At 41.2% G+C, this 125,545-nt stretch overlaps 7 protein-coding genes across 8 annotated transcripts; 3 read left to right on the forward strand and 4 right to left on the reverse strand.

Annotated features, from left to right (window-relative positions):
* Nucleotides 1–1,456: 1,456 nt before the first annotated feature.
* On the reverse strand, nt 1,457–2,428 carry LOC146651613 (olfactory receptor 2K2-like). The gene has a single exon (XM_085384804.1). It carries the CDS (start codon nt 2,426–2,428, stop codon nt 1,457–1,459), a length of 972 nt encoding a protein of 323 aa, XP_085240930.1.
* Nucleotides 2,429–11,331: 8,903 nt separating this feature from the next.
* Nucleotides 11,332–12,303, reverse strand: LOC146651614 (olfactory receptor 2K2-like). Its single transcript, XM_085384653.1, has one exon. The coding sequence runs from the start codon at nt 12,301–12,303 to the stop codon at nt 11,332–11,334; it is 972 nt and encodes a 323-aa protein (XP_085240779.1).
* A 16,641-nt stretch (nt 12,304–28,944) lies between these two features.
* LOC146651615 (olfactory receptor 2K2-like) lies at nt 28,945–29,916 on the reverse strand. The gene has a single exon (XM_085384448.1). It carries the CDS (start codon nt 29,914–29,916, stop codon nt 28,945–28,947), a length of 972 nt encoding a protein of 323 aa, XP_085240574.1.
* A 3,566-nt stretch (nt 29,917–33,482) lies between these two features.
* LOC146651616 (olfactory receptor 4B13-like) lies at nt 33,483–34,412 on the reverse strand. The gene has a single exon (XM_085384529.1). It carries the CDS (start codon nt 34,410–34,412, stop codon nt 33,483–33,485), a length of 930 nt encoding a protein of 309 aa, XP_085240655.1.
* Nucleotides 34,413–43,538: 9,126 nt separating this feature from the next.
* LOC146651617 (putative methyltransferase DDB_G0268948) lies at nt 43,539–47,162 on the forward strand. 2 transcript variants are annotated; one of them, XM_085385276.1, is made up of 6 exons: nt 43,539–44,050; nt 44,148–44,308; nt 44,670–44,886; nt 46,435–46,535; nt 46,768–46,905; nt 46,999–47,162. In XM_085385276.1, exons 1-6 carry the CDS (start codon nt 43,940–43,942, stop codon nt 47,087–47,089), a joined length of 819 nt encoding a protein of 272 aa, XP_085241402.1. In that variant the 5' UTR covers nt 43,539–43,939; the 3' UTR covers nt 47,090–47,162. The 2 variants fall into 2 exon arrangements, with proteins under 2 accessions (XP_085241402.1, XP_085241403.1); XM_085385277.1 differs by having other exon boundaries at nt 46,768–46,871.
* Nucleotides 47,163–48,226: 1,064 nt separating this feature from the next.
* LOC146651618 (putative methyltransferase DDB_G0268948) lies at nt 48,227–52,472 on the forward strand. The gene is made up of 6 exons (XM_085385275.1): nt 48,227–48,503; nt 48,599–48,759; nt 49,030–49,246; nt 50,063–50,166; nt 50,450–50,587; nt 50,836–52,472. Exons 1-6 carry the CDS (start codon nt 48,393–48,395, stop codon nt 50,930–50,932), a joined length of 828 nt encoding a protein of 275 aa, XP_085241401.1. The 5' UTR covers nt 48,227–48,392; the 3' UTR covers nt 50,933–52,472.
* An 8,308-nt stretch (nt 52,473–60,780) lies between these two features.
* ube2f (ubiquitin-conjugating enzyme E2F (putative)) lies at nt 60,781–118,697 on the forward strand. The gene is made up of 10 exons (XM_085383872.1): nt 60,781–61,016; nt 63,837–64,021; nt 66,433–66,462; nt 73,050–73,115; nt 85,231–85,298; nt 89,878–89,948; nt 90,251–90,308; nt 101,844–101,876; nt 102,904–102,966; nt 116,304–118,697. The coding sequence occupies exons 2-10, from the start codon at nt 63,907–63,909 to the stop codon at nt 116,352–116,354; spliced, it is 555 nt and encodes a 184-aa protein (XP_085239998.1). The 5' UTR covers nt 60,781–61,016; nt 63,837–63,906; the 3' UTR covers nt 116,355–118,697.
* The last annotated feature ends 6,848 nt before the right edge of the window (nt 118,698–125,545 follow it).

Raw genomic sequence — 125,545 nt, forward strand, 5'->3', positions numbered from 1 at the left:
TCTACTGCTCGTCCATTGACAGCCTGCTTACATACTGCATCAAAGTAAGGTACGGCAGCTGACCAGATGGGAACAGAGTGAAGCTTCACAGTGTAATCAAGGCAGCACAGAAGATTATTGGCTGCCCTCTCCCCTCCTTGTCAGACATTTATTTCACCCGCTGCCTCAACAGAGCAACAAACATCATCAAGGGCAGCTCCCACCCAGGTTTTGACCTGTTCGACCTGCTTCCCTCAGGGAAGCGCTACAGGTGCATCAGCACAAACACTGATAGACTTAGAAACAGTTCCTTTGCAAAAGCCATGAGCACCCTGAACTCACACATGAATCGACGACACAGTTTCCCCCCCAATTCAAGCCTCTCCTCTATACACAGAATATACAAACACTACCACCACTGTGCAATATTTAATTTATGTCAAAATACCTCACTGTAAATATAGACTATTTATTTTTTCCAATATTTGTATATTTGATATTGAACTGCTCATATGTATACAGTGCCACAGAACTGTGCACCTCACCCCCCTTTCTTCTTTCCCCACATGTCTGCACTGGGTAGGAGATGCTCTGAATCTCTTTGTACATGTGTATAGTGACAATAAAAGCCATTCTAGTCAATCTGTCATGAATCTGGGTCCTTTTGACCCAGCGTTTTGTGTTTTCTATTATTGTAATTTTGGTTCTGTTCTTCCTCGGTTAGTGTTCTTTTCTTTCTGCCCGTGTATCTCTGTGTCCAGTCTGCGTTTCTGAGTCTGTGTCATTACGTGTATGTGTTTCCTGTTTTACTTTGAAGGTCTCTGTCTTATGTCAGTGTGTTCTATTTACGTTTCCCTTACCTCGTCAGCTGTTATGTCCCCCAGGTGTGTTTCCCTCCTGTTTCTCAACCCCTGATTACTGGTATGTGTATTTATAGTGTGTGTTTGATTAAGCAGAAATTCTAAAACTGGTCCAGTTGCTAAAACCTCTGACTGTTTCAATAAGTGTTAAAGAAAAAGAGGATAAAACTGAGAAAACTACTAAAACTGCTTCACATCCATGTGGTTGTGGATCAGATTTATAAGACAGCATAATATCAAAATAGATTGACACTCTGATAGTGCTGCCACATCTAAAACAGTTTGTCTTTTAATCCTTTTCACATGTGCAGTCTCCATGGTGCCTGTTATTTCCTTGAACAGTAATGAGAAGAAAGAGAGTGAAATTTACAGCCTTCCTACATATCAGTGGTTTTTTTTTTGGTAATTAGGCAGGTGACCATCAAAAATACATTTAGTGCAAAGACATCTACAAAATGTAAATCATCTGGGAAATGCAGATAAATAATAAAACGTCATATCCGCTCACATCAATAGACATGTTTTCAGACAACTCCAAATAAAACACAAATTTCAGTAAAAATTAAACATTTTTTTGGACTTATTTTAAAATGGATGTCAAACAATGGGTGTGACACTTAGCTGTGTGTGAAACTATTTTCTGATCGAATAAAACAAAAATGAGTTCTTTTTAAAATAACAACACTATAAATTTTTTTTCGAATTTTGGTCAGTTTGAAACCGTAAATCAGAGGATTCATAATAGGAGGAATGACAAGAAACTCTAATGCTACAAAGTTTTGAAGGGTCCGAGGCAATTCTTTCGAACCCAGTCGCATACTTATAATATCAGTAAGTATTGCCACAACAAAAGTAAATAATGAGATGAGATGTGGGACACATGTTTGCATGAACTTTGCCCTGTTTTCTATAGACTTTACACATGTTTGAATGATATACATATAGGACCAAACTATAAAAACACCATGAAGCAAATAAATAATTATTGTAATATTTGCAAATATGCCATTAACTATAGTTTGTGCTGGAAAACAAGCGAGTTGAACAATACTCCAGTTCACACAGAAGAGTCTGGAAATATACGGGCTGCATAACTTCAGTCTGGATGTTAGAAAGACATTCACAGCCACAATGCAGAAATTTGTGAACCACAAAAAACATGCAAACCTTATGACTATTTGCTTTGACATGATAGAGTGGTACTTCAGGGGCTTACATATGGCCACATATCTGTCATATGCCATGAGTGCAAGAATCGACAGTTCACCGCAGACAAAAGAATAAATCACCTGAGTCTGAATAAGGCAACCGTAATATGAGATGAGATGAACATCAGAGAGGAGAGCCCAGAGAAATTTGGGAAAGAAACCTGCTGTTCCATAAAGTGCATTGATGCAAACGACACAGAGTAGAATATACATTGATTCATGGAGGTTGCTGTCCAAGATGATGATCACAATGAGAGAAACATTGACGAGGCAAATGATGCAGTAACACAACAAACTGAGGAAAAAGAGAACAAACCTGTGACTGACTGTTTCATTGAAACCTGAAAGAAAAAACATTGTTATTACAGAAACATTATTCATTGTGATTGAGAGACCTAAGTGAAGCCTAGTCTCTCACTGTATCTGTTCTCCTCTCTCCTCTATCAGGTACAGATAACAGCAACGTGAGCTGGGATTTCAAACCAGCCAATCATTGATCTGGAATGAAAGCTCACAGCTTTGGAAGATCACAAGGGATTTAACTCTTTAAAACCGGTGGGAGCGGGCACGCTCTGTTTTGCATAACTATTTTTAAATCCCGGTATCACTGCAACCACGTAAGCTAGCGCAATAAATTTTTTTGCATATGAAACCGGAGGAGTTGTACTTACATCTTATGCCATCAGCTTGTCCTAGGTCACGGTTTCCTTCCACATATAGCTTTGCAAAAAACTGCATTTCCTACGTTGGAATAGACGTCAGCGCGAACTTTCGCATGCCCGCCATTACCTTCCCGAAATCAGAAGTGACGTCATTTTCGCGGAAATGTACTTTTTTACCATCAGGGCCTCATGAGCCTATACTGGTGTTTTTAAAAGTTATCTTTGACTTTATGACTTTCTGTGTTGTTTCTCGAATGCTTAGGACTCATATTGCACTGTTGGACATAGTTTATTTTGATGCATATGCTGCTGTTTTGTAAATTTACACTATAATATTTATTTTCGTTTTTCCTGCAGTATATAAAAACTGGTGTATTTCAAAAATAAAACTATGAAGACACTCAAAATAAATTTCCCTTGGCGGGAAACTATTTTGTGCAAATTTTTTGTATTTAAAGTTTTGAGGGATAAGCCTCTTAAACTTCTCTAACTAGAAATATATGTTAAAAAAAACAAAAACGATTTTCAATTTTTTTGTAGTTTATTGCACCTTTTGCAATTTATGTAATTACTATGCACATAATGCATACATATTATTACAATTTGGGCTATAATGGTTGTATTGATGTATAGCAACTTGAAATGCTCCCACAAATGGCACTACAACTTGTAAAAATATAATATAAGCTCTGGCGGACTTGGTTCTATGTTAAGTCTTAAAGGGTTAATATGTATCATGTACTAAACACATAATATAACGCACCTGCAGGTTCTTGAAAAAGAATTATTAAAAAGTTTTACAACTTTATTAAAAAAATGCTTTCTTCATAATACTGTTAGGAATTTCTTACATTTATGCCATCCATCCATCTTCATCCGCTTTATCCGAGGCCGGGTCACAGGGGGCAGCAGCCTAAGCAGAGAGGCCCAGACCTCCCTCTCCCCAGCCACCTCCTCCAGCTTATCCGGGGGAACACCAAGGCGTTCCCAGGCCAGCTGAGAGATATAATCTCTCCAGCGTGTCCTGGGTCTGCCCCGGGGCCTCCTCCCGGTGGGACATGCCTGGAACACCTCACCCAGGAGGCGCCCAGGAGGCATCCTTGTCAGATGCCCGAACCACCTCAGCTGGCTCCTTTCGATGTGGAGCAGCAGCTCTACTCTGAGCCCCTCCCAGATGGCCGAACTTCTCACCCTATCTCTAAGGGAGAGGCCAGCCACACTTCGGAGGAAGCTCATTTCTGCCACTTGTATCCGCGATCTCGTTCTTTCGGTCACTACCCACAGCTCGTGGCCAATACGGGAGGGTAGGGACGTAGATCGACCGGTAAATTGAGAGCTTCACTTTTACACTCAGCTCTCTCTTCACCATGACGGACCGGTGCAGCGTCCGCATTACTGCAGCTGCAGCCCCAATCCGTCTGTTGATCTCCGGCTCCCTTCTCCCATCACTCGCGAACAACACCCCGAGATACTTGAACTCCTCCACTTGGGGCAGGAACTCATCCCCGACCCGGAGTGGGCCCTCCACCCTTTTCCGGCTGAGAACCATGGCCTCAGATTTGGAGGTGCTGATGCTCATTCCCGCTGCTTCACACTCGGCTGCGAACCGTTCCAGTGCGAGCTGGAGGCCCCCACCTGATGAAGCCAACAGAACCACATCATCCGCAAAAAGCAGAGATGAGATTCTTAGGCCACCAAACTGTAAGCCCTCCTCCACTTGGCTGCGCCTAGAAATCCTGTCCATAAAAATTATGAACAGAACCGGTGACAAAGGGCAGCCCTGGCGGAGCCCATCACCCACCGGGAACGAGTCCGACTTATTGCCGGCAATGCGAACCAAGCTCTTGCAACGGTTGTATAGGGATCGAATGGCCCGTAGCAATGGGCCAGACACCCCATACTCCCGCAACACCTCCCACAGGACACCCTGAGGAACACGGTCGAATGCCTTCTCCAAGTACACAAAACACATGTAGACTGGTTGGGCAAACTCCCATGCACCCTCAAGTATCCTTGAGAGGATAAAGAGCTGGTCCAGTGTTCCGCGACCAGGACGAAAACCGCATTGTTCCTCCTGTATCCGAGGTTCGACTAGCGGACGAACTCTCCTTTCCAGCACCCTGGCATAGACTTTCCCAGGGAGGCTGAGGAGTGTGATCCCCCTGTAGTTGGAACACACCCTCCGGTCTCCCTTCTTAAAGATGGGGACCACCACCCCGTTCTGCCAGTCCAGGGGTACTGCCCCTGATATCCACGCAACATTGTAGAGGCGTGTCAACCAGGACAGCCCTACAACGTCCAGAGCCTTCAGGAACTCGGGGCAGACCTCATCAACACCAGGGGCTCTTCCACCAAGGAGTTGTTTAATATGCCTCAGTGACCTCGCCCCTGGAAATTGGCGGGTCATTCCCCTCATCCCCAGACTCTGCTTCCTCCTTGGAAGACGTGTCAGTGGGATTAAGGAGGTCCTCGAAGTATTCCTTCCACCGCCTGACCATTTTCTCAGTCGACGTCAGCAGCGCTCCGACAGCACTATACACAGTGCAGGTAGAGCACCGCTTTCCCCTCCTGAGATGCCTGACGGTTTGCCAGAATCTCTTCGAGGCAGTCCGAAGGTCTTTTTCCATGGCCTCTCCGAACTCCTCCCACACCCAAGTTTTTGCTTCAGCCACTGCTCGAGCCGCATTCCGCTTGGCCTGTCGATACCTGTCGGCTTCCTCTGGAGTCCCACAGGCTAACCAAGCCCGATAGGACTCCTTCTTCAGCCTGGTGGCTCCCTTCACCTCTGGTGTCCACCATTTGGTTCAGGGATTACCACCACGGCAGGCACCAACCACCTTGCAGCCACAGCTCAATGCAGCAGCTTCGTCAATGGAGACGCTGAACATGGTTGTGAGGAAAAAACTCTTAGGAGGCAAGAAACACAGACTCAAAGATATTGCATGTACATGGGCGATGCCCTGACACGATCCGATCTGTTCTGCACTAACGTGTGCACTAGATGTGTCACAGAGGAATCACGCGGGGCATCAGTACATCCTTTATTTTATACTCAAACAGCTTTCACAACAATAGGTGTGGCATGTATAGAACTCAATAACAACTCCTTAAAAGGAGGGACCGTTAGCTTATCTGTTGAAACAGAAAAAAGGCATTTAACGGTCATAGCACATATTCTCTGCACGCAATGTCTCACTTCCCTATTCTGCAGTTGTACAACTCATAAGCTCTTCTTCCTTTAAATGAAGCTACAAAATAAACATGACACAAAACTCAAAATCTCCCAACAATGGTCCATTTGGACTCAATGTCCCCAGTCTCCCTCGGAATGCTGTTGAAGCTCTGCTGGAGGTGTGCGTTGAAGATCTCGCGGACTGGGGCCTCTGCCAGACGTTCCCAGCACACCCTCACTATGCGTTTAGGTGCACCGGGTCTGTCCAGCATCCTCCCCCGCCACCTTATCCAACTCACCACCAGGTGGTGATCAGTTGACAGCTCAGCCCCTCTCTTTACCCGAGTGTCCAGAACATATGGTCACAGGTCTGGTGATACGATTACAAATTCGATCATCGACCTGCAGCCTAGAGCGTCCTGGTGCCATGTGCACTTATGGACACTCTTATGTTCGAACAAGGTGTTCGTTATGGCCAAACTGTGATTTGCACAGAAGTCCAATAACAAAACACCACTCAGGTTCAGATCAGGGAGACCGTTCCTCCCAATCACGCCCCTCCAGGTCTCGCTGTCGTTACCCACGTGAGCATTGAAGTCTCCCAGCAGGACAACAGAGTCTCCAGGTGGAGCACCTTCCAGCACCCGTCCCAGGGACTCTAAGAAGGCTGGGTACTCTGAACTGCCACTCGGCGCATAAGCGCAGATGACAGTCAGGACCCGTTCCCCGACCCTAAGGCGCAGGGAACAAAGCCTCTCATCCACCGGGAAAAACCCCCAACATACTGGCAGCAAGCCGAGGGGATATTAGAATACCCACCCCAGCCCGCCGCCTCTCACCAGGGGCAACTCCAGACTGAGACAGAGTCCAGCCCCTCTCCAGGAGACTGGTTCCAGAGCCCAAGCCATGTGTAGAGGTGAGCCCGACTATATCTAGCTGGTACCTCTCAACCTCACGCACTAACTCAGGCTCCTTCCCCACCAGAGAGGTGACATTCCATATCCCCACCCGGCACACAATGCACCCGACCCCTATGGCGCCCACTGCGGGTGGTGGTTCTGCGAGAGGATGGGCCCATGTCTCCTCTTCGGGCTGTGCCTGGCCGGGCCCCATGGACTAAGGCCTGGCCACCAGACGCTCGCCCTCGGGCACCCTCCCCGGGCCTGGCTCCAGGGCGGGGCCCCGGTAACCCTATCCCGGGAAGGGTAAACTGTTCCCTCGATGTTCTCTTCATAAGGGTCTTCTGAATCTCTCTTTGTCTGGTCCCTCACCCAGGACCAATTTGCCATGGGAGACCCTACCAGGTAGCAAAAGCCCCCAGACAACATAGCCCCTGGGATCCCTGGGACACACAAACCCCTCCACCACGATAAGGTAGCGATTCACAGAGAGGCATTTATGCCAATTAAACATAATTGTCCAGGGCTTGTTGTGGTTTTCTTCTGTTTTTCGTTTGTAGTCTTTCGTAGTCCAGTCAGATCGTTGTTGCTTCAGTGATAATGATCAGGCTCTCTGACGTTTGCTGAAGTCACTAGAAAGACAGTAAGATGTTCTTGTGAATGTTGCTTTGTCTTTGCCTCTTAGTAACTCTGTGGAAAAAAGACTTGTTTGCACCTGTTACCTACTACTTACCTGTTACTCTGCCACCTGCTCACTCTCTACCTTTCCTATTCCACAATGGAAAGATTCCATCCCAGGTACCTCTCCAATTTTCTGCAGAGTCATGTAACCTTATCGTTGCACCACGATCACCCCCTTTTCCTCCAGCCCAGAAATAAGTATATCAAATTTTTTTTTGCGTAAAACCATGGTCTCAGAGATCAGGTTGCAAATTCTGAGTTGCTGCAGGAACCACAACCTCTGCTGGGCCTTCTTCTGGATAGAGTCTATATGTGGGGACCACTTCAGACTGTGTGGAAAGGTGGGTCCTAGGAATTTGAAGTGATCCACGGTAAGTACTCTATTTAAAGGATAGTTAGGGTGAGTCTGAAGGTTCACTGTCACCTCCACAGTTTGGTCCGGATGGTTCTGACTGCAACAGTGGAACAGCTGGTCCACGTCCTGTCTGTATGCGGACTCATCGTCATTGTGGATCAGACCAGTGATTACCAGTTTGCAAATCATGCAAACAGATCCACAGAAGATGCCATCAACGTAGCTCTCCACTCTGTGCTGAGCCACCTGGAGCAGTGGCAAAGCTACGTCAGAAAGCTCTTTGTGGGGTTTGTCAGAATCTCATCTCTAGTTTGTGGTTCTGTTGGCTTCATCAGGTGATGGCCTTCTGCTCGCTTTGGAACGGTTCACAGCTGAGTGTGAAGCAGTGGGAATGAGAATCAGCACCTCCAAATCTGAGGCCATGGTCCTCAGCCGGAAAAGGGTGGAGGGCCCACTTCAGGTCAGGGACGAGTTCCTGCCCCAAGTTTAAGTATCTCGGGGTCTTGTTTATGAGTGACGAGAGACGTGAGATCGAAAGACAGATTGGTGCTGTGGCTGCAGTGATATGGATGATATACCAGTCTGTTGTGGTGAAGAGAGAGCTGAGTGTAAAAGCGAAGCTCGCAATTTACTGGTCGATCTACGTCCCTCCCCTCCCCTATGGTCATGAGCTGTGGGTAGTGACCGAAAGAACGAGATTGCGGATACAAGCGGCAGAAATGGGCTTCCTCTCAAGGGTGGCTGGCCTCTCCCTTAGAGATAGGGTGAGAAGTTCAGTCTTCCGGAAGGGGCTCAGAGTAGAGCAGCTGCTCCTCCACATTAAGCGAAGCCAGTTGAGGTTGTTCGGGCATCCTGGGCACCTCCTGAATGAGGTGTTTCGGGCATGTCCCACCAGGAGGAGGCCCCGAGGCAGACCTGGGACACACTAGAGAGATTTTATCTCTCAGCTGCCCTGGGAATGCCTTGGTGTTCCCCCAGACAAGTTGGAGGAAGTGGCTGAGGAGAGGGAGGTCTGGGCTTCTCTGATAGGGCTGCGGGCCCTGTGACCTGGCCCCGGATAAGCAGATGGATGGATGGATGCTCTTTCTGGATTACAGCTCAGCTTTCTATACAATCATCCCGGATATCCTCTTCACCAAACTGGTCACTCTTGGCCTTTGACTTTCTCACCAACCGGCCCCAGACTGTAAGACTTGACCCCTATCTCTCCTCCACTCACATGCTGAGCACTGGCTCCCCACAAGGCTGTGTGCTGAGCCCACTCCTGTATTGTCTCTAAACCTAAGACTGCAGTTCGACCCACAACAACAACATCATCATCAAGTTTGCTGAAGACACCACATTAGTCAGACTTATCTCAAAGGGAGACAAGGCAGCCTACAGAGAGGAAGTCCTGAAGTTGACATCATAGTGTTCAGAGTAAAAAAACTAGCACTGACCATTATAAAAACCAAAGAGATCATTGTCAACTTCAGGTGGCAAAGCACTGACTTAGGCCCCCGATACATAAACAGTAATGGTTGGAGAGGGTCCACACCTTCCAGTTTCCCAGGAAGCACAAACTGGACTCCAACCTGCTGCTGATCTTCTACTGCTCGTCCATTGACAGCCTGCTGACATACTGCATCAAAGTAAGGTACGGCAGCTGACCAGATGGGAACAGAGTGAAGCTTCACAGTGTAATCAAGGCAGCACAGAAGATTATTGGCTGCCCTCTCCCCTCCTTGGCAGACAATTGTTTCACCCGCTGCCTCAACAGAGCAACAAACATCATCAAGGGCAGCTGCCACCCAGGTTTTGACCTGTTCGATCTACTTCCCTCAGGGAAGCGCTACAGGTGCATCAGCACAAACACTGACAGACTTAGAAACAGTTCCTTTGCAAAAGCCATGAGCACCCTGAACTCACACGTGAACCGATGACACAGTTTCACCCCCCAATTCAAGCCTCTCCTCTATACACAGAATATACAACCACTACCACCACTGTGCAATATTTAATTTATGTCAAATACCCCACTGTAAATATAGACTATTTTTTTTTCCAGTATTTGGATATTTGATATTTTTTGATATTGACCTGCTCATATGTATACAGTGCCACGGAACTGTGCACCTCACCCCCCTTTCTTCTTTTCCCACATGTCTGCACTGGGTAGGAGATGCTCTGAATCTCTTTGTACATGTTTATAGTGACAATAAAAGACATTCTAGTCAATCAGTTTAGAGGGTCAAGAACAGCAGGGAGAGAACACGCCTATTGGGGAGGCCTTTGCTGGTAGTTTTGGATGTGGTGCTTCTTGGCCTCACTTGCTGCTGAGAAATGAGCTACCAGAACTTCTTTTTTTTTTTTTTGCAATTGTACACATTTATTTCTTACTGTTTAACAGGTTTCTCATTTCTTTTTACTTAATACAGTAAAAACAAACACATTATCATGTAGAAAAACTGATTTGCACTGTAAATGTTCAGCTTCAATTTTCAATCCTTCAAACAATGGAAAAGCCATTTAATTGTACAAGTCCATCCATCCATCCATCTTCATCCGCTTTGTCCGGGGCCGGGTCGCGGGGGCAGCAGCCTAAGCAAAGAGGCCCAGACCTCCCTCTCCCCAGCCACCTCCTCCAGCTTATCCGGGGGAATACCAAGGTGTTCCCAGGCCAGCCGAGAGATATAATCTCTCCAGCGTGTCCTGGGTCTGCACCGGGGCCTCCTCCCGGTGGGACATGCCTGGAACACCTCACCCAGGAGGCGCCCAGGGGGCATCCTTGTCAGATGCCCGAACCACCTCAGCTGGCTCCTTTCGATGTGGAGCAGCAGCTGCTCTACTCTGAGCCCCTCCCGGATGGCCGAACTTCTCACCCTATCTCTAAGGGAGAGGCCAGCCACCCTTCGGAGGAAGCTCATTTCTGCCGCTTGTATCCGCGATCTCGTTCTTTCGGTCACTACCTAATTGTACAAGTGTTAAGTAAAAACAGACTTTCATGTTTGATTAAACAGAAATTCTAAAAGTGGTCCAGTTGCTAAAACCTCTGACTGTTTCAATAAGTGTTGAAGAAAAAGAGGATAAACTGAGAAAACGACTAAAACTGCTTCACATCCATGTGGTTGTGGATCAGATTTATAAGACAGCATAATATCAAAATAGATTGACACTCTGATAGTGCTGCCACATCTAAAACAGTTTGTCTTTTAATCCTTTTCACATGTGCAGTCTCCACGGTGCCTGTTATTTCCTTGAACGGTAATGAGAAGAAAGAGAGTGAAATTTAAAGCCTTTCTACATATCAGTGTTTTTTTGGTAATTAGGCAGGTGACCATCAAAAATACATTTAGTGCAAAGACATATACAAAATGTAAATCATCTGGGAAATGCAGATAAATGATAAAACTTCATATCCGCTCACATCAATAGACATGTTTTCAGACAACTCCAAATAAAACACAAATTTCAGTAAAAATAAAAAAAAATTTTGGACTTATTTTAAAATGGATGTCAAACAATGGGTGTGACACTTAGCTGTGTGTGAAACTATTTTCTGATCGAATAAAACAAAATTTAGTTATTTTTAAAATAACAACACTATAAAATCTTTTTCGAATTTTGGTCAGTTTGAAACCGTAAATCAGAGGATTCATAATAGGAGGAATGACAAGAAACTCTAATGCTACAAAGTTTTGAAAGGTCCGAGGCAACTCTTTCGAACCCAGTCGCATACTTATAATATCAGTAAGTATTGCCACAACAAAAGTAAATAATGAGATGAGATGTGGGACACATGTTTGCATGAACTTTGCCCTGTTTTCTATAGACTTTACACATGTTTGAATGATATACATATAGGACCAAACTATAAAAACACCATGAAGCAAATAAATAATTATTGTAATATTTGCAAATATGCCATTAACTATAGTTTGTGCTGGAAAACAAGCGAGTTGAACAATAATCCAGTTCACACAGAAGAGTGTGGAAAGATACGGGCTGCATAACTTCAGTCTGGATGTTAGAAAGGCATTCGTAGCCACAATGCAGAAAGTTGTGAACCACAAAAAACATGCAAACCTAATGACTCTTTGCTTTGACATGATAGAGTGGTACTTCAGTGGCTGACATATGGCCACATATCTGTCATATGCCATGAGTGCAAGAATCGACAGTTCGCCGCAGACAAAAGAATAAATCACCTGAGTCTGAATAAGGCAACCGTAATATGAGATGAGATGAACATCAGAGAGGAGATCCCAGAGAAATTTAGGGTAGAAACCTGCTGTTCCATAAAGTGCATTGATGCAAAAGACACAGAGTAGAATATACATTGATTCATGGAGGTTGCTGTCCAAGATGATGATCACAATGAGAGAAACATTGACGAGGCAAATGATGCAGTAACACAACAAACTGAGGAAAAAGAGAACAAACCTGTGACTGATTGTTTCATTGAAACCTGAAAGAAAAAACATTGTTATTACAGAAACATTATTCATTGTGATTGAGAGACCTAAGTGAAGCCAAGTCTCTCACTGTATCTGTTCTCCTCTCTCCTCTATCAGGTACAGATAACAGCAACATGTGAGCTGGGATTTAAAACCAGCCAATCATTGATCTGGAATGAAAGCTCACAGCTTTGGAAAATCACAGGGGATTTAATATGTATCATGTACTAAACACATAATAAAACAAACCTGCAGGTTCTTGAAAAAGAAATATTCAAACGTTTTACACCTTTATTAAAAAAAATGCTTTCTTCATAATACTGTTAGGATTTTTTTACATTTATGCCAATTAAACATAATTGTCCAGGGCTTGTTGTGGTTTTCTTCTGTTTTTCGTTTGTAGTCTTTCGTAGTCCAGTCAGATCATTGTTGCTTCAGTGATAATGATCAGGCTCTCTGACGTTTGCTGAAGTCACTAGTAAGACAGTAAGAAGTTCTTGTGAATGTTGTTTTGTCTTTGCCTCTTAGTAACTCTGTGGAAAAAAGACTTGTTTGCACCTGTTACCTGCTACTTACCTGTTACTCTGCCGCCTGCTCACTCTCTACCTTTCCTATTCCACAATGGAAAGATTCGATCCCAGGTACCTCTCCAATTTTCTGCAGAGTCATGTAACCTTCTCGTTGCACCACGATCACCCCCTTTTCCTCCAGCCCAGAAAAGAGTAAATCAAAAGTTTTTTTGCATAAAACCATGGTCTCAGAGATCAGGTTGTAAATTCTGAGTTGCTGCAGGAACCATAACCTCTGCTGGGCCTTCTTCTGGATAGAGTCTATATGTGGGGACCACTTCAGATCGCGTGGAAAGGTGGGTCCTAGGAATCTGACGTGATCCATGGTAAGTACTCTATTTTTAAGTATAGTTAGGGCGAGTCTGAAGGTTCACTGTCACGTCCACAGTCGGGTCCTGGTGGTTCTGACTGCAACAGTGGAACAGCTGGTCTATACGTTGACTCGTCTTCATTGTGGATCAGACCAGTGATTACCAGTTTGCAAATTATGCGAACAGATCCATAGAAGATGCCATCAATGTAGCTCTCCACTCTGTGCAGAGCCACCTGGAGCAGTGGCAAAGCTACGTCCGAAAGCTCTTTGTGGGTGTTCTCAGAATCTCATCTCTAGTTTGTGGTTCTGTTGGCTTCATCGGGTGATGGCCTTCTGCTCGCTTTGGAACGGTTCACAGCTGAGTTTGAAGCAGTGGGAATGAGAATCAGCACCTCCAAATCTGAGGCCATGGTCCTCAGCCGGAAAAGGGTGGAGGGCCCACTTCAGGTCAGAGACGAGTTCCTGCCCCAAGTGTCATGGCCTGGGGGATCGGCGAGATGCTGATCGGCCTTTTCTGTCTTTTTCTCTCTCTCGTGCTCTCTCTCTCTCCTCCTCTCCATCACCGGGGAAGAACTCATTGTGGGTTCACGCCCTCGGCCCACGCCCACACCCACAGAAAAGAACACATCTGATGCCCATCAAGGTGAACGGCATTTAAGCCAGGAGGTGACTGCTGGTCTTCGCTGGATCTTTGTCTGCCACGCGTCAGTGAAAGTCAAGCTACAGCTCAAGATAAGTCAAGTGTCTTTTGTGAATATCGTTCTCATTCCTGTCTCCTTATCTACAGAGCCCTTGGATTACCTTTCCCGTGTGAATCTGTGTGTCAAGTGTGAAAAGAAGGACTGCTGTCATGTATGTGGAGAGTTGGAGAGCGAGTATAGAATAGAATAGAATAGAATAGAATTCAACTTTATTGTCATTGCACATGCACAGGTACAGGGCAACGAAATGCAGTTTGCATCCATCCAGAAGTGCTTTAGTGATATAGGTATATTACAATATATATTAGCAATAGTATAGATATGTAAGTATATTACAGAAATGGGTCTATTATGGTATGTTATAATGTACACGGTATGAAGTATGTTGTGAATATTCTATAACTAAGTATGTACAGGCTGTAGTGAGTACAAGCTATGAACAGGATATAAATATGAAAAACTATACAGAATATGAAATAAATAACTTTACAGAAATCTGAGATATACAGCTATACAGAAATGGGAACTATGCAAGTTGTAAACAGTTGTAGGATTAAAGATTATTGAATGTACAGAATGATTATTTACACAGAGCTATACAGTAGTGCAGTTAAGATAAGTGAGGGTGTAGATAGTTTCTACAGAGGCTATATAAAGTGCTAGTGGTTGTGAGTGGTGGTTCACTCCATGTTATTATTGTGTGTTTGAGGGTACAGTTGTCCATTGTGTGTGTGTATGTTCAGTCCATGAGTTTAACGTGGGTCAGATGTCAGGAGGCAGAGTTCAGGAGTCTGACAGCTGTGGGGAAGAAGCTGTTCCGGTACCTGGTGGTCTTAGTCCGGAGGCTCCTGTGGCGCCTCCCAGAGGGCAGGAGGGTGAAGAGTCCATGTGATGGGTGACTGGGGTCTTTGATGATTTTCCCAGCCCTTTTCAGACACCGCTTCCTGTAGATGTCTTTTATGGCAGGAAGTGGTGCTCCGGCGATGCGCTGGGCAGTTTTCACGACCCTCTGCAACGCCTTCCGGTCCGAGGCAGAGCAGTTCCCGTACCAGACTGTTATACAGTTGGTCAGGATGCTCTCGATGGTGCAACGATAGAAGTTCACCAGGATGTCTGAGGACAGGTGGTTCTTCCTCAGAGTCCTCAAGAAGAAGAGGCGCTGGTGAGCCTTCTTGACCAGCTTGGAGCAGTTGGTCGTCCAGGTGAGATCCTCGGAGATGTGGACTCCCAGGAACTTGAAGCTGCTCACACGCTCCACAGCCGTCCCCTTAATGTGGATGGGTGGATGTGGGTCAGCATTCCTCCTGTAGTCCACGATGAGCTCCTTGGTCTTCTCGGTGTTAAGCAGCAGGTTGTTTGTGTCGCACCACTCAGCCAGACGATCCACCTCCTCCCTGTAGGCGGCCTCATCGTTGTCACTGATGAGGCCAATCACCGTGGTGTCATCTGCAAACTTAATGATGGTGTTGGAACCATCAGCAGGTCTGCAGTCGTGGGTGAAGAGGGAGTAGAGGAAAGGGCTCATCACACAGCCTTGTGGTACACCGGTGTTCATTGTGATGGTAGATGAGCAGCGGTTATCCAGCCGGACATGTTGGGGGCGGTTGGTCAGGAAGTCCAGTAACCATTTGCAGATGAGGGAACTGATGCCCAGGTCTGTCAGTTTCCTGATGAGTTGTGAGGGGTGGATTGTATTGAATGCTGAACTGAAGTCTATAAACAGCATTCTGGCGTAGGTGTTGTTGTTGTCCAGGTGTGAGAGGACAGAGTGCAGTGCGATGGAGACTGCATCCTCTGTGCTCCTGTTCTGGCGGTATGCGAATTGGTGGGGGTCCAGGGTGGGGGGGAGACAGGATTTGAAGTGTGCTAGGACCAGCTGCTCTAAGCACTTAGTGATGATGGGGGTGAGTGCTACTGGGCGGTAGTCATTGAGGCAAGATGGGTTGGAGTTTTTGGGTATCGGGACGATGGAGGTGGATTTGAAGCAGGCCGGTACCACAGCGTGGGCCAAGGACAGATTGAATATGTCTGTGAGCACTCCTGCAAGCTCCCCAGAACACGCTCTGAGAACACGCCCGGGGATGCCATCAGGACCTGCAGCCTTGTGGACATTGATCCTGCTCAGCACCGCTCCTACATCGGTGGGGGAGAGAGTCAGAGGTTGGTGGTCTGGCGTCATGTCTGCTTTGGTTGTGGTTGTGGGGTTCCCTCGCTCAAAACGAGCATAAAAGTTGTTGAGCTCGTTGAGGAAGGAGACATCAGAGGATGCGGGGGAGGGTTTGGTGGTCCTGTAGTCTGTAATGGTCTGGAGTCCTTGCCACATTCGTCGGGGGTTGGAGTTGGAGAAGTGTTCTTCTACCTTCTTTTTGTAATGGTGTTTGGCTTTTTTGATGCCCTTCTTTAGATTAGCCCTGGCTGTGCTGTAGGCGTGTGCATCTCCTGACCTAAAGGCAGTGTTGCGGGCCTTCAGGAGGAGACGAACATCCCGGTTCATCCAAGGCTTCTGGTTGGGGTACATGGTGATCCGTTTCTGGGTGGTGACACTGTCTGTGGTTTCGGAGATGTAATCCAGTACAGATGAGGCGTACTGGTCCAGGTCTGTGTGGGTGAACATATTCCAGTCTGTGTTTTTAAATCTGTCCTGGAGCACTGCCTCTGTCCCCTCTGGCCACACTTTAATTGTCCTCACAGCAGGTTTCACACGTTGGATGAGTAGTGAATACCTAGGTGTAAGGAACAGGGAGAGATGGTCCGATTGTCCAATGTGGGGGAGGGGTGTGGCTTTGTAGGCTCCAGCCAGGTTGGAATACACATGGTCTAAAGCAGGGGTGCTCAATACGTCGATCGCGATCGACCAGTCGATCGCAAAGGTAGTATTGGTAGATCGCATGGCATTAAAAAAATAGATGCCAGCCTATCATCCATCCCGTCACTTGATTGATACAGGGAAGCCAGTCAGATGACATCAGATTTTTTCTGACGCTTAGGTCGCTGCGCATGCGCAAACAGCGGCGCGAAGTGTAGTAAAACTGACAAGCTAGTCAGCGAGTTAACTCCAATTTTTAGCTCTCGGTTTTTTCTCTTAAACCTGGCCGTCAGCAGCTACTGTCCGGACTATGCATCCCTGGCTGATTCAATTCAGTGCAAGTCATCAGAGTAAACTCAGGTAATGACAAAAAATTTACATAGTTAATTGTGTTGTGAAATATTGGATATTGCGGTTATGCATGTATATACATTGTAGATATAAAGAATCCTCAATATATTTATAAATAAGTATATGTTTTGGATTTTTGTAGTGGGTAGATCATTTTGACTTGGTCATTTTATAAGTAGCTCACATGCGGAAAAAGTGTGAGCACCCCTGGTCTAAAGTCTTGTCTCCTCTGGTGTGGCAGGAGACATGTTGGTGGAATCTGGGGAGGACTGACTTTAAGTTGGTGTGGTTGAAGTCGCCAGCAACAATAAAAGCAGCCTCGGGGTGTTTATTCTGGTGTTTGTTAATGGCTGCAGAAAGTTCTTTCATGGCCAACCTAGCATTAGCGTCGGGGGGGATATACACGGCAGTGAGTATGATCGAAGTGAGTTCTCTGGGGAGATAATAAGGTCTGCATTTGACCATTAAAAACTCCGCATTAGGTGAGCAGTGACTCTCAGTAGTAGTGGAGTTCATGCACCAAGCATTGTTAATATAAATGCACAAACCTCCACCTCTGGTCTTGCCGGAGTCATCTGCTAGCCTGTCGGCTCGGTGTGTGTGGCGTCCTGCTAACTCAATAGCATTGTCCGGGCAGCTGTTGTTCAACCATGTTTCGGTGAAAAACATGACATTTGAGTCCATAATCCGTCTGTTGTTAGTGATGGAGAGCCGTATCTCATCCATTTTGTTTGCCAGAGAACGGACATTGGCGAGGAAAATACTGGGTAAAGGCAGCCGGTGTGGTGTTAGCTTTAGCTCAGCCCGTAGCCCTCCGCGCCTACCTCGCCTTTGTTTACGATCGCACAGCAATTCTGGACGAATAATCCGGTTAAAAGTAGATAAAAAACCGCTAAATAGCAGATTCTGGAGAGACACTGAGCCTCGCGTTGTTCACGCGCCGCCATCTTGAGTGATTTCCCCCTTGGATTTCCCTTGTGTTCAGCTGATTCAGGAGTCCCGCGTTTGAGTCCCCTGCATTGAACCTTAACATAACGATCCAGCCAGAATATGGACTCAGCGGACTCTGCCGCCCAGCAGCGCGTCCTCACGGCCGAGGAGGTTTTGGAACGCCACGAACAAATGCTGCAGCTCATCAATCAGCAGTTGGCCGCTCTAATGCAGGCCCTTGCTCAGCGCGTACCCCTGGTAAGCCCAGCAGCCTCTCCTCCCTCTGTCTCCTCACAGTTACCGGCTTCTGAGCCTCCAGCACCCGGGCCTTTGGCTTCGCCTCATCCCACTCGCTTGGAGCCCCCGGCGCGAGCTTTGCCAACACCGGAAACCTTTGCGGGTGAGTTTCACAAGTGTGCCGGTTTTCTGACCCAAATAACAATGCAGTTTAGACAGTTGCGGAGGACATATGAAACTGACGAGGCTAAGATTGCCTTTTTTGTCCAGCTCTTACGCAGACCGTGTCACGGACCCGGTTCCGGGGACTCGGGGTTCGTGAACAGTGTGAACCATTATTGTTATTGTTATTATTATTGTTATTAGTGTATTGGATGTATGTTTGCTGCACTGTGCTCTTGTGTTCCATGCTGGTGTGGGTGTGTGGGTGTCTGCGGGTGTGACTGAAGAATGAAGGACAGCCACCTGCAGGCCTGATGGGCGTGGCCCTGCCGGCTGCCGGTCACGCCTAGGTTCTCACACACCTGCTTCTGATTGGGCTCGTCGGGGGAGCTACTTAACAGAGCGATGGAGCTTCCTCCAGCGCAGGATCGTTGAGTTAGACTCCATGTCAGTGTTGATAGTGCTGGTCAGTGTATGCCTGCTGGAGTTGGTGCCATAATGGCTGTGTCTGTCGTTTTTTCTCAGGAGGACAGCGGAACACAGGACTGCAAGACACACGGGGTGTGTGAAGGCACAGGGCAGAGAGCACGAGATACCAGCACTTAGGGGAAGACACGTCACGGGAGTCGAGGGAGCACTTTGGAGATTTATTGTATGGTGTACATTTACCTCACTGTAAATAAACCCACTGCTCATTCCACTAAGTCCAGCGTTTGGGTCCTTTCTCCAACATCCCCCCACGGTCTGCCACCAAGACCGTGACAGACCGGCTTTAAACTGGGCTCAAGCTGTTTTGAGAACTGACGCCAGCATCTCGTACCAGGATTTTCTTGCTAAATTTAAATGTGTGATTGAGAGAGGTACTGGCGCTGATGCAGCAGCTCACCGTTTACTAAATCTTAAGCAGGGAAGACGAAGTATGGCGGAATACTCCATTGAGTTCTGGACGTTGGCCGAAGAGACCGGGTGGGGGCAGCCCACATTGATAAGTACTTTGTTGAACAACGTGTGTGATGAGTTAAAGGGCGAACTAGTGATAAGAGAGTTACCTAAAACTTTGTCTGATGTGATAACGTTGTGTGTAAAGGTGGACGGGCATTTACGTGTGCGCCGCAGAACTGAGGACTACGTTTCCCAGATGTCTCTGGGACACAGCGAAGCAGCATCGGGCGGAAGCGCTACGAGTGGCGGAAGAGATTCGGAGTCGCACAACATGGAGGAGGGTGAGCAACCTATGCAGCTGGGTCGCTCTCGCCTTTCACTCGAGGAAAGGCACCGTCGGTGGAGGGCCGGTGAGTGTTTCTATTGCGGCCGTAAGGGTCATGTTGCCAATGTTTGCCCGTCTCTGCCAAAAGGCCGCAGTAGAGAGGAAAATTCAGGTGGGCGAGGTCTCTAGTTCACAATCTCCTCCACGGCTCATGCTAGCAGCTAAATTAACGGTGCAGCTTCAGGTCCACCCTCTTAAGGCTCTAATCGATTCAGGGGCGGAACAGAACTTTATTGATGCTTCGCTGGCCCGACGATTAAATCTGAACTCCGAGCCTCTGCCACAGTCACTCCAAGTCACCGCCCTCAGTGGCCAGCGGCTTCCTAACATCACTCATATCACTGAGCCCGTTTTACTGACTCTCTCTGGCAATCATTCCCAGACTATACAGCTGTATGTGTTTCAAGCTCCGCTCATGCCACTAGTTCTGGGTTACCGTTGGTTGCATCAACATAACCCTGTTATCGATTGGAAAAAGGAGAGCATTGTGGGGTGGGGGGGGGGAGGATTGTCACATGTCCTGTCTGAAAGCTGCCACCCCCTCTTCCGAACCACTAACCAATTCTTTTCTCTCCAAGCCGCCGGACCTCTCCTCCGTGCCACCCGTCTACCATGATCTCAAACAAGTGTTTTGCAAGGATAGAGCACGCTCGCTTCCTCCGCATTAGCCGTATGACTGCGGCATTGATCTTCTTCCAGGTGCACCTCTCCCTACCAGCCGCCTATACAGTCTGTCTCAGCCCGAACGTGAAAGTATAGAAAAATACATCAACGAATCACTCACCGCAGGTCTCATTCGCCCCTCGTCATCTCCTGTGGCCGCCGGCTTCTTCTTTGTTGCCAAGAAAGACAAGAGCTTCCGACCTTGTATTGATTATCAGGGCCTTAACAACATCTCAGTGAAGAATAAATATCCACTCACTCTTTTAAATTCTGCCTTTGAGCTCCTTCAGGGGGCCACCATCTTCACTAAGCTGGACCCGCACAACACCTACTATTTGGTAAGAATAAGGGAGGGGGGTGAATGGAAAGCAGCCTTCAACACTCACCTTGGTCATTTTGAATATCTTGTCATGCCGTTTGGTCTCACCAATGCCCCAGCTGTTTTTCAGGCCCTGGTAAACGACGACTTCATTAACCACTTCCTTTTCGTTTATCTGGATGACATCCTCATTTTCTCTCATTCTGTCTCTGAACACGAATGCCATGTCAGGCAGGTCCTCCAACACCTCCTGGAAAACCGTCTCTTCGTGAAGGGGGAAAAATGTGAGTTTTATACTTCCACAGTCTCTTTCCTGGGCTATGTCATTGAACAAGGTAACCTGAGAGCAGACCCCTCCAAAGTTCAGGCTGTGTTAAACTGGCCCACTCCATCCCATCGCAAGCAGCTTCAGAGTTTCTTGGGTTTCGCTAACTTTTATCGCAGTTTCATCCGCAACTATAGCCAGCTCGCTCTACCCCTGACTCGTCTCACCTCACCCAAGGTCCCCTTCCGCTGGGATGAACCGGCTCGCCAGGCTTTCTCTTGCCTGAAGGAGCGCTTTGCCTCTGCACCCATCCTCATCCAACCTGATCTCAGTCAACCCTTCGTTGATGGAGGTGGATGCCTCGGACGCAGGAGTGGGGGCGGTGCTCTCCCAGCGACAAGGCGGTAAGCTTCATCCTTGTGCTTACTTCTGATACTTATGATGTGGGGAACTGAGAGCTATTGGCCATCAAGCTGGCCTTAGAAGAGTGGCATCACTGGTTGGAGGGAGCTGCCCGTTCGTGGTTTGGACGGACCACAAAAACTTGGAATACATCCGGTCCGCAAAACGACTCAACACCAGGCAAGCTAGGTGGCCTCTGTTTCTCACCAGATTCCAATTCACAATCACCTACAGACCCGGCTCTCGTAATGTCAAACCCGATTCCCTCTCACGCCAATTTCCCACCTCCGAAGACGCTGCTCAGGACGCCCCCATTCTTCCTTCCACGTGTGTTGTCGGGGCAAAAACCTGGGAGATTGAGTCAGCTATTCGAGAGGCCCAACGAACGGAACCGGACCCTGTACGGGTATGGGTCCCCCGGGCCTACTCTTTGTTCCCTCTACTGTCAGATCACGAGTTTTGCATTGGGCTCACACGGCCAAGTTCACCTGCCACCCTGGGGTCCACCGCACCATTACCTTCCTCCAACGCTTCGCCTGGTGGCCGTCTTCAGCTAAGGACGTCCGCGAATACATTGCTGCCCCTCCTACATGCGCTCAAAACAAGAGCGTCAATCAGCCATCTTCCGGCCTTCTCCAACCTCTACCGACCCCTGGCCGCCCGTGGTCACACATTGCAATGGACTTCATCACGGGCCTCCCTTCCTCATCAGGTAACTCAGTCATCCTTACTGTCATTGATCGTTTTTCGAAAGCTGCTCACTTTGTCCCCCTCCCCAAGCTCCCCAGTGCTTTAGAAATAGCTCGACTCCTGATTAACCATGTCTTTCGCCTTCACGGAATCCCCACGGACATCGTCTCTGATAGGGGGCCGCAGTTCACATCACGGGTCTGGAAAGCATTCTGCAACGCCCTCGGAGTGCAGGTCAGTCTCTCCTCTGGTTTCCACCCTCAGACTAATGGCCAGAAAGAACGGGCCAATCAGGAACTCGAGGCGGGCCTCCGGTGCTTGGCATCCACCAATCAGACAACTTGGAGTGAGCAACTCCCATGGGTTGAGTATGCCCACAATAGTGTAACAGGTATTACAATTAAATAATATGAGATACGCATTAAAATATTGTCTCGACAACTTTGGACTAGTATCAGAAAGTTCTAGGTAAGACTATGGAGCCTTGAAAGGATCAGCAGAGAAGGCACCACACAATGATAGATAAGATGTGATTTGAATAGAAACTGTATTGAAAGTTGTAAAGTTTACTGTCAGGGGTAGACATTTGTTCTATCACAAGTAAGAGAAATAAGACACTACAGACCAACTCAGAGAGTTTTAAGAACGTGCGCACGGGTGAATGTCCCTGAGAAGACACACACACCGATTGCAGGCTTGCTTGCTTTATTTATAGGACAAAGCAGGTTACATAGTACTTCCTCTTCTCTGAGAAGTTGGAGAGAGGTTAGACGTTAGCTCAGTGCTTATCTGACTTCACACCCACGCACTCTGAAATAACGAATACAGAAATATATCATGCTTATCTGACATCTCACACACTGAAGTAAGGAATACATCATTGTTCTCTTTAACAATAAGCTTGGTTATGTTGAAATATATGAACACTTGAATATAAGGCACACTTGATTATATTGTATTATGTAAAAAATCTTCTTACATTTACAAACCCTGCCTGTCTTCCTACAGTGCACAAACGCACATTAAAGGGCTCAAAAATAAAATCAAAACCAAACATCCTCTTTAAGGAAATTCTCCAAAGAGTTTTAATTAAAGAGCTTCCTCTAAATTAGAGATCCCTGTCTGTGTGTGGTGTGTGTGTGTTTCTGTCCACTGGTTCTAACACTACCCGTGTCAAGGGTCGCTGTGTGGCAGGCAGGATGAGGACCCAAATGCAAAAACTCATAGACACGGGGATGAACTCGAGAAACACAGCTTTAATGCTGGCACGGCAGAATACAGGAAATACAGAACTAACTGGGAAAAAGTAAACTAACACTCGCAGGAAGACACAGGAAGATCCACACAACATGAGGGAGAACGCGACACAGAACTGAGGGAGACGCAGACATAAATACACAGAGGGTTAACGAGGGAAGTGGGAGCACACGGGGAACACAGGTGACACTGATAATAATCACGAGACATGGCAGGAGTGAACACAACACTGACGGGAGAGGTGAAACAGGAAGTACAGAGGTTCAGACAGGAGGAGAGAGAGCACGAGTAGAACACCAACATAACGGGCAGGGGAGACACGGAATAAACACGAAAGGGGACGAGGGCTCATGAATACACAGAGGGGCACACAGGGGGTAAAAGCCATGAAGGGAAAGCACTCAGGGAACAACACAACAGGGCAACTCAGGAAACAGAGCCTAAACAGGGAACTGAATACAAAGACACATGAGAACTAAGAATACTGGGCCAACATGGCCCAGGATCATGACAACCCGGGTAGATTTTTAAAGTGTTAGTCTTATCTGTGTCAAGGAATGTAGTTATAGTCCTGAGGTTCGCTGAAGATGGATCCCACGGCTGGCCACACCGTACTCTGGTCCGTCTACAGTCACTCTCTTGGGATTGGCTCGCCACTGAACCCACAGGGTTCAGATCTCGAATGATCCAGTCCTGGTCAAAAACCAATCTATGCACACAGTTCAGAGTGCATACATTACTATTTTATCTATGCTTCTTCCATCACTCATCTTTCAGTCAAGTATTGCTCAAGTATAACAAATTATTTTAGTTATACAATGTCTCAACCATCATGAAATGTATAAAGCCTTTTTAAAATCTAAAACTTAAAATTGTCCGTAGCCTACTGTTGTTACCACTGTCCTGTTTGAAATGGATACTAACTAGCTAACTGACTGAATGCCCATTAACCTTATAACTCCTGTTGTGTGTGTGTGTGTGTGTGTTTGTGTACAGAGAGACAGCCAGGTTCATAATGGATATAAGGAAGTTTTTTCAAAAAAAGGAGCCACGTTCAGGTAAAAGTGTAAGATCAAATGATCCGTCAATCAAGAATAATGTTGGATCAGTGTTTCAATGTTTATATCTTTTATTAGATGTTCATGTGGTTTGGTTATTTGCCTTTTGGTTGAAAGTACACATACAATCTGGAAGTTGTGTTCTCCCTATAATAAAGCTGCTATACAGAATCTGCTAAACAAACTGGGTTGAAACATTTTTGACCCTCTTTAACAACATTCCAACATAACATTGTAATTGATTGGGGAGATTAAAATTAATGATATATTTTTATGTGGTTCAGCCACAACTCTACTGAAACCTCAGCCAGTAATAGGTAGGCCAACTTTTGGACCATCCAGTTGTCTGTATGACTGCCGCAGTATGTACATCACATTTGCACACTATCAGAAACTGCCAAAGAGCCCTGGTGGAGTGAGGAGCTGTAAAGAGAAGCAGATGCTCTGTTTATATTCTAAAAATGTTTTAAGCTAGCTTGTTTCAAAGATTCTGTACAGCAGCTTTAAATGTTTTCCAAAAGCACACATACACTTAACTTATCAGTGTTTCTCAAACTTTTTACAGTGTGTACCACCTGATAAAAATGTCAAGCTCTCCTAAGTACCACTATGAAAGCATGAAACTCATAAATCTTACAACACAAAATTAGTATTATTAAATTAGTAAAATTAGGGTCTGCAATAAAGATTTTTTTCATACATTGTATAAATTCTACCACAGGCAAAGTTGCCTCCATTTTTATAGTTTTTATTAATATTTGCAATAATTTATTTGCAATAATTCTGTTTTGGGAGTGTTTTTTATGTGTCTGCATTATATTATACATACACATTAAAAGTGAATCTCTGTCCAAAAAATGCACTCAGTTTACTTTTTACTCACTATGAGCATCATTCATAATTCTCCCCCAGTAATTAAGGTTAGGATATGTATTTTTTCTATTCCAATCCATTCTTCTTTTGCAGCATTTAAATAAGCTTGATCAGATTTCATGGTTTTGTTACAGACTTTTCAAAAAAGTGTTTTGCTTTTCTTTCACAAATGTGGGGATTAAATTGTGTTAAAATGTACAAAACAGTCATGTCATGTTTTGTGACGAGGACCCAGGTACAGAGAGACTTGATGAATTTAAGAATCTTATATTAATAAAGAAATTTGCAGACTTGCACAGAGATGGTAAAATTATGATGACTGATAACGGAGATGAAGACAACAGACGATGAGGACAGGGAGGAACGGGGGTTTAAATGCACCAAAGTGACAGTCAGAGAGAACTCGGGACAACATTTACGGATGCAGGGACTGACAGAGACAGGTTTATCTTTCCTGGCTGGGCAGCTCTCTGGGTGCTCAGCACCCCCAAATCTCTGATCCTAGAATCGCCCCTGAGTTACATCACACAAGGTTGTAGCGCAACAGAAAATATACCTTATATTTACCCTTTTAAGAATAAATGAACTTGTAAGATTAACTCTCCCATATTTATCCCTCGCTTTTAACTGTTCTTCTTTTTAAGATATTTCAACTTGAATTATTTCTCAGAAAAATATATCAACTTCTTAAAACATTAATACTTCAACAGAGTAATGAGATCCCTCACATTTTATAATCACATTTTATGAACTTTTTGCACCTTTATCAAATGAATTAACTTCTAAGTCAACAAAACTGAAAGGGTGCATTTTAGCACTACATGACAATATTACTGCTTCTCCAATGTTTTGGAACACCTCTCTTTCCGGCCGTCGAAGGTGAGCACTTTGTCCCCTCTTTCCAGCAGCATCTACGGAGGTGTCGATGTGCCTGGAGAGCCACCAGGGCCGCCCTTCTTTGCACAGCTGATCGCAATAAGCGCCTGGTGGACCGTCACCGGACCCCCGCACCTGCCTACACCCCGGGACAAAAGGTTTGGCTGTGGACCTGATTTGTTCCGCTCCGAGCTGAGTTAAAGAAACTGTCTCCCACCTTCATTGGTCCGTTTGTTATAGACTCTCTGGTTAACCCGGTTTCTGTCCATCCCCGAAATATGAGGATCCATAACGTGTTTCATGTGTCTCAAGTAAAACCCTGCCTGTCCAGTCCTTTGTTACACCAAGTTTAAGTATCTCGGAGTCTTGTTCATGAGTGACGGGAGTGGGAGATCGACAGATGGATTGGTGCTGCGGCTGCAGTGATATGGATGCTATACCAGTCTGTTGTGGTGAAGAGAGAGCTGAGTGTAAAAGCGAAGCTCTCAATTTACTGGTCGATCTACGTCCCTCCCCTCCCCAATGGTCACGAGCTGTGGGTAGTGACCGAAAGAACGAGATTGCGGATACAAGCGGCAGAAATGTGCTTCCTCCGAAGGGTGGCTGGCCTCTCCCTTAGAGATAGGGTGAGAAGTTCAGTCTTCCGGGAGGGGCTCAGAGTAGAGCCGCTGCTCCTCCACATTGAATGGAGGAATGGATAAGCAGATGGATGGATGGATGCTCTTTGTGGATTACAGCTCAGCTTTCTATACAATCATCCCGGATATCCTCTTCACCAAACTGGTCACTCTTGGCCTTTGACTTTCTCACCAACCGGCCCCAGACTGTAAGACTTGGCCCCATCTCTCCTTCACTCGCATGCTGAGCACTGGCTCCCCACAAGGCTGTGTGCTGAGCCCCCTCCTGTATTGTCTCTAAACTTAAGACTGCAGTTCAACCCACAACAACAACATCATGATCAAGTTTGCTGAAGACACCACATTAGTCAGACTTATCTCAAAGGGAGACGAGTCAGACTACAGAGAGGAAGACCTGAAGTTAAATGGTAAATGGACTGGTTCTTATATAGCGCTTTTCTACTCATCTGAGCACTCAAAGCGCTTTACACAACTTTTGCATTCACCCATTCGCACAAGCACATTTTTCTAAGTGCTTTTATAGCTAACATTCACACACATTCATACTCCGATGGATGCATCGGAGAGCAGTTTGGGGTTAGTATCTTGCCCAAGGATATTTGGCATGTAGACTAGGGGAAGCCAGGAATCGAACCACCAACCTTCCGATCTGCTCTACCACCTGAGCTACAGCCACCCCCAGTCGACATCATAGTGTTCAGAGAAAAAACAAGCACTGACTATTATGAAAACCAAAGAGATCATTGTCGACTTCAGGTGGCACAGCACTGACTTAGGCCCCCGATACATCAACAGTGATGGTTGGAGAGGGTCCACACCTTCCGGTTTCCAGGAAGCACAAACTGGACTCCAACCTGCTGCTGATCTTCTACTACCTGTCCATTGACAGCCTGCTGACATACTGCCTATAAGTAAGGTACGGCAGCTGACCAGATGGGAACAGAGTGAAGCTTCACAGTGTAATCAAGGCAGCACAGAAGATTATTGGCTGCCCTCTCCCCTCCTTGGCGGACATTTATTTCACCCGCTGCCTCAACAGAGCAACAAACATCATCAAGGGCAGCTCCCACCCAGGTTTTGACCTGTTTGACCTGCTTCCCTCAGGGAAGCGCTACAGGTGCATCAGCACAAACACTGACAGACTTAGGAACAGTTCCTTTGCAAAAGCCATGAGCACCCTGAACTAACACATGAACCGATGACACAGTTTCACCCCCCAATTCAAGCCTCCCCTCTATACACAGAATATACAAAAACTACCACTACTGTGCAATATTTAATTTATGTCAAATACCCCACTGTAAATATAGATATTGACCTGCTCATATGTATACAGTGCCACAGAACTGTGGACCTCACCCCCCTTTCTTCTTTTCCACATGTCTGCACTGGGTACGAGATGCTCTCAATCTCTTTGTACATGTGTATAGTGACAATAAAAGGCATTCTAGTCAATCAGTTTAGAGGGTCAAGAACAGCAGGGAGAGAACACGCCTATTGAGGAGGCCTTTGCTGGTAGTTTGTGTGGGATGTGGTGCTTCTTGGCCTCACCTGCTGCTGAGAAATGAGCTACCAGATTTGTATTTTATTTTTTTGCAACTGTACACATTTATTTCTTACTATTTAACAGATTTCTCATTTCTTTTTACTTAATACAGTAAAAAGAAACATTTTGTCATGTAGAAAAACTGATTTGCACTGTACATCTTCAGCTTCAACTTTCAATCCTTCAAACAATGGAAAAGCCATTTAATTGTACAAGTGTTAAGTAAAAACGGATTTCATGTTTGATTAAGCAGAAATTCAAAAACTGGTCCAGTTGCTAAAACCTCTGACTGTTTCAATAAGTGTTGAAGAGAAAGAGGATAAACTGAGAAAACTACTAAAACTGCTTCACATCCATGTGGTTGTGGATCAGATTTATAAGACAGCATAATATCAAAATAGATTGACACTCTGATAGTGCTGCCACATCTAAAACAGTTTGTCTTTTAATCCTTTTCACATGTGCAGTCTCCACGGTGCCTGTTATTTCCTTGAACGGTAATGAGAAGAAAGAGAGTGAAATTTACAGCCTTTCTACATATCAGTGTTTTTTTGGTAATTAGGCAGGTGACCATCAAAAATACATTTAGTGCAAAGACATCTACAAAATGTAAATCATCTGGGAAATGCAGATAAATAATAAAACATCATATCCGCTCACATCAATAGACATGTTTTCAGACAACTCCAAATAAAACACAAATTTCAGTAAAAATTAAACATTTTTTTGGACTTATTTTAAAATGGATGTCAAACAATGGGTGTGACACTTAGCTGTGTGTGAAACTATTTTCTGATCGAATAAAACAAAAATTTGTTCTTTTTAAAATAACAACACTATAAAATTTTTTCCGAATTTTGGTCAGTTTGAAACCGTAAATCAGAGGATTCATAATAGGAGGAATGACAAGAAATTCTATTGCTACAAAGTTTTGAAGGGTCCGAGGCAACTCTTTCGAACCCAGTCGCATACTTATAACATCAGTAAGTACTGCCACAACAAAAGTAAATAATGAGACGAGATGTGGGACACATGTTTGCATGAACTTTGCTCTGTTTTCTATAGACCTGAGACATGTTTGAATGATATACATATAGGACCAAACTATAAAAGCACCATGAAGAAAATAAATAATTATTGTAATATTTGCAGATATAGCATTGATTGCAGTTTGTGCTGGGAAACAAGCGAGTTGAACAATACTCCAGTTCACACAGAAGAGTCTGGAAATATACGGGCTGCATAACTTCAATCTAAATGTTAGAAAGGTATTCACAGCCATAATGCAGAAAGTTGTGAACCACAAAAAACATGCAAACCTTATGACTCTTTGCTTTGTCATGATAGAGTGGTACTTCAGTGGCTGACATATGGCCACATATCTGTCATATGCCATGAGTGCAAGAATCGACAGTTCACCACAGATAAAAGAGTAAACTACCTGATTCTGAATAAGGCAACCGTAATATGAGATGAGATGAACATCAGAGAGGAGATCCCAGAGAAATCTGGGGTAGAAACCTGCTGTTCCATAAAGTGCATTGATGCAAAAGACACAGAGCAGAATATACATTGATTCATGGAGGTTGCTGTCCAAGATGATGATCACAATGAGAGAAACATTGACGAGGCAAATGATGCAGTAACACAACAAACTGAGGAAAAAGAGAACAAACCTGTGACTGACTGTTTCATTGAAACCTGAAAGAAAAAACATTGATATTACAGAAACATTATTCATTGTGATTGAGAGATCTAAGTGAAGCCTAGTCGCTCACTGTATCTGTTCTCCTCTCTCCTCTATCAGGTACAGATAACAGCAACACATGAGCTGGGATTTCAAACCAGCCAATCATTGATCTGGAATGAAAGCTCACAGCTTTGGAAAATCACAGGGGATTTAATATGTATCATGTACTAAACACATAATAAAACAAACCTGCAGGTTCTTGAAAAAGAAATATTAAAACGTTTTAAAATTTTTGTTCTGATATCAAAAGTTTTTAAGGTAGACTGTTTTCTTGGATTTGGTAAATGTTTAAATATGCAATTGTAACTCTCTGGTGCCACCTTAAAACCTGTAGTCTGTAATAGGACATGATGTCGTCGGTAAACAGGAAGTAAGTCTGTGAATTAAGGAGAAGGCATGTGCAGCATGGTGGCCTTAGCCAGATAAATCCAGTGGCATCCACATACATCCTATGCCTTTGGTAGCATTGTGGGTATGTATAGACTTGTTTTATATTTTATGTGCATGTATAGACCACTTTCTTTCAAGTAAGTTCATTTTTCTGTAAGTTTAATGATAAAACCTATCTTGTGCAGTTTAAGCTAGCAATTTCTTATGGAGCTAGTTAAAGGGGAATGACAAACGAATTGGAGGCATTCATTATAGTAAGACTTGTTAAAATCATAATTTGAATTTGTATTTGACTTAAAAAGGGAAGTAATTCATATGAACATTGCATGTTGACATATTAAAAAACTGGGTTAATATATTTTCATCGTTATATATGTACATGGTGAATAAGTACAGTGATTATGCCTTGTACTGTTTGTTACAGTTTCACCTTTCCCTGTGTCAATAAACCTGTGAACCGGGAATCGTGTCATCAGAGTCTTGATGTGGGGAAGGAGTTTAGCTGACTGCCCAACCATAGCAGAGGCAGTACAATTTTATTAAAAAAATGCTTTCTTCATAATACTGTTAGGAATTTCTTACACATATGCCAATTAAACATAATTGTCCAGGGCTTGTTGTGGTTTCCTTTTGGTTTTTGTTTGTAGTCTTTCGTAGTCCAGTCAGATCGTTGTTGCTTCAGTGATAATGATCAGGCTCTCTGCCGTTTGCTGAAGTCACTAGAAAGACAGTAGAAGTTCTTGTGAATGTTGCTTTGTCTTTGCCTCTTAGTAACTCTGTGGAAAAAAGACTTGTTTGCACCTGTTACCTGTTACTTACCTGTTACTCTGCCATCTGCTCACTCTCTACCTTTCCTATTCCATAAGGGAAAGATTCCAGCCTGCACTCCCTCCTTAGTCCATTCTGGAAAAGTGATCAAGCTCCTCAAAGCAGAACTCCACTCATGAAGCCTCAAGAACCCAGCTATTTCTCCAATTTTCTGCAGTGTGATGTAACCTTACCCTTACACAAAACACATGTTGACTGGTTGGTCAGTCACCCATGAAACCTCCAATAGTTCCATAAGAATGGAGACCTGGTCCAATGTTTTGTAGACTTTTGTAGAATCTACAAATTCTTCTTTCCAGCAATGTGATACTGTTTGTGATGCAATGATTGACTGGAAGTTTTTTCACATTTCCTAAATCTTCGCTGATAAGCTTCCAGGACAAGCTCCTATGTTTGTAACACAGTTTTCTTTACAATTTCATAATTAAACAACCGACAAACTGGTATAAACCTCCTGGGCTTTACCGACCAGTTTACGGTATAATAAAAGCAGCCAAAACACCTTGGGACAACTTGCAGTTGTTGAAATATGAACCAACTTTGTCTTCACGAAATGGAGGGACTAGTTGAATGTGCTTTGTGATGTCAAAACATATAGAAATAGTGGTGGATGTGCTGGGATGACCACACACAGGCATGGAAACAACACGTGAGCTTTTCTCTAAGTCCAAAGCCAAGGCATAGCTTGCATCTCAAGTTGTTTAGTGCGGGCCTCCATCTGTTTTACACAGAGGGTTAAGCAGAGATCCTCAGTGGACAAAGCTGTTTGAGGGTCCCCAGCTGCATCATTCAATAGAAGGCACTTAGATAGAAAGCGCATAGAAAAGAGTGCCTCTGCGAATATGTGTAAATGAATGAATGTGGCAAGTTGTGTAAAGCGCTTTGAGTGCTCAGACTAGAAAAGCGCTATGTAAGAACCAGTCCATTTACCATCAGCCTGCACGCTAGCAGGGAGCATGTCAGTAGCCTCCGGCACTTTGGCATCCGGTCCCAGTTTAGTCCTGTCTGGGGGTCAGGTCATAGCAGGAATGAGGCACCTGCTCCAAGCAGGACCCAAGCAGCCACAGGAGACAATCTTCTGTCACTACATGGTTTTATTTATAGAAAGGGAAAAAAACAACAACCACACAGGACAGTCAGCACTTCAGGGTGAGCCGAGGCCAAAATAATAAACAAATAGACAAAATAATAAACACGGGGAAGCAAGTAAACCTCTGTCACAGGCAGTTCTCCAGGTACCGCAAAAACAAGTATATATGACAACGGCTATAACACTATGCCTTTATGGTATACTCTGAAATAAATATTTTTCATTGCGATTTACGATTATCCCCCTTTGTTCTTCAGACACTTTAAATGATCTTGCACATATATAAAACTGGTCAGAAAATCCAGTAAAATCACCGAAAACTTTTACAGGTAAATCTGAACAAGCAGAACAAAGATGATATCAGGTTTTTCCTCTTTTATTTTACTTATGAACATAAAATGTCAGTGAAGTTTCCACACAGAGTGCATTTTGTAATGGGTGTTAATCATTTGCCTTAGACGAATTCTCTGAGATATATAATTTGTAAATTACATGTAAAAATAAAAAAAAATTTATTTTTTAGTGCCAAAAAACTTGAAATATAAAAAGATTTAAGGCACAAAAAGCAACTTCCTATCACTCAGTGTCATGATGATGCAACAGTTCAATAATAGTTTCTTACCAATTTAAAAAAAAAACAAAAAATATGTTCTCTCTCTGTGAAATGCTCTTAAACGGTCAATGTTTAATTTTTAATTTACAGTGCATATTGGAGTCGGCCTGCATAAAATTGTTTTAGATGATTTTATATCATTTGGTCTGAAATTTAACTTTGACCAAAAGTGAACATGTGTGTGATAAATGTGGAGCTGTATGAATTCTATGTGACAGAGCTGTTAAAGTGTGTAAAATTAACAAAATGCTAATTTTATCATTTGCTGGAGAACATCACATTTATTAATTATTCCCTTTTAAAAGTAATATGTTGTCCATAAACAAGAAAACACATATAATGAATTTACACATTTTTATTAATAATATGTATGAAGCACATCACAAATGTTTGTTGTTGTTGTTTTTAACTCAACTCTTTATTTCAGTTTGTTTTTCTGAAACAGTCACAGCACAGGAACATGCGTTAATATAAATGCTGAAACATGAATCTATTCGCATTTACTCACATATTAAAATAAAGTCATTCTTAGCAGAACCATAATCCCTATTTAATTCTTTTAAGTTGATAATAAAATAACCTTTTTATTAGAAACGGCACAGATTCTTTTACACTATTTTCTTTGTCATATGACATTTATCTAATTAGGCATGATAAGTTTCTTAGGATACACTTTCTAATTTCTGGTAACTTTAAACCATACATGAGAGGATTTAAAATGGGGGGAATCACAACAAACTCCAGTGACAGAATGATGCCCAGAAATGGATTCAGCTCTTCAAGGTCAATTCTGCTGAGGGCAACATCACAAAACACAGTAATGGAATAATTGACAAAAGTAACAATGTGTGGCAGGCAGCTCTGTATGACTTTGCTCTTGAACAGTGACGAGCGCTTCCTACAAACCAGGAAAATTCGCATATATGTATACAAGACAAAAGCAAGTGGCAGAAACACTGTGGTTACGCTCACAAACATGCCAATAATATTATTGATCACTGTAGGGACACATGACAATTTTACAACAGGCCAGTTGGCACAAAATACCTTAGGTATCTTATTGCCACACAGTGGAAGTCTGGAAGCCAAATAAACACAGGCTGCAACTGAAAAGGCTGGATAGATCCATGCAAAAGCGAGCAACTTGGAGATCACCCTTGAAGTTAGTTTGCTGTGGTAATGCAAAGGCTGGCATATAGCAACAAAGCGATCATATGCCATTATGCCTAAAATAGTAAGCTCATAGGATGCATAGGTGTAAATGATATAGATCTGAGTGTAACAAGCCGAACGTGCAATCAAGTTTGAGTCAGACAGAAGATCTCTTAGAAATCTGAAGAAAAATCCACCAGAGCCATACAGAGAGTTAATTGAGAGGCACATAATAAAAATATACATAGGCTCGTGTAAGGTTTTCTCTCTTGATATTACCACTATTATGACAAGATTCGCTGAGATAATAAACGTATACAAGAGTAAAAACAAAACAAATGCCGGATAGCGGAACTTTCCTATGTACACAAACATCGTCAGATTAAAATATAGTGGATGGGAATTGTTTTCCATTTACCCCATAGGCAATGGGCAGTACCACAGATGAGCAACAGAGAACAACACAATTTAACAGAAATATTTTCAAACCAACCAATTATGTAAAACAACAGGTTAAAAATATTTGTAATAAATCTGGACAAGTTAGAAAATAAACAACTTTTAGTCTCAGTTATATTTAAAATATAAATTCAGCGTTTCTAAGCCTCACCACAACTGAAAGTCCTTTGTGTTGTCAGTGTGTGTGGTCTGTGGAACAGCAGGTAACCACTGAGGATTAAGAGCAGTGCTGAGCGCCTCTTTATGATGGCAGCTGACAGTCATCGTTCCATGGAGAATCTAAAACAATGATAGTTTACTTTATTGATGATTGCACTTGTGTACAAAAATACAAATAAGTACACAGTATTATCATGATTCACTCACCAGACACTTTCTCAGTTACACCATGTTCATATCCAGTTTGAGCCTTTTTTTAACTTCAAAAATGCCTTAATTCTTTATTTTAGAGGTTCCATATTAATATGATAGCATCACAGAGTTACTGCAGGTTTGTCTGCTGCACGTCCATGATGCAGAACCTGCCATTCCACTGCATCTGAACAGTGCTCTTATGGACTGCAATCTAGTCACTGTGGAGGAAACCAACATGATCCCGTCTTTGTGACATGGCATGTTAACCTGTTGGAAATACCCATCAGAACATGAGCACACTATGGTCATAAAGGGACGGACATGGTCAGCAACAATTTGCTTGGTAAGTTATGATGGTATCAACCCTGGTCCAAGTTCCCACTGCATTAAGGCTGTTTGTGACAAGGATGACGCATGACAGGTCCAGAGGTTTGATTTGAGAGCCAACTTTATTCACACAGTGCGGCCTGCAGCTCTCAGCAGCAGGCCGCACACCACACACACCAACAACCCTGAATCCCCGTGTCTCTAACTCTCCGGCCAGATTGCGGATGCCGTGCAGGTGTGTCCGCATGGCACCGCAGACCACGCCCCACCACACTGTTGTCTTTTTCTGTGTTTTGATCTTGTTTAATTAAATATAAACAAGCCTCTAAAAATAATCAGTGGTGATTGTCAGCTCGCTGGGGTTTTTGTTGTTGTTGTTGTTGTTTTTTTTAGCAATATTCGTTTGTGTCTTTAAGCTAAATTTTTAAGACCAGGGCCCTATTTCAGGAAGCCGGTTTAGTGCAGACTCTGAGTAAGTATACCCTGAGTTAACGAAAACTCTGGGTTTCCGGTTTCACAAAGCGAGTTTAGATTAATTCTGAGTGAGTCACTATGACGACACACTCCGTGAAGCTAACCTGCCCCCTAGCAGGTTTACTTCAACTAACCCTGACTTTCCCCGCCTCTTTGTCGGAAACCTGACTGTAGGAAGTGTCAGACATGGCGTGCTCCTTCCTTGAAGAGCCAGTAGATGTTGAAGCCCAAATTCTCCGCAGAGCTCTCCGCCGAGAGAGAGTGATTAGAGCGTGTTTGGACATTTTATCATTTCCTGATGATTTCCTGTGTGAACGTTACCGTTTTTCAGCACAATCTATAATTTATTTGAATAACATCCTCAGGCCTAATATTGCTCATGTGACACATCGCGGACATTCTCTCAGTTCTGTACATATTATTTGTATGGCACTTCGGTTTTTTGCAAACGGGAGCTTTCTGTATAATATTGGTGACGCTGAGCACGTTTCCAAGGCTACCGTCTGTCGGGCAGTCAGGAATGTTACAGTTGCACTGAAACGTCTCCTGTACTCGTTTGTGGTGTTCCCCGGTCATAGACCCACAAGATTTATCAAAGAGGGATGCCACAAAATTGCAGGTAGCAGGATGAACAAAACTTAATTCATGATGTGGTGATACTTGAACTACTACTTAAATTTTACATTTATTTTCAGGGTTCCCAGGCGTGATTGGCTGTATAGATGGCACTCACATTCCAATCATTGCTCCTTCAGTAAATGAAGGAGACTATGTGAACAGGAAGTCTTTCCACAGCATTAATGTACAGGTACATAGTTCCCTGTAGCATTTCAAACTAACAAATTATTTCAATATAGTAATGGATGCTAATTTGTGTTCCTTGCACTGTGAAGATCATATGTGATGCTGCCAACATTATCACAAATGTGGAAGCCAACTGCTCAGCCTCTGTGAGTGGTGGTGGTGGAGGACCCCCACCTGTTTTTCGGGCCTCCGCTTTTTTTCTGTTGGCTATAACGGGTCACATTTGAGCATACAGAGTAAGCAAATATGTACTTGTAATGTGCTCAGATAATTTCAATAAGTGCTTACAGAGGGAAAATTAATGTAGCCTCTAACTGCAATTGATTTACATAGGACACACAGACCAAGCACTATGGCTCATAATACAATTACACCTTACCTGTTTGGACTATATTTTTATATTTCATTTTTACTTGCTGCCAGGAACGTTTGGGGCCTGTTGGGTTGCACCTGCGCTCAAATCACATCACAAAATAAAATGTATAAAATAAAAAATAAAATAAAATATAATAAAATAACGTGTTAAATGGGTGGAAATCCCTAGATCAATGTTTAAATTAACACTCACGCATTGACTCTATGTTTTGCCATGCATGCTCCCTTTCTTTTGCAGCTGAGGCTGTGTTACTTTTTTTCCGCGGAATTTGCATGTTATCAGCATATGCTGCCATCAGTATTTTGGCCTCAAGCGCTGTAAAATACATTGACCGCGCCTTCTTTCCCTCCGTCTCCATGGTGACTCGCTTAATCTGTGCTCCACTAATCAGGGCTTTATGTATCCTCGTGCGCGCGCTTAACTTGGGGTTAAAGCAACTCCGCGTTGACTGAACTACTTGTTATCAGCCTTTCTGAAACCGAATATTCCGAGTTGGACAGTTTGGGGTTACTCAACCCTGAGTATCGTTTTTCACTCTGAGTTTTCTAAACCGGCTTCCTGAAATAGGGCCCAGGGGTCCGTTCTTCGTACCTCGCTAAGTAAATTAGCTGGATTTGATTGTTGACGATTTCGCATGATCCTGGATCGTTCGGTTCCCCGAAGCTCATCCGGGACTTGCTGCCATAGCAACAGAGCCGTAAGCGTAAACCTGCTCGGGAGCAGGTTTACTTTATGTAAACAGGATTAGATCGCGGCCACGCAGGTATGTCCGCTTCATGTATACGAAAGCAACAGCGATATTCCACCACTGTTTCACCATAAATAAATATTATCAATGTAACTAAAGATAATGCAGCACTTGATCCATTTATTGATTTCACACAGATACATACAGGTCATTTCCTAAAAAAGGGAAATGTACTATTAACATTCTATTACATGTATGTGATTATTACAGATGTAATTCAGATTTCAGAGTAGTAATTGCAAATTACTTCGTGTAATCAAGATGAGAGACCACGGCTATAAAAGCGAAGGTGGATTTGGGAAGTCTGTCGCAGTCATATCCTGTCCGTATACGCAAGCCACCCATTGCGGAAGGTGCAAGAATGATGAGAGTTTTCAGAATTCAGCGTATATTGCGGGATAGACAGAATCCTTTAGCTCAGCGCGACAGTGTGCTCATTGAGAGATATCGATATTCCCGTGAGGGTATTATTTACTTAACCAACTTGTTGACGAGGGGGTGCAGGACCACCACCTGTCTTTTTTTGCTCTGCCCTTTTCTTGGTTGTTGTTATAAACAAACAAACAGATTATTTCAGGGTCTCTTTTCAAGAGACTAAAAGCAATATAAGTGATAAATATTACCATTCTGTAGAATATTCTTATGTTTCACTTTTACCTGTTCCCATGTTCTAGTGGGTCCTGTTGTGGCTCTAATGTGAAAGGGGATATAATATAACATAATAAAATATAATGTAATATAATATTGGATAATATAGTGTAATATAATAGATTTACCCTACCGCCTACTGGTGTTGGCCAGAGGGGCCGATGGCGCGATATGGCAGCCTCGCTTCTGTCAGTCTGCCCCAGGGCAGCTGTGGCTACAACCGTAGCTGCCTCCACCAGTGTGTGAATGTGAGAGTGACTGAATAGTGGCATTGTAAAGCGCTTTGGGTGCCTTGAAAAGCGCTATATAAATCCACTCCATTATTATTGTTATTATTAAATTACTTACGAGTTTAATTTGTCAGCAACTTTCTGCAACTTTCTCTCTCCTTGCTTTTGCAGCCTTTGCAGTGTTCCCTTGCGTTTTAATTAAACTCTGAAACTCCTGAAATCCCTCAATCAAGAGTTCTTGCTCTGCTGCCGAAAAATACCGAGCGCGCTCCTTCGACATTTTCGCCGACCAATCAGAGGGTTGCCGATCAATGTTTCTACTATCGATGCTGTTAGGTATTTTAGTACCATGGGAGCATTTACTGGATATTGTTTTATAGTGACATTATGCAGGAAAACTCTGTCATTCAATAAGGCCCCTTTGTTTTAGTTATTTTTCTCTTTGACCCAAGAATTGATGTGTGAGAATCACAGGCTGGTACAAGGTTGAAATACCACAGAGATCACTCCCTAAGCTACATTAGTTTCTTAATCTTTTAGGAGATGCCTGTTGAAGACCAAATGGTTTGTTTCAGATTTCACTAATGTAAGAACTCTTTGTTTTGTGCCTTGAAAATATGTCGCTGAGATAATCACAATTGTAGCTGAACTGATACACTACACAAAGGATGCTTCTTCACCCAAGGGCAGGAAGACGCTGCCTTATCTTGGTCTGTACTGGTTTAAACTGATAATCTGCTGTCTCATGAATTTTACCCTCTATATAAACTGTTGTACTTGTGAATAAAGTTGAGTCAATTTGGGAAGACAACCTGAAGCAGTCTCTGTTTTCTTGTTCTCCCAAGCTGCTCCCGAGCTCGTACTAACACGCTGAATGGCATGCTTGAATATTACTTGAGAATATATTTGACTGTGTTACAGACTAAGGTACATTCTCTGCTGATAGACGTCCACGCCTCGAAGGAAGTCGATCCACGGATTAGGCCCTGGAAACCGTTTCCTTCAGATGCGTAGCCCCTTTTACGACACCCAGTGATCTCACATTACTTCATCCAGCTGTACTGATCGTCAACAGCAGGTGTGTTCGGGGAACCGGATTAGCGAGCTCACGGTTAGCGCGATGGTTTGGTCTTGGATGTGTCATTTGATCTTGGATGTAGTAAGCGACGTACGAAGAACGGGTCCCAGGGCCCTATTTCAGGAAGCCGGTTTAGTGCAAACTCTGAGTAAATATACCCTGAGTTAATGAAAACTCTGGGTTTTCTAAACCCGCTTTCTGAAACAGACTCCTAATGATGAAACTGCAGCCCATGGGCTCATGGATTGGAAGACATCAAATAGCTCAATGCTTCACTCTGAGGCAAAGATTTGAATTTGTACATGAAGCTTAGGATCAGGAATTTTTTATAGCAAGTAATCCAAACAACACAGCAACATATTAATGGCTAACCTCGTTCAGTCAGATGTTCTCTTGACTAAAGTTTGGTTCATTTTCAGCGACTTTTTTTGCCATATGATTGCATTTAGGCAGCACGGTGGCATGGTGGTTAGCACTGTTGCCGCACAGCAAGAAGGTCCTGAATTCAATTCCACCATCAGGCCGGGGTCTTTCTGTGTGGAGTTTGCTTGTTCTCCCCGTGTTTGTGTGGGTTCCCTCCGGGTACTCCGGCTTCCTCCCACCGTCCAAAGACATGCAGCTTGTGGGGATAGGTTAATTGGATAATCCAAATTGTCACTAGGTGCAAATGAATGTGAGCGCGAATGGTTGTCTGTCCCTGTGTGTTGGCCCTGCGACAGACTGGCGACCTGTCCAGGGTGTACCCTGCCTCTCGCCCTATGACAGCTGGGATGGGCTCCAGCACCCCCCGCGACCCTGAAAAGGATAAGCGGAAGCGAATGGATGGATGGATGATTGCATTTGTCTCTGACCATCAGGGACCCTGAAATTGACTTTTATTCAGTGGAAAGGAGATAACACTCATCCTCCATCTTTGCTGTCCTAATGTATTTATATTATCCTTAACACAGCTTTGTAGCTAGCCACCAGGTAGCACACCATTATATGCCAGCAAGCCCAACTTTAATAACCCTTCAAACATTGCTGCTGTTTAGTTTTTCCATCTTCATTTATGCATAAAGTGATTGCAGAACAGTACATGTTAGTCTCTTAGAAATCCATTAGTCAGAACATGGTACATCATCTTTAGATGGAGACCAGCGAGCTAACTTCCTGCTAACTTCTAATCAGTTAAGTCTCATAAATCCTCTTTTCATGGTTGTCTGGAGGTTCAACTTTGTTGTCACACCTGGGAGAGCAGCCAAACAGAATATTTTATTAAAGACGAAAGATTTTAGGCTGTTTAACTCACTGTTTGTTTAGGTTTGGGAACTGAAGAAGAGTTTGAACCTGGAAATGACCAATGACGTCAGAGGCCGCTGTATTTAAACACTGCCTCTGATTGGCTGACTAGAGATTTGTGTTAAAGAGACAGATTTGTGAGCGTGGGTAGCTAACTGCTGGTGATAGAAGCTGTTAAGTCAAACATGACTTTCAATAGCACCAGTTAACTTTTGAAAGGCCCAAGAGGGGGGGAAATAAGAGAGAAATATCCTGCGAAGATGACGTCACTTCCTGTTTTGCTGATGTGTGCTGTCACAATGCGATGACGTTTATTCCAATGTAGGAAGTGCCATGAGCAGCTGATCAAATCAGCAAAATGTGTTTGTGGATTGTAATGTTTTTGTTGTTGCCAGCGGTTTTTATGCGATTTTTCCAAAGTGGAAGGAAACCGCGGCCTGGGACAAGTTGAGTGCGTGATGTGTAAGTAAAACCCTCCGTTTTCATATGCAAAAAATTATTGCTTTAGCACGTTTTGGTTTCAATTCTGAAACCAAGATGAATTTATACATGATTGAAAAAAGAAAAATGTAGACAAAGGAAGGAACAGCTCATGATCTCAGCAGGATAAGCGTTTACAGACTATACTATATGCATACTGTGAAAGTAAATAATAGATGTTTTTCAATGGCCAAGTCAGTCACCTGAACTCAACCTCACAGAACATTTTCAGGTATTAAAACAAAAGTAAAGGCCTGACAGAGCCTCTCAAGGCTGATGTTCAGTAATCTTTGTCTGGGACTTTATTCCACATTTTAAAAACACAACTACTATTTAAACACAACTACAGTAAACAATTACTTTTGATCTTCTGAAATGGTGGACAGCAGTAAACATATATTATGTTGTTTTGGAATAACTGGGCTGAAATAACTGATGATGCTTATTTGGGAAGGACTTATCGGGTTCAATATTCCAAATCACATTTGAGGTCTCAGGTCCTTACTTTTAACTCCCTGTATGTGTATTTAGGTGGATAGAGTGATGCATAATGGAATACTAAAGATGGATTCATATGCATGAAGGATTTATAGGACAGACAAAATCTGTTTAATTTCAAACGTTTAAAACAACTTATCAAAAACACACACAGGGGCATGAATGATGCAAGGACACTGAAAAGAATTGCGTGAGTCCCTCGGCCCTTCTAGATGCCCATCACGGCCATGAACCCCCACGTGTATCTGCCTTAGGTGCCAAAACACAGAGCTTGGGTGATTAGTGTCAGTAAAGTGAACTTGGGTGAGCTGTAGTCAAATAACGTTTAATTCATCTCCTGGTTCAATGTTTGATGAGGCTGAAAGTAATGAGAACCCATGGGATGGCTCACTGCTCAAGTTGGAAATGGTCAACAGGTCATTACCTTCATTATCCCACAAGAGCAATTATACACACTTTGCAACGCCCAGAGGGCTGTGCTGGGTTACCAAATCAAAACAAAGATGTTTTTCAGTGTAAGTGGTCAAGAGAAGATCGCAAACTATGACAAACATAGAGTGAAACCAGCTGACTGACCTAATGAACATGTTTGTGAGACTCTATGATGGCAGCAGTCATAAACTCTATTCCATACGTTTATGCTACACTGTATATGCATAAAAGGGCCCATAGCAGTATTTACCTTTAAGGGAACAGTGTTACTACTACTAATACTGTATATGTTCCTTTTGTTTTGTTTTGTTTGTAGTGTAGTAAATGTCAGATAAAGGAAGCATGACAGATGTTTACTTTGACTATATGAACATTATGTCGGCGTTGGTAATGGGTATTAATTTTTAAATAACTGAATATGAATAACTTGTATAATATCTTACTGTACTGTGCAATACTTTCTATGAAGATATAGCACATTTTGGGGTAGAAACAAAATTCCCAAATAAGATTCTAAAGTCCTAAATGTTGCCAGCACAAACAAAGTTAGTAGAATTTTAAGCAAAGCAAAAGACATTTTCTGAAAGTTTGACCTTATGTGATCTTGAAGAAGAGGTCAGAGGTCCAAAGTGATATTTAGAATCCTCATATATCATTCCCTACATATCAATATGTTGTTAATGCAAATAATGACAGTAAGAAACATAGTCTTAAATACCTTTTATAATGCATTTTTCTCACTTTGACCATCAGATGAATCTATTGACCTTAAAGCAGAGGTCAGAGGTCAAATGTGACATGATATTTTTACGAGGCCTTTTGGCAATTTTTAACCAATAAATCATTAACTGGAGCTTGAACACACTGATGAATTATTACTGGATTGTTAACATAACTTTACACTCCTACAAAGTTTCATTCAAAACTATCCTGTATGACACAGACACTCAAAAACATAACCTGCTTGGTCGAGGTTATGACAAAGCATTTTATCACAGCAGTCGGCTATAATATAATCATAGCCAGGTGTCCTTTGCTAAGATAAACCTTTTTTTTTAACTGTATATCTTGAAGACATACTGTAAGGAATTTGGGGTATTAAGTGCCATCGTACAGTAAAATGGGTGACAGGAAAAATAATAATAAAAATCATAAGTATGTTTTGCGTTCTCACTTGAAATCATGCAATACAGTGACTAAAACTGTAGTGTGTTCTCCACTTTTCTATTTTGTTAATGTTCCAGTATGAGACAGTACAGTCTGTAGAAATTGTCCCATGAAAGGGTTAAGTAAGAGGCCCTGCCCCTGTTGTGCACTGTTAGCAAATCTGCAGCTGAGTTTAGTTCCTGGCTTCAGAGACACCTTTCAACTCGTAAGAAGCATTTTTTCTTCATCGGTTTTACTTTCTGCTTTTCTTCCCTCAGTGTTTTAAACGTATCTCTGCTCTCATGTTTGAGACTGCAGCTTCAGTTCAGTGATTTTTTTTCCTGTTAATGCTTTGATTAATGTGGAAAAACGTCAGTGCAGGAAAAAACAGGAGTCCAGTGTGTGTCCGGACAGAAAGCAGCTCTAACAGAGACTGTAGCAAGAAGACAAGAGAAGACATGCAGAAGCTTTATTAACAGAAAAGCAATTAAAGTCAAACAGGAGGCTGAAGGGCAATACGGGCGAACTTTGCTCCACAAAGAAGGCTGCTTTACAGCCCAGATTAAAAGGCCGCAGTTGTAAAGAGAAGAGTGAAAAGGCAACTCCATGGCATACCGGCTCTTTGAAGGGAAGGATCATGCTTCCATCTACCAAAAGTATCGCTTTACACCTCCAGCAGGGCTCAAGGATATTATTATTCAGTACTTAGATAAAAAGGTATGCTTAAAATATAATGTGCAAATTATCTTCACATATGAAGGCCTTTCCTAAGGAAAGACATTAAAAAGTAGCAAACTCCTTTCTGCAACTCCAGAAGGGACAGCCACATGAGCTGGCGGTGGATCTGGGATGTGGAACGGGACAGAATTCACGTCTACTGGCACCGCACTTCAAGGAAGTAGTGGGTCTTGACATCAGTGAGTGTCAAGTGGAGGAGGCTAGAGCTGTGCCAGGGCACCCCAACATCACGTACAGGTAGGAGAGCTTCCGGGCTGCAGCCTGTAGGAGTGTGTACAGTAAAGTACTTTGAGCAAGTGATTTGCAATATCATGCCATGGGCGGTATCTGCCTTCTTATCTGGCTCACAGCAAGAAAGTAAATAAAAGTTTTCTTAATGTCAAACTGTTCTTTCAAGACCATGTCCACATTTCTCTTATAACTGCCAAGTCCACAGCTTGAGGAACATTTCTATTGTAAATCACTTGTTGAGTACTTCCTTCATGTTTCACCGCAATATATTTTCCTGAGTATTATCAAGCTGATCAGCTTTTAGCTGACTAGGTAGAAGGATCCCTTTACATGGGCAGGTTGTGTATTGTGTCTGTTGCATTTGCAGAAAGGGGACAGCAGAGGAGCTTCCATTTTCAGATGGATCTGTAGACCTGCTGACGGCAGCTTCAGCAGCGCACTGGTTTGATCAGTCGAGGTTTCTGGCAGAGGCAGCTCGGGTCTTGAAACCCAGAGGCTGCATGGCTCTGCTGGGCTTCAGCGATTATAACACCAAACCCACCTACCAGAACTGTGGAGACAGGCTCAAAAACATCTATGAAGAGGTAGGTGCAGACTGATAATCAGAGTAGTGTTAGTCCATTCCCATGTGCACCGTTGGATTCCTTTCAGTGCTCCTGGATCTCTCCCTGAAAGTGTCCTGTTCTACTCAAACATCCATGTGTGCATGAGCGTTATCACCTTGGCAATCAAACATCGACTTTGCCAAAGAGCCTGCAGCGTCTGAGACAGAATCAGCTCATGAATGTGACAAAGAACACTTTTTTGCAAAATGCCAGTTCTTTTCACTTCATACAAAGCGTCATTTGTAAATTTTCTTGAAGTTTAATTACTTCAGCTGCAGTTTTTCAGTATATTTTCATGTTCAGTGAGAGAAATCTGGTCTGTTTAGAGTCAGATTCAGTGCTGTGACTGAGGATCTGTGTCTAGTTTTGTTAAACGTCATCACTGACAGTGTTTGTTCACATGTGAAGGTGGATTCAAACATCTTCCGAGCACGTGTCTTTATGTGAGAGAATAAAACTCGAGCACTGATACTGTCCTGAAGTAATCTATCTGTAGCGAATCAAAGTGCAACAAACTGTCTGTGAAGTTAATTATCTCAGTTTCAACATCAGCAACGTGGTTAATTTTTAGCGCTGACAAAACCTGGTGCAAAAACGCTGCTTTTGTTGCTTTCCAAGAAGAGTTTCAGATCCCTGTTCCTGCTCGGCTTCCATGAAGTTCTTGTATTTCACTGTGTTTAGTCTCATTCATGATGATTCAAACTGTAATCTTTCACCACAGAAATCTGCTTTCCACAAACGAACCACACAGCTTTACTTCTGACTTCAGTAAATACTTAGAAGTCTTGTCTTATTGAAAACTTCACATTCCACATCAGTCTTTCTTTTGTCACTGTGACATCTCTCGGGGCTAGAAACTTTCAGAAACAGTGACGGTGCATTCCTTTGTGCACATCTACATACATTAAAAAAAAAAAAGTAGTTGCTTAAAAATAAAAGCAGCAAAGTTGTGTTGTGATCTGTGACCCGTGTGCCACATGATTGCATCCACTCAGAGGCAAACACAAACATATATAGATCTATAAATAGAGATGTACAGATAGATAAGATGTATAATAACAATAAAAGTGAAGTGTACAGCAATTTAAAATTAAAGACAAAAATGATAAACACCAAGACAAACACAGCAGCCAGCACTGGACTGGCTTTTAAGGTGGAACACCCGACTAAATATAGTTTGCCTAATGTAGCGTTGACTAAAGGCTTGGGGAAAGAGCCAGCAATTCTGTCTCTTAACAAAATCGAACACTACAGCTAAGCTTTCTCTCTGTTATAAAATGCATAACTTTTTATTTTAAAATGTTTGTACTTTGGTAAATGTCTCTTGTTGAAGAATAATACTGGGCACTGACTGTTTTGAGAATCTCATATTTTTGTAAAGTCACTATTTGCAGCAGTTCCACCATTCACTGCTTTAATGTATCATTTGTTTGTCTTTTTAGAGATGTACTACTTTGACAGCTTTTGCAGACAGTCACATAACAAATGGTGCAGTAACATCTCACACCTCTATGAACTCACTTCCAGGTGAAGCAGGCGCTGCAGCCCTACATGAGCAACCCAGTAGCTGTAGCTGACGGTAAGCTGGACCCGCTGTACTCTGCCATCCCCTTTCCAGATAAAGAGAGGTAAACACAAACACATCCCTGTCTTTATGCTACCTCTGTGATGGTTAAATAAAAACCGCTTAAGCACAAAAACAGCATTAACTTGTTGCTTCAGAGGAAACTCACTGCCAACAATACAAACTTAGGCTGGAATGTTTTTTTCAGCTGTGTGTAAAACTAATCTTGTGCCTTATAGGAGACATTATTGGTGCTTTTTCATCAGATTCATTGTATTATTTTACTGATCCGACAGGATTGATTGTTTTCAAGCAAAGTCCTTGATCTCAGTGAGGCATCTGGTGGGTTTCATGCAAAGCTGGTCCATGTTCCAAGCCTACGCTCTGAAAGACCCCAAAGGTGCTGAAGAGCTGCTGTCCAACACTGAGAGGAGGTCACCTGCACACACAAATTCAGATATTTAACTGGCCCGTGCCTGTTATTGTGATCTGACTCACACTTTTTGGTGTCACTGATCTTCTTACAGGTTCCTTCAAGAGATGGGAGTCACGTCTCCTGACACTGAAGTGGAACTTGAACTGGATTATTACTGCATCCTGGCCTGCAAACCACATTAATCAACACTTCAACATTCAGTGAATATCACTGTGAGATACATAAACCTGTTGTTCTAAATAAACCATGTTTTTATCAGCAGATTCTGTGTTTTACTGATTTTCTTGAACTGGACACGTTTCATTTTGAAGTGAATAACCGGTGTCTGACATGCACAGTCACAGGTTACATAAGTGGAAAGAAAGAATTGAAGATTAACCAGCTGTGTCACGTCAGGGGGTGGAGGTGGGTGGGTGCTTAGATGAGTCTGTCAACGGTCTTGATATTGTGGGTGGCCTGTCCTCTTATTGTAACCATATCAGTGCCCCTTCCTTAATATTTCCAATAGTTAATCTGATGTTCCAGCTGAAAGAATAGCTGTCATTATCACTCGGAAATCAATTTAAGAGATTTTTCACATAATGAACTGTCAGAATCAATAGATATGTCTTAGTGTAGGTATTATTTAGGTGTAGTGTAAAATCCATCCATCCCCTCGTTTCCACTTCTCATGGTGGGGTTGGAGCCTATCCCAGCGGGTACTCTTAAAACTTTACAACTTAAAGTGGCCGAATGGGGTCAAGATTAACTCTCTGTGCCAAATGTATTTTGCTAAGTAACTGTAAATCTCTCAAGAAAAGATATCGCTGAAGTTCATCATAATTACTTCCTTGGAGGTTTTTTCATGAACGTAATCCATTCTTCTAAAGGTACCTAACACGTGGGAAAAGAGGAAGCCATTATGTTTCCTTGCAAAATAAAATGTGTTGTAGGTGACATTTAAACTTTTGGTACAGGAAATACTGAAAGACTCCACTTTAGCTGTAACACACACACACACACACACACACACACAGGAGTTTTTATTGGTTCTGACGGGAGCACATACCATCACATGACCCGTAATCTAACCCTTTTCTCACACAGCGCTTTTGAGCTTGACCCAGATTTCAGTTTAATGTTAATATCATGGCTTAATTTTGACATTTAGAATATTAGAAATCAGTATTATGTAGGGAAAGAAGAAAACAACAACATTATTATAACAACAAGCAAAAAATAGGAGTATAAAAAAAGACTGTCTCTTTAAAAGGCTCTAATTATGAAGCAAAGCAGGTTTTGGCAGGAGTGGGACCTCCCACTCCACTGTGTGTCTTTCTTTATGTTTGTGACTTACTGCTGATTCTCACAGTGGAGTGTAGAGTTTCACTTCTCTTATCTGATCAAAAAGAAAGATACACAGACAAAAAAACAACAACACCACATTAGGTAACTTATTACTTAAACTGATGCTGGTTCAGCTGTTTGAGAAGGCTTCAGCTCACCATGGCCTACCGCCTGTTTGAAGGTAAGCAGCATGCTTCTTCCTACTGGAGGTACAGGATCTCTCCATCAGGTCATCTATTTCAACACGTGCTCGACTTCCTGGAAAAACATGTAAGTGTGACAAATGCTTCTCCTTCGAGAATCCTTTCAACTGTAAACTGCCATCAAACATTTACAGCGCGTTAACATGTTGAATATTTTGTCAGAAAGGTCGGCCCTTTGAGCTGGCAGTTGACGTGGGCTGCGGCTCAGGACAGGGCACTCTGCTGCTGGCCAGACACTTTGCCTCTGTGGTGGGCACTGACGTGAGTCCCGCCCAGCTGGAAGTGGCTTTGCAGCACGCCAAAGAGCCGAACATCACGTACAAGTAAGAAAAGACCAAACAAGTCAGAATTCATCAAAACTCGTGCCTGTAAAAAAATAAAATACCACAGTTAATGCCACATCATTTGTTCTGTTCTAGTAGGAGAATGTTCCTTAATGTAAGCCTCACAGCATGACCAGCCTTCACAGGACAGGGGTTACATTGTTCTGCCGCGAGCTACGTGTTTTCAGAAGTCCTGCATAAACACTCTGAAAAATGATCCTGCAGTCAGTCAAAAGTTTCACTTGGCCTTTGTTCCTCTTTCATCTTCAGACAGTGTGGTGCCGAGGAGCTGCCACTCGCTGACAGCTCAGTGGACCTGGTGACGGCCATGTCTGCCTTCCACTGGTTTGACAGGCCACGCTTTCTCGAAGAGGTCCACAGGGTCCTGAAGCCCCACGGCTGCTTAGCCTTGCTCAACTACACCATTGACATGGAGCTCAGCTACGCCGACTGCTGCTCACACTCACTAAATCAAGTCTGCAAAGAGGTGCTCGCATAATATCCACCTAGAATAGACTGCTGTGTTTTCATTACCACTGTTTATAGTCTAGTGGTTTTTAAAGTAATGCAGCAAAACCATTTCTGGAAAAATTCTTGAGCGCTCACTTATACACCACAAAGTCAATATGATTACTAAAATAACTCTTTTCTTTAAGACTAAACATTATTCAAGCCTCATATTCATGTCCAGGAAGGTGATTTCAGTTAAAATAGTTACATTTAAACTAAATAATTCTTACAGAAAAGATTTATGTAAAAAGGATTAGATGTTCCTGTGTTTAAAGTCTGTTTTAGAGGGTAAAAAAAAGTCCACCTTAACTAATAAATATATAAGGAAGGAGGGTTTGTGTGCCACTCAGATGTTATTTTATAGGAATGTGAGCGGTGAATAACGGCGCTTTCAAAAAACAGCCAAAAGATGATAAATAATAATAAAGGAAGCATCTCCTCTCTGCTTTCGGTGGAGTTTTATGCACCAGGTTCATTGCCACATCATCCAGAGAAACAGCACTTGATGCAGTGCAAACATAAGGACACAGAGTTTGGATTACTTTGTTGTTAAGAAACTAAGATGATGTGCGTTGCCATCTAGAGGGCGTTTCTGGTAAAACAGCCTGAGCTGAGGGGTGCAGTTGTTTGAGTTGATGAGTGAGGTGCACCAACTTTGAGTGGACTGTAACACACAGCTCATAGTTATCATAACTTGAATATTACCAAGTTATGTCTGATTGATGCTCTTTGTAATATTATTAACAAATTCATAATAAATACTTCTCATGGCCTTTTCTGTTGGATTTGCCAGTTTTATGCAGCGTTGCAGCCGTACCGCAGCCCCCACCTTGGAGTGAGCTCTATTAACTTGTACCGGGAGGCCTTAGAAACTATTCCCTACCCTCACAAGGAATGGTAAATAATCCTAACTCTAATTGTTTCTTAATATGGAATTTTCGCAGCAGACCACCATTACTTATGTAACAGACGTTTTAATTCTTTCCAGCATATACATGTTGTGTACTTTATAATTTGTAACATTTAAAAAATAAATAAATAAAAATATCACTTTAGCTATTTTAATGTTCAGCATCCACTTTAAAAAAAAAATCCCCTTGGCATGTCTGATGGGTATTTTATTTATCTCTCTCTCTCTCCACTGACTGCGTTCATGCCGCGAGTGTATTTTGTGTTACAGGCAGGAGTGTTTGTGGGACAGAAAGACCATGCCTCTGTCCAGCTACATGGGGCTGGTGGAGTCTTTCTCCAGCTATCAGGCTCTGCTGAGAGACGACCCGCAGGAGGCCTCCAGACTCTCCCAGGACATCTGTCAGAGGTGAACCGGGACCTTCACGGTGTATATGTGTCATAATGACAATAATGTGTTTTGACAGTTTAATGTTCCTCAGTGTTAAAATCTATTACATACAGTAACATGACAAACATGTCAGCAGGTTTTGTGGGTGATAATAATGTCAGTGGAAAAACCACAATTATAGGTGTAAGACTGGCATTCGTTGTTGTCTAAACGAGTCCCTCTAGCTGAATTATCATGCGCTCTGCTTCCTGTGTTTCTCTGCATAGGCTGATGTCTGTAATGAAGGTGACCTCTGCAGAGACAGAGGTGGTGGTGGCTGTCAAGTATTTCTACCTTTTGGCCTGCAAACCACAGGAAGCCTGACACCTGTCTCCTCCATTATTATTATTATTATTTTAAACAACAAAAATGAACCTAATTAAGGATCCAGTAGAAAACATGTCCTGTTTTTGTTTTCCCTTCAGTTTCTCTGTGCACAAATGTATCTCTTTGATACTCAAAATTTAGGACAAGCTCAGAAACAAATAGTGCTATATAATGCTTTAATTACATAATTTATTTCCTGTATTTTAACTAAAATTAGTCACGTGTGTACATTTACCGTACAAACATAAGAGTGATATTCATCATCACACTTAATAATCCAGCTTTTATAAAACCAGCCTTTTCATAGAGAAGTTGCACAGAAAGGTTGTGCAGATATTATCTGCTGAATACGCACTTTTCCCAATAAGCACAGAATTATATACTCAGTGTTTGCATCAGATTGCTTTAGTAAATTCTCAGAAACATGTGAAGCCTTCATGGTGTTTCATAAGTTGCCACTAGAGGGAGCCATTGATCAATGTTCTACTGATGACTGAGACCATTCCGATCAGGGTTTTGTAAGTCTGGCAAAGCACCACCATTAAAACCCGACTGCTGTGTCCTTGGTTTCTTCATCATCACCATTATCAGTGTCTGCTTGGCTTCATTGCCCAGGAGGAGATGTAAATGAAGCCCCTGTTACCTTAATGTCGGTGTGCTTGGGCCATTTTCAACCTTCAGTCTTTGAAAGTTCATCGCAGCTTCTCTTAAATTTGTTTGCTCAGAATCTCAGTGAAAAAAAATAGAATTTCCTTAACTATCACAAGGGGTTGGAGTTGCTATTGCTTCTTAACAGTTCTCTATGACCTTGTATCACTCTTGTCTACAGGGCTTTAGAAAACCTTTGAACTTCTCAGGGCCCTCATCCCATTACAGACCACAGTGGATTTATGGGCTTGTTCTCCAGACTAATCCTTTTGTATTCTTGTCTTTACTGAGCTAAGAGTAACTTTGTCATGTTTGTTATGCTTAAAATAGCCTCAATTTTGTTCTCAAACCCTGACTTTCTAACTGAGGGCCTTTATTATAAACACATTATAGTACTGGCAGTGCAGGAGTGTTAAACATTAGAGTGCCACTTGTTGCTGCTGGCATGACTTGAGATCATGGTTTGACTCAGGAGGGCCAAGTAAGCATGTTTGCCTAATCTGAAGTTGGTCTGCTTTAACCTTTAACCTCTTTAACCTGACAGGACATCCTCAAAATATGTAGTTACCTACATTTTGTTTCACTCTATATCATTTTATTTTTACAGTATCTTCTTGTCTTCCTCCTCTGACCAGGCAGAAGTATCTAACAAAATCTGTTAAATAGTGAAAAACATGACATTCTCACTTCCCGGTGCTTTTTGATTTTCTTCTTCCAATTTCTGGATTTTTAAATGATTTTTTTTACCTTTAACTTTTTAGTTTCCTTTGAACATTATTGCAGTTTTTTTACTGCTTAATGTAATTAATGTAGTGAAGGCTACAGCTGATTTAAACTATGATAGAATAATAGTTGTAAATAATATTACTTTCATGTATTAAATACAACAATTTACTACGGCATATCTGCGTCCTCCTTTCTCTCTGATGTTTCAAGTGCATGGGCTCCATTCAGATCTCATTATAAGCACCCTGCTATTATCTAAAGATATGGAAGGAAATCAATAGCTGTCTGTCCTTTGAAATCACATCTGTTCTGTCAGGCTGCTGACAAAGCTTAGCAGAAAGTCAGCTTGAAGGGATTTATTTTTATTGATCTGCTTTTGAATTACATCTTTGCACAATGGGGTACTCTGTGCATGCATCTCTGCAGACTCCACATCTTTGGGCACAGTCGGTGTCTATGTAACAGTTTCTGATTTTAATGGGAAATGATTAAAAATAATGTGAAAGCTGAGAATAATTTGAGGACCACCTGGAAGTCAAGAACACAAACAAACCAAGATCAGAATCTTCAACTCTGATCTTAAATCAGTTTTGCTCTGTGGTGCAGAACATAGGAAGCTGAGAAAGGCTCACAGACCTTCATCAGCAGCTGTCTAAGGAACATTTTGAAGACTTACTGGTCTAACTTGATCTGCAATGACCTGTAGGAAAAAGCAAAACAAAGACCTGCAGAAGAAGAGGAGGATGAGATGGGTAGGACTCAAGGGAACACCACCACAGACGAGCCTGAAGGAAAGGAAAAAAGAGGCAGCCCAGAGTTTGAATAAGCAAATATTTGAATATACAAATATGAGCAAGAGCTCATTTGCATCCTCCTCCATCCCTATACAATGATCAAACAGAAGCAAAGGGGCTCAAGGAGAGTTTTAGTTTCGTCAGCGCACGTGTGCGGTGATTTGTGACTGAAAACTCTGTGCTTTACGTCAGAGACGCCAGGCTCTGATAGTAACTCTCATTGAATTCTGCAGAATGTGCTGGAGCAACTTCAAACCAACTGAGATATTCTGTCAAACAGTGAGCATGTCTGATGTGTCTGCTAAACACGTGTTTCCATCTGTGCAGTCTTCAATGTTATGCATTAAAAACCAAAGCAAGGATATTAATAACAGACAAATAATTTTGTAGAGCATACATCGTAAAATGAACACAAGCACAAACAGTCCTCTCGTGACTCAGTGTTTTCTGGTACTTGCAAACACTGCACATTACACATCAGCTTCCCGCATGCCCGAGGACAGCATGACCAAATACTTCCATCAGGGTCTACTTTTTGACACAATTCTTCTTTCAGCGCTTTGCCCTGTCACGTCGCATATTCCTAAAGCTCACCTACAACAATAACACCACATCTAATGGTACATGAGTAAAGGTGGATTGCTTGTAATGGGTTTGACACAAAAGGTATGCCTTTTTCTGACATGACAAATTTGAGCCTGATACACGTTCTCTGGTAGCACTAAGCTACATCTCTTACTCCGCTCAGGAATCACTACTGCAGGGAATTTCAGCTCATAACATTCTTCTACATTTCACACATAAATTAGTCTGAATGAAAAGGCAGCAAGGTTGATGGCTGTCTGTATTTACCATCAGGTATAAGCATGACTGATCTGCAGCTAAACTCTGATCTTCTGTGTGTTCAGACACTTTTCCATCAGAATCAGCACAAACGTTTTGTTTTTTGTTGTTGTTGTTTTTTTTTAAACTTTGAGCTACAGAAGCTCGTCTGTCGGATCAGACCTTAAATCCTCATGTGCATCCATGAACCTTGGTGGTCCATGACCCGTCACTGGATTACCACTGTTCCTTCCGTGGACCACTTTTGATCGATCCCTATAAACCAGGAGCAGGGCTGTGGTTGTGATCCAGTCATCTAACATCACAGTTTGGCCTTTTGTCAAACTCAAAACTCACCGTTTTTCCAGCTTCCAACATCAACTTTGAAGACAAAATGTTCTCCTGCTCCCTGATATAGTCCACCCACTAACAGGTACCATGATGAAGAGATAATCAGTGTCATTCAGTTCACCTGCAGCGGTCAGAGCATTACACCTAATCGGTGTAAGTGTTAGCGCAGAGATGGACTGGCATCCTGTCTGCACTGTGCTCTGTAAAACCTCTGTTCCCTGAATCAAACAAGGATGGATTGTTTTGTCTCACACAATAGTAACAGATTTTTGATAGAACCTAGCTGATAATAGCAAGTTTGCAACAGACATAATAACGGTATAAAAATGATATCACAAGCATTACTCATGTTCTTGTGGATACATTTTCCTTTAAACTGAGTGGACACTGTGCCAACATCTGGGTCATTTGGTCCAGTGGGGAGAGCAAAGCCCCAAGTGTAACTTTTTGTTTCTGCATGATTAAGACTGGAGCCTCTGGGGCTGATGTCACTGCTGCTGCAGTCGCAGTGTGATCTAAATTGACAGCCAGACATGACTTTATTGTGCATTCAGAGTAACCAGGGGTACTTCTGGGGACATTTAAGAAAAATCTTTGTTAAAACTATTTTTTCTTTTTATTCTGTACTTTGGTTTCTGAAAAAATATGAGCAAATCTTTGGTTCACCCATAAACTACAGATGTTTATTGTGCCAGTTAGAAAATGAATTAGAAATAACAAAGAGCCGTTGTCCTTGGATACAAGCACATAACATACAGTGGTTTAATAAAGTACCAATAACAGTTTAACTGTATTTACATTATTTAGGTGACCTGCAAATTGTCACCAAAGAAATACTTAAAATATACAGTCATTTTAAGTGTTGCATAAATTTTGCAGAAAACAAGCAATATTTCCCCATCCTACATTATAAGTACGCTGTGGAGCCATATTATTGAGTGACTTACCTTTTTACATCGTTATTTATTAAAATAGTTTTTAATCTTCCTTATATTGATGTGCATGATGGATATTCTATGTTTATTTGTTCTTTTTTGCTTACTCTGTACTTAGAAGCTGCTGAAATTGGCCGATAGTATAATAATTTCTTTGTGTTGTGTAAAAACTTGACTTTTTACTTATTGTAGGGTACTATCTGCACGTACTGGTAGGTAAATATAATCACGTTGTAATTTCAAATAAAATACACTGAAATTCCATTCAGCTGATTTTGTACTGTATGAACTTGCTTGTAAATTTTAGGAATAAATAAATAAATATAGCAGATTGTTTTTGTTTACTTTCAAGGCAGCTGTGTAATGAAGCTGGCTCGGAAGTGAATAATTACATGGAAATGTAATCCTGTGGTTTAAAGCTGGAACTCATTAGTTTTGCTGTAACTTGATAATAAAGTCACCAAAAGCGGTTAGCAGTCTCCACAGCTCGACTTAAAATGTCAAATTACTGTGACATTAAATCAAGTGAGTACTTCAAAATAGCACATGCACTGTGAGGAGCGCACACAGCTTCAGTCGGTTAGAGTTATAAAATAATAACTTGTGTAATATTTTCCAAGCAGCGTGACTGAATCTGAGTCACGGAAGGGAAACGAAGATTAAAGATCTGCCTTCAAGGACAATCCAGAGCCACCGGCTTGTAGACAACATAGCAGCAGAAGATAAATCCTAATACGTTTCTATGAGACTGTTTTTTTCACTTGGGCTGAATACTTTCCAAGGCACCGATGGGCTTCAAGCTGACAGAAGCTAATTAAACATTTCAATTTCAAGATGTTTCTGAAAAGATAAACAGAACTCAGAAATTCCTTAAGGGGCACTTCTGTCAGTTAATTTCCTCCTTTGGGTATGAAAGTAACAAACTTTGTTTTAAATCCCCCTCTTTAGTCTGTTTTGATCTCTGAGGCCCTGACGTGACAGTATACATAATTTTAGTAAATGTCTTGATTTTCAGTACTGGATTGGGGTCATTTAAGGACAGAAAGTCTAATTTGTCTATTTCTTTAGTCTGTGTTCTTGATCTCTCGCTCTCTCTTTAGGCTAAAACTCTCATTGATTTATGAGAGTATTTATTTGCTCGGGGTTCGAGTGTAATTTTTGCACTATTAATTATAAATATTTACTTATTTACTTTGGTTCTCGATCTCTACAATGAAGCACCAACACTCCCACAAATAAATACAGATGTACGCTTTGTTGTTACTGGACATCCTCCGAATAACAAACGCATTGTGTGAAGCGAGGAAGTGAACGTAACACAGTCACGGGGTTAGTCCTTTGGCCAGAAAGCCTGATGGCCAACACCTGTCTAAACACATGTAGATGAAAAACAGAATGCGCACCCGCTGCAAGATTAATACGCCCCTCCTGTTTTAAGACCCTTATCTAATCAGACGGGTCAGTCAAGAGCATGTGCTTGTTTACAGTGACAGCACCACCCTCGTTCCTTGTTCAACTGGCTGAGTGAATGAACAGTTTTGTCCAAATACTTTAGGGCGAACTGGGTTTGCTCCAAGAAGAATGTGCTGTTCTGTCAAACAGCAAATACTCCGGTTTATATTTCTGAGTGTGTTTGTGTGTCTTTGTGCAGACATGGCAAACAGGAGGTTTTCATTTCATACATAGATGCTTCTTCATCCTAACGTTTGAATTTATGAGCTTTTGCCCTGCACAGCAATGCAAGAGAACACCTTCACAGACAGACAGACAGACAGACAGACAGACAGACAGACAGACAGATAGATAGATAGATAGATAGATAGATAGATAGATGTTTCATGTATATATCTATGTCTACAGAATGAGCATGCTCAGAGTAGGATGAAGTCTACACTTTTCCTGTTCCTACCCCCATATTTCAACTTTTATTGCTTACAAATCCATATTCAGAATTTGACATTATATGATCCATACATGTTTAACTATATACAAGTCTGCACTCATATACAACACATAAACATACACACATAAAACAATTTTAGCACTTAAACCAAAACAATAACAAACTACATTTTTACATAAACTAAGCACGCTGTGGTTAACACCTGCTTAATCTCTGAGCTTATTTTCTATCTATGTTACAAATACCTTAATGAGCGCTTGAAGCTTGGGTTACTCTGGCTTTGATCTGTAAAAAGGAGGTCAAGGCTTCAATAGAGCACAGTGAGACAACTCAGTCACTGAGAGGAATATTTCCTATATTCATGCAATTTATTATTTTTAAACAATCGTGTGAATTTGTGTATTGATGTACTTGTCTTGATTTCATCTGTACAGGTGTTCTACACACTAACTCATGTGACTGTAATGCTGTGATAGTTTACATTTGTCCCTACTGGCTTGCTGAACATAAGGATTCCTCTCAGGTCATGAGTATTTTGTCTTATTTGGAACAAGTTCTGGATGTTGTGGGGCAAAGATTTATTTGCTGCTTTGTACATTGTTTGCACAGTTCTTAAACATTAAAGTTCATTACATTAAAATTAGAAAAAGACCAAATAATATTTGAAAGGGTTACAAGGAGAAAGCCTCATCTTTCAGTTGCTTCTGAACAAACCCAAATTTGCTTTAGACAGATGAGATCAAAATGGAGATGTTTGCCTATAACATAACACCGCATGTGGAAAAACAAACACAACTCATCAGCACAAACACCTCATACCAAGTGTCAAGCCCAGTGCTGAGAGGGTGATGATTTGGGCTTGCTTTGCAAGGACAGTCCCTGGGAACCTTGCAGCAACTGATTCGACCACGAGCGCCTCCGTATGCTAAAGTATTCTAGAGTGAAAAGCGGGGCATCCAGTGCTGCAAAGTCCAGACTTCAACCAGATTAATACTGCAGAAGGACCTGTAGGTGTATTTAATTATCCACATGGCCCGAGTGTAAGTGATTCCAGCCTCCTCATAAAAAGACTGCAGCTGTTTGTATCAACAAACACATATTGAAACTATTCACTTGCACTCGTGTGTTTCTCCACTTTTGTTCAGTGTTTTCTTTTACTTACTGATATTTTACATATGTTGATCAAAGATGCTCCACTGTTTCACTCAATCCACAGAACTGCACCGTGTCCTAGTTTCCCATTGGTCACATGACTGCATTTACTCCTCTTTGTCTACAACATTTCTCCTTTTCTTTCTTCTCTTGAATTTACATTTTTCAAACCCTTTAAATGTATCTTGTACATGCAAGATACTTCAACTGTGAGAGACAGAATGTGAAAAAAAAAAAAATCCATGAATCCACATGGTAGGATTTGTAAAGAATTTATTCGTAAATCAGGGTGGAAAATAAGTATTTGGTCAATAACAAAAATACAACTCAATACTTTGTAACATAACCTTTGTTGGCAATAACAGAGGTCAAACGTTTACTATAGGTCTTTACCAGGTTTGCACACACAGTAGCTGGTATTTTGGCCCATTCCTCCATGCAGATCTTCTCGAGAGCAGTGATGTTTTGGGGCTGTCGCCGAGCAACACGGACTTTCAACTCCCGCCACAGATTTTCTATGGGGTTGAGGTCTGGAGACTGGCTAGGCCACTCCAGGACTTTCAAATGCTTCTTACGGAGCCACTCCTTTGTTGCCCGGGCGGTGTGTTTTGGATCATTGTCATGTTGGAAGACCCAGCCTCGTTTCATCTTCAAAGATCTCACTGATGGAAGGAGGTTTTGGCTCAAAATCTCACGATACATGGCCCCATTCATTCTGTCCTTAACACGGATCAGTCGTCCTGTCCCCTTGGCAGAAAAACAGCCCCATAGCATGATGTTTCCACCCCCATGCTTCACAGTAGGTATGGTGTTCTTGGGATGCAACTCAGTATTCTTCTTCCTCCAAACACGACGAGTTGAGTTTATACCAAAAGGTTCTACTTTGGTTTCATCTGACCACATGACATTCTCCCAATCCTCTGCTGTATCATCCATGTGCTCTCTGGCAAACTTCAGACGGGCCTGGACATGCACTGGCTTCAGCAGCGGAACACGTCTGGCACTGCGGGATTTGATTCCCTGCCGTTGTAGTGTGTTACTGATGGTGACCTTTGTTACTTTGGTCCCAGCTCTCTGCAGGTCATTCACCAGGTCCCCCCGTGTGGTTCTGGGATCTTTGCTCACCGTTCTCATGATCATTTTGACCCCACGGGATGAGATCTTGCGTGGAGCCCCAGATCGAGGGAGATTATCAGTGGTCTTGTATGTCTTCCATTTTCTGATGATTGCTCCCACAGTTGATTTTTTCACACCAAGCTGCTTGCCTATTGTAGATTCACTCTTCCCAGTCTGGTGCAGGTCTACAATACTTTTCCTGGTGTCCTTCGAAAGCTCTTTGGTCTTGGCCATGGCGGAGTTTGGAGTCTGACTGTTTGAGGCTGTGGACAGGTGTCTTTTATACAGATGATGAGTTCAAACAGGTGCCATTCATACAGGTAACGAGTGGGGGACAGAAAAGCTTCTTACAGAAGACGTTACAGGTCTGTGAGAGCCAGAGATTTTCCTTGTTTGAGGTGACCAAATACTTATTTTCCACCCTGATTTACAAATAAATTCTTTACAAATCCTACCATGTGAATTCATGGATTTTTTTTTTCACATTCTGTCTCTCACAGTTGAAGTGTACCTCTGGTGCAAATTACTGACCTCTGTCATCATTTTAAGTGGGGGAACTTGCACAATCGGTGGCTGACTAAATACTTTTTTGCTCCACTGTATCTGGTTACATGCAGCTCATAATTATATATAAACATACATTATTTGTGTGTTTATATATAAGTGGAAACATTTTACTCATGTCCAAATCCTTTTAGAGAAACAGTATCAAACTCAAACTACAGCCCACTCTGATCTTTAGTTTAACTCAGGGGTGCCCAATCCCAGTCCTCGAGAGCTACCGTCCTGCAGCTTTTAGATGCATCCCTACTCCAACACAGCTGAATCAAATGGTTTGATTACCTCTTCAGCATGCCATCGTGTTTGGCAAAGGCCTGATAACAAGCCATTCATTTGATTCAGCTGTGTTGGAGTAGGGATGCATCTAAAAGCTGCAGGATAGTAGCTCTCGAGGACTGGGATTGGGCAGCCCTGGTTTAATTGCACAATGAATCCCTGGACGATCTCAATATAAGAAAAAAGACATACACTTTTAAAATGTACGTCTCAGTTTTTCAACATGACAAAGAAATGCTGCTGTAGTTAATGACATAAATGAAATGGTAAATGGTAAATGGTAAATGGCCTGCATTTGTATAGCGCTTTTCTAGTCCATAGGACCCCAAAGCGCTTTACACTACATTCAGTCATTCACACATTCACACACTGGCACTGGCACGAAATGCACGTACAAATGTACAAATAATATACCAATGTAATGTTAAATTATTTCTGTAATTAATTTTTTAAATAATCATATCGTCTACTACCCATTTTAAACTGGAACTTACTAGAATGGACGAGAAGACGGCTGCTGCCCTGCGGAACTATTTATCAGCTGCACTGTCTACACGGACAGCAGTAAGGTAAACTACCCACTGCACTTCCGTTGCCCATGACACCGGAGCGAAGTTCTGACAGCTGATTCCTAAATCAGTTCATATCCATTTCGTGCCTCCAGGGCGTCATTTTTGAGGTTATTTACAGGCGCACGGAGCTGCTACGAGTCTCGGCTGGAGTTGCAGACTGCGGCCCGAGCAGAGGAGGGGCGGCTGATTATGGTGTAGCGCGGAGCGCTAGCTCTGAGACAGCAGGTAACACAGATCACACACAGGCTAACAGCAGTTAGCACACAGACTTTGCGGGCAACTTTCAGCTGTACAGCTGCTCCCATCTGCGTTTAGAGAGGAATAACCCCGAGCCGAGGCTGCGTATGAGCTTGGGCATAGTGTCCAGCTAGCCGTGCTGAGCGGTGTGAGCCATTTGTTGTTGTTATTTTACGGTAACACAGCAGCCCACAGCTCGGAGACGAGGCAGTGACTTCACTCTGAAAAGTTTTAGTACGAGTCCTGAATGTGTTTGAAGCACTTTCAGCTCTGCACAAAGGTTTAACTCGTGTACTACACCTCTGTTTGGTTTGGGTGTTATAAGAAGGGAGCCGACTCCTTCTAGTTTGGGTCACGTTGGGTTTGGGTTTTGGGGAAGTTTGGGATTTAGGGAACATTTTCAGTTGCGCTGATCGCTGGAACTGCGGTAGGCCTGACAGATGTGTCATATGTTGCCTGCTTACTGTTTGACCGGCATCCAGGTGCTATGTGTCAAGGAGGTGCAGCAGTGAGTGACAGCTGAGGCAGGTGGGCCTTGACTCAGGCGCAGTGACACACATTTCACGGTCCGCTGATAGTTGATACCTTTAGTCTCTGCTTCCCACATCGCTCAGACTGGATTCACACTGACCGAGAGCTGCAGCCTGCGCTGTCTGTGAAGCAGTATCACAGTAAGAGCGCCGTGGCACATGATGTTTTCAAAAGACCATAAAGATTGAGTCTGATGTCAGATGAGAGCGGAGGACAAATATTGCATGTGCAATGTCTCATGATGTTCCAGATAAAAAATGTAACCTGTCAGGAAAAAGGTAAGATAGACCAACTGACAGCAAGCCAGTGCTGTCCTCTGTATGCCCCACTGATGATATACCCTTAACAGTCAGGGTCACATTCGGCCTCAGACACTGTTTGTTTACAGTATATCTGTGTTCCTGGATTCAAGGTCCATCTGTTTTCTCGTCATGAAAACTTCCAGCCCTTGACTGACTGTGGACTGTACTGTACGAGTAGTGATCCTGCAAGAAATGTAACACTCCGTGATGTCTTGACTCAGCAACCTGCTTATCACACAGAAGGAATGTGTGCAGTGAGATTTCCTTCTGTTGATGGAAATGTTGTGTTGCGGTGCTCAATACTAGATCTTGTTTTTGAGTTACATTTGAATCCCCCCGCATTAAATTCACACTAAATTCACACCTTCTCTGCAACCAGATGATAGCTACGAGATCAAAAGCATGATTGTGCAGGAAATAATATTTAACATATCTATAATTCAAAACTTTTTCAGCACGTCTCTGCACATCATTTGGAATTGCAGATGAGTTGCTTATGAGTTGCAATTAAGATGGATTAAAAATGAACGAGTTTAAAATCATTTTTTCACAGTAGTTGTAGTAATGTATGTGATATGTAGTAGTACTAATTTTCTGTGAAAAAATAGAGACTTCTTACTGTTTGCCTTTGATGCAATTTACCTTGAAAGAGCTATGGTCTGTGTGTTTGCGCCTCTCTATTCTCTGTGTTACCTGTATGTGCATAATTGTAACAGCATTATGTTTTAAACCACAGTTACATGAGAAGTTTTGAATTTTTGTCCTCAATTTTAGATTGTGGGAGGAAACCAGTGTGAATGTTTGAATAACTGCAATTAACAAGTGACGTTACTACAGATGTGATACTTGTTTTGAGAGTGTTGATGGGGAAGTATAGATAAGGTCAGAAGGAGCTTCACTAAGTCTTTAATGTTCTACGTGAAGCATATGATAGGGTGTCCAGAGAGGAACTGTGGTGCTGCATGAGGAAGTGAGGATTGGCAAAGAAGGATATAAGGGTGGTGCAGGACCTGTATGAGGTCAGCGTGATGGTGGTGAGGTGTGCAGTAGGAGTGACAGATGGGTTCAAGGTCGGGTGAGTTTACTTCAGGGATCTTCTTGTTTGCAGTGGTGATGGACAGGCTGACCATCCACTGATGGACTGTGATGATTGCAGATGACTGTGGTCTGTAGTGAGAGTAGGGATCAAGTGGAAGAGAGCCTGGAGAGGTGAAGCTATGGTCTCAAGAGGAGGAATGAAAGTCAGTAGAAGCAAGACAGAATACATGTGAATGAGAGGTGAAGGAGCAGAGGTGATGAAGGTAGATGAGTTTAAACGGGGGGGTCAGCCATTCAGTGCAACAGACAGTCCACAAGAGAGATGAAGAAGTGAGTGCAGGTGGAGTGGAGTGGGTGGAGATGGATGTCAGGGGTAATTTGTGACAGGAGAGCTGCAGGAATAAAAGGGAAGTTTTACAAGATGGTAGTGAGACCTGCTAGGATGTGTAGCTTGACATGGTGGCACTGACAATTAGACAGAAGGCCAGCCTGGAGGTGGCAAATTTTTATTGCAGGTGACCAAAATGGACAAGATTAGAAATGAGTTCATGAGAGGCACACATCAGGTTGGAGTCAAAGTTGATGAGCTGATTTGGACATGTACAGAGGAGGGGCAATGGGTATATTGTCCAATGGATGTTAAATATGGAGCTGTGAGGTGGTTTATGGATGTATTGAAGGAAGACATGCAGAGGGTTGGTGTGACAGTGGAGGATGCTGGGATATGGGGAGGGAGATTATCTGCTGTGGCGACCCCTAATGAGAACAGTTAAAGGAAGTGGTAGAAATATCTATTTGTAATGAAAACACAGACTCCCTCGTGTAATTCAGGATTATTTGACTGCTGTATCACTACCTTATAATGCCTCTGCATCTGTGTGTTATGCAGTATGGTGTAACTGAGCATTTTATTCTGTATGCTCTGTGTTGTTTGCAGGCATTTGAGCAGCAGTGCATTGCAGCACGGTGCACCGTGGTTTTGACAGTCATATCACATCAGCGTAGCCATGCTCACGTTGGCCAGTAAGCTGAAGAAAGAAGACGGAGGAAAGACAGGCCGTGCCTCCGGAGCCTCAGACTCCACCCACAGGGTCTCAATCAGAGACCGCCTCCTTACCAAAGGTACCCGGGTATTTTATAATTTGGTCCATTTTTCAGTTTCAGTTTCCCTTTTTTATTACAGGAACAAAACTAGATTTCAACAAGGTTGCAACAGTTTTCCTCTTGTGAATATAATCCATCCTTCCTTCCTTCCTTCTTCTTAACTGTTTCTCCATCTTAGCTTGACGGAGTGGCTGGAGTCTGTCCCAGCATTTGTGCTCACTGGTTAGGGTGAGAGTCACTTCTATGTTAGCTCTCTCTCTCTGGCTCTGACCACAGAGACAAAACATTCACTGTGCAGAGCGCCATGAATATTAGGGATGCTCCTTGAGGCTAATTTACTAATGTTTTTAAATGGCAGCACACAGTCTGACTGACTCGTGTCATAGTAGTACACGCTCGGAAATCCGAGTCGAGCGTAATGGACGAGGTTAAATGCTGTCTCCTCTGATATTACGTGTGTATTCAAGAGTTGTTAGAAACACTTAATCATGTTCTTAAATAATCAAATCACATTTTACATTTTGGGTTGTAGCCCTTGAACTTGTAGCATCTCAGAAATAATGGGCAACAACAAGTGTTCAGTAATAAAATAGGAGAGAGGTACTTTAACTGATTAGCATTAGAATGTTGACTAGCGATTTTTAAACCTCTTGTTTAAACCTATAAGTGGGCATGCCCTGAGGTGAGACTGGCCACCTGCTCTGAGCTCTACAACTTCGTCTTCCTCCTCAACTTGAAACTCTGGTTGAATGCTTGTTTTAGACACAGTAAAGTAGATCCAGAACATCGTAGGACAAGAGTGCAAGTGGTTAAAATGGGGCTTCCAGTGAGGGCTCTGCAATAGCAGGACGCCGCCCAGAGGTGCGCACAGAGATGATCTCTCCAAAGGGATCTTTCTTTATTTCTTTATGTTACACGCATAGAATCATGGAAATCAACTTTATTAAAATATTAGTTGTAGGTAATACATCTAATTAGTCAGAATTTTTGTTTGAGCATCACGTGGAGAAATACCCAAATGCCATTCCCTTTGAGACTCCCAGCAGGTGACAGCTTTGCCAGTCAAACATGCATGAATAATGGCAGCAGCTGCAGCTCATGACAACACAATAAGACCCAAGAGATGTAAACAAATTGGTTTTTTGATCAATGAATAATTTTGTGTTTCAACACAGAAAATAGCCTCGAAATAACTTTCACACTCACATTTGTCTGACGTTATTATCAAACATGTAATCTTAGTCTTGGTCTTACACTCCTGAAGCTTTACCTCCACTAACAAAATGCTTTTCAGGCCAACTGTTGTAGTAAGACATCTCCCAGCCCTCCAACATAAAGGCTGCACATGTCCTTGTTGTATTATTGTTATTTTGGTATTTTATAGTGCAAGTATATCATGTTTACAGACGCAAAATAAAGTTGGTAAATTTTATGTTTAACTTTTGAATGCATGACCGTATAAGTTGGTGATTTAGAGCCAACCATCCCAAAAACATACTTCACACAAATGTTTTTACACGTATTAGTTTTATAGAGAGACCCACCTTCAGCCAGAAGGAAGGAGTCTCTTTTAGCTTTTCTTAGCTGGGGACAGGTGACCTAAATTGTAGGTGGTGGATTAAAAATTTTTCAAAATCTGAATAGGACTTTGCCTTTTGGCCAAAGTTTGTTACTGTGAGCTACTCTTAATCTGATAAAAGCCCATCGTTGGTCTCCTTAGGCAAAACAGTAAGCCGGCGTTATCTCCGAGGGAGCTGTTAAGTAGATTACTGTGTATGCACATTCTGTGTGGAGAAACAGATGAAACTCCAGCGACTTCCTTGAATGACCTAATTATTAGACTATGCACATCTCAAAGAGCATATTTACCAAAGTAAAAATTCTCAGCAGGCCACGTCCGACCAACAGCACCAGCTGCCCAGAGAAGAAAAATACAACGGGTATTTTTGTTGTGTATTTTTCTGGGAGGTAAAGGTGTTAAACCAGCTGACACGAATTAGGAGTGAAAAGTGTGTCAGTAGTGAGAATACACAACAGACCCTGAACGCTTTTAAAAATTCAGCCCGACCTCGCCCTCTGGCAGCGAGAACAAAACAACCTTTTATCCTTCTTGCGTTGCTCTTCTCTCTCCCCGTCTCCTTTTTCCTACTTTGGCCCACCGTGTTACTCGCTGTGTGTCTCTGCTACACTGCGCTGTATGTAAAATACATTTTTTCGTGTATGAATTTCATATTAGACTTTATGTTTTATGCAGAGAAACTTTCCTGACAATGCAGCTACTAAAATATTACTTCATTATAAAAACACCAGTGTGGGAGTTTGAGTTCTTTGTGTATGAGGATATCACACTGTGCCTCATTCTTCAGCCTCTTTTTTTTTTTTTTTGTGTTTTTGCTGCTGTCTCACTCGTTCTTATTTTCTGCCAACAGAAGTTGCCGAACTTGAAGCCAATCTTCCTAGTAAGTACTTCTACTTTCATACACACAGCATTTTTTTTTCAGCTTCACGTTTTCCGCCAGTCAAAAGCGGCTGAAACTCTGACAACTGAGTAATTGGCCTAATTTGCCATAAATCCTCATAGTCTCCTTCTGGCTCTTAATTTCCTCAGTTATGGTATAAAGGAGGCAGGAAAGAAAACCAAGCCTCTGATGTGCTTCACGTTCTCTGTTTTTGACAAATTGCTTTGCTAATGTTAAGTGAAAGCTATTTGTAACCATACTTTAAGCCGTTATTACATTGCCACGAAGTTATTCAGCAACAACCAGTAACACGATCATTTTACTTCATGGTTAAAATGTTTGTTAAGTGAGTGATTCATGGAAGACTACTTAGTCCAAATGACTAGGGATGGGTACCGGTGTCCGGTGCCATGATGGCACCGGTTCTGACATAAATGGTAGTAACCAGACCGAAAAGCAGCGCACATTTCGGTGCTTTATTTCGGTGCTTTTTTTTTTCCTGAGCTGTGATACACTTCTAGCCAATCATTTTACGTTTCCGAGGATAGTAGGCGGGGCCAGGTACGTACGTTCTGTTAGAGCAGAGCTACAGATTAAAAATGCCCAAGGCGAAGCGGTCAAAGTCTGGCTGTACTTCATAGCAAAATATGCAAACTCAGCAGCAACAAGTGCTTTAAGCTGATACTGTGATACTGTCAAAGGAGGTAACACCAAGAATCCGATTAAACAGCTGGCGACGCATAGCGTTTTTTTAAAAAGCCGAGAAATGCGCCGTATTTGATAGCTTGCTGCGAGACCTCACACCGTGCACGTCGGGTGGGTTGCCAGTTATCGGACCCGGAGCAACATCCCCCAAAAACCCGAAGAGGAGAGTCCTGGCCCCTAGCCCTGCCAGTGTAGCAGAAATGATGAGGATGATGCAGCAGCAGCAGCCGTTCTTCTCTGCGTGAGTAGCTTAATGTTGTTAGTGTGTAATTTACGTTGAGTAGGCTAACCACGTTATTACATTAATGCATGTAAGATGAACTAGCAAACATCATCATAGCTACATGCGGCTGTCTTCTTGTTTGATGGCAGATACTCCCTTCACCCTGCCAAAAAGGCTAAAATGACCAAAGAAAAAGTGGAAAACAGTTAAACATGAGAGGTTTTTGGACAAAGTTTGTGTTTTTTCCATTGATTAAGCACTGCTTCCAGCCAAGAGTGATACCATATATGCCACATAGCTGCAGAAAAGGCACACATTGTTATCTTTTTACAAAAAAAACCAGCTGAACATGAGAGGTTTTTGGACAAAGTTTGTGTTCTCCATTCTTTAAGCACCAGTTCGAGCACCGTTTAAGCACCGGCACAGTTTCAAAAGTACCGATTTGGCACCGGTATCGGATAAAACCTAAACGATACCCATCCCTACAAATGACAGACTGGTGGATAGGGTTGCCAACTCCCTGAAAAATAAATAAGGGACACCTCATGGCCAGGGCCGGGCAACCCAGTTGTCTTCACCCTTCCCAGTGTGGTAGCTCTTTTTTTTGTGTGTGAAATTATTTTTTAACCATTTGACTTGAATTTGATTTAAGCAGATGGATATTCTTTTTGATATGACCATATGGGAAACAAATGATCATTTAGCCATTTATTTTTAGCTCAAAATGACAACATTAACACAGTAAAACAGGTCTCTTTCTTAAACAGAAGCCTGTCATGCTTAACTTTTGAGAATATAAGTAAATCTTTCTTTAAAAGAACTCTGTCCTGCTTAACTTATTATATAAATTAATAGAAAGCAATAGAACGAAAAATATTCTTGTAACAGTGCACATATAGTGCATTTAGTACAATTGGCTTCAGCTGAGGTATTATTTCAGCTTTTCTAATGCTAATCAGCTGCTCCTGTTTGTAAACCCACTTGTTCCCATGATTATGCATCTTAACTCATCATATTCATCTATGTATTACTTTTATGTATTAGTCATCTATTTGTTGTAATCATCTATCCTTGCAGTTGTTTATTACACAAAATAAATTATATTATCACACTTCTGGCCACATAGCGCTGATATTCACTGCACATGCCCATATTAACCTTAACCAGAGGGTTTAAAAAAAACAAACCAGTGTTTACATACCATATCTGCTTCTGCCGTGGCCTGGTGGATAAAAAATTGGTTAAGGGTTCCCCGAGCTGTCACGCCCCTCATGTTCTTCATGTGCCCACCATTAGAAGCATGCCTATGGAAAAAGTGCGCCGGCACACAGTGCAGTGCACGCTATAGGTGTTATCGTGCATTTTCCCAGCCAGGTGTTTTCCTTTTCCCATTCCTCCCAGTACTTTTGCAGCCTTTTTTTTCTTTCTCTGAGGGGAACAAACATTGCTGCTCTAATGCTGGGCTTACACTGTGCGATTTTTGGTCCATTTTGAGCCGATTTTTGAGTCGTGCGACCGATTTGGTGATCGGCCCGTTTTTGGCCTTCATCGTGCATCGTTTAGTATACGTGGGGTAACGAGAAGCGGCTGTGTCACCACACCCGCTCACACTGCTCACGCGCAAACACGTAAACGTCGGTGAAAAAGACGGAGCAGCACGGCAGTGCAGCGTGTGATCTGGACACAAGCGATGGAGGCACAACTTGTAGAACTTTGGAAAGCTCATCCGAGCCTTTTCCATGTGGCATCACAAAATTATCATGACCACAACAACCGTGAAAATAGTTGGATTTACATTGCTGCTCAATCACAGCTGCCTGATCATGTTTTTCATTAGCAATTTAGCAAAGTTGATGGTGTTGGTGTGTGTGTGTGAGTGAAAGACAGAGAGAGCGACAGATTTTCTGTTACAAGCTTCATGTTATGGAGGCACAGTGTGAGCACTCAGGTCGCATCAGAGCATCGGGCGGTATAGTGTGAGACTCTGCATCGTGACCCACCAACTTCTAACCCCTGTGAGTCAATCGTGCAGTTTGAGCAGGAGCTGAATAACGTGACTGAAAAAATCGCACAGTGTCTGCCCAGCTTTAGGTGTACTGTCATCCGAGACTTGCACCGCAGTGTCGGCGTTTGTTTCCCTGTTGGCCATGCTTCTTGTTATGGTCATCTGTTGTCTTCCGGTATTTTCTCCGCAAGCGACCTTTCCTCGACCAATGAGATGAGCGGTAATCTGAATTGTCATACTCGAATTGTCATAAGTGTGCTGTCAGCTCATTGGTCACAAAGCAGGAGAGGGGCTGGGAATTATGTTTTCAAACAAAGCGTTAATTCCATTAACATTTATAGACTACTTTTGATTCTCACTGTATTACGGGACAAAGTGCGTCCCTTATTAGCTCAACACGGGACGTGTACTTTTGTTTCGAAATACGGGACGATTCCGTTTTTTAAGGGACGGTTGGCAACCCTACTGGTGGATGTTTTTAAATGATAAGAGACAGCTTAGCATTATTTAGCTGCGCATTTTCAGCCAGCTCGTCGAGTTCGACCTCATAAATGTATCTGTGCTAAGCTGCAAGTGATTCATGTCTTTAAATATAAACAAAAGTGATGCAGGCCTGAAGACGTTTGCTGCTCGCTGTATTTCTGCCCTTAGGGGAGATATTTGTTTAAACAGACTTTACCCTTGGCTACTATTTTAGCACTTCCACCTCAGTATATCAGATCTTCTTTGGTCACTGCTATGCACAAGTGCAGAGTTCATCATGCTTGCTGTGGCTCAGACCAGGTTGCTTCTTTTTTTGGTTTTGTTTGTGGCCTGATGAAACTGATGTGTAGCTTGAGGGTCAATGAACAATGTGTCATGCACACGGAAACAGGAAAGTAACACCGCTGATTGGCTTTCTTAGAAGATGTTTTTGTGAGATTCAAATTTAAGACACAATTCAAAGAGTCCAAAAAAAGCACTAGTGAGTAGTTGCTGGAGGTAGGCGCTGCTGCAGCGGGTGTTCGCAGCTTATTTGATCTCTTCCTCATATGACAACCTGAGAGTTCTTCAAATTGCTTTTCAAACAATCACTACAGTTGCTGTGAGGTCATGCGGCTCTTAGATGAACAGCAGTGTGAAGCAGGAGGCGTTTATGTTTCTGCAACCTGTGCTGTACAATTAAAGAATGATAAAATAATGTTCTGTGCAAAGTGCTTTTTTTAAAGTAGTTTTTATTTATGGAAACCGGGCTTATGTGTAAAAACATATTAGGATTTAATATATGTTAGAGGTGGGAATCACCAGACTTCCCACTATACGATATTACCTCAATACTTCACTCGAGATACAATTTTATTGTGATTTTCCATCTCACTATTGGAATAACATATATTTCACTTTTTTATACTGCAAATTATCTCCCCAAGTTAAGCTTTTTCGGCATCTGTTTTGTCCAATAAGATTTTATCCAATCTGCTGATTACAAAGATCTAATTATTACATTTCCAATCAGCAACTTCAATTCAATGTAATTACATTTTATTTATTTATACAGTGCCAAATTACAACAACAGTCGCCTCAAGGTGCTTTATATTGTAAGGTAGACCCTACAATAATACTGTACATACAGAGAAAAACCCAACAATCATGTGACCCTTTGGGGACAGTGGGAAGGAAAAACTCCCTTTTAATAGGAAGAAACCTCCGGCAGAACGGAGCTTCCTGTTTTATAGGCTCCATGTTAGTATAACAGAAAAGGAAGGACCAGTCAAAACAAATCGAGGACCATATTTCTAAACGAGGGGCTACCTCTGTAGCATGGACATGGTTTGGTTATGAAAAGTCTGACACGGACCAGAAAACTGTACAATGCAAATTATGCCGAAAACCGGTCCCCACTACAGACTCAAACACGACAAACCTCTTCTACCACCTACTCAAGAGTCGCGTAAAAAAGTACGGAGCGAGTTTACGGATGAAAAGCAAAATAGAGCCGTCAGGTGCTCAAAATGCACCTTAGACTTAAACGTTAAAACAAGCTTTTCCCCGCAGCACGCCGTGTAATAAATACTCACAAAGAAAATGGCGGCCGTTACAACTTGTATCTAAAACTGTAGTTTCACGGATCGGTCAAAACACTCGACTTCAGGTACACGGCGCTCAGCTGAAAACACTTCAAGTCGAGTTGCCCGAGATTCACAGAATTTACAGAAAATTTAAAATGTTTGTGATTTATATCGTTGTCTGGATGATAAATGTTTTATCAAAACATATCAATGTTTTTTTTTGTTTTTTTTTTTTTGTTTGGTTGGGTTTTTTTTTTTTTTTTTTTTTTTAGATGCAAAGTGCTGTTTGTTTTAGGAACTCCCGAGTGCTCAAACCTCATTTGTTAAATATGTATGGACCACTACGTATCCTTTCTTTACGTCCCAGTATGAACGCTAAGATACCTTGAAGAGTATGAATTCATTAAATACGTAAAAACAACCCTCCCGGCTGTGAACACAGTGAGAAACACCAGTGTGAAGAACAGTGACAGATTTGTGTGCACAGTCTTTCACTTTTATATTTGTGACTTTCTTGGAATCACTTAAAGCAGAGAGCTTTGCCTGTTAAAGGCAATATGTTAAACGTAGGGTGGATGGGGAAATAAGAAGCAAATCAGATGTAAAAAAAACAAGGAGCACTCGTGGCTGATGGACTTCACTGAGGGAAGTTTTGTTGTCCAGGTGAAAGCTGGGATTCATCCACCGTGCAGTGAAGACATTTTTATTCTCTATAGGTTTACGCTCATAAACATGTCTTAATTGTAGCTGTTTACTTCATCACATAATTATTATTGTTGTTATTGATCCATTTATGTAAGTTTTTATTTGCAGCTTTTAAGACATCATTTTCATGTTTTGAGGTGAAGAAAGGTTATAAAAAAATTGATGCTGTATTTAAATGCAATATGCAATCTTCTCATAGAGCAAGCAGAGCACTTTATTTCTCAAGGGCTCTTTAATGACACTGATTCAGACAACCAGGGTTTCATTAATTCTTTTCTAATCAGGGAGCAATGTGTGAAACACGTTATATTAACATTCTGATGCATTGACTGGCAGCCAGCCCGGTATAATTTGATCATCCTCTTCAGAATGAGTTTCTAGTTGGTGTGTGTGTGTGTGTCTGCATTACTCTGATATTATACCTTCCATTGTGCAGCACAGAGTAGTGTTATGGTGTGTGACCAAAGCCAATAGTGAGCACTGAGTATATATGCTAGAGCTGCTGGGGCTCATTTGCATATATATAATGTGAATGTGAAGATGGCAGTCTGGAGTCATTTTAAGACATAAAGGAATTATTTCTATTATTATTATTTAATCAAAAAGCTGGTAATTATGTAAGTAAAACAAATAAAAGGAGTTCTTTTATAGTTTTAAGTGTAGTACCTGTCCTTGAACACCAGGGGGGAATATGGTGCCACAGGGACTTTGAAATGCAAGGCAAAAATCCTGCACCAAATTAAGGCGGTATCAACATACCATGGTTAGAACAGATTGCAGTATGTCTTAGATTTTAATGCCTTTATTTGCCAGTAAGGCAAATATTCTTCTGTTTTTATTATCTGACTCTAATGACTCTTTTTTTTTTTTTTCCTCTTTCCCCACATCGTTCGTGTCCAGGCACATGCAAAGCCAGTTTTCCAGATGAGGATAAGCTGCATCATTTTCAGCTGGCAGTGTCTCCTGGTAAGAAAATAAGAAAGCCTGTTTTGATCCCGCTCTAAAAACTGCTTTGGTACACCCTCACAAAAAAAAAAGTTTGTTCTTATTCTAGTTATAAAAGTTTTTAAATCTCTGTTTCACTTAAATTTACTTCACCAGCACATTTAAAGATGAAGTGGTGTAGTAAAAGAAGCTCTGACGGGGACGTTGTTGGGTTCAGGTGATTTAGTGTAAAGGAGAGGAGACTGCAAGTGTTTGCAATTTGTTTCTCAATCTCTGTGTGTCCTAAAGTATTCCTATTGAAAGGCACTTAAGCATTCTCTGTACTTTCACATTACCGCAGCACTGTCCTCACTCCCCAAGGCAGTTGTGCTTAATCAGCATTGTTTCAAGCTCAGCGGGCTACCTGTCGAATATTGTACAAACCAAACATAGTGGTGTGGGGTTACCTAAGTCTCCGGAGGCTCTCATGCGTCCCACTTCCTGCTTCCTCTCCATCACACACAAACTTTCTTCCAGCCCAAACCCAGTTTCTCCTTATCATTCTCCTCATGTAGCAATCTGTCTTCATTTTCATCAGTAAACATGCCAATCCATAGACTGAGAGAAATCTCAGTCATGTTGGAGCAATAGAAGGAGAGAAGCAAAGAAACAGAGCGGTAATAAATATATTATTTAAATATTTGTAGAATATTTCATCTAGCTAATAATTTAAGGAAGATGTCTTATTATGTTTTCACATTTCCCAACAACTACTCATCCAGTCCACATCAAAGCTGGCGGGTGTACGGCTTGGGAGTGAGTGGACTGAGGTCATGTGCATGAAGGATGGTCTCGGTTTGGAAGTTGTTTTGGAGAGTTCATTTCTGATGGTTTTTGTGAGCAAGGCTTTGTCCACATTTGCAACTTTACAAATACACGGTAACACAAGTCTTTGCATGAGTGACTCCACTGCAGCATCTCAAAGAACTCTTTATAGAAATTAATCAGATGATTATAACATTAATGACCGCGAGACTGCATGTTGTTCCTTGTATTCATAAAAATGACACCTCAGTGCATCAAAACATGGCAACAATGGGTTCTGAGTCCACCAAGCATCTGTGCATCAAAGGTCTTACTCCTACCTGTATAGTTTTAGTAACATGGGGGGTTTAACCCTAAGTGTTAAGTTTGGTCTGGTTTTAGGATAAGTGTTATGCTAAATTAGTTTTTTCATATGACAAGGCTTTTTGTCTTTTTCATTCACCATTCGTACATTATTCCTTAGATAAAATACATTTATTGCAGCAATCACAGACTAATAGAATAAATTGGAGGGACAAATACATTTTGTATACGTTAAAAAAAAAAATATTGGTGCGATTTGGTCTAATCGAAAGCATTTGAATTGAGTTTGTTAGTAGCAGTTTTAAGCTTAAACATGACTTTAGAGAACTGTTATTTAACTTTAGGAACTCATCAATATTTAAACTTTTTTCTTTTTTTTACAATGGAATTAATTGTTTAGGTTTTTGTTTTTTTGTTTTTGTCGGGTCGGGCATTTAGAAATGAATTAATTTGAAAATTCTAAGCTGTCTCATCCTGTAATAAATGTGTGCCTTGTGTAATTGTGTGAAAGTGTAATTGTGTCTCGGTGATTCATCCACCTCTCCTCCACTGCAGTATGCACTGTAACGTTCAGGTTAACGTTCACAGAGGCCTTTGTAAGCAATATCTGCAGAGAAAAGCAAAGATCAGCAATTAGAGTAAAGCTTTGGTTTCGTGTTATTCTAAGAGGAGTTGATAAGGAGACTGAGTTCTCAGAAAAGGCTTGCTCAATTATTCAAAACCTTTGTCTCTTCTGGCGTGCACCACCTCGGCTCCACCCGCACCGCGTTCGGCTATCACATGCTCCCTTTTGCCATTTCTGTTTTCTGTCTTTGTTTAATCTTCCTTTTCCCTCCTCCTGTGCGGCTCCCTCAGCCGTCCTGCATTTCCTCAGTTGTAACCAATGTGGTGTTTAAGACAACAGCCCTGATCATTTGCTGGTCGTTTGTATTTCATCTGTGAGAACAAACAAAATATTGCCTCTCGTCAAAACACAAAATACTAATAGCCAAATCTAAAAGCATTTAAGCACAGGCACGATTACAGGAGTACATTTCTCTATAATGCATGTTAAAGGATGATACTATAATTTGTGTGAGTTTGGTTACTAAAAAAATAGCATCAAGCTTTTCAAATTAATAAATGAATAAATGGTGGATTTATAAAGAAGTGTCATGTTACAGGTGTGTTTCTGGCAAAGCTGTATGAATATTTGTCTTATTTCCATTGTTAGATTTTTCCTTTAAGAATGGCAGTGTAAAAAGCTGACGTTACCCATGAAGCATCTTTAATTTGTGCTTCAGGGAAGGTAATTGTAGTCGGGCCGGAAAATGAAAAATCAAATGCAAGAGGAACTTGCCTCCGGATGCAGGCTGTCTAATATCTCTTAGCAGCGTAAGGTAAAATCAGCTTGACTTGCTATGTAGAGCATTTTTAGCTCTAGGCTAAGCGATCCTTTGTTTTGCTTTTTTGCTTTTTTCCTCATGTTCTTTCATATTTTCTTCTCTTGTTCTCTATGTTTCTCATAGACCGTGGCACCGTTTACTCTGGAACAGTTTTCATGCTACAAGGGTTAAAACGTTGTTCTATAAAACTCACTGCTTTGGTTAGAAATGCATGAATACATTGTTCTGAAGGTAGCAGAGTGTGCTCAATCACTTTTTGTACCAAATGTGGAAAAAATATTCCTGAATCCTGTATTCATTTAAATGTTGGACTCAAAGGTTGTGCATCTTGGGCTCTGTGGTCTTCATTTTAAAGTCAACTCTCTGATTTGATCAACCTGTAAAGAAGGTAAAAATATATATATATCAGTCAAGTGTTTAGGCAATGACACAACATTTGTAGGTTTGACTCTGTGTACTGTCCCTCATAGATTTTGAATCTTAGTCATTTGGTTCAAATTGCACTGTTAAACATCATTGGAGCATTTATCTGAATATGAGCAGAAAGTGGAGCCCCTTGCACTCCAGAATTCATCCTTCTGTTTCTGAAAGTGCTCACGTCATCAGTAAACTCTAATCGCAGCCATACAGTGGGGCAAAAAAGTATTTAGTCAGCCACCGATTGTGCAAGTTCCCCCACTTAAAATGATGACAGAGGTCAGTAATTTGCACCAGAGGTACACTTCAACTGTGAGAGACAGAATGTGAAAAAAAAATCCATGAATTCACATGGTAGGATTTGTAAAGAATTTATTTGTAAATCAGGGTGGAAAATAAGTATTTGGTCACCTCAAACAAGGAAAATCTCTGGCTCTCACAGACCTGTAACGTCTTCTGTAAGAAGCTTTTCTGTCCCCCACTCGTTACCTGTATGAATGGCACCTGTTTGAACTCATCATCTGTATAAAAGACACCTGTCCACAGCCTCAAACAGTCAGACTCCAAACTCCGCCATGGCCAAGACCAAAGAGCTTTCGAAGGACACCAGGAAAAGTATTGTAGACCTGCACCAGACTGGGAAGAGTGAATCTACAATAGGCAAGCAGCTTGGTGTGAAAAAATCAACTGTGGGAGCAATCATCAGAAAATGGAAGACATACAAGACCACTGATAATCTCCCACGATCTGGGGCTCCACGCAAGATCTCATCCCGTGGGGTCAAAATGATCATGAGAACGGTGAGCAAAGATCCCAGAACCACACGGGGGGACCTGGTGAATGACCTGCAGAGAGCTGGGACCAAAGTAACAAAGGTCACCATCAGTAACACACTACAACGGCAGGGAATCAAATCCCGCAGTGCCAGACGTGTTCCGCTGCTGAAGCCAGTGCATGTCCAGGCCCGTCTGAAGTTTGCCAGAGAGCACATGGATGATACAGCAGAGGATTGGGAGAATGTCATGTGGTCAGATGAAACCAAAGTAGAACCTTTTGGTATAAACTCAACTCGTCGTGTTTGGAGGAAGAAGAATACTGAGTTGCATCCCAAGAACACCATACCTACTGTGAAGCATGGGGGTGGAAACATCATGCTATGGGGCTGTTTTTCTGCCAAGGGGACAGGACGACTGATCCGTGTTAAGGACAGAATGAATGGGGCCATGTATCGTGAGATTTTGAGCCAAAACCTCCTTCCATCAGTGAGAACTTTGAAGATGAAACGAGGCTGGGTCTTCCAACATGACAATGATCCAAAACACACCGCCCGGGCAACAAAGGAGTGGCTCCGTAAGAAGCATTTGAAAGTCCTGGAGTGGCCTAGCCAGTCTCCAGACCTCAACCCCATAGAAAATCTGTGGCGGGAGTTGAAAGTCCGTGTTGCTCGGCGACAGCCCCAAAACATCACTGCTCTCGAGAAGATCTGCATGGAGGAATGGGCCAAAATACCAGCTACTGTGTGTGCAAACCTGGTAAAGACCTATAGTAAACGTTTGACCTCTGTTATTGCCAACAAAGGTTATGTTACAAAGTATTGAGTTGTATTTTTGTTATTGACCAAATACTTATTTTCCACCCTGATTTACGAATAAATTCTTTACAAATCCTACCATGTGGATTCATGGATTTTTTTTTTTTTTTCACATTCTGTCTCTCACAGTTGAAGTGTACCTCTGGTGCAAATTACTGACCTCTGTCATCATTTTAGGTGGGGGAACTTGCACAATCGGTGGCTGACTAAATACTTTTTTGCCCCACTGTACATGCCTATACCATAACATTGATTCCACCATGTTTGATGTGATATGCTTCAGAGCGCTCTCCTTCTCCTTACATTTATCTCCCTGTCAATCTGGATAAGCCCTCATTGACTTGTCTAGGTTTCATGAAATATTTGCAATTTTCTTGACAGGTTAATTACTTTTTATTTTATTATATTTTGTTTTTATTGACAACTCTTTTGACTGTTTATTGAGTTGCAGTGAAAACATCCCAAATGCAACACCCACAACTCCACAGCTGGCTTAACTTGTCATAAAATAACGAGGTAGCTGCCCTCACCTGATTGTGAAACTGCTCGTCATAGACTTGTCCAATTACTTTTGAGCCCCTGACAACAGGGAACTATGTACAAAAATGGCTCTTATTTCTAAACAGCTAATACAATACTTTTGTTAAGCCCCTGGATGTTTGACTTCAATCACATCTTGATTGTTTGTTTTAAAAGCCATCTGGCATGACTGGTTGGAGGCTGATGGGGAAAGAGAAAAGAAAGGAAAAGCGTAGAGACCAAGGACAAGATAAAAGTGTGTGTGAGAGAGGAGATGAAAGTTGATGACATGCAGTGGTGGCACAAACTAAGCTGGCAATTTGACTCAGAGGGCTTTTGAAAATATTACTTTTATATATTTAAACGTGTTAAATGGTGTGATTTTTAACAAAGAAAAAAATTAAAAAGGAAAAAAGGAACTCTTGTTGGCGTTTTATTCACAAAAGGCCTGATTCACTTTGCTCACCCATGGTGAGGAAATGCTGCTGCACTGATACTAATAACTTATCAGGCAAAATCCTGTAGTGGGAATGTTTTAATGAATAGAGCTTTGTGAGTCCTCTGAAAAGGAGATTATTTGTAAAGATCTAACCTTCATCTGTAATTAGTTTTAAATCATCTAAATCAGCAGGGCAAAACATCAGAAAATCACCTTTCAGATAAAGTCCTTGACAGTCACATATAATAGATCTGTAGGTCATTCTGGGAATTAAGCTGTATTACTATTCACTGTTCTTTCTCATATTTTTAGTAAACAATTACTTGTAAAAACATTTTTTGAGCAGCTCAAATCATCTCATACATATCACACAAAGTAAACGACACAAAACCAAATTAAGAACACATGAATACTCATCAAAGGAAACATAGCTGGTGCTGGATTGGCTTCCCAGATCTAATTGAAACAAGGCAGGTGGTAGACAACACATTAGTTAGGTCTGTTGTTATTTAGTTGGAATGTCTGTGTACTTTTGTTTCTTTTCCCATGAAACACTCTGTGCTGTGACCCCGTGCTCTTAGACCCCTCAGTCTCTGAGGAATGGGGACACCAGCAACACGACGGGGTGAACGCATTCTCACATGTCACTGTTATTATTATTATTAGAACTACAATGATGAGAGAAAATTGATGTACCAATCGCCTTGTCTTTGTGCTGCATGGAAGCATAATTACAGTATTGTAATGCCCATTGTTGCTGCGTACAAAGTGTATGCGCAAGCCTGGAAGTGTGACTAAAGTTTGAATAAAGTAAAAGGGCCCAATCTTGATACAAAGTCAATTTTAAACATTTATTATGCTTTTCTAATTCGTTGCTAACTTCACTCACTTTTTGTTGCAGCCACGTCTTCAGATTTAGCCTCAGAATCACCACAGTTGGGTTTTTGTGTTTTCTGTTCTGTGATTTTTGGTTGTTAAGATGCTTGCCAGTGTTTGTTCCTTCCTGCTGTGAAGTTATTAGACTGATAAACACGGAGAACAAAAGTCCCAGCTAAGAGAACAGTGAGAGGTGCTGTAGAGTAAACAACTGTTGTTTTTTTCCTGCTGAGACATGACCATAAGGAAGCTACAGCAGCTGCATAGTCATCAGAAGTTCAGTGATGTCCAGCTTGTGCACAGCTTTAAGTGGCGCCAGAACCATCTATAGTTTGGTGTCGCAAAGTGTCGCTCTGCTTTTCAGCATATTTTGAGTCATAGTCTCGTTCTTCGTATTACTATATTTATTTTATTTTATTTTTTTTTACCGTCAGGTTTTCAACATTTAGATGATCCGTGTTTATGTCCTGTTTAAAATGCCTGTCAGTAAAACGGTAATTATCTGTAAACACAGACATGCACTGCAGAGATCACTTTTCCACACGCCGCCTTCCTAGGGGGAAAATCACAAATACAATAATTCGTCCGGGTAGGGCAATAAATTTTATGCTGCAATCAGCGAGTCAGAGGCTGTTGATCCCAATAAGGGTTGAATATTTGTATTGAGTAGGATACTCGGTGTGAAGGGCAAAGCAGACCGACCATGATGAAGGGCTGAGCTTTGTATCCCTTATTTAAATGTTAAGCTGTTTCTTGATGTAGGAAGAAAGCAATCTTCTCAGTGCCCTAAACAGGCAATAAGCAATATACATAATTATGTTAAATCATGTGATAATCATGGTTTACAGAAATTTGGAGTTCAGCTGTGAGATTATTTGTTTTAGTGTTCATGAGAAGTGTTTAGTCACAACAAATACTGATTGTTCCTGTGTACTGGAGACAGTCATGAATTATTTATGACCTCTGACTGCAGCTGTTAGAAAAAAAAAATACTGACTGTCATATTCTTACTCCTCTTGTTTTTATGGGAGGCTGTGTGTAAAAAAAAAAAAAAAAAAAAAAAAAAAAAAAAAAAAATCTTTTTGTTACTTTGCCTTGTTGGTTTTGATTCCTTAGCTTTTTCTTTCTTTACTCCTTCTTGCTAATGTTGAAGCTGCGTTTCTCTATGTCAGTTTCTCTGTTTGTGTCTTTTACCTTTTAAAATACAGAGGAGGTTGTTTGCCGTCTAATTAAATCGCACCGCATTGTTGCATTGAATAGAATTTAACAATGTAATAATGTTTGAATAGAAACAAGTGATAAAAACTCTGTAAATAAAGCCAGACATGTTGACTATACTGAGCCAAGACTGATTTTTAGGAAGTATATTTCAGATCTCTCTTTGTTAGAATTGCATTGGGAAGGAAACTTATTGCTGATTACGTTTCTGGAACATCCCTAATTGTATTACAGTGGAGCTGATCCACAATATCAGAAAATCTTGAGTACACACACACACGCACACGCACACACACGGATCATTTAATGGTCAGTTACCAAGGGTTTTTTTCCATCCCTTGTCTCTCTTACCTTAATTTCAGCAGGTTGTCAGGAGTGACAAGTCCACCTTTGTGACAGGCTCAGTAGCCATTTCTTTTTTCTTTTTTTTCCCTTTTGTCTTTTTCCTTTTTCTTTTTTTTAAATTTTTTTTTTATAACTTTGAATCTGACCCATGTCTCCATTTTTTTTTTTTTTTTTTTTTTTTTTTTTTTTTTTTTTTTTTTTTTTTCTCTCCTGTGATCCGTGATGGTACCATATTTAGTGCCTATCCTTTTCAAAGCATCTGGCCCCATAAGGTGAGAGCAGAAATGTAAATGTCATCCGGCTAATTAAAGACCCTTTAAACAGACCCTATGTCTGAACAAGCCTTTAATGAGCTTTGAAGGCTACATGAGGATGTGAGAGTGTGTGGAAAACTGGACCAAAAACTTTCCCCACCGTAGACCTCCCTGCATGTAGCTCAACTATATTTCACAGTAATTGGTCTTCCAAGAAGAAAAATCAGAATCAGAATCAGAATACTTTATTGATCCCTGGGGGAAATTATTATTTGTTACAGTGCTCCATTTTAAACCAACATTAAGACAAGACAGACAATACGCTAACTAAGAATAGTACAATATATACATATACATATACATACATACATACATACATACATACATACATACATACATACATACATAAGTCACTTATAAATAAATATTTGGAAAAGAAACATGTGTAGCTGTAGCAGCAAACAGTGTGTTAAGTGGATGCGTTGTACAGGGAGATGGCCACAGGCAGGAATGATTTCCTGTGTCGTTCAGTGGTGCTTTTCGGTAATCTCAGTCTCTCACTGAACGAGCTCCTGTGACTGACCAACATGTCATGGAGTGGGTGGGAGGTGTTATCCAACATTGTCTTTATCTTGGACAGCATCCGCCTCTCCGACACCACCTTGAGGGAGTCCAGCTCCATCCCCACAACATTGCTGGCCTTACGGATCAGTTTATTAAGTCTGTTGGCATCTGCGACCCTCAGCCTGCTCCCCCAGCATGCAACAGCATAGAGGATCGCACTGGCCACAACAGACTCATAGAAAATCCTCAGCATTTTCTGGCAGATGTTGAAGGACCTCAGTCGCCTCAAAAAATAGAGACGACTCTGGCCCTTCCTGTAAAGTGCTGTGGTGTTTTTAGCCCAGTCCAGTTTATTGTCAATGTGTACTCCAAGGTATTTATAGTCCTCCACAATGTCAACACTGACCCCCTGGATTGAAACAGGGGTCAAGTGTTTCCTGGTCTTCCTGAAGTCCACGATCAGTTCCTTGGTCTTTGCCACGTTGAGCTGCAGATGATTCTGCTCACACCACGTGACAAAGGAGTCGACCACAGCCCGGTACTCTGTCTCATCATCCCTGCTGATGCATCCAACCACCGCAGAGTCATCAGAAAACTTCTGAAGATGGCAGGTCTCTGTGCAGTGGCTGAAGTCTGTGGTGTAGAGGGTGAAGAGGAAGGGGGAGAGGACAGTCCCCTGTGGTGCCCCTGTGTTGCTAATCACCTTGTCAGACACACACTGTGGGAGACGTACATATTGTGGTCTTCCTGTCAGGTAATCAACAATCCAGGACACCAGAGAAGCATCCACCTGCATCGCTGCTAACTTATCACCCAGGAGGGTTGGCCTGATGGTGTTGAAAGCACTGGAAAAGTCAAAAAACATGACCCTCACAGTGCTCGCCGGCTGGTCCAGATGGGTGTAGACACGATTGAGCAGGTAGATGATGGCGTCCTCTGTTCCGAGACGAGGCTGATAAGCGAACTGAAGGGGATCCAGATGTGGTCTTACTATGGGTCGCAGCTGGTCCAGGATGAGCCTTTCCAGGGTCTTCATGATGTGGGAGGTCAGTGCCACGGGCCTGTAATCCTGGGGGCCACTGGGACGAGGCGTCTTTGGTACAGGGACGAGGCATGATGTCTTCCACATCACCGGGACCCTCTGCAGACTCAGACTCAGCATAAACAGTTTATGAAAGACTCCACACAGCTGGGGGGCACAGGCCTTGAGGACAAGGGGACTCACTCCGTCTGGTCCAGCAGACTTGCCTGAGTGAAGTCTCCTCATTTGCATCTCAACCTGGTATTGAGTGAAGGTGATGGGTGGGGGAGGGGTGTCAGGAATCTCATAGGAGGCAACATGTGAAGAGAGAGGCTGGCACAGTGGTGTGGCTCTGGATTCCAGGCTGACTGCAGGTGAGGTTGTGGGGGTGGGAGCAGACACTGTGGTGTCGAATCTATTGAAAAACAGATTCAACTCGTCGGCTCTATTCTCACCTCCCTCAGCTCCCCTGCTGTTGGTTGGCCTGAATCCAGTGATGGTCTTCATGCCCCTCCACACCTCTCTCATGCTGTTCTGCTGGAGTTTCCACTCCAGCTTCCTCCTGTAATTGTCCTTAGCCTCTCTGATCTTGTCCTTTAGTAACACCTGGACCTTCCTCACCTCCTCTTTGTTGCCCCCTCTGAAAGCCCACATATGGGGAAGAAGAGCAGTGGAGTGAAAGATTGGGGGTGAAAGAGCCAAACTAAAGCAAAAGTGGACCTGGAATGTTAAACGCAGTGTGATTGCAGTCCAGGGGGGCGTGGAGGCATTCATGTGTTTCCACTGCTAAAGCTGGCATGCCCAGTATGAGGATGACCTAAGCGACTTTGAACGAGGGTTCATTGTAAGGGCATGGTTGAAATGAGCTTCAGTCATAAAAACTACTCGGCTGGATAGTTTTTCCATTAGCAGCTGTGACCGCAGAGGCCTCTGTATTTAGATTTACAGGAAGGATGTCAGTAAATGTGAACCAACTCCTATTTTTTTTGATGACCGTACCTAATTGATGTCAGAAATTGTGGTTTGGCACTGTGATCACATGTACACTGTGTCTGTGTGATGTGTTGAGGTCAGTGCAGTACGCTTCAGCAAAACTAGCCATCAAGAGTTAAATAGAGAAGGATATTTAATAAGGCTGCAATGCATAAACGTCTCATTACAAAGACAAATGCACATGTAAGAGTTTACTCCTCAGTGGAGATGTGGGGAAAGGAGATGTGGTCAGATACGTCATCCTTCACTGTGGTCCAGCATGTTTGGCCCCTACAGTGACGGGATGCTGATGGTATTTTGCTGCCATGTTTTAGTTTCCACTTGTCTCTTCAGAAAGAAGAGGTCACAGCAAATCGATACACAGTTGCCCTGGGTGATCACCTTTATCCTATGATGAAACATTTCCATCAATGATAACTGTCCTTTTTAAATCTTTTTTTATCACAAAGATGGTTCTCCCATCTCCAGGGCATCAGGGGTCAGGCAGTGGTTTGATGATAATGGCATGGATTGTTTGCTATATCTTCATGTTTCAAATCTGCCAGTTAAAGGTTAATGAGATTTTAGGCTGGTGTGTCAGGCAGAATTCTTAAGATCATCAAAACACCAAAGAAAGGATGTATTTTTGGAAGAATGGTTTTCTGTTAGCTCCAACCATTTAATGCAACTGTTTAATGCAAACATTGTCATGTTAAGTGTGGGCCTGTGAGAGAGAGAGAATCAAAATTATATCTCACCATTTCAAGGAAACTTGTGATAATAATATTTCTAATGGTCTAGGAGAAAAATACTGAGGGATTTATTAGTGATGGCAGTGTTATCCCTGGGAATTTGAAGTAAAATTATAAAATAATCGCTTAACAATACCTTACGTATCTTAACCTTAGTCTCTGCAAGAGCTGCTGCACAATATTCTCACATATTGAAATTGACCCAAAATACAACAGGAAAAAAATATTTTTCAATCTTTTTAAACAGGTACTGAAAGCCCTCTTCTTTTTGTTTTTCTATCAGGATTCTCTGTCTGTCTGCTTTCCCTGGCATATGGTGCGCTGCTAGTGATGCTCGGTGGGGTCTTTTGTTTATGTTTGGGTTGCGCATCGCCAGCTGTTAGCATCTTGTTCTCGCATTCCTTCATAACCTGGTTCACTGACGCCACAAAATGTCACATAAAACTGACACTCTTATTATCGTGGACAGTGTGATGTGGCACAGCTCTTGTCACGTGTTTGCTAAAGTTCTTGTTTTCAAGGTCATTTTTACTGAAGTCTTTCTGAATTCAAATACTTCTATTGTTGTTTTATTTTTAAGTCCTGATCACCAACACTGAATGAATGTGATCTCTTACCAAGAATCAGTATTCATGTAGATGACTGAAAATCTCCTTTCTTGTCATCCTCTTTCCAGATGAGGGTTACTACCAAAGTGGAAGGTTTCAATTTGAAATAGATGTCCCTGAAGCCTATAACATGGTGGTGAGTAGTCAAGTTTCTCTCCTGTGGGCTGGTTTGAAAAGCACATTTCTGTGCCCGTGGGTGTCTCTGTGTTAGCCTGCTCACCTCTTCCTTTTGTTTGTTCTTTCACTCATTCTTTTCCTACCAAGCATTTATTCTGATACTCTTCTGTGTAAGTGTATTTATTCTGTGTTGTTTTTCTCCCTTTGCTCTACATTTTTTCACACAATCATTATTTGCTCCACACAAGTATATGCAGCACTTCATAATAGCTTCACAAATCCTTCTGCATAAAAAAGCAATCATTTTAGATCATTTAGATCTTAATGTAAGGAATGTAGTAATAATAATAATAATGCATTTTATTTATAGGCGCCTTTAAAGACCCTCAAGGTCACCTTACATTAGTGCAACAAAATAAAAACACGAGGTAAATGAAAAATAAAAAATGTATGAAAATATAAAAGCTCAACAAGGTAAAAAGAGAATAAGACGGAATCATCATGAAGGGTATGCAATTTTGAATGGATGGGTTTTAAGACGTGATTTAAAAGTAGAGAGTTTGTAGTCTGGGGGTCTGGTGGATGTGCATTCCAACGTCTCAGGGCAGAATAACTAAAGGCTCTGACTCCCATGGTAGTCAGGTAAACAGGTGGAACAGATGGAAGGGAAGCTAAAGAAGAGCGGAGTGTACGAAGTGGTGAGTGCGTATGGAGAAGATCAGATAAATATGGAGGAGCGAGGTTATGAAGCGCTTTGAAAGTAAGAAACAGGATCTTGAAATCGACACGGAGGTGAATTGGAAGCCAATGGAGTTGTTTAAGTCTAATTCTGAAAATAATACATGCAGCTGTATTTTGAACTAACTGCAGTTTAAGGAGAGATTTATGAGGTAGACCATAGAGAAGTACAGTAATCTAAACAAAATGTGACGAGCATTGGCAAGTATGGCAGTACTGTTTGGAGTGAGTGAAGGTCGAAGGCGGTTAATAATACGAAGATGAAAATAAGTTTTGATTTGGTTCCTGTTAGAATAAATTCTGGGAGCTTTTTGCCATTAAGTTTAAGAAAATTGTGAGTAAACCAAATCGAGATTTCTCTTAAACAATCAGAAATGGATGTGGGTGGGAGAGTAGCTGTGGGTGTGGAAGATAAGTAGAGCTGGGTAGGGCTGCCACAAACAATTATTTTGATCGTCGACTAGTCACCGATTATTTTTGCGATTAGTCGACTAATCAGATCATGCATCCATTGGACATAAAACATACAGCTTATTGCACCAGCAGCATCTGCTCTTATATAACTATCATTAGCTTACAGCTTTAAGTGTTTAAGGTCTGTGCTAACTAAAAATAAAGACAAGATGATAGTTTATTAAATTTTAATGACATTTGCAGATTGTTTCGTTGGAGTTTAATAAACTCAGCCGTCTGCTCCTTGCTAACTAAAATATAACAGGACACTGGAGTAAATTCTCGAGTATCTCACACTTCTGATAATCAGTTGTCTGCTTGACGTTTATTCAGCTGTGTAAAAACTATAACTTTAATCTCAGCCAAACAGATTTACTCAGGAACAAATAAAATACTAAAAAAAAAGCCAAACAATAACATTTTTCAGTTATCTAAGTGATTTTAATAATTGACATTATCATGACTAGTCGACTAATCGTGGCAGCCCTAGAGCTGGGTGTCGTCTGCATAGCAGTGAAATTGGATGTTATATTTCTTGAAAATATTACCTAAGGGTAGGAGATGGATAGTAAAGGGTAAAGGACCCAGGACAGAGCCCTGGGGTACACCAGAGTTAACTGGAGTAGATGGGGATCTGTGAGTGAGTAATTGAACAAACTGTGAACGGAAACAGAGATATGAGGTAAACTAGGCGACTGTTAAGATGCAAAACTGGTTTTTTTTTGGTTTTTTTTTTTTAAATGCCTACATTTATTACTGGCTTGACTCCAGCAGTTAAACTGAACTATCTTTACAAATGATATGATGCACTAAATTAATAATTGCTGTATCTTAGTAAGGTTAGCTGTGAGTCTGTGCTCGCAGGTTGTAAATATGGCTTTCTCCTCATGGTAGAGCCAGAATAAAGTCGGGGGTTAGAGACGGAATTAATGAACACATAAATACACTCATACATGCTGTTTATGGAGCAAATTACAATTCTCAAATAAAATCTTTATACATCAGTAGTATAAATTTCAAAACTTCTACGTTGCTCATTCTTGAGTTATCATGTTGACAAACTTGCATGTCCGCATCGCCCGCTCGGCAAGCTGACTATAATACTCTGTCAGCCTTTTACGGCTGAGGGCTAAACACCTGTTAATCATGGGGGAAAAAAAGCTTTTAATTTTGACATGTATCTCTGACCTGAAGCGAGGCTTTCTTATGAGCTGTGTAGCTGTAAAATCTTGCTCATGGACAGATCCTTCCTGAATAATCACCAAGAAAAATAATTTCCATGAACAGTTAATCAGATCGACTTTACGACTCAAAATGTCAGCTGTTAGGGGAATAATAAGTGGGTTTATTCATTATCAGACTGACACTCACGTCTTTTTAAAAACAAATTCTTTCTAATCTGAACTGATACAAATGTTCACCTTGCTGTTGAACAAGAAGTTCTTGATTATAGGTTTTTAAATGTAAAAAATAATCTGCTAATTTCAAATGGCCTAAAATGTTACATTAGTTGATCTATTGATAAACTTTAACTGAAACACAATCATAATTAATGGTCAGTCATTAAAGGACAGTCAGTTGCACTGTGCTTTTCTAGTCTTACTGACCAGTTAAACAGTATTACAACACAAGCAAAGAGAAGCATTTTCAATAACTGTTAGATTTGTTCCAGAAATACCCCCTCACTTTACTGTAATCCAGTTCCTGTTAGATGTGAAGTATCAATACTTGTTTATGTTTAATAGCTTTGTCGTCTCCAAATGCAATAGTTGGTTGTCACATGTAGGTACTCAAAATGTCAAGATGGGATTGACATCAGTGTAAGACTTAACTTCATGATATAGAAACAAGTAATTTGAGAAATTAAATCCATATAATTTAATTCTCATCAGAACCACATCACATAGCTGCTGGTATAAAGTTTTGTAGATATCAGGACATCAGAATGACTCTACAAAGACATAATTATAATTATCACTCAAGTCACTCCGACTTATCGGGGTGAAGTGAACAGTGTGTGTCATGCAACAGCGTTTCTTCATTTTCAAGTATTTATGAGTGCAATCTCTTTGTAATAAGCTGTTAGTCATAAAAAGTGCGATAAGAAATATTTCTTTTTTGGCTGTACTTGAAAATAGGGTGTTGTGACTTGCTGGGGGCTACTGTATATTACTCTTTTTTTCATAACAAAATGGCTCCAGACAAATAGCATTATAGGAAAAAGAAAGTAGCCATCAAGTCCAGAATGGGGAAGCTTAAAGCCGTTTAAAAAATCTGATTAGCAAAAAGTTTGTTTTTGTTTTGGACAGAAATAGAATCAACAGCAACATATTATTATTATTATTATTATTATTATTATTATTAACAACAACAACAACAAGTTTAAAAATAAGAACAACTGTGCAGGAGAGGTTAGGAAGACCATAAGGTTTTATAAGGCCACCTCCCCTATAACATTAACAGGTTAGCAGGAGAAACAGATAAGTGACATACAATAATTTACTAATATAATAAATATTCACATCATATACTATTAGAAATTAACATTGGTTTTTATTGTTTTTTGAAAGATTAAAATGCAGTTATCGACTGAAGAGCTGGTGGTGGCTTGTTCTCATATGAAGGTCCTCTGTATTTAAATCTATTTTGCCCAGTTAACGTTGTTCATAAGGGTAAACAAAAACCACCACAATGTCTTGTTGAATAAGTACGTGCATCTGAAGTTGAAAAGTAGACGATAGTGTCACAGGAAATTAGATTTATCTATGTTTTTTCTCATCATGCTGCAGTAGCGGGAGCTCTAAGCTAGAAACCTTCCTTACTGTCTTCTTTGGTTTTACTTACTTAATTCAAACACCATCTTTGAAACCACTCCTGTAAAGCTACAATAAAATTCTAATTACATGATTTTACTGTTTTTACAGTGGCCTATGTCACATTTGCTAACAAAGAAAAGAGGTCAGAAAAGTCAATAATGCTTTACTAGAAACAGCAGGATACGAGGCACGTGCACCAAAGGCTCAGACGCATCCTCGTTGCCCAGAAATGATGACTAGACCATTTTTGGACACTCTGCTGGGTTTTGTGTGCTCTGCTTTTTAACTGCTGTTTGCACAACACGATTCAAAAAAGAAACAATACTCATTTAACATGATTCCTCTGTTTTTATTTTCTGGTTGAGGGTTTTCTTTCTTGGACATTTCTCTGTGTCTGAGTCTTGTCTGTCATCTAATGAAATTTAGTCTGATTAATTAAGTTGGTTTAGAGCGTGTATGAAGTGATGCTCAGGTAACTTGGGAGACTAATAGGAAGTAGAAATGGACTGCTTTTAAAACATCACATAATGTTAAAATAATCAGATAACTTAAATGTGTCTCTTCCTAAATTGTTGGTTTGTTGGTTTCCAGCCTCCTAAAGTGAGATGTCTGACCAGAATATGGCATCCCAATATCACGGAGAATGGAGAAATCTGTTTGAGGTAAATTGTGTGTACCCTTCCCCAATATTACTTCTTCCTAGCGCGTGACATTTTATCTCATATTGTCATTTTCTATTTAGCCTAGAAATTGATAGAAAACCAAAACTGAAAAATAATTTCTCTGAGCCCTCATTCTTTGAGAATCCTCGACAATGCATGCAAATGCAAAAAAAAATTAGTAGTCTACAGTAAAAAAAAAAAACATTGTGCATTAAAAAGCTCACACAAAGCATCTTACATAAAGCGCAAGCGTTTACAGTATTGCAGATACTCTAGCTGTGTATCTCTTTTTTCTTCTGCAGCTTATTGCGGGAGCACTCTATTGATGGCACAGGCTGGGCCCCCACTAGAACATTAAAGGTAAAGTGTAACTTTTTCTTCAGTAGAATTTCCTTTTCTTTGTTTTTGCTGTGTAATTGAACTTTGGGGTCATCATCAGTGTTTTATCTGTGGGCTAGGGGTTCAATTCAAGTCCCGTTACAAAGATGTGGCTCAAAGGTGTGATGAAAGGTGCAGTTTGCTGATGTCGGCAGTCTTACTAGAATTGGACTCTATGATGAAAAAAAGTTTGGACCCTTCTAATTGCTACATCATAATATTTATGAATCTCTCCTTAGCTTTTGATACCATTGCAATGTACCCAAAACTCAACAAACTATCTGGATAACAGGTCAATTTTCTCCGTCAGAGACCAACATGTGGTGGTCATAGTCTGCCAAGCGTGTTTGAAACCCAAAGCTTTTGTTTTGCTCTGTTCCTGCTATGAAGCGCACAGATATCTTAATTTATATGTGAATCAAAATTAAACTTAATGCTATTATTTTTTTCAAGACTATTTCAACTAACTATATAACTTATATCGTGCTGAACCCTTGGAGGGAAATATTGATGCAATGCTAATTTTTAAGAAATGTGGACACTGTAACATGTAAATTAAAGCAAAATACAGTGATTTGCAAATCTCATAAAACCCATATTTTACTCGCAGTGAAATGTAGAAAACATCAGATGTTTAAACTGAAATAATGTCCCATTTTCAGAAAAAAATAAAGTCATTTTGAACTCTATGGGAGAATCGTGCGTCAAACATTAGGACGGACCCAGCATGTCTTTTTTTATTTAACAGTCTGTAAACATCTGGGAACTGAGGAGGGGCGCTGCTAGACTTTGGGGAGAAGGAGGTTGACGCAGTCTCGTCTGAGCGAGGATTCTTGCTGCTCAGCCGTCCCTGGTCGTCCTTGTCCAATTTTATTTTTTTCATTTCATGACGAGCTAAATGTTTTTAAAAGGTAAAATGTCTGGAATGTAAGTTGGCCAGTTCATCGCCCAGACTCTTCTGTGAAGCCATGTTGTTGTAATAGATGTAATGCGCAGTTCTGCTTCCTCTTGCTGATTATCCTGAGTATGAATATGTAAGGTTTTGCTTAGATAAATGGGAGCATATGTTCCTCTAAAACCCATGTCACCCTATATCATCAAAGATCAAGAGTTTTGAACTGCAAGCCAGATGCCGTCAATTAATTTCAAGTCGCTTGACCACAGAACAGTTTTCCACTTTTCTTCAGTTCATTTTAAAAAGCCTTGTCCCAGAGAACATGGTAGTGTTTCTGGATCACGTTCACACATGGCTCCTTCTTTGTATCATAGAGCTTTAACCTGCATTTGTGGATTGCACGGTAAACTGTGTCCTGGACGTGTTCCTGAGCCCAGGCAGTAATTTCCATGACAGAATCAAGCCTGTTTTTAATGCAGTGCTGCCTGAGGGCCTGAAGACCACGTGTTTGCACGCAGATATTTCTTTTGAAGGCGTTACGTACTGCAGATAATAAGATATTCAAAGTCATCACAAATTTAAGTGGAGCATCGTTATTCTGAAATTGTTCTTCTATTTGTAGACACTGTGTTTTTACAGACTTGCAGACTGGTGAACCTCTGCCCATCTTTTCATAAACATGTTTTCTGTGCTCTATTGGGAGTAAAATATGGGTTCATGAGTTTTGCAAGTGATTGTTTTCTGTTTTTATTTACTTTACACAGGAGTTGGGGTTGTACATGATTTCAAACACAAAAGACACGAGCATCACACTCCTTGACACACAGTGTCTTTCACTTTCTTAAACTAACAAAGAGGCAGAAAAAATACAGCTCAGAGCTTTGGCATTCTCTAAGGACACAATAAAGTGTTGCAGGGCCGTGGAAGATAAACTCCACAATAAAAAAGCTTTTCAGCTGCATGTAAAAGAAAGCCTTGACTTTTCATGCTTCACCCTTCACTCAATTTAGATTTTTTTTTTTTTTAATCTCTTAAGAAAGAGTTACTGAAGACTCGAGCAAGGACGTCCTCCTCTAGCCCAATTCAAGATTGTCTGAAATAATGTCTGATAGAAACTATGGACTGAAACATAATGTAGTTGTACTTTCTACGTTAAATAAGATTTCTCTGCAGAGATTCAAGAGTATATAAAAATTGCTGTCACAAACTGCATTGGTATGCTCTTGTAGCTTTAGAAATATGCAAATGTATGCATTTGAAGTACTGGGTGGGCTTTCTTCCTCCAGTGCAGGATTTCCGAGTTTAGAGGGTCATTCACTAAATCCTCTTTGAATACCCTCGAGTTTCCTGCAAAGGCGCTTGTCGGAAGTTACTGTCAGGATTTGTCTTACCCTTTATTCCTGTTTTAGGTTTTGTGTGTGTGTGTGTGTGTGTGTGTGTGTGTGTGTGTGTGTGTGTGTGTGTGTGTGTGTGTGTGTGTGTGTGTGTGTGTGTGTGTGTGTGTCAATCCAGACTAGCTGCCTTCCTTTGCCTTTTGTTTTGTTTTTTGCAGACATTGCTTTTATTCTTTACCTTCCTTCAAAGAAGACACATTCCTTTATTCTTGTACAAACACTTTGTTCATACTATTTGTCCTTGTACAATATGTCTCACATAGTTGAAACTCTCAGGCTGGTTATGTTTTCTTTTATTGGGTGATCATCATTACAGGTTTAGTATCCCCAGAGCATTGAATAAATGATGTTACATTATTTAGCATGCTCTCAGTCACAGTCGGTTAGGGGGGAAAATGTATAATGGGGTCCAATGACTGTTATGTGTCTGCAATCAGGTTTCTACTAAGGATTCATAAAGGGAAATTATAGAAATGTAGGCTTATAACTTGGAGAAAAATAACTGTACAAAAGAACTGAATTATCTACTATTCTTCCGTGTACAACATGATTGTACAAGAATTAAAGAATGTGTCAAATCTACTTTTAACATCTACGAAACAATGTACACTTTGGAAAAAAATGTGCGTTATTTTATTTTATTTTTTTAGCTGCTTTTATGGCAGTAAAAGTCTGGTGGCCACCGCTGCTGTGATCCAAAAATGTCCAATGTTGATTTGCGGACAGCAGGACATCTTTAACTCCCACAATCTTAAATGAGCTGGGTCCAATAAATCCTTGTCATTGTTTCTTTGTAGAGTTATTACCTTGAATCCGTGAATGTCGTTCACTGAAAATAGTTAGCAGGATTCCTGAAAAGAGTTTCTGAGCGATTTCACCAACCACATCTTTTCCTTTTTTTTTTCCCTTTATTGTAAATGCAGTGCTGCCTGAAGGCCTGGAGATCATGGCTATTCAACATTGGTTTTGTCCCTTATAACCAGGCATTTCTGTTGAATTTCTAAAACTTGAATTAGATTAGGTACCACAGTCAGTGAATTACTTGCAGTTTTAATGTTGCTTAACAATTTGAATATCTAATTCAATATTCCAGAAAGTAGTGAACACTTTCCATTCTTTACCTCTTCATATGCAGCCGTGTTACTTATGACCTGTGGTTGGTTTTAAAAAATGTTTCAGGTATTTTTTTCCACATTTGATAAAAAATAAACGTTGGGTCTGTGTTTCCACAAGCCCCGCTGGTTTAGAGACTTATTCATCATGAAGAAAACAAGACAGTCAGCGATCGATCGATTTACTTGCAAGGGAGGCCTCGTCGGTGTCTACCACGAAAATGACCCCAATGACGGCCTCCTCTCACTGCCTTTTATTGGGAAAGCAGTTCACACAATGCACATCACAGCAAGGCAACGCCCACATGTTTCTAAGACAAGGCATTGTATGTATATGTGTGAACTAGGGCTGCTCGATTATGGCAAAAATTATAATCACGATTATTTTCACGGAAATTGAGATCTCGATTATTCGACGATATTTATTTAACAACAACAATGTATTGAATAATGACTTTAAAGATTGTCAAAAAATAATATAAAATAGTGTGCAAATACTGATAACAGTGCAAATGTTTACAATATAAAAAATAAATGAAAAATGTAAACATCTGTGACAGCACTGAGCAGCTCCTTCAGTGGGAGACTGCGGCACCCACGGTGTGGGACGGAGAGATTTCGCAGGTCTTTCCTCCCCACTGCTGTCAGACTCCACAACAAAGACTTTAACTGATCAAGCACACACATCCATACATATGCAATAATACTAAGTGCAATAATCCTTTCTGTCATCGTTGTATTTTTACTCAGTTGTATATAGTATTTGTATTCTATTTTTATCTTATTGTATATTTATTTTATTTTATTCTACTGTATATAGTATTTTATTTTATTCTATTCTGTACAGCTGTGTACTGTATTTATTCTTATTGTATTCTAATTTTTGCCTCATAACTTTTGCACTGTCCACTTCCTGCTGTGACAAAACAAATTTCCCACGTGTGGGACTAATAAAGGTTATCTTATCTTATCTATGTTTAGTGAACTTTGCAGTGTTGCTCTGTGGAGCAGCTACAACACTGTGGCAAAGTTTACACACTATGTCTACTTGATCCACGTCTGACTCCGCAAACCCATAATGTTTCCACACCACTGAAGGTTTTTTTTTTTACCTCCCTTTTCAACCAACGGCAGTCACTCTCCTCTCCAAATAACTTCTGCTTAGCTTTCCGAGCTTCCCTCGGGTCCTCTTAATTGTTGTGACGTGAGTTCGAAATGCAGAGAGGTGCGCTCGATTTGCCACACGGAGCAGCGCGAGAGTAAAGCACGAGGGAGGTGCTAATAATCGGCTCAGTCATTTTTAATGATCGTTGAAAGCCCAGATCATAATTTAGATTAAAATTCGATTAATTGAGCAGCCCTAGTGTGTGTGTGTGTGTGTGTGTGTGTGTGTGTGTGTGTGTGTGTGTGTGACCTCCTGCTGACCAAAGGGTCATAAAAGCAGGAGCAACATCACAAGAAACAGATCTTCCAGATAGGATGTATCTGCAATAAAACACTACAGCCCCCCCAGAACCTCGAGAGGCTGGGGAGGGAGACAAAAGAATGAATTCCTTTCATCACAGAGTTAAAACAATGTAGAAATGGTAAGCATAAAAATGACAACATTTAACAATTCACTCTAACATTTCCCTCCTGTTTTGTCATTTTTATGCTCCAAATTATTCCTGTGTAGTATATTCTAGCAATGCACCTCTTGCTTGACATTTTCAGCGCAGGCGTCATTTATACACAGGCTTCTCTCATGTCATTCATTTCAGTCATTTCATATTGTTGTAAAAGTACATAATTAACAAATGTATTAGACATCATTTTAGTTAGCATTGATCTTATACACGGTAAAATGCATCCTATACATAAGCAAATCAATGTCAACAGTCCAAAAACAGGAGTTAATATTTTCAAAAGAAGATGCCACCAAGGACCAGACAGTAACCAAGCTATCCAGCCTTGTGGTGCATCTACTCCTGTCGTGCGATTCATCATGCATTTCTGCAAGTAAACAACTGAATGTCAACAGCCAAACAAGAAGAATCAACATTCTCAAAAATCATATGTCACTACAATCCAACTGTATACAGACATAGGCATTCAAACATATCAGTTGACTTTATTGTCTGTCCATGTGGCTCTCAGCTAACTTTCAAAGCTGTAGCCTGGTCAACACCCTTCTTTATGACTCCTATCAACCCCCCAAATCTTCTCACTGTAGGCATCCTGTGGGGGTTAGAGTCAACTGGTGAATTATCTGCATTTACAACTCTTCTCCTGTCCTGTTGTCACCGCAGAAAAAGCTTTGTAAAGGAAATTGGATCAAGGTGTTTTGATCTTCTTGGCTCAAAACTCAAGTGTTCATGATGTAAATGTAGACAAAAGGCTTCTCTGTTTACATCCTTCTTGCAGAGGACAAAAAGAATAGGTGATGTCGCACAAATTCCATGATAAATCTCCAACTTGGACTAATCCACCAGAGCAGTTCACCTTCCCAGCTACTGGTGAATCAACCGTCCATTCAGGTTCAGAGGAGTTGAAAAGTTGGCAGTGTTCCAAGTACGTTTACTCCTGGATGTGTTGCTAAGGCAACCAAACAAACTGTCTCGCTCTCAGTGATGCTATATGGCCACAGTCCAGAAGAATGTGTAGTCAGTGGCATCACAATTGGTCTCGTTGTTTATGCGAGCGGTTGTGTTCATTAACTGCCACCAGTAGTTGGTTGAAAACCCATGCGGGTACTGGGTGTGGTTTGCTCTGTCCCAGTGCGCTCCTGTCATCCCACTCAGGGTCCACAGGCTCAAGAAGGTGCACAGCACATTCCCAGCCATTCTGATGAGTACCTGTGGCTCAGTTGGTTTCTTCACCGGATTGAGACGAGGGGCCCTGGAGGCTCTCCCCCCCTTTGTACCCGGTCTTCCTGCCACTTACTCCGAGCTGGCCTTGATGTGTGTCACCTTTTAATAGTGCGCTTGATGTATCCAAGTGTTTCTTTCAGCAATCTTCACTGCTGTGGGCGTCGTCAGCAGCACCTGATAGGGACAGTATATCTCAAACTTTATTCATTTCTCCCCTGTAACATTCACATTTTCTCCAACATTACCTCAACAACACAGTGTAATTTCATCATCAACATATATCCTGTAACCACAGTTTTCTTCACACAATATCTCAGTAATCCTGTGGTAGAAAAACATCATTAAGTTGTGTCCTGCTCTAAATCACATGATCAAATCAATTGATTAACCATCTGCTGTAAAAAAAGAAATGTAATTGTTAGCGCTGCGCAGGTGTATACACTCTTTTTCACAGTAATCTCTGTGAGCAACACAAGGTAGTGAATAACACACCCATGGTAAATTCACAGACACAGAAAATGTTAAACTAAAAAGGTTAAATTTGCATGTAGTTTTTGTATTATTTTCTAATAAATGTAGAATTGAAATAATTTCCAAATCCCTAAGTCAGTTTTTGATTACATTTTAGATGTTGTCACAATTTGTTAAGGTTATAGAGCTCATGAGTTGCTCAGCCTGTATATGCTGTGGTTATAAGCAGTTTTTCTTGTTGTGGTTTGGTGTACAATCACAGTTGATGTAGCGGACATGCGCACAGTCTTATTTTCATTTACCTTCCTCTGATTACTTCTATGGAACCCCACAAATCCTCCTCCGAAGCTCAAATCAATTACGTTACATTCGACTTTAATCTCATGTTGCTTGTTGGCACTAGTTTCCAGAACACAGTGGAAATGTATAAAGTATAAAAAATAAAACAAATCCTAATCTGTGCTGATTTTAAAAAAGCATTTTTATTTCTATAAAATGAAACTTAAAATGTTGAAAATCTGAGAAATGGAGAACACTTTACTCTGAAACCTCTTTGATAAAGTACTTCAGCCGCGGTTCCTCTGTCGTTTTCTTTTCCATGACTTTGATTATAAGAAGGCACTGCACAGAAAGCAACTTTGTATCCAGTGTGAGGACATAATTGGTTTTCTCTTTATCGTAATGTTAAAAAAAACAAGTCGTGGACAAATACATTTTTGCATATGTATTCCTTACACAATGTAATTTTTTTTTTGAGAAGAGTATTTGAATGAATCATACAAATGGGATTTACCAAAGTTTGTGGCAGACTTGCATTTATTATACTTTAATTTGCATCTAAGGTGGTTTTGATAGTTGCTGCTCAGACTGTTAATTTACTTTGAATGACAGGAGATGTTATTAGAATGAGCCCATAATACGTATGGGTTACAGTCCTGTGGCTCCGTTCAGAACAATTAGAGGCTACTCTCACACAATCAGTCCTGTGAAAAACTTCACAAAGCTTCACAAAAATGCAGTAGAAGTGTGTGTGCAAAAAACGAGTACATCCCACAATTCGACTACTTGTAGAACTTTAAGAGTAATAACTTGAGATGATTGTTTGAGTCCACAGGGTTTCTCTCGACTTGAGGTCTGATCTTTGACTGGGCTGTTGCAACACCTCGATTCTTTTCTTTTGCAGCCATTCTGTTAGAGGTTTGCTGCTGTGTTTGGGATCATTGTCGAGATCAATTTCCTGATTTTGCCCAAGCTTTAGCTGTCAGACCTATTATACAGTAAGTAGTAGTGCTTGTTATTGACAAAAACATAATATAAGAATTAGGGCTGCCACAAACGATTATTTTGATAGTCGACTAGTCACCGATTATTTTTGCGATTAGTCGACTAATCAGATCATCATCCATTGGACGTACAGCGTACAGCTTATTGCACCAACATGCATCTGCTCTTATATAACTATCAATAGCTTACAGCTTTAAGTGTTTAAGGTATGTGCTAAGTAAAAATAAAGACAAGATGATAGTTTATTAAATTTTAATGAAATTTGCAGATTGTTTCGGTGAAGTTTAATAAACTCCTTGCTATCTAAAATATAAAAGGACACCGGAGTAAATTCTCCAGCATCTCACATTTCTGATAATCAGCTGTCTGCTTGACGTTTATTCAGCTGTGTAAAAACTATAACTTTAATCTCAGCCAAACCGATTTACTCAGGAACAAATAAAATACTGAAAAAAGCCAAATAATAACATTTTTAAGTTATCTAAGTGACTTATATATCATGTTTAACCTGAGAAGTGAAAGACGGCGGTGGGTTTGAAAACGATTTGCCGGGGGTCCGGTGTTCTCACGGGCTCTAGTGAGCCTAGCCCCCGGCTAGCTATCGAGCTAGTGGGTAACAGACGTCTCCAAAAACGTCTGAGCGCTTTTGAAAATATGTGGTGTCTTGATAAACTGAGTTTATTTTGTGACCCAGAAAGAATAATAAGAGTAATATTAAGACTAACTAGCTGCCGCCATTGTTGGAAACTGAGCAGGGCCGCGCTATGAATTCTGGGACACAGCTACTTCTTCTTCGGGGTTTAACGGCAGCTGGCATCCTTGTACATGCAGTGCTGCCATCTTCTGTTTCAGTCCGTTATTACACTGTTAAATCCTACTACTTATTCCTGCGTCTTTTGTGATCTTATAAAGCTTCAAACAACGCGTCGACTATTAAATCAGTCGTCGACGATTTTGATAGTCGACGATTTTTCGTGACTAGTCGACTAATCGTGGCAGCACTAATAAGAATAGAGAAAAATCAAGAGAATTCTGATTTAAAATAAATTTAAAAGCATAGATGTTAATGATTGCTGTATGTGTGATGATGTCTGTGCAAAGTTTCATATTGGCCCAGCTGCTAAGGAGGAGAGAGCGTACATGCCAAAGTACAAATGATTATAGTAAAATGCATAACTTTGTAATGAATAACCCCCAACACTGCTTTGGCCTTAAACTGGCTCTAAATCTGTCCAAATTACGATTGTACTTTGCATATCCAAAGCTAAGTGGTTGCTAGAACAGCTATTATAATTAAAAATGGCAACATTTAAACAGCCTTTCACTGATTATCTGGTGGAACGATTTATGAAGGACATAAAAGGCTTCGAGTGATGCTCACAGTCATATTGTTTAAGGTTTTTTGTGGCTGTCCCTTTCTATTCCTGGCCTGTCTCTCTGTGTGACCCCAGCTCAAGTTAAAACGTGGCCTGTGTTTGTTTACCTAAAGGTAGGTGTGAGTGTGATCATATGTGTGAGAGTGGTTGACTTTGGGTTGATGTGCGTCAGCAAGTGTCATCAGGTTCACAAAAGTGAAAAGAAAACACAACAAAAGGATTGTTGGTCACCGCTCTTCTGTACTTCAGCCCACACACTGCTACGTGAAATATCTTTGCTGTGTGTATTTGTATATAGTCATGCCATATTCAATATTTCATTGCTTTAAGGTTTATTTCAGCAGAAATATTGTGCCTACATGTATTTATTTTCAACTTATTCTATGTAAGTGTTTCTAATAGGTGCTTTATAGTCAGGTCCTATATCAGTAGTTCCAGTACTGAGAATCATCTTTGTGGTTTTATGAATTCACTTCAAACAAAACTATTTGCTGACTAATCAGAAATGCTGCCAGAGGTTCTTTTTGTTAAAGGATTAGAAAAAAAGCAATGTTTGTTTCACAGTTTAAATCCGATGTTTGTTTTTAAGGTGCACCATAGCTTTTAGAAAATTCTGGAAATGTTGATTGGAAAGGCGTCGTGACACTTTTCAAAGTCGTCCTTTCTCTTTTACTGACTTTTGCTGACTTCTGCTCACACTCGTGGCTCTGAGCACTGGGCTGCCGGGGTGTCCTTGCAGTGAAGTATGTAAAGTAAGTCAGTAGAGTGTAGTTTTTTGCTTCTAGGTTGATTGGAGTGGTAATAACATTGTTTTTGTTTTTCTTCAGGTAACCAGTTTCCTCACATTTTTTCCTTCTGTGTTTTGCGGATGTTTTCTCTAAAATGGTTTTTACCTACCTAACTTCTAGTTCACTCGGAGCTTGTGTTGACTTTTCTTTTTCCCTTTCTTTTTCTTGTTGCTCATAAACTTTCTTCTGCTTAGAAGGGCATATCACTGGCTGCAGTGCCTTACAGCTTTAAGAAAAAGTAAAGCAAAGTAAAAAATAATCTCTTACTTTAGACTGGCTTTAATAAAAGCTGGAAGGGATTTAGTTTTAGCTCACCATGATTTGGAAGAGAAAACTTTTGGTTTTAATATCATGAACATTGTACAACGAGAAGGCTTTGTGTTTACTTTTCTCACAAAGCATCCAGTGCACACCTTCAGAACTTTGAAAGACAAGCTAGTTGTTTGTCTTTTAAAATAATCATTACTCAGAACTTCATGTAATTATGTAAATTAACAAAATATTTTCTTATGGCATGAATGAAGGTAAACGAAACCTCTGAAAGCATTCAGTTAAATCAAAGTAATCCTTTAAAATGATCAGTATTGCAAGTTGTATTTAGCAAGTGAATGAAATGAAGATTATTTAGTCTTTTTGGTCTCTCACAATTTCTTCTGATGTACTTGTTGTCATTTCTAACTGTCTTTTTTTTCTTTACTGTAGCTATTGTGGGTGAAGATCACCCTTCAACCTTTTTACTGTGCATAATCCCAACATGAGACGGCACTGAAAAACATCTTTTTGCTTTTGAGGAAATTACTAGACGTGTAAAAATGTGTTTATGTAACAGGTTATGTATAAAAATGTTTGCTGTTTTTGACATTCTGGTCAAGGAAACAGTTTATCTTTAACGTGTTTTCAGATAGGGGAAATACACTTACACCAAAACAAAGAAAGGCTGGCCTTTAAGTGTTTTATTCAACAAACGTGTTGTTAGATGTCAGCTATTGAGGAATTCTCACGTTCTCTGCTAGTTTTGAGCACTTCAGCAGAAAATGACTTCTTATAAAAGTTTTGCATTGTGTTATAGATCTTATACATGTTGTGTTGAGCTGTTCATCAGTCTCTGACATCTGCTTGCCAAAAAGTTTGCCAGACTTATAAGATGTTTTTGTGCTGTCGTTTTGTACGTCATCTTTCATTCGCTTTTATAGAATTTAATAAATAAACAAAAATGTTTTTCTTCATTATCAGAAGTCAAAAATCAGAATGTTTTTAAAAACATAGTATAAATATGTTCATAGTATGCATATAATGTAGTAAGTGTAGTGTTTTTGTTAATGTTCTTTCATTTGTTTTTGTCTTCTAGGATGTGGTCTGGGGATTGAACTCCTTGTTTACTGTAAGTTTTTGCTAGTTTATGACCTAACGCGTGAACACATGCACAGTTTCATTGGAGAATTTCGTCATCTAAATCGGGGAAATCCAACGAAAGAGCTTCCTAAAGCCCTCCCTGAATTAAATCCCTTAACTGGAGAGTAAACCTTCACAAAGACATTCACACTATTGAAGCTGCTCGCTGTATGTAGGTTATACTAATGACATTACTCTTAATTCACATCAAATTAAACAAGGTCCTTGTTTTTTTTTTTTTTATCCGCTTCTGCAGCGTAGAGAAATTCTTTCTCCTCATGATGAACGCTTTGAGTTGATGGGGAATAAAAGCAGGAAAATTGGATTACGTATTACTTATCGAGATCCTGGGCCAGCTGGCTCTGGATGTCTCCTAGTTCCAGGTCTTATATGGAAAGATAAGGACTAATTGATTATAAATTCTTTAGGAAATGAATGAAATTGATAAGTAATCGAATTGAGGGTTATATTGAGGAAAAACATACAGTTATCTGAATGTCCTTTCAGAATTATGTTAAATGTTTAATTTTGTGAATCTAAACGTGAATTTTAAGTATGTCTGATTTTTTTTTTTTTTTTTTTTTTTAAATTAAATAAAAATAACTTTTAAAAAGTTATTTACTGCCATAGTAAGAAGAGATTAAGGAGCTTGAAACATTTTGAATATTTAGTCCAGTCATTTAATGTGAGCTTGAATAACCTCATCACATTTCGAACATGTCTAAACAGCATCTAACATCTTTAAATATCGGTGGCCATGCCCTAAGTCCTACCACTTTATAAGGAAACCACTTCTCAGGCGTCTGTTTTAGCTCAATTTTCTTTCTGTTTATCACAGTTGCTGCTTTCAGGGTGTCAATACAGAAAGGAAGTAATGTGAATGTGGGTTGTATTTCCCACACCAAAGTTTACAGAATTAACACATGTAGCTGATACTGAAATAAATGCCAGTTTTGAAGATGTGTGTGGTTTGATCCATCGAACGATGATGACCCCCTCCTTTGCCTCTTCCACAGGACCTTTTGAACTTTGATGACCCGCTGAACATTGATGCAGCAGAACATCATCTGAGAGACAAGGTGAGACATGTCGTTCAGGTCATCTGGTATAAATTCGGCACACTTGTTAATTATCTGCAGCATCCAAGATGTGCTCGTAGTCCTCATAATACTAGCCTGTGGCTATCGCTCACATATGTAAACACAGACTTTGTACTTTAATTTATCACATTGCCTTTTTAAAATCTTCATTATATCTCTGTATATATGAGATGGCAAAAAAAGCTTATTTACTCTTATTTACTGATATGCACGACAACACATTCCAGTTTAGTTTAAACGAAAAGGTATGTAAGTGTGCACGTAATGCACACATAATGTGAACAATGTCTCCATTCATTTGAGATCAGCTACTACACATAACATATAATTCGTAGATGTGTGTTCTAAAAATAATAGTTGCATTGTTATATGTAGATGTTGATAATCCCAGTACGCTAGATTGATCTACGTGTCTTGGAGGAGAAACATACACACATTGCGATCATTACAGTGAGATTCTTACTGCTGCATATCCTGCATATAAGCTATATTTAGAAACAAAATTTCTGCTGCTGTAGGTTCCAGAGGTGCTCTGTGCAAACCATTGCTTTTGTAGCTGGATTATGTGGTAACTCGGTGTGCTTTAATCTGGTATGGTGGGCTGAAGACAAAGAGCACACGGCAACCTTTTTGAGCAGACAGTGACGTTATGACTCCAGAACTGTCTGTACAGAGCAGGTGCATATGGTGTTTTTGTGCAAGACTACTGAATACACTGCCTCTGAAGCACGCTCTGCCATTTGTAAGTCAAATAACACACCATCAAACTGGATGTCTGGGTTTATATATGCTTCACTACCCTGATGGTTTGTAAGCTAATTATGTATTCTGACTATAACTTTAATATATTTAGTCAAGCTTATATTGGTAAGTGCCAGGGATTTACTGGGCTTTTTGCATATTGGGTAAGCTTTGAGCTAACATGAGAACAGTGGAATCCCAATAGAGAATAAATAAATAAATATATACACACAAGATCCCTGAAAAAATATGTTTATCCTGGCTGATTAATCTTTAAATTATTATTCCCGCTGCGTCGCCTTACTTCCCTTCCATCTATGTTTAACTTGGCCATCAGTTACCTGCGATTTAGTGTCAAAACTGTTAAAACTGATCATTTGAGTATTTTGGTCACATAAGTTTAATTCATAGATTTCTGGCCAACATCTGCAGGGAGTCTGCTGACTGTTGAAATAATTATAAGGCTCAGTAGGGGCAAGCTGAAAGCATTTTGAAGTACATCACTGACCTTCTGCCCTGTGTACGTACAGTTTCCCGTGTTCACTGGAGTGTATCCAACAGTGTGTGATGATGGTTGCCATGTGAGCCCCCATTAGATATGCAGGTTTGACTGTGCGTGGGGTTTTAAAAGGCTGAGGGTTTAAAAAGTGTTTGTGGCAGAAGTTGCAGCTGTTAGGCTGTTGCAGGTAAATTTGCATGCAAATAGTTCATTTATTGACTGCTGTGTTTTGTCAAGCATCCACTGGATCTTTATTAACTGACTAAATAGGTGGAAACAAACGCCTGTAAACCATGTATAGACTTAATCTGTCATGTGAGTGTGGTTTACTGGTTCATGAAAGCCTTCTTTCTTTGTCTCTTAACTTCCGGTTTTCTATGACAAATATCTAACATGATGTAGCTGATGAATTCGTTCAATATACCCCTCTAAAAACATTATATGCTCTGCTGCCTTAATGGCTGCAGAGTTCCAGACCTCCTCTGGCATTAACAGCAGCACAAGATCTGTGCACCAGGAGCTTCATGGGATGGGCTTGCATGGCTTAGCAGCTCCTGTAGGTATAAATGTTTACTAACTATATGTCATTCTTTTCAGAATATGTGTTTGTGACCTGGGCAATGACCTTTTAAATGTTTAACTATAAGTTATTAAAAATTCATTTCTGATTACAAAGGTAAAGGTTAATATGAATGATATTTTCTTGCATCCTGTATCACTCTGCACTATTCTCATATATTACTCATTTATTGTGCATTGTAATTTAATGCATTTTAATGCCGTTGGGATGAACACATTTCCACACAGTCTAGCCAGCTTGTGATAGGTAAGAAAATCTACTACTGGAAATGCACTTTTTATTATTCCCAGACCAGCTGACCACATGTGAGACTTAAACATTTAGGTGTCAGTTTAATTGCTAATTAACAGTCACACTAGTGGCAGTGTATGTGGTGCAGAATCTCTATATGAAGGTTTCTTGTAGTTAATGTGGTTGATGTACTGCTGTCTCAACAACCGCATCCTGTGGGGCACAGACAGAATAGCAGAAGCGCCTACGTTTGGCTGTGGCTACTTCATTCATTGCTGTTCACTTACAGCAATGAATGAATATGATAATTACACTGACAGAAAACTCTATGAGCTCACCCCCAACTGTTCCTCACTGAGCCTGTTTCTGCTGGAGGATTTTTCCTGTTAAAAGGGAGTTTTTCCTTCCCACTGTCACCAAGTGCTTGCTGATAGGGGTTGTCCATCTGTTGGGGTTTTCTCTGTGTTCTTTAGAAACTTGACCTTACAGTATATAGCAGTTTGAGGTGACCTGTAATTCGGTGCTTTATAATTAAACAAATAAACAAAATTTATTTCAAATTAAATTTTAAATTCTACTGCCCCAGTCTGTTATTTAGCACCTTTACCCGTTTCAGCTTTATAATGTGGCTTTAGTCAAATCAGTGTTTTTTTTCTAAACTTTGACTGATTACACACATTTATACTGAAACAGACTTTTGGTCGTTGAACTACAGATATATAATCAGATCAGTTGTGAAACTAAAAGCAGTTTGAATTGATAAGACTGACCAAAAGGCAGAATTTGTTTTTGTAGTGTATCCATTTAGTGTTTTCAGTTATAGTTCTGAGTTAACAAAGTTACTACCGTATTTCCCGGACTACAAAGCGCACCTGAATATTAGCCGCACAAGCTAAAATCAGGGGAAAATCCTGTTTTGTACATACATTAGCCGCACCTGACCAAAAGCCGCAGGTGTTTCAATATTGACTTATCATATGTAAGAGAATATGCACAAAGCGAATTGTCAGGAAAGAGATGGCTGTTTGGAGACACACCCCTTTTATTAATATTTTGAAAATCAAGTTATGGGTACATATTTGCACATGTGCTGTGCTTCATAAATGAGTAACAAATGTAGTACATAACAATAACCTACAGCACACCAGAAAAATAGATTCAGACTACCTTTTAGGCTCAGGTGCAGAGACACGGCTTTAACAAGAAGAAAAGTCAGTCATTCACCACCATCTTCCTGCGCACTAAAACCACCAAAGTCCTCTTCTCCAGTGTCGGAAACGAACAGGCTCAGGATGGCTTCGTCATCCACTCTCAGCTTCTTTCCTTCGTTGTCACTTTCAAAACCAAAGATAATCCTCATTGTCATTGTCAGTGTCAGAGTCGAACACCCTCTGAAGGGCCGTGGCGGTGTCCTCCTCTCCATCATGCAGCAGTCCAGCCCTTCGAAATCCGTTGGTGATCGTGGATGTTTGCACACTTTTCCACGCTGTCAGAATCCACCGGTAGAGTTGAGCACAACTTGCTTTTCGCAAGTTTATCGCCGCTCGTCATCCACGACTCCCGCTGAACGCATAGCGTTAATTTGAAGTTTGTTTTTCGCGCTACTTGTACGGCACTATGTTGCCTGGCGGATGGACATGTGACCAACATACCACTCTTGAACCCCGATCCTTCCGCCAGGCAACGTAGTGCCGTACAACAGCGGAACAAACAAAACAAATCGTCTTACGATATCACAAAAATCATGGACAATCTATAGAAAAGCCGCACCTGACTAAAAGCCGCAGGGTTCAAAGCTTGTGCAAAAAGTAGCGGCTTATAGCCCGACATTTACGGTAATTTGATACATTAATGATAAAAATCTCTCATTTCGAAATGTGTTTCAGTAAGTTTTAGTGGTGCTTTACCGCCTGTTGTGGCTTTTCAGAGTCACAACATCTGAAAAGTCATCCAACCGTGACCCACTCCCACTGAGTCAAAGCCTGCTGTAATCAACTTCAGCAGCGAGTGGATAGAGATGTGGGAGTGCGAGTGTCAGTACACAAATATGCTTGTGAATGTGGATGCGTGTGCTACTTTGTGTTGAGGCATTTGAAGTGGGGCTCCTCCTGTGGCTGCTCTCTGAATACATTAGCTGGTTAAAGTGGCTAAAAGGAAGCATCCTCATGAGCAATGCAGTATGAGTGTGTGTAAATCTGTGTGTGTGTGTGTGTGCGTTGTTGGTTATAATGGTATTGTGCTATTATTAGTTGTGAGTGGGTTTTTGTCTGTGTACATGTGTAGACAGCGGTACAACAAACAGTTCAGAGATAACTCTAAATAGGACAGCGAGATTGTGTTAACATGTCCACTTCTTTAAAAATTATATTTATATATATTGTTCAAACTTTTTTTTTTACATAAACTGCTGTATTTGTAGTAGGTGATCAAAGCGTGGTAGAGTAGCTGACACTGAAGAAAGGAGATCATCCTATGACAGATGTTCAGGAGTCGCTGCCCAGAACAAAAAAAATTGTATTTCTCTGTATGAATCTCTCTGTGATTTATGAAGGAAGTGGATTAATAATGAGCTCTGCAATGCACACAGTCTCTGACATTTGAAGTCTTCAGCAAAGACTTGATCTATAAATACTAATTAGCTCCTTCCAGCTTAAAGAAGTGTGTGAAAGATGAGACTGACTGACTGTAATCCTTCTGAGATCTGTTTCAAACCAAGAACAGGGTGATTTGGGCGCTTGTTGTCAGTTACCTGTTTTTCTTGATGTGTAAACATTTTCTGTGCCCTAGTTACATAATACATGCTGACTCGAAGTAGGTTTTGCATGTGAAGAAAAAAGTAAATGTTGAATGGTGGAAAGACTTGAGGAAGGGCTATGGGGCTGGGTTGCATTCGATGATGCACCAACTATATTAGTTACTTTAAGAATATTTTGTACAGTACTGAATCTGTTAGCAAACTGAAAAGCATACAGGTCCACAAGTATCTGCACAATTACACATTTGTATTTTTTAGCTCTGTATGCCACCATGCTGGATTTTAAATAAAGCCATCACCTTGTGATGAAATGCAAATCTTCAGTTTTTAATCAAGGGTTTTAACAAGTTTTTAGGAATTACATTTTTAATTACAGAGTATCAACCAAAGATCCAGGAATCAAAATCATTGCATAAAAGTTATAATTTAAACTTTTAATAAAGTATTTGATTTCCAAGCAAAACATGGCTTAGTACTTGTTGGAGAAGTCCTTGTTGGTGATCACAGCGATAAGACGTTTCTTTAAGTTTGCACCTACAAGAAAGAGAAGTTGGATTCTATCTCATTTCTTTTTACTGAAATGCTTTAATTCAATAGAAGAAATGTAAAAACATCACATTGTTTAAAAATTGTCCTACATCTTACTTGTTCAGTTTTTTTCAACAGCAGTGGTGGAAATGTTCTGGACAGTGTGAACAGTGTACATTGGCTCTTACCATTAACACGCTACCAGAGATCACGAGCATGCTTCTATCATAAAATATCAAATGTTGTTAACATGTCAACAAGCTGAACCGTGAGCGAGCAGAAGGCTCAGAGGACTGTGTTACAGCACGTATACTTCGGTGGATATGAAATACAAACGGGAGCCTGTGTATTTGGGATACATAGTAGACTCTCTGTCCTAAAGCGCACAGTGACCTTGTACCAGTCAGCCCTTGGAGGGTTCAAAGTTCATTCATACAATGCTAAATGTTCTTCACCTCCACTTATTGTTACTGACCAATTAAAGGGACTAACTCTCTCTAACTCTCCCAGATGCTCACTCCTGGGTCTCTCAAGTGGCTTTGCTTCTTCAGTCAATAGTCAGACGTGTCAAGTACAGACACACACTCTCTCACCTTTTGCTGCATCTCGATTGGGCTTCTCTTCTCCTCATCAGCTTTCTGTCCATGAATGACCCACAGGGTCTCGTTAAAGCACAAAAGGAGACCACGTATCAAGGTTGTTTATTCTTGAGTCTCTCTTAAAAGAAGCAGTGTTCACTTCTTGTTTATAAAATACTAATATTTTTCTACTTTGTCACCCACTGAATGTCCTGAATTATCGGTACCATCCCAGTAGGCTTCAGCAGATGTTATTGCCCCTATATCTGACATGTAATAAGGTATTCCCTAAATTTGTCAAACTGCGGCACAGAAACAGAAAAAGATAAAATAACTGTCTCAACATATAAAGAACTGAATGACTGATGGATTTAGCTTGGAGTGAGTTCCATGCATAGACACGATTTCTCACTGTCTTTCAGTCCACAGTACAGGAAGTTGGGGATATGAGTGCATGTGGGAGTGTGTGGTGTAGAACAGGATCCCAAAATAATACCCCAACAACCTCTATAACAGTGAACAGTCCACTCATTTTGTGCCATCGACGTACACAACAGACGAGGTTTACTGGGGGGGTTTAATGTCCACTCCCAAAGTCTTACAGGGGAGACTGTCCTTTGGATTTACACTGCAGGCTCTTACACGGGTTAACAAGCACACTGTCAGAGCCTTCAGCAGCTCCAGTCACCTTATTGTGTTGTGTACCTGTTCTATCAGTTTAGTGTCAGAGCTCTGCAGTGGCAGCCAGGCAGTGAACGACAACAGCATTGGACATGTCTGCTCTCTGCTGCTGTCTGTGTTTAGTCAGACCAAGTGCTGACTTAACAAGCATGTGATGTAAAGTGGTCTATAAAGGTCTTTAACTCCATTTGTTGTCATCTGAAAAGATGGTGCGTCCGGAGTGGCCAGACAAAGCGTAGGCCCTGCCTGTAGACACTGATGAACTGTAGCTGAAGTGGAAGCAAAGATTTGTGCAAATAATCAGAAAACAGTCACTGGAAGATAAAGTGAGGCACAAGTTGGCTCTAAATTTCAAAGTCAAAGCAGCAGTTGTATAATGAGCAGCCTGGCCTTTCTTAAGGTGAAAAAGCCGAGGGAATCCAGAGTGGTGACGAGTTCAGTGCTGCATGAGCCACGATGTCATCCATCGTGAGCGGCCAGAGCCTCCACCTCCTCCTTTCAGACTGTAGCAGAGTTGCTTTTGCATAGTGACACCTCCAGTATAGGTTTTTCAAACAAAAGGCTGTGGCCTCAGTATACCACTCCATGCACTCAATTAATGCAGAGCTATTCACCCACAGCAGTGCTAATTAAGTTTCAGCTGAGCTGAGTAGGTGCAGAGAGAGGGGGGGGGGGGATACCTGGGAGTTTATTTCACACTTCCAGGTTTTACCAGCGAGATATCAAATCACATTTACATGCAGCAAAGAATGATCCAGGGTACTGAAATCCTTGATTAGTGGACACAAGTGGATTGACTACAGAAGCTTAGAGCATGATTTTAACACGTGCCTGGTTCTTCATTCTGCTTTTCTTTCGTCTTTTTTGTATGTTTAAAAAGACGACTGGGAACAGTTGGCTAATTCGATGGATGTCATTTCTGTTTGCTGTCCTTTCTTTACTTTCCTGTTCACATCGCTCCTTACGCCGACATATTTTCCCTTCATAGTCTGCTTACCTGATATATCCCGAGGCCCTCAGTTGCTCAGTTTTTATATTTTAGCCGATTTTAAACCAACCATTTGAACCCACAGGGTTTAATTTACATTCCCCTCCCACTGATGGTGGTGCATATTTTGAGTACCTGTGCAGATCACTGGAGGAACAGAGTTAATTGCTTTCTCTAGGTGAAGCCAAGAAAAGTAAGCTCCAGTCCAACAAACTTTTTAATCGACTGCAGAGTTCACTTGCAATATTAAATCTAATGAATCTCAGAGTAATTTGCAGTTCAGCCAATTTTCTTTTGTAAGAGAAAAATCGAGAACAAAGGAAGAGAAACGTATATGATCAAAGTATGTAAATGTACCCGTACTATTTTTTTGTGAGTCGTCTTTAATAGTTGCTGCTCTTATCCTGTTTCTCCTCATAGTTGTGTGATAGCTTAATTAAGGTTTTTTTGTTTTCTTATTCTGCCACTGAGAAACTTCCTAGTCTGTATTGACATCTTAATTGGACCCAGTTGACAAAGAGTTTCTAGCTTAAAATCTGTGTGCACTCTATTGGTGTTTACTTCCACAGTTAATGTGTCATTTTGTCACCACATATTTGCCTTTTTTTTTTTTTTAATTCCCTCTGTGATGTCACGTCATCTGCCAAATGAGGAAGAAGAGCCACTAAGTGTCACAGGCAGGGTTTTATTATAACAGTAGTCAGAAGATGAACTGTGAGCTTAAAATTTTCAGCCTTTAGTGAATTCTCTCAGCAGTTCTTGGATAGATTGACATACTAATGTCTATACGCACGTCACTGGCCACTTCATTAAGTATATCTTACAGTACAGAGTTTGCCCCATCCTTTTTCCTTCAGAACTGTCTGAACTCTTTGTGGTACAGATTCAGCAAGATGCTGGAAACATCCCTCTGAGATTTTGAGATGATATTGACACAGTGGTGTCACACAGTTGCTGTCAGCTGCTCATCAGTGATGCAAACCTTCTATTCCACCACATCCCAAAGGTGCACTATTAGATCTGTTGACTGAGGGGGTCACAATGAACTCACGATGAGCTTTGTCCTGAAAGATGGGTACACTGAGGTCATAAAGGGGTGGACATGGTCAGTAACAACACTCGGACAGGCTGTGGTGTTTAGGCGCTGCCCAGCTGGTACTAAGGGGCCCAACGTGTGTAAATAAAATATCCCCCACAGGATTTCACCTCTACTACCAGCCCTAACAGTTTAAGTAGTTTAAGTACCATATTTTCTGCACTATGAGGCGCACTGAAAATCCTTTAATTTTCTCAAAAATCGACAGTGCGCCTTATGTATTCTGGTTGTGATACAGACCTCAAACCGATTTTATTTGGTACACGGCGCTCAAAAATCTGTCAAAAAATGCTTTAGTACGACTTTGGTAAGCTACGAAGCCGCACCGCTTTATGGATTGTCGGAGAATTACGGTTACTGTAGTCAAGAGCCTCGTGGAGTAATCTGGGTCCTAAATTCAGTTACTTCAGGTCCCAAAGTCAAACGAACACTGCAGCATCACTGAGAGTTAAAAACTGTCTAAATTCTTTCATCTTTAATAAGATGATCAGCGTTGCTGCTTTACCAGGTGTAACAATTAAGTTTAACATCCAGGCATCCATGAAAACAGAATTTATTAAATTTAACAGAGTTAGAAGTTAGCAGGAAGTTAGCTCGCTAGTTAGCTAAACATGATATAGCATGTTCTGACTGAGAGATTTGTTAAAAAATTCAAACGTACAGCTCTGCTGTCACTTCCAACATAAATGAAGACAGAAAACTAAACAGCAGTGACGTTTGTAGGGTTACTGAAGTTGGACTTGCTGGTATATAATGATGTGCTACGTGGTGGCTAGCGACACAGCTATGTTAGCATAACAAACACAGTGAAGCTGGAGGATGAACGCTAACTTTTTTCTACTCGTTAACTTGAGGGTTTCCAATGGTCAGGGACAAATGCAATCGCATGGCAGGATGCTGTAAACGGACCAAACTTCAGTCAGGAGAACAACTGAGATAATCCATCCACAATAGAAGGTTAGTCATTAATATACTGCAACAACATGGAAATAGAGCAGCTGTGAGAGAATTCAACATTAATGAATCAATGGTACGGAAGTGGAGGAAGCAAGAAGAATGAGTTGAGTAAAGTTTGACTTCTCTGACTGCTTTGTTTTGCTTAATGCGCCTTATAATCCGGTGCGCCTTATGGTCCGAAAAATACGATGCTTTCATATTATTTACACCAAATTCTGGCCCCATCATCCAAGCTCCTGCTCTTAGCTGACCAGAGTGCTGTCCAGTGAGGTCTTCTGCTGTTGTGGCCCATCTGCTTCGAGGTTTGGCATCCTGTGCAGTCTGAGCTGCTCTTAAACACCACATTTAAACACCACAGCCCGTCCGAGTGCTGTTACCGACCATGTCCACCCATTTATGGCCTCAATGTACCAATATTTCAGGACAAAGCTCATTATGAGTTCATTGTGACCTCCACTCACCAGGTTGTACACCTTAGTTATAATGAGTACTACTTTGAGTTACTCTTGCCTTCATATTAGCCTGAAACAGTCCAGCACTTATCCTCTGACCTCTACCAGTGCAAACTGCAAACTGGATATTTTCCCTTTTTCAGACCATTCTCTGTAAACACCAGTGATGGTTGTGTGGGAAAGTCCGAGCAGATCGGGAGTTTCTGGAATACTCAGATGAGCCCATTTGGCATCAACAACCATGTCACCTTCAACGTCTGTGGTGCTGTTTGGTTTTAACTTCTCCAGGCTGTCTTGACTGTGTCTACATGCCTCAATGTGCTGAATGGGACTGACTGGTTAAATAATTGCATTTAGCAAGTAGTTGATTAGGTATACTTGATGAAGCCTGGATCAAGCTGTTCAAATTTAATTAATGGAAGAGGAAAAAGTTGTTTATAATTATTGTGCAGTAATTCTTCAAGTTACACCTTTTGTAATAGCAGCTTTGAAATATATTTGGCCCATTTTGATTTCCTCTTGGCTCAGTGTGTTTTGCCAGTTTTTTTTCTAATAACCAGAACTAAAAAAAATCAAGAAAACATCAACGTTTCATGCAAAATACAAAACAGACACGAGGCTGAACAGATGTTCACCAATCAAGGATGATTCTGATCCCTGACTCATTGATTTGTGCATCACTAGGTGTATGTCTTCAGTTTCACCATTTTTACTGTAGTCTTGTCCATTCTCAGTAGCTCTCTTTGCTTTTTTTAAGCTGAGGTCACAAGCCAAGCAGTGTGACTGGCTGAGTATGTTAGTCAGTACGGTCTGATCTCTCTCTATATATATATATATCAATATAATAAACCAAAATAGTAGGTTCACTTAGAAACAAGCAGTTTGGGTACCCAGACTCCAGCACACTGCGCTCATTCCTCTTCTAGCATTAATTAAAGTCTTAAGGGAGTAATCTCTCAACAGAGAATAGTTGATCCATCATCCCTCCATGGACCAATTCTCAGACCGCTGTCATCAATTCTTTTATGGTTGCTGGCAACTTTTCAGCATTAATGCCGTCTCCCCTGTTTGTGCACAGACTCTCTCTTTCTCTTTCCCATTTACTCTTTATTTTCTCATGCTCTCCATTTCTTGTTCGTACTCCAGCGACCTCAGAGAAATGTGTGCGTAACCAACAGGCCGCTCGACCTGACGCATAAATAAGGGCGTTGTTGTCAATGCACGGCACATTTATGTGAAAGGTTGGACAAGAGGGGGGGACTCTGTAACAAGAGCAGGACCCTGTGGTGGTGGATGGGTTTTAAAAAAAAAAAAAAAAAAAAAAAAGCAGAGGTATATTAAGAAGTGGGTCGACAGACGAGGATGCTTAGGAACCAAGGGTGCACAAATATTAATTTAGTCACAAATAAGCTAGCTAAATATTTATAGCAAAAAAAAAAAAGGCCAGTTGAAAGCACAGATGGATTAAATCCATCTGTTTGGAATGATTTGTGTGCTGTTCTTTGGGGAAAAGATCATTTACTCAAAATACATTCAGCAGAAGACCATGTGAGCCTGTAGCACATAGTTTCTCATTAGAAATTTAAATAAACAGAGTAGGATTAACCTGCTATTTAGGGCCTAAGTCAGATTCAACTCTTTTTGGGGGGCCTAACTTCTACCCCATGTCCGCATACTTGGGAAATGCTAGCAATCTGTGCAGAGTCATACCTGCATCATCATTAATACTAGTAAAAAATGTCCCCTGTGTTGTTGTTATGTGTGAGCAGCAACCTCAGTTACAGCACTTTCTATGATTTATAATGTGTGTAGCTAACAGCCTGACCTTGCATTTTCTAGTGTAGACCAAATAAAGGAAACCTTTTCACAACAGAGTAAAGCTGCTGCAGCTCAAATTAATAGCCTGTAGCCTCAAAGTGTGTGTGTGAGAGTGTGTGTGTGTGTATGTGAGAGAGTGTGTGAGTCTTGTAATGTCTCTGGACTGTCACAAAGTGCTTGCTGAAACATCTTTCTGTAATATTATAAGGTTTTTACTCTACAATGTAAAGCAAGTATAAGCTATCTGAATAAAATTGAATTGAAACAGTGTTTAAAGGAATAATGGGATTAAAAAGAAGTTAAGATGAAAAGGATGTTGGCAAGAAAAGCCAAATGGTTTTAAAGGATGGAAAACTTAAACCGTGACTAAAACTAGCGGGTAGCGGAGGAGGGGAAAAAAGAGGATGGAAAGTGGAGGTCACACACAGCTTGGTTGGACCAGATGCCACCAGGAGATATGAGTCGAAGTAACGACAGAGGGGCGTTTACAGGACTCGTGCATGGTGGGTGGGGGTGGAACGATGTCAAGCATAACCTGAAGGGGCATGATCGAGTAGGGGGGGGGGGGGACACATGGTAAGGAAAGAGGAAGACACTAAGGACCAGAAGGGATATGGCCAAGGAACGTCGACTCGATACAGACGTCGTTATTATCAAGATGTCAAGCACTCCACGTCTCGGGCACTAGATGTGCCCCGAGTGAGAAAAACTTGAAGAATTTCATTTTTAAACTATCAGACGTAAGAATTTAAACGTTTGTCTTTTTGTTTTGGGTTTTTGTGCTTGTAGATTTTACGTACATTTACTTGCAGTGTAACATCTGCATAGGACTGATACTGTGCATAGTACAGTTAAAAGAGATGTAATATTTGGTGAAATTAATATTCTAGTTTTGCAACAGTGGCTGTTATTTATCTTGTTGTTGTTGCTTGTTTAACAGTGTTTATGCATCATACTGTACCCCTATACATGTTGCATTTTTAGCAGGGTGCCTTCACTGTACATCAAGAAATTAATTGACAAATCTGCCGAAGGTCATTTGCATATTTTCAGTGTAGTAAAATTCAAATGACCCTTGATTTTTCTGGATCTACATTTGTGTAGTGTCACCTCAGATTAGCCTAGTCCTCGTGCATACTTCTTACACTTGTTTGTCTTTTTGTTTTGTTTGTTTTGCTTCCAATTATTTGGCAAGAAGTTAACATGTGGAATGAAAAAGTGCCTTACAGCGTCTAATATGTCCAAAACTAGCATAGCGACCTAAAAAGTACATTAAAATATCTTCAGTTAGATCAGTGTTTGTGTTTTTTTGCCATTTTTGGTTTTAAATGGGGAAAAAGCAACACAGCAACATTTTTACTTCTAGTTTTCCCATCTAACTCTTTTCTTCTCTTTACCTTCTCTGTCCTCAGGAGGACTTTCGGAATAAGGTTCAAGATTACATCAAGCATTACGCCAGATGATAAAAGCATTGGTGACCCGCTGCAGCCTGCACCAACTAACCAAACTGCTCTACCTTGCCTCTGCTTCTCTTGGCCAACTCCCCTCCCACATGTGTGAATCAGCAGCTGACTCTTTGACTCGTACCACTCCCCTCCCTCTCGACACCACAGCTCTGGCGACGCCCCGCCTCTTCTGTTCACCCAATTGCAATAAACTTCACATCGCAGGAATGAAATAAAAATAAAAAAAAAAGTCACACGTTGGAGAGAGGACTTACATACACAAGAAAATAACGCTTTAGTTAATCGGCCGAGGGTTACAGTGACCACAGTGTCTGTCTGTTGTGGCAAGACACACGAATGACGCCACCCCGCTGACGAGCCCGTCGGACACGAGCCACGTGGCGATGGAATTGGATGCGATGTTTAACTGAAGAAGACAAGTCACGCTTGGCTATTTTTAAATTTGATGACTCAAGAGGAAGATTATCTGTTACTGTCAGTTCTCTGTTCCAGTGCCTGCCATGTTTGTGTCACTAAAGTGAAAATGCATGTGAGTTCACACACACACACACACACGCAGTCACAGCCTGCAGTAAAAGGTGAGCACATGGAAAAACACACATTGGTTGGAAGTTGGAAAGCCTGCAGCCCCCAGCCCCATTAGACAGCATGTGAATGACCACACTGACCCATTTTAATGTCATTCTCTCTGCATGTGTACACACACACACATACACACACACATGCACGCAGACACAGCTGTGTGTTTTCAGTTCCAGTGACATAAAATACTGCCACAAAAACAGCCAAATGCACTGTTCATTTTTCAACTTCATCTCTTGTCTCTGCACCACTGCCCTCTTCACTTCTTTGTCTTTTTTACTGCATCTGTCTCTGTTACACACACACACACACACACACACACACACACACACACACACACACACACACACACACACACACACACACACACACACACACAGCACAGGTGAGCGCACATGTGAAGTTCTGTGTTGCAGATGGAGAGGTTAAAACAGTACAGTCAAAACTTCTGGCATGCTGGCTCTTCATGTAAGCGAAACAACGACTGGTTTTAAAGAAGTGATGACATAAGAGTCTGATAACAGCACTAAGCAACAAAGTGCTAAACACGGTAAAGAATCTGTCAAAGAAAGAAAAGTTGGAGGAAACCTTAAACACGACTCCAAATGACCTCCTGGATGTACGTAGGCAACACTTAAAATGACTCAAGATCGTTCTTCGTCATCAACCACGTGCACTGCAGCTCCGAACTGTTCCAAAGATTATTGAGAGACGTGCAGCCACCTTTCAATGATCTTTAAAGTGAGCTGCGAAAAGAACAGGTGACTGTCAGGTGAATTCACAGCAAGCACTCCCTCCTGCCTGCTCCGGTAGCTGCAGAGTGTATCGTATCCCACCAGACAGTCCTGACATTCTCCAGTGTTCATGTGTGAAAATGTCTCCAATGAAGATCAATAGGTGCAAAGAAAGCCTTACAACTTTTAAACTCAGTCATTTTTTTTACTTTATAGTCACTGTTCAGTGCTGAGCCAAACTGATATTGAGGTTTTTGACTGATCTGCACAAACCCCCTCGTTCTGCTCCCTTAGGGAGATTTCCGAGCTGACTGTATCTTTCTAAAAATGGCGCTATTTCAGTCTCTCCCCCTTTGTAAGCAGACTGTATGATTTCACTATCTGAATGTGTGTGGAGAAAACAATAGCAGAGGTTCATAAAGACCACTCTGTAAATGATATCTGCATACAGACGTGCAGAGTCTGCTGTTATTGTTTGTAGCCAGAGTTCAACTGATCGGTGAGCAGGCTGTAGTTGCATGCAGGTGTAAGTCATAACTGGCCAAAAGAATATGAAAACTTGGCCCAAATATATCTCCACTGGGTGCATCAGAAGCCCAGAAGACTTGAACGCTGGTTCAAGCAGCTACTTTAAAAGGCAGGTTTCCAGATTGCATGAAAACAGATGGCAAGATGACATGCTAGCAGGATTACTAGCTAGCTAATGTAAGTGGCTTTAGATCTGTTAGAGACTGCAGGAAGGCGTCATTCTGGACATCTATGAAATCTATGAAAGTGCAGTACTTAACAAAGCCATTGGAACGCCTGTCATAAAAACAGGAATCACAAATATTTGAGAATTCTGTCAAAAATATGTTTTTTTTTCTTTGTTTATGCAAAAACAAACCGATTTTACATTTTTATAGGTGAATTTGATCTGCAGCACTTCTCTGAGACATCACATTCAACAACTAAAACTAATTTTTCTATTCAGTAATGCAAGTTAACATGTAATTTGGCATCTTAATAAAAATAATAATAATAATTGCTAATAATTGTGATTTACTTTTTCAGCGTTTTTGTGAAACAGGAAATTTAAAATGTCAGGGATCATAACAATAACTATATTTTACCATTTAAAAATCCAATTTTGATTAAGAGCTTGTGTGTACTGCAGGATTAAGCATTACAGAAACATAAACAATGATTTTGGTCATTACTAATACTTTTGATTTAGGGCAGCAGTGGGGTAAACCTTACCCTGGGGGTGGGGGGATGGGGGGGTCTAATAAATGTGTGGAGCTCTGCAGGCTCGGTCACAGTCAAACACTGGGGAAAAGGGGAGGTTAAAAAAACTGCACAGATTTGGTGGGAAACACTCTTGAGGCAGTTGACATGTTTGACACTGGATTAAATTGCTACCTCGAGTGCTAGTTAACTAGTTAAACTATATTTGCGCCTCTCGGTTGACTAGAGCAGATTATGCTTTGTGGGATGGCCGCTAGGAATTCTGGACTAACTAGATAATGTCTCCATGAACCTCTGCTGCTGTGGGTTTTGGCTAGTGATTGTGTTTTTATGTGTGAGCGTGTGTCGTTTGCCCGGCCCTGGCTATTGCTGTGCCTCCGGTTTGAGTCTGTAAGCATCGCCTGTTTTCACCTGTTCAGCTTTGTTTTCACGTCTGCATGAGGAAAACGTCTGTGTGCGAGTGTTGCAGTCTACCGAGGATGTGGAAATGTAGAGGCAGAAGATTGAATTTTTGTGTAGGAAGTGTGCGTGTAAGATTAACAAAAATGACAGTTTGTGCTCCTGGAGTGTGTCTGTGTGTGTGTGGGCAGTTACAGTGTGACTTGTGGAGACGATGTGACTTGTTAGCATGCTCTGGTTTCCTCTTTCTTTTTTAAAATCTGGATTCATCAGCTCAGATCATTTTTATTTTCTTAGCAAACACAACAACACAAAGCACCCGACTCTGCCAAAATAAAAGACCCAGGACTTTAAAAACAGAGTGACAGCAGTCCCAGATCTGGCTACACCACGCTTCATTAATTGGCAACAAATTGTCTCGGTAGTTTTTGCCTCAGCCCAACACTCAGTGCTTTTTCTTGGCCTTAATAATACTTTTGCTTGCTGTTGGAGATCTTGTTATCGGTGTCCTTTAGTTTGGCAGTTTGTGTTGTTGGAGGTAATTTGTTTTGTTTTCTCCTCTTCTTCGGATGTTTCTCTGGAAATGTCTTCGCTTCAGTTAAACTCCAGGGCCAGAGGAACGAGATTAACAATCTGTTCTTCTTCAGATCCTCGACATTTTCTTTCTCAGATTGTATATCCATTTTTTAAGATATATTAAAGAGTATATAAATGAAACTAACGTGTCTTGTTTCTTGTGTTGATCGAGCGTTTGGTGACGTGTGCTGTGTCTGTGTCACTTCACAAAGGATGATTATTTTAACTGTCTGCTGCCGCGCTGCTGTCTCCAACCATTGACTGTGACACTAGTTAAGTGGCTGCTTGAGGCTGACCGTTAACAAAGTAATTATATATGTACATAACAGCTTCTGTGTAGCGCCCATTCTGTGGTTGTAGTTCTGTTATCAGACTAATCCAAACTGAGCATGTCTGGAAATAAAGGAAGCTCTGAGGTGAGCTAAAACCAGGCTGAGAGTAGAAATTATGAGACACGGGTATCACAAGTAATTCTTCACTTTACCAATATGCAATTTTTTTTAAAGCATTGAAAGGTACTTTAAATGACTTTAAATAAAAATGTGGAGTAAATGATTAAAAGGAGTAACAAAATTTTTTGAGTGTTTACAAAAAATATTAAATGTGTTTGCTGCTTTTCTCCTTCTGTGCATTTGCTTCTCACACATTTGTGCATACGTGCACACGAAGTGTACATTCAGCACACAACCGTCAGCCTTTCAAAGCTTTGACTTGAATGGAAAAGGGACGCAGACAGTGCTGACGTCTGTCAGTCATCCCCACAGCCTGTCATTACGGCGGGTTTTGGAGGATGCGCAGTCGCACTGTTCCCGTGCCCTGTGGCTATGCAGCCTCGTGGATTTCCTGTGTGTGCAGTGACAGCTGACAGCCTCAACCAAATAATGAGAAGGCTGAGTGCTATAAATCATATTTCTCCAGTTCCCTGGGTATTCCAGGCCCCGCTCACCTACAGTGACTGTTCAGCCTGAATATAATCTAACCAATCGAGTCCTCTCCACCCACACTCAATTATCTTTAAGCAGATGTTTCCATATCCTTTAAAAGCAGGCTGTAAATAAATAAATACTAATGCAATAAAAACATAATGGGGAACTTGAAACCATGTGGACTCCACACCTGTCTGCTGTGTTAGGGAAGAGATTAATGGGCTCCAGTGATTGGTCGGATTGGTCGGTCTGATTCTTATTCAAAATACACTCACTGGACACTTTAACACTTTAACAGTGGTGGTAAAGTCCACAAGCAGCAGTTCTCTGGGAGAAAATGCCTTGTTGATGCCAGAGGTCAGAGGATGATGGTCAGCCTGCTTCGAGCTGGAATGCAACAGTAACTCAAATAACTGCTCATTACCACCAAGGTGCAACAAACCTTCAACAGATGGGCAAAAGCAGCAGAGGATCGCACCGGGTGCCGCTCCTGTCAGCTAAGAACAGGAAGCTGAGGCTACAATTTGTACAGGCTCACCAATTTTTGCTCCAACATTCGGATGGCAGGATCACAGTTAGGTCAGAACACCATAAAAGCACAGCTCCATCCTGTCTTACCTCAACAGTTCAGGCTGGTGGTATGGGGAAATGTTTCATTTGCACACTTTGGGGTCCTTAGTACCAACTGAGCATCACTGCTGATCATGTGCGCCTTTTATGACCACAGTGTGCCTGTCTTCTAATGGCTGATTGCAGGATAAAGCCACAAAGTGAACTCCTATCAAACTGGTTTAATTAACATGATAAGTTCACTGTACCTAAAATGCAGTAAGGCATGTGCATCAAATCAAAAATAAAGCATTACTAAGTACTGTCTGACTAAAATATCCTATAATATAACTTAACTGTACTAATTATAATTCAGTTTCAATCATTATCTCTTCCACAGTGCATCTTTTGTCCTGTCTTCCTCCCTTCAACCCAGAGATTCCTGTTAAATGGGAGTTTTTCATTCCCACTTTCACCAAGTATTTGCTCATAGGGAGGTCGTCTGATTGCTGCGGTTTTCTGTATTATTATTATTATTGCGGGGTCTTTACCTGATAACATTACCTGATATTGTGATTAAGTTCTATATAAATAAAATTATGTTGAATTAAATTTAAATACCTAACGTTTTATGAGGAAGTGAGTCGTAAAAGAACAACAAATCGGTTAATCAGCGTATAGGAAAATATATATTAATATAAATGTACACTACGTGTGAAATGAAATTCCAAATCAGAAATAATTTGTGCAGTTACTCTACTTTTAAAGATTAAAGATAACTTAAAGGATTAAACTGCATGCGTTCACTCCAGATCCAGATAATTTATAATTATCATCAATGTCTCTGTGGTACATTGGAGCGTTAAATCATTTTAGATACTTTTGAAATTATTTGTTTTTTACTCTGTGGCTTTTCAGCTGAGTGATGCTGTTGCATGTTATGTAATTGAACCTCACTACCTGAGCAGCAACTGTAGTTTTAAGGGCATTACATATTACCTAACAACTGCTCCATTTATAGTTAAAACCAGCACTGTAGAATTAAAAAGAAAAAAAAAACTTTGTCGGATGATCAGCAGTTAAACCAAGCGTTCGTCACCCTTGTGTGTCTGAAGTAATTCACGCGTAAAGCCAGGAGTGCTCATGTTTATCTAAACTGAAAATCCTGTCAGAGCTTAAGTTTGATACCCTCTCTTTTCCTCCTCATCTTCAGGCATCTCTCACCCACACACACAATTACTTCCCATCTCTCCTCTTTTCCCCCTCTTCCAAACAACAACAACAGATGCAGCGATCCGATCCCGAGATGTGCAGTGAAACCAGTGTAGCAGACAAGATAATCAGAGGATGTAAATTGTATTTGCGCCCATCAGCATCCAGTGTGAGTTTCCTGTGTGTGCATTCGCTGAAGGGCACGGGAGGTTCAGGGGTTACATCAGAGCAACAGTGGTTTTTATTTTTAGGCACTCACTGAAGAACAGTCTGAACAGGATCATTATCTACCTACAGTATGTGCGCTCTCACTTCCTGCTGACATGCACATCAGGTTATCTTATGGTGGCTGTTACAGAACAAAATATCATGTTTCTCCCCTTTCAGTGGCAGTACCATTATTTTTTTACTTTTTGTTTTTTTTACCTTCTCATTTTTCTGGCTGTCTGCAGCATCTGCAGCACATTACGTGCAGCAGAGTAAAAGTTTTGTTTAAATATGGAAGGCAGGTCAGTGCGGACACACTCGTATAGAGTGCGGGGAGAAAATTGCAGGTTATTGGAAATGTCAGTCAGCACCAACGCTGGAGATTAAGAGCCGATGTCAGAGAGTTGTGCAATTTTCTTTGTGTCTTAATTCTCTGTAAATGTGAGTGTTGTGCGTGTTTGTTTTCTCTGTCCATCTGTCTATTTGTGCGTTTGTGTTGGTGCCCTGGTGGGCGTTCGATGTCAGCTGCTTATTTCTCTGCTGCTTCTCTGTCTTTCCATCACTCAGCTGCGTGCAAACTTCCGTTCGTCGGCCACGCTCGCTGCTTCTAGCTGTTTCCAAGCTGTATCTCATTTCTTCAGCTATTTACCGCTCACTGGTTCTGAACAAAATTGCAGCGCTGGGCTGGAGCACTGTGAGGAAAACTCAAGTAAAAAGTCTCTGTGGCACAGACAGCCGTGATCCTCCACACCCATTAACACCCTATGTGACTTATTAGCAGTGTTGGTCAAGTTACTTGAAAAAAGTAATCAGTAGCTAATTACTGATTACTTCCCAAAAAAGTAATCCCGTTACTTTACTGATAACTTATTTTCAAAAGTAATTAGTTACTTAGTTACTTTTTAAAACATGATTTACACCCTGAATAGGTGATAAAGTGATAGATCTTTCATCCCAATTTTAATTTTTCTGCATAATCCATCATACAAAATGTAATCAAATGGAAAAGTCTCTTTTTAAAACTTGTTTTATTAGTTTTAATCTTTTAACTTTATGCATCAAGCAAAAATTAAATTATATGCAACATTCTCTGACTGGAAGAAATTAGTTTAACATTTAAAGCTATTTTCTTCATATTCCATCACATAAAATAGTTCAGTTCATTTTTATTTCAAACATTTCAAACATGTGCCTTCACAATCATTACAAAATATCATTCCATTATTTGTTTGAAAAGGAGTAGGCAGAAGTATTTACTTATTTGTCCCTACCCCCTCAAGTTTTACCTCTCATTCATTTATTTTTTTTGTCTTAAATTAAACAAACAACATATGAAACATATGAAGTAAAGCAAATAAAATAGTTTTTTGTGTTTACACTCACTCTTTCAAATAGATGCAAGTAAAACAGAGCAGAAAATAAATAAAATCAAAGACTCAGCGGTCCTGTTGCTCTGTTTTCACCTGTTTAGCAGGAGTGGGGCAGGCGGAGGTTTGCCCTGGTGCAGGTGTGTCGCAGCGGTCAGTAGAAGGATCTGGGAGTTTCTCTATGAATTTCACATTCCAGCGATTATTATAGCTTTAGTAATAATAACTTGAAGTGATTTTCTGGTTGACTTGTTTATGGAAACCCTTCCTTAAAGTCCCACCACAGCATTTCAGGTGAGTCGTGTTATGAACTTTAGATCAGCAAACGTCACTTTAACACTTACCAACGATCAGTTAATCAGTCATCTGGCTGTTACTTTCCCTCCTCCTTAATATAGAAACAGTAAGGGGTGTGCTTAGTTTTTCACACATGAAAACAACAACTGTTTATCACAGCTGGTAATGAGAGAAAAAAACTGAAAGTTGCAGAGGTTTTACTTTCGACTTCCATCTTTGGGTTGAGAAGTTAACATGACAGACTGTGTTTGTGATGGAGGTCCTGTGTGAGCAAATGCATAATCCCAGTCTGAATATTAGTTAGGCTCTCATGTAGTGCTTGAGCTGAGGTCTTTTTGTCTGCATTTTCTTTCCTACTTTTCCTTTTTTAGATCAGGAATTTCCGCTTTTCTTAAGTCACACATGTTTCTGTAACTCCTGTCTCAGTAGTTTGAGCTGAGCTCGTTTTTATAAGTTGGAGGAATGACGTTCTCTGCGAAACGACATGCAGATAATACCGCATATTAATATATGTTGCATTAGTATGTTTTTCAGTCTAGCAAATAACATACCATGCAAATCTAATTAAAGTGTAGATATAGAGTCACTGTCAAAAAAATGCATGGCTTTATTAGGCACGCTAGTACATTTTGTTATCAAGTTCAACATAGCCAGCCTCTTTTTGTGTGATCTGTCTTACAAAACCTAAAACCCATCAGAGATGGTGTGAGAAAGTGTTTGCCCCCTTTCTGATTTCCTATATTTTTGTATGTTTGTCACACTTAAATGTTTCAGATCATCAAACAAAGTTAAATATGAGACAAAGATAACACAAGTAAACTCAAAATGCAGTTTCTAAATGAAAGTGTTTATGATTAAGGGGAAAAAATCCAAACCTACATGGCCCTGAAAAGGTGATTGCCCCCTAAACCTAATAACCGATTGGGCCACCATTAGCAGTGTTACGGCCCTGGCCATAATTTGGATCAAGGTGGCTGTTTGGATTGTTTCACCCAGGCGCTCCTGTACCCCTAGACCAGGCTGTAACAACCAGCAACTGAGCAGCATGCTCTCATAAAAAGGACTTTTTGGCTCTTCTTTCATGCAAAATGGACCAATGGAGGGCTGCCTAC

Source organism: Rhamphochromis longiceps, linkage group LG16 (genome assembly GCF_057381845.1).
Source record: "Rhamphochromis longiceps isolate RC_006_pf linkage group LG16, R_longiceps_female_GT1.1, whole genome shotgun sequence".
NCBI lineage: Eukaryota > Metazoa > Chordata > Actinopteri > Cichliformes > Cichlidae > Rhamphochromis > Rhamphochromis longiceps.

What these genes read in the sequence shown, in the direction of transcription:
- LOC146651613 (XM_085384804.1), bottom strand. Translation starts at nt 2,428, where the DNA reads ATGAATAATGTTTCTGTAATAACAATGTTTTTTCTTTCAGGTTTCAAT.
- LOC146651614 (XM_085384653.1), bottom strand. Translation starts at nt 12,303, where the DNA reads ATGAATAATGTTTCTGTAATAACAATGTTTTTTCTTTCAGGTTTCAAT.
- LOC146651615 (XM_085384448.1), bottom strand. Translation starts at nt 29,916, where the DNA reads ATGAATAATGTTTCTGTAATATCAATGTTTTTTCTTTCAGGTTTCAAT.
- LOC146651616 (XM_085384529.1), bottom strand. Translation starts at nt 34,412, where the DNA reads ATGGAAAACAATTCCCATCCACTATATTTTAATCTGACGATGTTTGTG.
- LOC146651617 (XM_085385276.1), top strand. Translation starts at nt 43,940, where the DNA reads ATGGCATACCGGCTCTTTGAAGGGAAGGATCATGCTTCCATCTACCAA. An exon ending in TCAAAAACATCTATGAAGAG is followed by an intron (nt 44,887 to 46,434) that starts GTAGGTGCAGAC and finishes ACTCACTTCCAG; the next exon opens with GTGAAGCAGGCGCTGCAGCC. An exon ending in CTGTCCAACACTGAGAGGAG is followed by an intron (nt 46,906 to 46,998) that starts GTCACCTGCACA and finishes ATCTTCTTACAG; the next exon opens with GTTCCTTCAAGAGATGGGAG.
- LOC146651618 (XM_085385275.1), top strand. Translation starts at nt 48,393, where the DNA reads ATGGCCTACCGCCTGTTTGAAGGTAAGCAGCATGCTTCTTCCTACTGG. An exon ending in TCGACTTCCTGGAAAAACAT is followed by an intron (nt 48,504 to 48,598) that starts GTAAGTGTGACA and finishes ATATTTTGTCAG; the next exon opens with AAAGGTCGGCCCTTTGAGCT. An exon ending in TCCCAGGACATCTGTCAGAG is followed by an intron (nt 50,588 to 50,835) that starts GTGAACCGGGAC and finishes TTCTCTGCATAG; the next exon opens with GCTGATGTCTGTAATGAAGG.
- ube2f (XM_085383872.1), top strand. Translation starts at nt 63,907, where the DNA reads ATGCTCACGTTGGCCAGTAAGCTGAAGAAAGAAGACGGAGGAAAGACA. An exon ending in CTGAAGCCTATAACATGGTG is followed by an intron (nt 85,299 to 89,877) that starts GTGAGTAGTCAA and finishes GTTGGTTTCCAG; the next exon opens with CCTCCTAAAGTGAGATGTCT. An exon ending in GATTGAACTCCTTGTTTACT is followed by an intron (nt 101,877 to 102,903) that starts GTAAGTTTTTGC and finishes CCTCTTCCACAG; the next exon opens with GACCTTTTGAACTTTGATGA.